This window comes from Pinus tabuliformis, chromosome 3_2 (assembly GCF_031772625.1).
Source record: "Pinus tabuliformis cultivar Carrire ecotype Pingquan chromosome 3_2, CPIR1, whole genome shotgun sequence".
Taxonomy (NCBI): domain Eukaryota; kingdom Viridiplantae; phylum Streptophyta; class Pinopsida; order Pinales; family Pinaceae; genus Pinus; species Pinus tabuliformis.
The window spans coordinates 1,282,573,997-1,282,718,175 of record NC_142302.1 but is presented as its reverse complement, the minus strand read 5'-3'; the positions used below and the strand labels follow the sequence as shown (position 1 = coordinate 1,282,718,175).

The window sequence follows — 144,179 nt, the reverse complement described above, 5'->3', positions numbered from 1 at the left end:
GAAAGTACCAAAAAATCTAAGAGGAACGATGAGCCATCTATTGCCATTTTAATAAGTAGGGAAATTATGCATAAGATTGTTTTAATTGTAATGTAAATAGTAATGATGAAATAAGCACTTAAGTAATGCTACATTATACGTATGATTTTTTTAGTTGTAATATAAATAGTAACAATGAAATAAACACTTAAGAAGAACCTAATAAATATGAGGGGGAGGATGCATGGATAAACTCACTCGTCTTAGAGATGTATGGATGATTTAGATGGATATTCATTAATCACTATGGTTAGTAATTTTTTCTTATTATTGGTGTTTTATATGCCAACTGTTTTGGTAAACCACGGTATCCACCCATGGTATTTGAAAGGTAGAAGAAAACAAAAAAATATCTAAAAGCACAATTATCTTTTACCATATAAAAGTCTTCATCATTGTAAAAGCCATGAAATTGCTCGTGATGTAGCCTTATGACATCTTTACCATTTAATAAAAATAATTGAGCTCTTTGCATATTATTTTTTTCCTCCACATTATCTTTTTATGCACTTGTCACATTTCTATTGTCAATATTTAGTTTCATTTCACAAACAACCTGGATTAATGGTATTAGAGCAATTTGCTCCTTGTCATTTCCTAGTGCATGTCCATGATGAAGTCAGGGTATAGAGAGTTGAATCTCAAGCTAGTTTCACTTGAGGACAACTACTCTTGCCAACCCAAGTGATCTCCCATTGTGGAAGAAAAGACAAATTACGGAGCAAAAGATCCTATCAAGTTGTTCCTCAAGGAAGCACTCACATAATAGAGGAGTGAGATGATGGACAATTTTGCCCAAATCCTTCGATGATTGCCAACAAAGGTTGAGGCACCTTCTACACGCAATAAATTGGGAGGTACAACACCCTTCAGGGTACAAGTTTACTTTGATATTCCTTTATTCGAAGGCCAAATAGTTGTAGATGCTTCGAAAAAATAGTTAAATTTGTTAGAGGGTTATTACACTATCCAAAAAAAATTGATAATGAGAATATTACCTTCTCTGTCTTGTTATGGCCACAACAACCCCCATAATTTTATGCACAAAATGTGGGGACCGTCCATTTTGGAAAATTCCCTTCTTTACTAGATTTTTTGTGGTTAATGATTCCTTTGACCTTGATTGCTTAGCTTTGGAAAATTTTCAAGATTCGACCATATTTTAGCATATTCTTTACTATGGCCTTTGATATTGTCACTTTATTGTCGTGATCTCTACTTTGCGTTTATAACAACACCTTCCTAGTAGTAACAAGAAGGTGATGTGGCAACTTCAGTTACCACATCACCTCACATTTTTCATTTGGTTTTGTTTGTTGGTGTCTTCTCTACATTACATGGTACACTCCTGCATAAAAAAATGGGTGATCAATCAACTTATTGTAAATAATATTGTAATTATAAAGGCATCATATCAAAATTTATTGTTAATATATATATGTATATATATTTTAACAAGATCGGTTAGATGATATATTACCAAAAAAGGGTGTGGAGCAAGCTCCTATTACATTCAGCTATATTGCAATAGTAGACTAAGCAATGAGACAAGAGCGTAGTCCCTTCTCCTGTGCTTAATTTCCAAACTTCATAGATTCTTTTAACTATTCTAGGATACAGCCGGACGTATTGACCTACTAACAAAACAAATTTACATAACATAAATTCTCATTGGGTTTATGGCTTGTTCACTAAGTATTCTTGGGCTGCTTCAGTCATGTTGTTGTTGTTGACTGAGTTTTCTCCTTCACTGCTCCTAGTGTTGCTCTTGTAGTATTCTACTTCTTCCTCCAGATGATTGCACTTGGTTTTCAGATCCTTTATCTCATGTTGTTGCACTGGCATCTTTTGCTTCTGAAAGCTATACTCCATTCTCATTTCACTTCTTAGATCTTTGAGAGACTGTTGCAGCCAATGTATCATGACCTTGTTTCCTTTGCATGCTAGGCATGAGTCGTTCCTGGCTGCCTTCTCAATGGAATTAAACTCCATCTGACTACAGTTTCCCCTTGCTTCGCTGTAGCTGCCTGTGCTCCCATGATACTTCATTGCTCTGATTTGATGACCTGTGTTCTGAACTTTTTGTGTAGCTGTGGATATTGCCACTGAGGTAGATAATATGATAGAGGGCATGTGATTTTGGGGAGAGGAAGGTAATATGCAACGGATGTTGAAACTCTGCGATGGGAGCTGGATGATGGTAGGCAAAGGCTGATCAAAGAGAAGCAAGGAGTGGATGAGCCAAGAAATTATAGGTAAAGGCTTGTCAAACAAAAACAGAGGGCTGGGAGATAAAAAGGCTGCCAGCTGATGTGTGTATGCAGGTGGACGAGGTACAGAGGGCGAAGAGCCTGTTAAACAGGTTAGAGGGAGGAATGATAGCTAACTGCGCCTTATAGATTGCGTGGAAGCTTGCGTGAGGAAGGGAATATGAAATGCGCAAAGAGCAGCTGCTCTTGTTGACCAAGGAATGAATGAGCTTCAAGAGTGCTGAGCTGGAAGCGCTATGAAGAGTCGAGGGCAAGTCACGGGGCTTATGAAAATAAAAACTTCAAAGCAGATCACAATTCGCTCTCCTATCCGCTCTCTTTTAGAACTATGATGCTTATGCGCTGCAGGCTTGCCTCCATACTTATAGTTGAAACGATCCCCCCCATGCATTGAACTTGAGAGCTGTCACTTGCGTGCTTTTTCCCTCTCTGGCTCGATTTTCTTCTAAGCTGTGCTTTGCTTGCTCATGAACCTTATGACTTGGATTACGTTTTCTGACAGTGATCATTTGCATATCCTTTTTTCCTTGCTTTTTCCTCTGCCTATCCATGATTTTCTGAGATTTCTTTGGGCTGTGTGTTTTTTGATTTGCTGTGTTTTTTATTTTTTTATTTTCTCCATGATTTATCTTGCTTTGTCCCTTTTTTTCCCAGTACTCTAATCTTTTCAAATTCATTTTGATCTTATGGCATAGAGTGATGGTATTCTTCATTGTTCTCTCAAACTCTTCCTTCATTCATCTCCACTGCTTGATTTGCATGGAGATCCGCCTGCTGATTGTGAAGCCTCAGTATATGTTTGAAAGTTACATTACCGGAGTCTTCTAAATTCCTTCTTGTTCTTTTGATAATTCTACTCATAAACTCGTTGCTTGGACTTTTGGTTCGGATCATTGCATCAATTATGATGGTTGAATCTCCCAGGATTACTGGATTTTGTATTACTCTTTTTATAATTATTTTTGTCCCCATGAGCAAGCTATAAGCTTCGACCTTATTATTTGAAATTTGTCCCAATCCCCATTCATATGTGACAATTTTTTTCCCAATTGGATAAAAAATTATCCTGCCTGCTCCTGCCTTTCCAGGATTATTCTTGGAGGCTTTGTCAAATTGCAAACAATATCTATTTTGTAGTCTTTTCCAACTTTCAATTTCTTCTTCAGTCATTCTCAGTTTCCAGTTTTTCCTTGAGCTTTCTTTTCTTTGTCCCTTTTTACCATTGTTGTCTATTATGGCTTTGCTGAGCCATTCTCTTTCTTCTTGTTGAAGGATACTATAATCTGTTGGAGCAGTTCCTTTTTCATTGAATATTTCTGAAGTTAATCCCCATGTTTTTGATAATGTTTTTCCAATTCTAGGATTTTGGTTTTTAAAGATGCACTTGTTCCGAGTCAGCCAAATTTGCCAGCATAGGACTGTTGGAATGCATTTCCAGATTCTTATAATTGTGACTTTCTTCTTTGTTGCATATGGGTAGGCTTTCTCTAGAATTTTGAGAAATTCCGGCAATGGTTTACCATAGTCTATATTTACTTCCAGCGGGCTCAAGAGCTGCTCCCAGCATTCTCTTGAGAATTTACAGTCCTGAAATAAGTGTTGAATGGTTTCTTCTGCCTGCTGGCATAATGGGCATCTTGATGGCCCTTGGAATCCTCTTTTTTTAAGGTTTTCGCCAGTCAAGATCTTTCCTTTTAATAGTGTCCAAATGAAATTTTTTATCTTAGGCAAACTTTCAGATTTCCATGCTATTTTCCATGGTTCCCAATCTTGCTGATTGGTTTGATCTTGGAGAATTTTATATCCAGTTTTGACTGTATATTGCCCATTACTTGGGTCCCAAAGGTAATTGTCTTCCTCATCACGATGAATTGGTGTTGCCCCCTTTAGATGCTGCTTGATTTTGTTCCATTGTCCTTCCATGTTTGTTGGGATTGCTGGCCTTTTCCATTCCTTCCATTCCTTCTGATTCCACAGGGAGATTGAATGTAAGGTATTAAAGCCTTTCCCTCTCATCCACTCTTGAATGCCATCCATTTCCGGGTGATCCTGTAATGGGTCTTTTCCCATGATTTTGTCTTCCCAAATCGAGATTTTTTGTCCATTCCCTAGAGTTTTGGAAATGTGACTGCTCATTATTGGAATGACTCTTTTGACTAGCTTCCATACTTGGGTGCTTTGTCTTATTGGGATGTTTCCATTCAGCAGTTTCTCCTTGGAACCATTTAGATATTTATTTATGAGGGCTTTTTTCCACCAGCTCTCGTTACCTGTTATGAGTCTCCAAACAATTTTCATTCCCAGGGCTACATTCATGAGCCCAAGCAACTGAATGGACAGGCCTCCTTGTTCATATGGTAGCACTACTTGTTCCCACCTCACCAAACTGAACTTTTTGTTTTCCTGCTTCCCACCCTGCCAGAGAAAACTTCTTAGAATTAATTCCATCTGCTTGTGGGCACTTGTTGGTGCCATGATTAGAGCATATTGATATATTGGTAATGCAGCAAGGAGAGCCTTAATTAATATCACCCTTCCAGCCATATTTAACCACATCATTCCCCAATTCTTTATCATGTCTTGCATTTTCCCAATTTTTTTTGTCCATATTTATGCCTTCATGCTCTCTTTTGATATTGATAATCCTAGATAGAGGAAGTGATTCCAATTTTCCTATGCTGGGATTTTTGTGATTTGGGAAATTCTTTGCATAGTTCTAAGTGGAATGTTGCACCCATAGATCCTGCATTTTGTATTATTCAAAAGTCCACCTGATACCTGTAGAAATGCATCCATTATTTTTTTGAATCTTCTTGCTATTATTTTTTATGCTCCTCCCATCAACAATGTATCATCTGCAAACAGGGAATGATTTATGGTTTTTAATCCTTTTTCTATTCTCAGTCCTGTGATAATTCTTTCTTTCCTCTGAGTTTCCAATGCTCTACTAAGAGTTTCTGCCATTATTATATAGAGAAATGGTGATAGAGGGTAGCCTTGCCTAAGGCCTCTTATGCTTTGAAAAAATTCATTGGGTCTTCCATTGATGATGGGGGAGATCCAGGGAGTGGGTATGTATTCTTGTATCACTTTTTTTGAGAAGCCCAATTTCTGAAGTATAGCCATTAGATATGGGTGGCTGACTCTATCGAAAGCGTTTGCCATATCTAGTTTGATTATCATACCTTTTTCTTGCTTTAAGATACTGGAGTGGACAGCTTCCCGAACTATTATGACATTGTCAATGATTTGTCTATTTTGGACAAATGCTCGTTGGTTTTCTGAGATAATTAGGTGCAACACTTTCTTTATTCTATTTGCCACTATTTTTGTTATTATCTTGTAGGAGGAATTGCACAGAGAAATGGGCTGGAACCTATTGAAGGTGGAGGGGTTTGCTTCCTTTGGAACCAAAGCAAGATAGGAAGATCTTGTGTGGCTTCCCATTTTATTTTTTTAACATTCTTTGCCATTTTTAAGAAATCCTTTCTGATTGTATGCCAATGATTTCTGTAGAAAGCTATTGTGAATCTGTCTGGCCTGGGCGCTTTGTCCGAATGCAGGCTCCAAATGGCTTCCACAATTTCTTCTTTTGTGAGACCCTTGTACATGTCTTTGTTTTGTTCTTTTTTTATTTTCTTCCTTGTATGTTGCAAAAAATTTTCATATTCAGTTGTTTCCTCCATTGTTGACAGTAAGTTTTTGAAGTGCTTGTGGGCTGCTTTTTTTATTTCTTTCGCTCCTTTTATTTCTTGATTTTCCACTTGTATTTTTTCTATCTGGTTTCTTGCTCTTCTGATTTTTCATACTGTTGTGAAAAAAAGATGTATTCTTTTCCCCTTCCTTGAGCTAGAGGTTTCTAGATTCCAATCTGGCATCTTCCTCCTCTTTCTTGTTTTCCCTGTATATCTCCCAGAATATTTCTTTCTCTTTTAGGTAGTCTTGCTTGCTTTCTTCTTTACATTCTTTTTCAGCCTGCACACTGTCCATTTTCTATTGTAGTTCTTTTTTTTTCTTTTTCTTTTTTTTTTTAATTTACCTTGCCCATTCCTTTAGCTTAGTTCTTATATTCTTTAATTTTGTCTCCCATATGTACTGTGGTGAGCCTGATATTCTTGGTGCCCATGTTGCTTTAACTAATTCGCTGATTTCTGTGCTGCTATCCCAGATTGAGTTGTACCTGAACGAGAGTGGGCCTTGGTTTTCCATTTTGCCCATTGCTATTACAGCCGGCTTATGATCCGAAGCTATGGTGTGAATGATTTTGGATTTGATAGAGCTGTACATTGCTGCTATGTTTTTTTGGATCAGAATTTTGTCCAGTATTTATTTTCTGTTACTTTTACCCACTCTCTTGTCATTCCAGGTATATTTTCCATTATTTGGACGAATATCTAGAAGGTTATATTATTCCATTATTTCTTCTAAAGAGTTCATGGATGGATCCGCTTGATAGTTTCCTCCAAACTTTTCCTCTATGCTTCTAACCAGATTTAAATCTCCTCCTAAAATTATTTTTCCAGCTTGTGTTTCTTGTAATACTTCCTTAATAGTTTCCCAAAACTGTTCTTTCTCCTTATAGTGGTTGGGGGCATATATATTTATCATGCTGTATTTCTCTTCTGTGTTGATCCTCCTCAGATCCGTTAAAATTCAGTGCTGCCCTGTTTTTCCCCATTAATTACCATATTCATTTTTTCCAAATTGTGCATATGCCACCTGATGCTCCTGTTGCCTGGATTGCTTTCCCTTCATATTGCCTGAACTTTTTTTTAAGATTTTCCGATTCTTGGTTGTTTACTTTTGTCTCCTGGATCATAAGGATATCTGGGTTCTCTTTTGTCAAAATGTCTCTTGTTGCATTTTCCTTAAAAGGTGTCACCATTCCTCTGCAGTTTCAGGAGACTATTATCATTATTTACTTGTTGGGTGGTGCATGGCTCCTTTCCCCTTATGCTGGCTTTTCTCCATATTTCCTGTACTTTCCCCTAGATAAGTATCCATAGGATTTTGTGTTCCTAGGGCCATTTCTTTTGCTACAACTTCATCCCTTATTTCTTTATTTGTCTTTCTTCCAACCTTTTTTTGGTTTTCTGCATTTGGGAATGCTTCTTTAGCTTGTTTTCTGGTTAATATCTTGTCTACTAAGGGAGGGGGAGAGAGGTGAATTGAATCTCTGGGGGAGAGGGGGGATTGTTGGGGGATTGGGGAGCGTGGGGTTCTAGATCTAGATCTAGATCTAGATTTGGCTCCAGGGGATGGGGGATCTGATGGGAGCAGTGGATCAAAGGGGTTATGGCTAGCTAAGTTTACTTTTGGCGAGAGGGAGTGAGCTTCAGCAGATTGTGTGGGCTGAGAGGAGTGTTGGACTGGTTGTTTGTTGGCTATCTTCTTTCGTTTGACCTGTTCCCATTTATTTTCCGGATCCTCAATCTTTTCACTTTCATTTTCTTTATTTTTTGTACATCTATTTGAAAAATGACCGTATTCATGACATACCTTGCATTTGAAGGGGATTTTCTCATAGTCCAGCTGTTGTATGTGCGTCCACTGATCCACTTTTATTTTGATAGCTTTTGGGAGACCTTTACCTAGATCCACTTCCACGCAGATTCGGGCGCATGCATGCATGTTTTTTTTAGGCTCACATCTGTCTATGTATTTCTCGACTGTGTTTCCTATAGCTTTAACTGAATCATCTCCCCAGCAGTGGAGGGGAAGATGAGGCAATCTTACCCATACTGGCACAACATTTGGGACATCCATTTCTAGATCAAAGTTTGGTGTCCATCTATTCAAATACAGTCCCCTTGTATCCATAAAATATGGACCATTCCTGAATATCAGATCGCGGTCCTCTTTGGTTTCGAAGTGGAAGGTGTAGTAACCTCTACCACAGAATCTGATTGAGATCTTCCCAGATATTGATGCAACCCAGTTTCTTTCTACCCACTTTTGCACAGTCTTGGGTGATGGCCACAACCCAGTAAACTGCCCTACTAATCCTCATTCTGCCAGAGAAAGTGCTGCCTTTCTTGGGATTGCTGGAGGGAGAGATATTTATGGTATTTCTTCCATTCCTTTAACAAAATTTGAAACTGACAGTCTGTTTTTTGCTGGACCCATTGCAAAGATGAGGGAAGCAAAAGCTTTTTCTGTTACTTCTAATTTTTGCTGGTGATCTTCATCTTCCGTTGGATCCATAATGCTTCAAACCTCAGCAGCAGAAGGTCGCTGAGGGCCAATAAGATCTGGGGTAGTAGCTACCTGCCGAATGCTGCAGCTTCGATCTCTCCTTCCTATTCCTGTCCTTCTGACCTCAGCAGCAAGGGCCATTGAGGCGCAACGAATGCTACTTCACGCTCTACAACAGCAGCTAGGGCTGCACGCGATCCTCAACTGCTCTCCGTGCCATCTGAAATTGTATATATATATATATATATATATATATATATAGATATATATATAATGCATTTATTAATTTTTCTTGTAAATAATCACAAATATGTATACAAAATAATTATAAATATATAAAAACATAAAATATAAAATAAAATAAAATAAAATATATATAATAATAACAAAAATTAATGGGTTTTGTCTCATTTTAGCACTAAGTCATTGACAGGAAAGTCTTTGTTATCAACTGAGGATCCACAAAACCATTTTTTAACAATATGTTAACGAATATTGATTTTTTCTTTGGCTTTTTATCATTCCTCTTCCAATTTTGACAAAGTTTCAAATTTTCTTTGCATTGTTGAGCAAGATTCATCTCTTCTATATTGGGCAAGTTGTAGAGAAGAAAATAATTAAGAGGAAGAATAGGTTCCTTGCCATAGACAAGGAAGATGGAGAGTTTCCTAAGGCCGATTTTGGTGTAACGCAATCTTGCAAAAAAACATTTGGAAGCGTTTTGTGCCAATTGTGTTCGTTTTCTTCAACATTTTTTTAGTAATCCAATGAGATTTTTTATTGGTGAATTATGTTAAAGCATTTCCCATAATTTGCAGAATATTTAATTTTAATCCCTTTATTAATAACAAACTCAGTGAATTTCAAAGATGAAAAATAAGATGCAGTGTCAAAAACTAAAGAATCAGGAATACCAAACACGGTAATAATATTATGTTCAAGGATAGAGATCACCTAATTGTCGTTTATAGTTTTACACAAGATGGCCTCTATTCATTTTATAAAAAAAAAATCATAGCAATGAGTATGTACTTCTATAATTGTGATGAATTTGGAGTAATTTCTCTAATTATATAAAGTCTCCATTGTTTTAATGGGCCTTTTATTATCACTAGTTGTAAATAGAATGCAGGTTTCTTTTCTTTCCTTGTAGAAGTATGACATATTTTGCATTTCTTAGAAAAAAGCACGAGTTTCTTTGAATAGTATAGGACAATATTATCCAAGCAAAAATTTGTGTATTGGTGTTACCACCGAAGTGCCCCCTGTTAGGTCATTGTATCAATCTTCTAACACTCTCTTAGCATTTTTCTATTCTAAGCATCTCGGTAAAAAAAATTCCATAATTTCCATGAAACAACACACCCTTGATAAGCTAGTATTTAGCAACGTTGAACTTAATGTTCTCTTGTTCTTTGATAATTGAAATGAGTAAATAAAATATTTCTTTACCAGTGATTTCAACCTTATTCTTCCAGCCTAGTCTTTTTGTTTAAGAACCTTTTGATTCAATTGCTAACTTGTAAAGACCTCATTCTCTAAAAATATTTGCATGTTTTATCTCCACATTATATACACATTATACTCCTCAAGTGTGGTCATACAATTTTCTCTTTTATCTCCCACTTATTTATAAATTAACATATGACATACAACATGATACGAAACGGTAACTTTCATATGCAATTTCAATAAATATGGGCAAAACTATTTTCACCACTTTAAAGAAAACAAAAGCTTACTTTTCCGCTTACGGATTTCTCAGTTCAACTCCCTAGAAACCAAAACTCATAATAGAAATTGGCACTTCACTAACCTCAAGTTTTTCTAAATTAACACTGAAACAAAAACAAAAAAATCAGTGGCAAACACATGTAGAATAAATTTCTTATTAAAATAAGCACTCACAAGTACTAGAGCTTGTGCAATGGATTTTTTAATTGAATTGAACAATTCCCTTTCTTTGTTGTTCCATTTGAACAATGCATTTTTTTCGTGATATGACGAAGTGGTTTAACTATATTTGTAAAACTGGGAACAAATCTTTTCACAAAATTTATTTTCCTACAAAATATTGCAGGTACTTTGTATTATGAGGAAAAGTAATTTGTTAAATAGCTTTTGTTCTCTTTGGATTTATCATGATACCAAATTTGGATATAACAAACCAAAGAGTTTTCCTTTTGTTACTACAATTATAGTTTTCTTTAGGTTGAGATATATGCCATACCTTTACTAGTTATTGAAAATTTGTTTTAGATGATGTAAATGGTCTCTTTAAGAAAAGTATTACATCATCCAAATATATCACTATCTAGTTCCTTCAAAGCAATGTCCATTTTCCTATGAAATGTGGCACCAATGTTAGCTAATCCAAAAGAAATTTTTCTGTATGCATATGTGCCCCATTTTGTTTTTTAATTGATCATTATATATTACTAAAACTTGATTGTAACCTGAAAAACTATCTAGCGGAGACAAGATTTCATAACTTGAAACGCACTAGAGTATTTGTTCCATGGGTGGAACATGGTAGTTATCTTTATCAGATACTTTGTTAATATTTCTATAATCAATGCAAGTCCTGATTTCCCCATTCTTCTTCCTAAAGCACCATATGGAAATTTTGAATGGGAGATATTAATTTTTCCTATAACAACTTATTGAGTTCCTTTTTTATTTCGTGTTCCGTCGTTGGACGCATCTTTCACAATTTTTATGAAACAAGTTCACAGCTCCTTAAAATATGTAAAAGACCTAGTTGACCCCAAGGATATGAAAGGTATTTATGTTATACCATGTTCTTATGGGACCCCCTACGTTGGTGAAACTGGGCGCTCTATTAATCAAAGGATTCATGAGCACACAAGTGACATCAAGCATGGGAGGACTTGGTCTTCAGCTTTGGCGGAACATGCGGAGAAGACTAAGCATCATATATGCATTGAGGAGGCCCAAGTTATTGTAAGGATTGATCATTTTCATCACTGTAGGTTTAGGGAGGCCATTGAAATTGAAAGGAGGCCGAGTAATCTTAACAAGGATGACAATGGGAAAATTAGCAGTTGTTGGATCCTTTCCCTTTCCTATTAGCCCCCCTTTTCGCCCTCCTTCATTCCTTTGATTTTATCAATTTCTTTTTTGGTTTTAATTTTATTCCCTAGATTCGTCAAATGTTTGAATTTCCTTGAAAATGGGTCTCTTCTGGTTCCCCCTCGGGTTTGTTGCTTCCTCTTTTGTCCCTTTTCTATTTATTTGTTGTTTCCCCTCCTTTTTCGTTGTTTAATTTGATATGTATTTATCACCTTTATAATTTATTTTATGGTTTCTTATTAATTAAAAATTTGTAATAAAAATGATGTTTCAACTATATATATATATATATATAGATAAAAAAAAAAAGTTATTTTAAAACATATATATATATATATATATATATTATAAATTAATAAATTAATTAATTAATTATTAAATTTTCTCCCAATTTTTGGTCTAGTCAAAAGTAGCCAATTATTTCTAGCCGTTGGAGTTATCGGTCTCTTTATTTAACTCGTTGCTATGATTTGATTCTTCATCTTGTCCTAACGATGAACCACGCTTGTTGGTTTGAAACATGTCGACAAATGAATTTTGATGTGATTATCGCTGAAAACATGTCTCAAAAACTTGATATGGATCACAAAAGCCTTAATTCAATAAGTTTTACATCTTCTTTAAGTTGCATCATAGGTCGAAATATTTTAGTGACATAGGTTTTTAAATCATTGTAATTCCAAGGAAAAATATCTTTATCTGGTAGATAGTTATCCATTGTTGGGATGCTTAGAGCATTGAAAGCCCAAGGGGTTGTTTCCCTATGAAATTTGTGTCCTTCAACTATAGAGGTCTGGCAAGTTCCTCCAAAAAAGCTTGCTCTCAAAAGGTTGGTTCATTTGACTGTGATGTCATTATATTTCTTCAGGAACCCTGCCTGATGAGGAGTTTATCACTGCGCTTCATAGCCTCAGATGCTCGATGTCATTGAGGGGGTCTTGTTGTTGGATGGGAGATTCACAAATTTCTTGTGCTTAATTTCTAGAGTTGTTTCTTTAGGTTGGGGATTGAAAGCTTTTCAAATGAGATAGGTGCTCCATTCACCTGCATAAATCTTTATGGGCTTGTGAAGGAAAAGTGGAATTTTGTAATAGCTTCTTTGGTTTGAAGGTAGTGGAAGAGGAAAATTTGATTATCGAAGGGGATTTTAAACTTTTCTCTGGGAGTTGTAAATTCTTGGGGGCCTACAGCGAAAGTTGATTTCTTTGCTAGTTAGCTTGTTGCAAAGAAATTGTTTGATTTAGAGCTTTTATATCTAAAGCCCACTTGGAGATATCATCATATTGGGGAGGATTGAATTACCAAAATGATTGATAGGTTTTTGGTAGCAAAAGCTCTCGTGGATCGTTTCAATTTGTTGCGATAGTGGGTAGGCTCTGAGAGGGAATCAAATTGTTCTACCATTCTGTTAGAGCTAAAAGGCCATGGTCCCAATCTTGGAAGCCCTTTTAAAATAAACTTTTCATGTTTAAAAGATGAAGAGTTTGTAAAATTGTTCAAAGATGGATGGAGTTCTTATGACCTAGGGATTGGGTCTTCGGATGCCAATCAATTTGAGGAGAATCTCAAGTGCGTAAAAAGCATTACAACAAATTGGGATAAGAAGAAATGAAAGAAAGAGGAGTTCATTGAAATAGAAATAAAGATTCTAGTTGTCATTGATTCTAGGGGAAGAGGGCTATTTGAATGCAAAATCTAAAGATGAATTAAGAAGAAAAGTGGTGATTGAGTTATTTATAGGTTGATCATGTCAACCAAGGCACTTGAGATTGACATCTTCACTCTCAAATGCTTACAGAAAGGGTAAATCAGCAAAATATATGACACAACGGGAGGAAGCCCAATACTCTCATCGGTACTAACCCTAGTGCAAGGAAGAACGCAAGGCAAAATATGATGCACCCAATAACACTGCACAACAGAACATGGATTCCAAGTCACTAAAGGACGGATAAATCACACCAAAGAAGAATGTTCCCTTATATACTAATTGCAAGTGTAGAGAATGTTCCAAGAATGAACAATGGACACGACATCTAAAAATACCAAAGTTCAATGAAGAGACAAAATTAATTATAAATACATGACACTACAACAAAATATAATTTCGCAAAAGTATTCATTTCTCAAAAGGAAGGAATGGTCATGGTTCAAGTAAACACCACTAAGACTTCCATGAAAGAACATTTCGGTAAATGTAGTCATTATAACGTGTCATCCAAAAGAGATAGTCCATGGAAATGTACCAAACATAATGTATTAGAACCTCTTAAAGAGCGAATGCGGGTCACTAGGATATAGAGAATGAGGCATTTAATAAAAAATTTAAAGTTTCTGATGTATATTACATGTAGCATGCAATGTTTTTAAAACCGAAACTGGTGATTGGATCGGTCCACTTAATGAATCGGTTTACTGACCGGAATCGATCTAACCGGCAATGGTTTGGTCTAAACGAACTGATTTTAGAAAAATACATTAAATAATTAATTTTTAATGAAACAAAACTATTTTTAAGATTTAAAACTATGATTCCAAGCCAATAGAGACAAAATATGCAAAGTTTGCTCATTTATATACCATGTAAAGATGAATGTATCAAAATGGCACTGAGTGCAATACATATCATCGACAAAATAGAAAAATACATAAGAAATGAGGCTCTAATGGCCTATAAAGTCCAAAAACAATGCTACAAGTTATGAGGCCATTGGCCTACTACAAGTCTACAGTGTACACATGATCAATCATCAAGTTCATCACCACTACTAGCCACAGGATCATCATCAGATGCTACACATACATCATCTAGTTCAGAGTCTGAGGATGCCTCAGCTTGATCTGCAACCTTAGTAGTGATGCCACCAATAACAATAGAAGTGGACCTAATGGAAGCACGAGTTTGTCGACCCGCATGACTAGTGCCTTCCATTGGTTATTTGCCTAAATTCCTTGATGTCACTACTGATCCTGGTTCTGATTCTGCCACAAAATATGCTTCATCCCCCGCTAAAGCCATGTCGATATCAAAATCAGCGTCAAACACAGGATCTTCAGTCTCCTCCACCCTTAATTTCCCTCCAAAACCTCTAAACTACCTTGGAAAACCGCACTGTGGGTCCTTGGTGGGCATGGAAGGTCACCGACTGGTTTAGGACGAAACTGGCTGGTTTGCTACAAACCGGCCGGTTCCATCCTAAACCGACCGGTTAGGACCAGTTAGGGCCAAATTCTTGCCGCAACGCCTCCTTAACCGGGTTTTTCAGCCGGTTCCAACCAGTGGCCCTAATGACTGGCCAGTTACACTAATAAACGGTTTTCTAGGTCGGTTTTAAAAACTATGGTAGCATGTCAATCCTAAGTAACATATGACGGCTCAAAAAGATGATTTGAACGCCCACAAAGATTGGTGCAAAAAAGACCACATTGAAGACCAAAATATGTGTTATATTTAGTCATGTCAAATGAACACCTTGTAAATGGGCACCCAATGACACGTAGCACACAAAGTGGTAAGCCACAAAAGATTTTGGATCCTAGTGTAAGTGCCCATCTTTAGTCAATTTGTCAAGAAATGCTAGAAAGTTGCCATTAGGGGTTGTAACACATAATGACCTCTCATTGTCGTGTGTGATTTTATATATATGGATTTGATTTCATGTTGTCAAGGAATGCTGGAAAGTTTCCATCGGGGGTTTTAATACAAACAATGACCTCTCATTTTCATCTCATTGCCATGTGTGATTTTATATATATGGATTTGATTTCATGTTGTCAAGGAATGCTAGAAAGTTGTCATTGGGGTATTGTAATACAAATAATTCCCTCTCATTGTCATGTGTGGTTTTATATATATGGATATGGTTTCATGTGGTCACATCGGTGGTCCTTTGGTCCTTTGAAGGTGTGTGCAGATTGACAAGCTCAATTTGACACTCAAGATATAATTATAAAGTGAATCCTAAGGGAGAGTGGGGTAGGGAAAGGGAGCCTTATACACCAAATCCAACATCCTAGCTAGTAGTGTAACCTAAAAGGTTGCCTTGACATTTACATTAAGCACTGAGTGTTGGAGTGAGCAGTAACAATGCACATATAAGTTTGTGTATGTTGAGATATGAATGAAATGGCCATGTATGATAGTCTACATGGGTGTGTGTCAAATGTGTGTAGAAAATTTATGCATAATGTTTGTGTATGTTGAGATATGAATGAAGTGGCCATGTATGATAGTCTACATGGGTGTGTGTCAAATGTTTAAGAAATGTATGCATTATGATGTTACTTGAACCATCAAATTTTAAATTTGAAGAGCACTTATGGCTACTAGGTTATTTTAAGCAAGGATTATAAGATATTGGTCATAAATTCATAGAAAAAGGATCCTTAAAATATCAAATCATCACTTTGATGATGATTTACGAAAAGCTAAAAGTTTCAACTTCGGATTCTAAGGCCATCCCTCATATTATCAACCTTTCAAGCGAGGAGACGATTATAAATATTTCTATCACCATTCTATATGTTAGCATGCCTTGAAAAAAATAGAAAAGATTTACATGGGAGAAATGACAGTTGTAGGCATTTTTCAAAACTCGTGAAAGGGACTGGACTTGATCCAAAATGGATCTAGAATAGACTCCTAAGTCTAAAGTGTTCCTCACAGAGGAAAATGAAAGTCAAGGGATGCTCTTGAAAATAGTCTTATTGCGTAGATTGTTTCATTCTAAATCCAACACAATTTGAACGAGCCAAAACAGACTCCGGACGAAGAAGTTATCACAGAAAGAATATTGTCCCTTAACCTTAGAAAATGAGGCATTTCTTATTAAATGTGGCCTAAAGGGTTAATATTAGCCTTATGCGCTAAAAACCCTTGTTAGGCGTTAAACCTTTATAAAGCGCATTTCGCATTGAAATTCGGATAAAGCATGTGGGCAGTGGCGGCCAGAAGGACCCAAAACATTTATGGAAAATAGACTAAAACCTTTGAGTTCCGAAAGGAAGGCAGTAAGCGGTATTTCGGGCATGCTTCAAGCAGTGAGCGGTATTGGACAGGCTCCGCCCGATCCCATACATTGGCCGACACATAGCGCGCAGGAGGAGAGAGGAAAATGCTTTTTTCGGCCGGTTAATCATCGTGTAAGTTATGCGCCCGAAATGGACTGTCAGTGGTCGGATTAGAGGTCGCAGATCAACGATCAAGATCTGATTGGCAGATCGGCAATCGACATGACCAAAGGGAAGACCCCTGGGGCCGTTGCGACAACGATATTGCGATATGCGATAAAGCGATGCGTTGATGTGCAATCGCACGCCAATCATCGAATCAATGAGTAGGATCAACATTTAGGATTTGATTGGGGTGATCAGCGATCGACGGATCCCCGATACAAAGGGTCGTTACATGCGATTACGACTTGCGATTGCTATAAGCGATAAAGGGGTGGATCCGATGGAGTTTATAAGCGCGATTTCATAAGTTTTGAAATCCGGATTTTCGGATTTTCTGTGTATTATCCAAGTATTGGGTTTTTCGGCCATTTCGCCATGCGACTTGCAAATTTGATAAGATGACGGACCCGATAGGTTTATAGGGGTGATTATATAATATTTTAAGTACAGGTTTTTGGATTTTCTATGTATTCCTTTGTATTTGGGTTTTTTGACCTCCCGCTTATGCGATCGTGATTTTTGATGATAGGACGGACCCGAGAGGGATATAGATGCGATTGAATGCATTTTGAGATCCGGTTAAATGCTCCAATCATGTGTTTTCAACAGTTTTCTTATGTATTGCATTATTTGGCTATTTCTGCAGGAGGAAGGCCGAACGGTTGGGTTTCCTGTGCCCGCCGATTCATTGCAATGGGAAACTGATTGTTTTATGGAAACGCGTGGTTTTTCCATGATGGAGGACAGTAACTGATGTGTTACAAATATATAGAGAGCACCATTGACCAAAGGTCGCTGGAAGGTTGTTGAAAATTCGCTTGGAGGTCGAGCAAACATGAAAGGCACGCAGAGGCCGAAAGAAGCTCACAGCGGCGCAGAGTCAGAGCTCAAGATAGCTGCGCAGAACCAGAGGATCGATAGCAGCGAGAGCCAGAGAGCTCACAACGGACTTCTAAGAGCCATGGAGCTGTAATGAAGCTGCAGAATAGCAAAGAGATCAAATGATCACGCTGTTGCCGGTGTCCAAAGTGTGCTGAAGAGAGAAGGAGGAGTTCCAGAGACAGTTAAAAGGATTCTAAGGGAGTCAAAGAAGCCAGAAAGTCAAGAAGCTCAGAGCACTGACTGAAGGAGTCAAGTCCAGAGAAGCCTAGATCTGTCTGCAGAGTGAGGACAACCAGGGGTAAGATGGCATTTTAAACCCATAGGTTCAGTTTTAAACCAATGGAATTGAGCGTGGGGCTTGTAAAAAAATTTAAGCCATAATCCCAAAGAGCCTAGTCGAGTTGATTAGATCTCAAGGAGACGTAGCCCAAGAGGTTTGGGTGAACTCCATATTATATTGTTGTCTCATGTGTTTGCTTATTTGTTGCTTTATTTACTGTTATGTGTGTTTCACATCAGCATAAGCAAATGAACATAAGCACTTGAACAGTCTAAAAACAAACACAAGCATACCCCTATTTCAAGCACTTTTTAATTCCGCAATTGGTTAATCATAAGGTCTTGGAAATATATAAGCTTTGGAGTGGGAGAGGTTCTTGCAAGCTTGACAATAAACCTTTAGTGCCCCATTTCAGATTAGGGGGTATCGAAGCTTAAGTTTGATTAACCCCACCTTCAAAAAAGGTGATATCAAAGTTAGTTATACCAGAGCAAGTGGTATCAGATCAGAATGCTTGATTGACAGAGCAAAGATTGCTTGTCTGAAAGGTGTTTAAATAGTGAGAAGTTGATTGTATGCTTGTTTGCACACTGATTATTGTTTGAGTTTGTAGAAGTGAAGGGAAAGCTATTGATAGCTCAGTCCAGGAGAGGATGAAAAAGAAGAAGGGCTGAAGGAATTTTTCTTATCCCAGAGGATCTTAAGGCAATCCTTGAAGCACAAGAGGTTTGTTGCAAAATGTTGCTTGAATAAAGCTTTTTGTTAATCTTGTTTGAAGTTCTTTTGTTCATTTTAACAATGACAACTTCTTCAAGTGAGTCCTAAAATTCCTCCTTCATCACAAAATTCTTTGATGGAGACATGAAGCAAGACTTGTTCATCATGATGGACAAGATGAGAGAAATGTATGAGGATGGAAAGAAGAGCATCATACTTAAAGAGTGGTTGAATTCCGTGGAGGAAGAGAAGCAGTTGCTTTCTGAAAAATTGCAAGAAATGGAGAGGCAACTTCATATTGCAAATATGAACCTGAAAATGATACATGAGTTGGAGACACAGCGCTTTGTTGCCAAAGAAGCTTTAGTCAAGTATCAGCTTGAAGAAGAGGTAAACAATTCCTGTTTGGCTTCAAATTCTTCTAAAAATGATTATGTTGGTTCTTTTGAAAAACATACCAGAGGCATAGGTTCCAAATTAATGTCCAAGATGGGCTATGAAGGGAAAGGCTTGGGCAAACATGCACAAGGTATTGTTGAGCCAATAATGATTGAGGAAAGGCCTAAAAGTATTTGGGTCTTGGCTATGGACAGTCTTATGGAGAAGGTTCCAAAGCTGCCATGAAGGCCATTGAAACAGTTCCAAGAAAGAGTTACATTTCAGGTCTTCTACCTCAAAAGTGTGAAGATTGTATTATTGGGGAATGCAATAGTGTGAAGCATACTTTGCAGAAAGGTGTATATCAGCGTACACTTAAACCAAATAGTTGTGAAAACTTTGAAAGCCTTGAAGAGATTGATGATGTTCCAAAGGGAGCCACTTCTTCATTCAATTCACCTCCTCATGAAGGCAATAAAGATGAAAGAGAAAGGTATAAATCTGATTCTAACCATATTCCTTTTGATTCTGTTCAGCATGGTAAATTTCCACATAAGTATGGGAAAAGAATTGCATGTTATTTTTGTGGTTTGGATAACTATAATGTTTCTAAATGTTGGAAGAGAATGGCCACATACATGAAACTTTTGAAGGAAAAGAAGCAAGAAGCCAAAGGTCCATTGGACAAGGCAAATCATGTTGTCAAGAGGATGCACATGTGTTGCACTTACTGCCATAAGCAAGGACATGTTGCTGCGAAGTGTTGGACTCTAAATCCAACAATGCTTCCACGAAACTTGAAAAAGGTGGAAAGAGAAAATGGCAGGGATGGAAAAGAAGATTCCATGATTGATGTGTTTCAGAATGATTCACATGTTGATGTTGATGTGCAAACAAATGAAGGACCTTTGAAATGGGTTGGTAAGAAATCGTTAGAGTCCTTATCTAATTAGGATTGCATATCTATTGATGTATCTATTTGCATTTCTTTGTTAATGGGAAGCGAGTTGCAGGATTTTACCAAGAAGGTGAATGGAAAAAGTTAAGTAGGAGACTCACTTTGTTGCTGCAACATTATGTTCATTTCAGCGTCGAAAGTACATTGTGCTTAAGCGAAAGTTGAAGGATGAAATGCATGCATGAGAATGATATGCATGAACACAAGGATGTTGATGTTTTCCTTGTATTTAAACATATGTGTAATTAACTTGAAGGGTTGATTGCTTTGTTTTAAGCATGCATGTAATATTGACTTGAGAAAAGTTGATTTCGTCTTCAAGATGGAGATAATTATGAAGTGTTTCATCTTTGGAAAAGCATGTAAAAAAGATGTAAAGACGTGCTTGACTTAAAGGGTCAATTGTTTTAAAGGCATGTTTTGTGCGCATTTTATCTAGTCCCTCATTTGTATGCAGATGTAAAGACATGGAGGTGTTCACAAGATGTGAAATCTGTTATTTTTGTTGAAGCAAGAGTTTAGGCCATCCAGTTGTTCTCTGTATTTCAGTTGTTGTTAACAGTGGTTGTTGACAACATGTCAAACACGTACAAATGTAAATTTTTGTGAAGCAGATGTAACTTCACATTTGTTTGAGTCGCCTTGGATTAATGATCTAGGAAGAGAAATTCAAACTACCTTCTGTGACCATCTTAGCAGGAGTTTTGCATGAAGTCGAGGAAGAAAATAGTTCTTCCCAACAAGACCAGTACATCCAGGAAGGAAAGTGGTCAAAGGCTTTGGTTCAAGGGCACTATGTAAGGCAAGTGTATGAAGATTGAAAGAAGAGGGTGTTGTTACTCTCATTTACTGTTCAGATCAGTGTGTCAGTGTTTTGGGGACCAAAAGTTCTTTTTAATGGGAAGGTGTGATCCAAAATGGATCTAGAATAGAGTCCCAAGTCTAAAGTGTTCCTCATAGAGGAAAATAAAAGTCAAGTGATGCTCTTGGAAATAGTCTTATTGCGTAGATTGTTTCATTCTAAATCCAACGCAATTTGAACAGGTCAAAACGGACTACGAACGAAAAAATTATCGCAAAAAGAAGATTGCCCCTTAACCTTAGAAAATGAGGCATTTCTTATTAAATGTGGCCTAAAGGGTTAATATTAGCCTTATGTGCTAAAAACCCTTGTTAAGCGCTTAACCTTTATAAAGCGCATTTCGCATTGAAATTCGGATAAAGCACGTGGGCAGTGGCAGTCGGACGGACCCGAAACATTTATGGAAAATAGGCTAAAACCTTTGAGTTCTGAAAGGAAGGCAGTGAGCAATATTTCGGGCGAGCTTCAAGCAATAAGCGGTATTGGACGGGCTCCGCCCGATCCCATACATTGGCCGACACGTAGCACACAAGAGAGAGGAAACTACTTTTTCGTGCGGTTAATCCCCGTGTAAGTTATGCGCTTGAAATGGACTGTCAGTCATCGGATTAGAGGTAGCGGATCGACGGTTAGGATTTGATCGACGAATCGGTGATCGACATGACCAAAGGAAAGACCCCCAGGGCCATTGCGACATCAATATTGCGATATGTGATAAAGCTATGGACCGATGTGCGATCGCATGCCAACCGTCGAATCAATGAGCAGGATCAACAATCAGAATTTGATCGGGGTGGTTGGAGATCTGGCGATTCGACGGATCCACGATACAAAGGGCTGTTACATGCGATTGCGATAAGTGATAAAGGGGCAGACCCAATGGAATTTATAAGCGCGATTTCATGAGCTTTGAAATTCGGATTTTCGAATTTTCTGTGCATTATCCGAGTATTTGGGTTTTTGGCCATTTCACCATGCAACTTGCAAATGCGATAAGATGACGGACCCGATAGGTTTATAGGGGCGATTATATAATATTTTAAGTACAGGTTTTTGGATTTTCTATGTATTCCTTTGTATTTGGGTTTTTTGACCTCCCGCTAATGCAATCGTGATTTGCGATGATAGGACAGACTCGAGAGGGATATAGATGCGATTGAATGCATTTTGAGATCCAGCTAAACACTCCAATTATGTGTTTTCGACAGTTTTCCTGTGTATTGCATTATTTGGCTATTTCTGCAGGAGGAAGGTCGAACGGTTGGGTTTCATGTGCCCGACGATTCATTGCAATGGGACATTGATTCTTTTATGGAAACGCATGGTTTTTCCATAGTGGAGGACTGTAACCGATGTGTTACAAATACACAGAGAGCACCATTGACCAAAGGTCGCTGAAAGGTTGCTGAGAATTCGCTTGGAGGTTGAGCGAACACGAAAGGCACGCAAAAGCCGAGAGCTCACAGTTGCGCAGAGTCAAAGCTCAAGATTGCTACACAGAACCAGAGGGTCGATAGCAGCGAGAGCCGGAGAGCTCACAGCAGACTTCTAAGAGCCATGGAGTTGTAATGAAGCTGCAGAACAACAAAGAGATCAAATGATCACACTATCGCTGGTGTCCAAAGTGTGCTGAAGACAGAAGGAGGAGTTCCAGAGACAGTTAAAGGATTTTAAGGGAGTCAGAGAAGCCAGAAGCTCAAGAAGCTCAGAGCACTAACTGAAGGAGTCAAGTCCAAAGAAGCCTAGATATATCTGCAGAGTGAGGACAGCCAGGGGTAAGATGGCATTCTAAACCCATAGGTTTAGTTTTAAACCAATGGAATTGAGCGTGGAGCTTGTAAAAGAATTTAAGCGATAATCCCAAAGAGCCTAGTCGAATTGATTAGAGCTCAAGGAGACGTAGCCCAAAAGGTTTGGGTGAACTCCATATTATATTGTTGTCTCATGTGTTTACTTATTTGCTGCTTTATTTATTGTTATGTGTGTTTTACATCAGCAGAAGCAAATGAACATAAGCACTTGAGCAGTCTAAAAACAAACACAAGCATACACCTATTTCAAGCACTTTTTAATTCCGCAATTGGTTAATCATAAGGTCTTGGAAATATATAAGCTCTGGAGTGGGAGAGGTTCTTGTAAGCTTGACAAGAAGCCTTTAGTGCCACATTTCAGATCAGGGCTTCACATCTTTTTCTTCTTTCTTCATCTAGACCTGCCCTCCCTTTGTCTTTGGTTAATATCCTTATTTGCATTTAACAAATTTTTCACAAGAATGTCTACATGAGATCGAATGACCTTTTGAACAAAAGGATCAATCAAGGGAGTGTCAAGAGAAGTTCTGGTGAAATTGGGTCAAACACATTGACCATGAAACATTAAAAAACGTAACTTTTTGTATTGAGACAAAGTTGAAGTAAATTAAGAAGAGGTTGATGAAATTGGATGAGCGTACAATTGAAGATATCACAAGTGAATAAGAGTTTGAGGACAGGTTAAGGATGGATGTTTAGAGCCACAGGCTGGAACAAGATGAGCGTACTCACCACCACCGTTGCTTATTTCTCCACAAGCCGCAAGGGACCTCCACAAGTTGTCACGTTGTTGCCAAGATCCCCTCTACACCGCCAATCTCTATCGCGCCACAGAGAACCTTCCCTTCAACTCTGTGCGACAATTTGCTAAGAAAGGCCCGCATTTTTACAATTTGTTTTGAAGCCTTGGTTTTAGTGGTTCCACTAACTATATGAACAACAATCTTTCTGTCCACACAAATCAGTGCGTTACTTTTGAAAGAGTTTGTTGGTGTACCCACAAATTCATAAATTAAAGGTTGCTTGTTTACAAAAATTCATGTGAACAATAAGGAAAAGGGCTTATTAAAAAAACATATTTAATGTGTCTAAATTTTAATAATTTGTAGTTCAAGTGAAAAGCATAAAAGGCATAATTAATTAAGGAAATTAAGAGAATTATTAAGACTTTATTATTAAAGTTCGAAGGAATAATAAAGTTGGGATTATTTTTAAACCTTGAATAGTAAGATTTCCTAAAACTTTTGATATGTGTGTTCATGTACGATCTAAAATCAAAGGACCACTAGCAGGAAAAGATATTATAATCTCTATTGATCCTACTCAATATAATAATTATGTTAGTACTAAATGTGCTAACCAATTAGTGATTCTTGAATCAAATATAACTGAAACGATAGATTCAATAGATCAAAAACAATATGTCATGAACATTCTACAACTAAGCATTGGAAACTACTTGTGTCTTGCGATTCATAGTCAGAAAACCTTGTTTTGTAACAATAGTGATATAATTTTTTGGTTCACCCAGGATGGAATCAGTGAGGTTCTTTATCCTAAATACAAAAAATAAGTTTCTAACATTCTCCTACAAAAAAAATAACGCTACAGGATGTTACATTGAAATGAAATTCAGTAACACCAAAAGACGTAAAAGATATCCCAAAAGTAACTTTTCAAGAAAGCCACAAGGCAATGCAAAATATGCAGAAAAAAGTTGAAAAGAGTACCACAAACAAATACAAAGAAGTTACTTGCCTCAAGCACTACAGCAAGAAATTATTGATGCAAATTAAAAAACTTAAAAATTACAAGAAATCATTGAAAAAAAATTAGAAGAACTCATCACGAAAGATGTATCTTAATCTTTAGACGTAACCGTTCAAGTTAAAGAAAAATGAACGAATACAGATCCAGTGAATACCACAATTGAAGAAGATGATAAATCAGTTTAGACGATGAAAAATCGAAATGAATATTTTGTAACCAACTCAACAAAATCAATATTTGAAGTAGATCAGGAAATTGCCACACGCAAGCTAAGGAAAAATCAAACCACAAAAACTCCATATTGACATCCGAACCACAAAAATAGACAACTCAATCAGTCTGCATATTTGTATCATTCAAAACGACAAAAAACTTATGTTCTGAAGACTATTAATGTCAATGCAATTCAATCTTGTGATAAAAATTCACACTAAGTATCAAATAACCGCAAGATTCTACAAAAGATTAATTTAGGATAGTCAAATCCCTTCTCGGTGCGACAATTTTGTTTATCACTCAGACAATCCTATCATCTTGTATCAACAAATATGATAACCTCAGGAATTCGTAAAAAATGCAAACAGTTTACAAGACAAGAAACAGACGACATGCCTTGTCAACAATGAGCTTTGTGTACAAAACTTTTTGAAGAGGAAGGCAATATTATGAATATAATTTATATAAAAATAATATAAATGTAAATAAATAAATAATAATCATAATATTATATTAGTTAATGAAGAGGCATGTCCCCAAAGACATGAGTGTTCATATAGAGGCTCCTGCATACGTATATAAGCGGGCCCTCATTTGTAACATATCATCATCTAATATTTTTTGTACATTTATATATAAATATATTTGTCTTATCATGAATATTTATATATTTCAGATCTTCTGAGTATTCTGCTGCATTTATGAACTTTGTTCATAACACTGATACACAACAGATAATGCAAATTATAGTAACGCATCACATTTTCAATTCCAATAAACATGCTTAGTTGCATTTCGAGATTTGTTCTGCTAAGCCTAAATAAATTATATATTCTATTGGTTAATATTGATTGATTGTCCTGCATTAATTATGTATATCCTGGCAATTTATCGCAAGCAGTGGAATGAGCTACACAGAGTCCAAGTTTGCATCTTGAACCTCGGTATACTAATAGATTATTTGTTAACGAAAAGAATCATCAACATCACACTTCTACATGTATTTTCAGTACCACATTTTCAAATTGATATGTGGCTGCATGCTCACTAAAAACTGAGCAAAAACAAATTCTCCAATTCTATAGTTACAGCATGTTGCATCCTATTGTGCCTTACATTTGTGGTGCCAGGGAAATTCTGCTTCTCATTCACTAGAGTCACTGTCATAAGCTGCACAAAGTGATGATAAGCCTGTATTTATGGTACTATCCTGAACTCCCAAATTTGAAACTGTTTCTTCCTTGGGAATGTTTACAGTCGTTTGCACAGTTTTGCCTGAATTTGCTGGAGTCTTTCTTTTTATAGAGAAGGCCACAGGTATGGCCTTAACTGCAAACCCAGCTGTTGAATTGCTATTACTACCACCATGTCCTGTAGCATTTAATTATCCAAGAAAATCAAGTCAAAAGCGGAGTTATGATTTCATGAAATTTTAGAAAACGAAATAACAGGATCATCATATAGATATTACAAACTGAAACATTCTTGCTATAATCAATTTGAATTATTAAAAGAATCTAAATGAACTGCTTAAGTAAAAAATAATAATAATTTAGTCGTAGACAATCCACAGCTTTAACAACTATCCAATCAATTGGCTGAAAACTTTAAAGAAAAATCGATAATCATAATCAATAACCAACATAGCTAACAACAAAAGGTCGGCCCAAATAACAATGTCACTAACACTTGCAATTAAAAAAAAAAAAACGTTTTTTGTTTTTTCTGTTTTTTGTTTGTTTGTTTGTTTTTTACGAAGTGGATAACAAACCAAAATGTAAGGTCCAGTGTTATAAGGACCAAACCAGACTGGCCTGACCGTTTTTTTATTTCTCAGAAGTGGTTAAGAAACCGAAATGTAAGATCCAGTGTTATAAGGACCGAACTGGACCGGCCAGTTCAAACCAGTGCAACCATTTTGAAGCAAAAACTGGTTCGAACCGGTGACTTGAACCGTTTTTGTCCAATTCGGTATGGTAAAGCCACGTAGAACGCAACAAGTGGGGCCTGTTTTGCTTTTTTTCTTTTAATGTTTGTCTTTGCTGGGCACTAGCCCAGAATAGGCACCTAATATTCAAGCATATGGCCCTACTATTGCTATGCATTTCATGGTGTTATTCTCCTAATATTCAAGCATATGCCCTATTAAGTGACATTCTCCTTTATCTTTCATTTTCATCATTCTACTTAAATTTTTAACATTACCATGAAATGACAAGGATGTTTGAGAGTGTTTTGACCTCATTGGATTTCATATGGAAAAAGTAAAATTTTAGATCTCACTCGAAACCCAGCAGACTTCATAATTTTCCTGGATTTCAGGATTGGGGGGATTGCAACACTACATTGGATTTTCTCATGTACAAGAGTATGGAACCAGTATTTAATCAAGAGCACTAAGTCCTCTATGTACCTTGATGTTAGTTGCATTGGTTGTTGAACTCCTCTATCATGAGCCTACTAAAAAAAATACCCATCACTCAAACAAATCTTGACTTCACATGCTATGACTTTTCTATCTTATTTCAATGCTTAAAGACTGATATTGGTGACGAAGATCCCAATATAGGCAATGATTTTGATGATATGTAGGTATTTGTTGTAGAATAAATTTTTTTTTGGACGCTAGAGGCCATGTGGAGTTTGTTTGCTGATGTATTTTCAGTTTAGAGATGGATTTCACTTGCTGCTATTTTGGTTATGTGCACCCTTACATTCTATATAAATGAGAACTTTTGCTTATTGTGTATATAAATGGTTTGGATTCATATGGATGCACATGAATATATATATTTTTCTTTAAAATTTGAATATTTTATGTGTTTTTGGTTGACCAGTATTTTGGTCCAGTTTTTTTACAACTTTCCGTACAATTCTGACCAGTTCTTGGTCCGGTTCTGATAACTATGGTAAGAACTTAATAGTGAAATAATAACAATATAAAAAATGTAGAGGGGATAAATTAGGAAAGGAACATACAAAAAAAGGAGGGAAAAATTATGTTAACGCACGTAAAGACAAGCAATTGATGGGAGTGGTATGTGTATGGTAATGGGAGTGGTATGTGTATGGTAAGGACAAAAAAGGTAAGGACAGCAATACAAAGAGAATATGGCACTCTGCTAAAGGTAGAGTAGCAAAAATTGCAGACTAGGCTAAAGAGGCTGCAAAGATGGCAGCCGATCATTGTGTAAGCATGCATTTCAAATAAACCATGGATATTGTTTCCTAAACTGATTGCTTTGAAGGTTTATTTTTATTCAAAACAATCAAGGATTATTATTATTCATAATATCACAAGAACAATTGATTGTAATGGAAACATTTGGGTACTTATGGTAGTGTGATTGCAACAAAATGTTCAAATTGCTCTTCTTATAGACTCAAGATTTCAGCCATAAAACCAGCATTCTCTTTTAAATGGACCATCACATCAATACAGGGCAGGAAGCAGTTACCTTTAATGCTATCATCCATGCTGGTTCCAGTCAATATATCAGCTGGCTTCTCATTTTTTTCTGTTATGTTGGACTCTCCATCTCTCTTTCTCTGCAAGAATTTCGATGTCAAAAGCTTCCAAAGAATTCTGTTTAAATTACAAGACCATAGCAAAGAGCCTCAGTAATCTAGGAAAAATACAACAAAACATGAACACCAAAGCAGAGCTATTAAGTAAACATGACAACATGAATCGTGAGTTAATTAAAATTGAATCATGATATTATAACTGTTCAGTTGCTTTGAAGGGTGGGGGAGGATGGTTGCTAGATTGAAAAGAAGGGAAAAACAGGATCAGCAAAGACTGCCTGAAGATACAGATACTTCTTGAGGACTTACATAATGCTCTCTTGCAGGAAGAGACAGCTAAGGAGAAACACCTTCTCAGATGTGTGGAGTATATAGGTAGCGGTAGCCATTGGAGCCAGAATAGGGTGATTAACCCTGCAAATAACATTTTAACTTTCTTAAGTACAGTGGAATTATGGCAATTACAAACCTGGAAAGGATGTTGGTCATTGACTTGGCAGAGAACAGACTGATGTTTGAGTTACATTGTCTGCACAATTTTCCCACATACCCCTTAAAGAAGCAGGTCATTGAGGCTTGGAAGGTTTGCAGGGAGGTTGTCCCCTCTAAGTTGTGGAGTAGTGCATGTGATATGCTATTGGAGTGGAAGTTTCTGAAGAGGAACTCTTTAAACCTCTGCAGAGGACAAAGCAAGAGAAATTTCCTGGTACCTTATGAAAATTTTACAAAGATGACAAAGGTTGTTGGTAATGACATGTTGCATATGGCCAAGGAAGCAAGTAAAACAGGGAAGACGAGAGAGCTACAAAATCAAGGTCTGACCAAACCTATCCCTAAGAATTCATAGGTATACCATCAGTACATGGAGATCAATCACATTACCCAATCTTTCTGATCAGATTCTAGTGAAAGTTTTGTTGATGAGAATCTAGCATGTTGCTTCTCATATTATTCACTCAGAGCAAGCAGGTTTCACTCAGGCAATTCACATGGAATAGTGCTGACTACACAGGAAGTGTGGAATGGGCAAAGGAATCCAAACAACAGGTTTTTTTGAAGATGGACACTGATGATGCATATCACTGAGTAGATTGGTCATTCATCACCACTACGCTTTTATTGTTAGGTTACTAACTTGCTACACAGTTTGTTTCAGTGGTAAAAACATTCTTCTCTAATGCTTCAGCCTTTGTTTCAGATACTCTGAGATAAGATTATTATACATAAGTCAATTAGACAAGCTCACTCTCTTGCTCTTTTGATTTGCATGTCTAGCTAAAGATGATCTAGAGTAGCTAAATGCAGCTAGAATGCAAGGATAGGTAAGAGGAATCGTCATTACAATTTAATAGAGGGACATGTATTGAGCAATCATTTTGCTAACGATTACTCTTTCTCTATTGAACTTTCCCGGGACTCTATCCATGGGGTACTTAAATGTCTGGATCAGCGTTTTCATACTCACTCTGAGTTGTACTGGTTCAGTACTAAACTGGTACAACTTGGCCAAGTCACCCACTGGACCCCCCATCCCCTCTATTTTCCTCACACTTCTCTTATTGAACATTTGTGAGCATTTGGAGCAGCATTGAAGAAACAGCGAGTTACAGTAAGCTTGGATGTTGGAGCTGTTGAAATATGTAACTAGGCTCAGTCTTCATAATGACATATGTAATCGTGATTTTATATATTTATAAAAAGAAAAAAATAAATTAATTATTGTTCTTGAGGCACGGGTTTCATGCTCAAGGGAAATTTATTTTTAGGTCAAGCACTCGTTGAGTGCTTCTAGGTTTTGTCATAAAGTCAATTGAGTCATTGTCATGTATTGAAGACCTAATTGGGCATGTTGCATATTGTAAAAGAAAATTTATTTGAGTCAAAATAGAGTCAAAAGACCCTCCAAGACCTCGTCATGGTGCAAAGATCAAGTCGGGCTACATGAAGGGACAAGTCAGCTTAAAGATAGCAATTTGTACCCTTCAAAAGCCTATAAATAAGAAGAAACTCGACCTCATTTGAACACACACTCAAGCAAGTTTGATCTGCTCAAGATAGAAGTTGGAAAAGGATGAAAAAAAGGAGCAAGATCGAAGTTTTGGGCCTCTCTCTCTCCCTTGTGTTAGGGTTTCTATTATTACTGGGCTAGACGAAATTCTAAAGTTGCATCGAAGCTATGAAGTTGCATCTAGGTTGAAGTTGTAAAGTTGCATCTAGGTTGAGGTTGTAAAGTTGCATCTAGGTTGTGAAGCTGCAACTAGGTCGAAGTTGTGAATTTGCTAGGTTGAAGTTACTAGGCCGAAAATGTTGAAGCTACTAGGTGGAAGTTGCAGAAATTGTTGTTGAGGGTCGAAGTTGCAAAAGAATTTGCTACGGATCAAAATTGCAAAAGTTGTGAAGTTGCAACTAGGTCGAAGCTGTGAAAGATCGTAGTTGTGCATTTGCTAAGTTGAAGTTGTTGAAGCTACTAGGCCGAAATTGCTAAAGCTACTAGGTCGAAGTTGCAGAAATTGTTGTTATGGGTCGAAGTTGCAGAAGAATCTGTTTGGCAAGTCAAAGTTGCAAAAGAATTTGCTAGGGATCATAATTGCAGAAGTTGTTGAAAAGCAGGAAACATTTGACTTGGTCTTGGAGGGTCTTGGTCAAGGGTCATAGGTCTTGGAATTCGTCAACTGAAGATCTATAAGAAGAGATGAATTCTTGTGGGTTTGCCTCTCAATTGGAGAGGTTTTGGCATTGGTTGATCACCTATATCTTGTGTCCTCTTGTTTTTGAAATTTCTAAGACTAACCCGTTAAATATTTTCCTGCACTATCTGGTTTATTTCACCTACTTGTTTTATTCTTTAACAAGTTATTTAACCATATATATACTGAAAATAAACACAAGTACAGTCTCAACCATCTACAGATCATCAACTGAAAGAAATAGACAAACACACAAGGGACACCGTTATTTTTGGACAATCGTCCCCAAAAAAACCCAACTTGGGAAAACCAGTGCAGCAGTTTTGAGGGTTTTATTATTAAGCAGCTTTCTTGAGTACAACTAGGTGCCAAACTGGCTCACCCGACAGAGAAATCAATCTGGCAGTAATACCTCTCTTTGAAAGTAGATATTCGGCAAGTCTGCTCCACGAAAGTCTCTCCAACGCCTCTCTGAGGCTCTGCGTCAGCCCTCCTGGCCTCTGCATCAGCCTAGAACCCTCTGCGTCAGCCTACTAATGCTCTGCGCTGGCTCTCTAGCCCTTTGCATCACCCACGCAGGCCCTCTGGCCTTCTGTGCAGTCACTCTGGCCCTTTGTGTGGCTCCTGTTGGCTCTACGTAGCCTTCTCTGCCTCTGCATTGGTCTTCCGGCACTATCTCTGCCTCTCTGCTATGCACTCACTGCCCCTCGCTGCAACTCTGATCACTGGTTCGATTTCTCTCAACAAACCCCGCTCCAGAAAATCGAACTAACTAATCAACTTGGTGTATCTCCAACTGACCCTCAAGCCTCCTCTTATACTTTTTTTGTTGAGTCTTCAATGACTGGGATTAAATCTCTAATCAACAGCTAAGATTAGATTTGGCTTGATCCATGTCATTTAGAACCTTCTCACCTAGTTTTATATTAATACCCATTAATATTTTTATTTTCCTAAGTTTAGACTTAGGAACCTGTTAAAAATATTGATTATTTTAATATCTCTCTAACTGGGTGGAATTTCCCCAAACCATTTATGGGTCTTGGGGATCTCATGTGCTTTAGCCTCTCCACCAATTTTCATGGCTAGAGCACATCCGATGCTACCCCAAATCAACACTTGTCTCATTGTTCTTTATGTTTTGGTAGCGGTTTGATGAAAAGAACACAATACTAATCAACTTGGAGAAGAATCTAATTAATATAAGTAAAAAGACATCACAAGCAGTTATTAAAGTAAGAGAAATCTCCTATCTTGTTGCCCCTAAAATTCTCAACATGGCATTAGAGCTAAGGTGACTACATCAAGGAAGGGCAGCCTAAAGAAGGAACCACCAAAAGAAGAAGCTCAAGCTCTAGCAAAATATATGAAGGGGGAAACAAGGGCTCAAAGAATCCTTATGCAATCAATCAAGGATTCACTCATCCCATATGTAGCAAGTCAAAACCAGTGTTGTTAAAATCACGATAATATCGCGATTTTATCGGATACTCGCGATTATTTCATTAAAACGATAATATCGCGAGTAGTACTCACGGGTTTTTTTTATATGTGATTTTTTCTCAATTTATCGTTGGAGGTCGGGGTAGCACATTTTTATAAGCCAAAAAATGATTTTTTTTCATTTCATTTGCATAGCTGAGCGCGCAGAGGGCAATGGAGTTTTGGAGAGGGCTTGGAGATTTTTCTTGGAGAGGCTTGGAGCTAAATCAACTGCGTGGAGGAGAAAATCAAAAAGTGTGCTGAGGAGGAGACCAATTATCTCCATAAAAATGGTATGGGCACCATTTTTTTTTTGTTTTCATTGTTTTGAAACTTTGTTTTTGTTTTTTTTCATTGTTTTTCGCTGGGTTTGGAATGGGGTTTTTTAAATTTGTCCAATGTAATTTTTTTTAGTTTTTTTGGTTGGGTTTGGAATGGGGTTTCTTAAAACGTATGTAATTTTTTTTAGTTTTTGTACAATGTAAAAATTAAAATACTAAATTGTAATCCTTATTTTCCCATAGGTTCACAACTTCACCGAAACACCATTCAAGTTTTCAATTTGAAAGTTCAAAAACAAACATGCCAAGGAAATTGGACCCTTTCTGGGAATTTGGTGAACGTGATGCTCCAAATGATAGACTAAACTTGAGATGCAAGTTGTGTGGGTTCCATACGTCCGGGGGGTGTACAGATTGAAGTATCACCTTGCAAAAATACCTGGATCTGATGTAGGGCCTTGCACAAATACAAACCCTGAACTCATCCGAAGAGCCATGAAAGCATTGGAAGATTTAGAACAGAATAGAGAGGCCAAAGAAGAAGTGAAGAGGCAACTAAAAAAGTCAGTTGAAGCAAGTGGCACTGGTTCTACTGTAGCATCAACCAATCCGGTAGCTGCCACATCATTTTTTGTTCCTTGAACCACACCTGGTTCACAGCTATCTATCAGTTCAATGCTAAAAAGAACTGAGAAAGAACAAGTTGACAAGTTGCTGGCAAAATTTTTCCTTTGGAGTGATATTCCTTTCAGCATTGTAAAGAATAATCCATTTTTCCAACCTGCTATTGATGTTATTGCAATTGTTGGCCCAGGGAACAAAATCCCTTCTTATCATGATTTCAGAGGCCAGATTCTTCAAAATGAAAAGCTTGACTGCACCCAAAGATTGGAGGATTTTAGGGCATCATGGGCACAAACAGGATGCACTGTTATGTCAGATGGTTGGACTGACCAAAAGGGGAGAACCCTTATAAACTTCTTGGTTAGTTGTCCAAAGGGGACTATATTTATCAAATATGTTGATGCATCTGCACAAATCAAATATGCAAGAACTTTATGTGATTTGCTAGATGTGTTTATTTTGGAGGTGGGTGCAGAAAATGTTGTCCAAGTCATAATGGACAATGCTGCAAATTATGTTGTTGCTGGCAAGATGCTTATGGACAGGCATCCTACTTTATTTTGGACACCTTGTGCTGCACCGTATTGATTTGATGTTGGAGGACATAGCGAAAATTCCCTTTGTCAAAGATATTGTTGAGTCATCCAAAAGCATTACAAAATTTATATGTAACCATACATCTGTGCTTAGCTTGACGAGAAGATTCACCAACAACAAAGAGTTAGTGCGCCACACCATTACATGGTTTGCCACCAGTTTCATATCTCTTCAATCCCTCTTGAAGTCTATGTGGGATGTGAAGAGAATGTTTCTTTCAGAGGAGTGGCGTGCTTTGCCAATAAGCCGCAAACCAGAGAGAGAGGTCGTATGCAGACTAGTTTCATACCAGGAAGACTTCTGGGCGGGAGTGCAGGAGGTGTGTGCCATTACTGAACCTTTGGTAAATGTTCTTCGGTTAGTTGATGGTGAGAAGCCCGCAATGGGCTATTTGTATGAGGCCATGGACAGGGCCAAAGAAGCCATTCGGGCCTACTATAATGATAAGGGAGATGATGGGTTTCAGAGACAACTCCCCCTATGGGAAGTGATTGATGAGCGATGGAACAACACATTTCATCGTCCCATTCATGCTGCTGGGCTTTTCCTGAACCCCGCATTTTCTTACGCATGTGGGTTTGTATTTGATGCTGAGATCATGGATGGATTCTTATCTTGTGTCCAGAAGATGGTGCGATCTCCAGCAGAACGTATAGAGATCTCTAAAGAAATTGAGACATATAGGATGGCAGATGGCACATTTGGCTTTGACATGGCTGTCACTGATAGGACGATTAAAATGCCAGGTATTTTTTAGTTTGTAACTTTGTTTCAAATTTCATTGTCTCTTCAAATTCCATTTTTTTCTTATGTTTATTTAAAATTTTATTTGTAATTTTGTTGTAGATGCATGGTGGAGAATGTATGGTGGCAAGGTACCCCTTCTGCAAAAGCTTGCCATTCGCATCTTCAGCCAAACATGTAGCTCCTCAGGATGTGAGCGCAACTGGAGTGTATTTGAAAAAATACACAACAAGAAGCGCAACAAGTTAACACTTAAACATTTAAAATATTGCAAATTTCCAAATAAATTTTTGAATTCATTAAACAATTTTTTTTATAATTATTAATTATTATTTCATGATATTTTTACAGGTTGTTGTCCCAGCAACTTAATGACATGGTCTACGTCTATTACAATCTTTGATTGTGGGTGAGGCAACTTGAGAGGACACCTGATATGGAGGCCATCTCATTGGATGGGATTGACACCACTGCTGCATGAAGGGTTAAGGCCGAGAGGCCTCTCATGGAATCTGCTGATGATTGGTTAGTGCAGGATGTAGTGGAGGGCGAGGAGGAGGAGGAGGAGGAAGAACAGGAGGAGGAGGTGACACCACCTGCCCGAGCTACCCCTACCACCAGTAGAGGACGTGGTCTACCTCCTATAGCTCCTACTTCTAGTTCTTCAGCTTCTAAAGCACAGCAGACTCCACTGCCAACTCCACCAGCACTAGCATCTACATCTAGAGGGAAAGAGAAAGCTGTGGCATTTTCTCGCAAGAGGGGCAGAGGAAATCAATAGTATTAGACTTTAGTTATTTTGTTCATTTTATTGTATATGACATTATGACTCATGAGATACATTATTATATTTTTTGTTGATATTTTGAGGCTGAGTTGGGACTCAGGAGTCAGGACTTACTATTCAGGACATGATTCACTGTTATGTGTGATTTTAGCACTAGAAATGATATTAAACATCTTATGTTAGTTTTTTTATCATATTTACGTGTCAATGTATTTATTTTATGTTGTAGATGGTTTAGATATTAAAAAAATAAAATAAAAATAAATTTAATGAAAATTTTTGTACCAAACGATTTTTTCCCGATAATTACAATTTTTTCCTCGCGCCGATATTATCCCGATAATGATTAATGCAACATTGGTCAAAATAAATCTATGACAAACTGGTGGTCATTGATCCTTGAGAGACAATGATGATGGTGTCTATCAGTCATTGGTCTCGCCAACATTGTGATTTGATCTTGTGGAGAGATAGAGTTGTTAGTCAAGGCCTTGCTATGTGACAATGCTAGTTGGTATGATGTTAAACAGATGGGTTACCAATCCGACTCTTCTTATGAGAATTCTTCAGATTGAGACTGTCCAAGTATCTTGTATGGATTATGAATACCTCCCTAGTTAAGATGGAGTGTTGAAATATGTAACTAGGTTCAGTCTTCATAATAACATATGTAATCATGATTTTATGTATTTAATAAAAAGAGAAAAATAATTTTTTTATTATTCTTGAGGCATGGGTTCCATGCTCAAGGGAAATTTATTTTTAGGTCAAACACCCATTGAGTGTTTTTAGGTTTGTCATAAAGTCAACTGAGTCATTGTCATTTATTGAAGACCCATTTGGGCATGTTACATATCGTAAAAAAAAAAATATTTGAGTCAAAAGACCATCCAAGACCTCGTCATGGTGCAAAGATCAAGTCAGCCTACATGATGGATCATGGGACAAGTCGGCCTAAAGATAGCAATTCGTACCCCTCAAAAGCCTATAAATAAGAAGGAACTCGACCTCATTTGAACAGACACTCATGCAAGTTCGATCTCCTCAAGATAGATGCTGGAAAAGGACCAAAAATAAAAGAAAAGAACAAGATTGAAGTTTTGGGCCTCTCTCTCTCCCCCTCGCGTTAGGGTTTCTATTGTTACTGGGCTAGACGAAATTCTGAAGTTGCATCTAGGTCGAAGTTGTAACGCTGCATCAAAGTTGTGACGCTACATCGAGTTTGTGAAGCTGCAACTAGGTCGAAGTTGCAAAAATTGTTGTTGGGGGTCGAAGTTGAAGAATCTGTTAGGCAGGTTGAAGTTGCAGACGAATTTGTTGGGGATTGAAATTGCAGAAGTTGCTGAAAAGCAGGAAAGATTTGACTTGGTCTTGGAGGGTCTTGGTCAAGGGTCATAGGCCTTGGAATTTGTCAATTGAAGATCTACAAGAAGAGAAAAAGTCTTGCTGGTTTTCCTCTCAGTTGAAGAGGTTTTGGCCCTAGCTGACCACCTATATCTTGTGTCCTCTTGTCTCATTGTTTTTTATGTTTTGGTAGTTGTTTGATGAAAGAACACAATACTAATCAACTCGAAGAAGTAAAAAGATATCACAATCAATTATCGAAGTAAGAAAAGTCTCCTATCTTGCTGCCCCTATAATTCTCAAAAGGAGCTTGTTTAGCAATGATATTGGGCTGTTTGTGGTGGATATTTGGCGTCTAGGAGAGACGACTACAGCTCATTTTCAAGCTTTGAGGAGCCTATTGTCTATTCTTCTCATTGCCAGGTATGTCAACAGTTAAATAACAAGTTTGTCCCTGTTTTTGCCTCTTGTTAAATTGTATATTTGAAATCTGTCTTTGCATTTATGTACTTTCAGCCTTCTATAGTTCACTGTTCTAATGGTTTGAAGTTTGAAAGAGGATTTCAATGTTGCAGATTTGCAGAATTCTTTCCCCCCTTCCACTGTGTTATTATCTCAGCTAGTGCTGATAGGCAGCCTAAAAAGAAGAACATTCAAAGCTTTAACACCTACCCCTCACTCTCAACCAAGTCAAACTCAGCCTACCTTAGATACCCATTAGAAGAAGCAATACAAAAATGCTGCTTGTGGATACATAGCAAGATGATAGTATGATTCAGATATCCTCTTCAATGCTGCCCGTTCTCCTTATTACCAGTCTGTGGGATTCTGTTATTGCCAAAAGAAAGAGCTTCAAAGGCTAGGATTCTCTTATTGCTACAAGAACATGCTAGAAATTAATATAAAAAAATCTTCTTTTGTTTTTACATAAAATATAAAATACATATTGATACAAGTACAATGATATTTATGAAGACCAAACCTAGTTACAATTTCAATATGATGGTTGATAATGTTGATCAATGATATGTACTATGTATTATATAGTAGGCTAGAATCCAGTAGCTTGTAGCATCTTTTTGAAGTTTTGAGGCCATTGAGAGCGGCAAAGCCTCATTGATTATGTATTTTGTTGCTGATATGTATTGCACTTGATGTCATTTTGATATCTTCACCCTTACATGGTATATACATGAGTACACTTTGTATGTTTTGTCTCCAATGGTTTGGAATCTTTAAAATATATTTTTCATTAAATTTTAAATACTTTTTCTGTATTCTTTGGTAAACCGAGTCACTAAAATCAGATCGGCCTAAGTCAATCCAAGTCCGAGATGACCCTTGACCAATTCTGAGGCCGAGTCTGAGTTTTAAAACATTGATCTGTATGTGATTTGCTTAATGGCCGAGGTTGTTGTAAGTGACAACCAATCAAATTATTTGTTGATTGGAATGGAGAAGAAACTGAATGCCTGGGCCCTGTGTCATCCATGGCAGTAAATGAAGGATCAAAATATTGTGTGCATCTTCTCTGTTTAACTATATAATGCATTAATTTGAGAAATATCATAGTGTACATCATTATGGAAGTAATAAATGCATCCTAGGATCTGGAAAGTAGGTCTCCTTGGGTGATTTTTTTCAAGGCATGAAAAACATAGCCCAAAACAACATCCACTAAACATGGCAGGCGCACACTCAAAGGGGAATTTCAACAATGTACAGAAAGCAGCGAACTGGCTAAATGATGTTCTATACAAATGTTTTTCCCCGGAAAATTTCCTCAGGGAAACCCCCCTAAGGGCTTGCTCACATTTCATGAATGGCCCCCCAGGTAAATGCTACCAGAGGGCTCTATCAGGCTTGAACCCATAACCTCTTCAGTCTCAATGATCTGCACCTTGAAACTAGTCCAGTTCAAACAGATGGGGCTAACCCATTGGGCTGGTCTGTATAAATGTTCCTTTTATCAATGTTCCACGGGGATGCCTCCCCCAGGGTGGGCTGCACACACCTCACACTTCCCACGCACCTGGGACGAGGGGACGCTTAGGGAAACGTTTCCCCAAGTTGCCCTTCTGGGGAGACACAGAGAGAAATGTTTCCCTTATGGGGGATGTGTTTCCCCAAAAGGGGTGCTTGTGGACATCCCCCATCAGAAAGGGCTAGGCGTTCCCCCCTTTATTTTGCTTGAAAACAGTGATTTATGACTGGGGAAGCTTAATATTCAGCCATAGAGACCTACTAATACTATGTAATTAATCATAAAGTTAAATTTTTAAAGTAAAAGTAACATTCTGCTTTATCTTTCATTTCATCCTTTTACTTAAATTTTTAACATTTTCATGAAATGACTCGGGATGTTTGGGAGTGGTTCTGACCTCATTGGATTCATATGGAGAAAGTAGAATTTTAAATCTCACTCAAAATCCAACAGACTTAACAGTTTTTTAGGATTTTAGGATTGGGGGGTTTGAAACATTTACATTGGCTTTTGTCATGTCAAGAACACCAAGCCCTTTATGTACCTTATAGACTGACTCTTTGACTCATCACCCTTTACTATTTTTGAGTTTTAGTTATATCAATTTACTATTCCAGCCTTCAGATTTCAATATCTACTATAGTCTTTTTTGCTTAGTAATGATTAGATTCTAGAATGATGAATTTTAATTTTAAATCAATTTAGAATCTAAAATGATGAATGATGAATTTAATTTTTAAATCAATGTAGATTCTAAAATCGTGAATCATGAATGATGAATATGGATCAATGTATTTCATTATTGAATCCCATGGTCTATGTATGAATAGCGTATGTATCAGTACGAATCATGACTATGGATCACTGTATTTCATTATTTAATTCAATTATGTATGGATCAATGTATTTATGTTTTCATTGTTGAATATATATATATATATATATATATGAAAAAAGAAAAAAGATTATATACCCGGACATCCCCTGGTCCCCCCTAAATTTCCCTAAAATTTGAGGGTACTCCCACTCATCACCACTATGCATCTCCCCTTGTCCCAGAATCTTGGTGGAACATTGCTTTTTATTTGTATTACCATCTGCAAAAGTGTAAGTTAACCTGCCATGTGTGGTTCATCCTGAACCAACTACTCTAAATAATGAATCAAATCTACCCAGGGTAGAACTCTAGTGTAGTAATCATTCTCACAAATGAAAGATCTCATATAGCCATCATGCCATCAAATATCCCAAATTATATCCCCTATCACAGTGCTGGGAAAGCAATTGCATACTTGCAATTGGCACATGATCCACCATTCAGCACCCACTGCTTCACACTCTTTGCCCCTTTCGTCATTAACTCTCCCCACCTAGACAAACAATTGGATACAACAATAGACTATAATGTCTCTTGTATCATCAATCATGCTCCTACATAAAATATAATAACGAGCATCTCTCATATGTGCAGGCTTGAGTAATCCTCTCCTCATATTAGGCATGCAAATAGCTGGGAAGGTATGGTAGTCACCAAAAAATATCAGCACATCCTAGGGTCTATCCACTCCTAACAACCTCTTTCAGTTGCATGTTCAATGTCTGGGCAGAGATAAATATACATGTACCTACTCTACCAATAAAGCAACTAAAAGGAAAGCATCAATGCCTTGAACATCTATGGTTACTTGAACCTTGTTCAAAAGTCCAACCTCCTTTATGCCATATGGCATCCCTTTGCAAATTAATCCTCAATGCAAAAGGTGACAATTCTTGCAAATTTGATAATAACAGTGATAAGTGGGCGATGCCCATAGTTGCACAAGTACTGAGCACGTTCCCTTTCAAAGTTATAAAAACAACAATCAACATGTAGGAAATGGGCTAGGCTATCAAAGCTCATTCACATTCACAATTGAGACAAAAATATAACATAAAAAGTACTCCTTTAATCATCAAAATGAGAAAATACATAATAGTACAACTAGCAAGGATTGAGAGATCATCTAAGCCAAACGTTCCAAGAAAAACTTAGTAGTAAAATCATGTCCACTAGTTGGCTATACATTTGCATCAGATGATGCACCTGAGAAGCAGGGTCTAGATATTTATAATGCAAATATAAATATATGAATAATAAACAAAAAAATTATTTTTACATATTCATATCTCCATAGGTTGTGAGCTCTATGGACTTGGGAGCAACTACAACCAGCCTAGAATCATTTACACTTCCAAGGGATTTAATCCCTCTTGGTACTTGATAGATCCAAAGTTTAAATAGATCTATACTCACATAGTAACTCTTAAAAATAAGGCTGAAATACGTGCATTCCTATTCCTCAAAATCCCCACTATTTTTTTCTTGTCATACATCATATCCATAAACATGAGTATCACTTCCATACAAGAACAAATGTTGATTTGGGGTAACATCGGATGTGCTCTAGCCATGAAAATTGGTGGAGAGGCTAAGGCACATGAGATCTCCAATACCCAGAAAGGGTTTTAGGCAGATTCTAAACAGTTTGGGAGATATTAAAATAATTAATATTTTTAATGGAGTCTCCCTAAGTCTAAACTTAGGGAAAATAAAATATTAATGTGAATTAATATAAAATTGTGTTAGAATGGTCCAAAAGTCATGGATCAAGCCAGATCTAATCTTAGCCGTTGGTTAAGGACTTAATCTCGGTCATTGATTTGTCAACGAGAAAAGTATAAGAGAAAGCTTGAGGGTCACTTGGAGAACACATCGAGTTGATCAAGAATTCGATTTTCTGGGGCAAGGCTTGCTGAGGAAATCGAAGGAGTGATCAGAGTTGTAGCTGAGGGGCAGTGAATACAGAAGCAGGGAGGCAGCGAGGGTATCAGGAGCATCAGCGCAGAAGCAAGGAGAGAGAGACGCAGAGCCAGCTAGAGGCCACACAGATCCAGTCACGGCCCACGCAGAGGCAACCAGGAGTTGCACAGTGCCAGAGAGAGCCCGTGTGGGTGACGCAGAGGCTCTAGAAGCTGGTGCAATGCCTCCAGTGGCTAACACAAGGCGAGTTGGGGTGACGCTGGGCTGACGCAAGGCAAGTTGGGGTGACGCTGGGCCAGAGAGGCTGATGCAATCACTAGAGGCAGACGCTGGATATTTCTTGGCGCAGATTGGAGCTGAGAGTTGTGAGATTGTTTATCTGGGGTTTTTTAGCCGGAATATTTGTCTTTGACTGAGAGGTACCACTGCCAAGGTCATTCTTTGTTGGGTGAGCCAGTGTGTCACCCAGATTGTATTCTGAAACTGCTTAAACAATAAAAACCTCAGATAGCTGCACCGGTTTTCCCGCATTGGGTTTTTCCGAGGACATTAGTCCAAAAATAACATAATCACTTGTGTGCTTGTTTTTCCTTCAATTGATGATCTGTATGTGTTGAGCATGTATTTGTATTTATTTTCAGCGTTTACATGGTAAATAACTTGTTAATTAATAGAACAAGTAGGAAGAAATAAATCAGAAAGTACATGAAGGATTTCTAACAGATAGACTTAGAAATTCCAACAACAAATACCTCTGCCATTATTATTGTCAAATGCACGAGACTTAGGGCACAATATACTGCCCACATAATTGCCCTTTATGCCCTTCTGTTAAAATTGGCAACTAGGGCGAAACTCCATGTGGGTCATCTTATTTATGGCAGCTGATATTTTTCTTGGATCCCTCTCATCGAGAGGTGTAGGATTGATCAAAAGATCATCTGATTCCGATAAGTACTCATGAAGTTATGAATTTATTTGCGTTATAAGACAATTCGTCAAGATCGGCCAGCAACCAACTAAACCCCACATGTGCTCAACGTTTTAGTATAAATAGAGGTGGCCTTCAAGTCATTTTAACACACTTGGGATCTCTTCCTCTCTCTACTTGTCTTTAGGTTTTAGTAGGAGGAGAGATCCTAAGGATTAATGTTGCCCTGATCCAGAGGGCAGAAAGCCGGAACTGCTAGAAAAGCCAGAACCGCTGGAACTACCGGAAAAGACGGAACTGCCGGAAAAGCCAAAAACGCCGAAATTGTCGGAAAAGCCGAAACTATCGGGACTATCAAAACTGCCGAGAACAACGGGAACTGCTAGAACTACTGGGAACTGTTGAAATAGCCGGAGCATCTATCTCCGAAGGAGAGCAGCATGCAAGGAATAGCTAACTAACATCGGCACAGTTGTATGGTACTTAGCAAAATACACCAAGCATGCAATGTTACAACTAGCATGCAAGGGACAACTAGCATGCAACAACAAGCATGCTGAGAACAACAAGCATGCTAGGGACAACAAGCATGCTAGGGACAACAAGCAAGCAAGGGACAACAAGCAAGCAAGGTGCAACCAACACATAGGTCAGGATGGCAACATGGTGCAACAATGGCACATAATGTAGTACAGTGATGGGTACAGTCATGATTAATGAAGCGTGATGAGATGCAGCATAGTGATGATGGGTGCAGCATGATGCAACGCGGTGAGGTGCAGCATGATGACGAAATGCAACACAACGATAGGTGAAGGAGTCACCTTAGAGAATTAGTTGAAGCAGCATGTCTTCAACTGATCTCATGTATCATCTTCTTAGAGATGATCTATGCTCTTATCTAGATAAGTCAAAGTGTTGACCTTTGTTGTAAACATACTATCTCTCTCTCTCTCTCTCTCTGTTGAACTATTGAAGAACATGTAAGAATTGATCAAGGGTTTTCCCACATTGGGGTTTGTCCCTGGCTAGTGCCACATCTTGTGTCCTCTTGTCTTGGCTTGTCTTATGCAATTTATGTTTATGTTTTATCTGCAGTTTACTTTAATGCTGATGTGATTGCTAATCTGGAAAAGATATGGAGCTAACTGCGAAAATTGAAATAAATTGCTCTAAGCATAGAACATACCTAAAATTAACATGGTATCAGAGCTCAGGTGAAGACAATGCCCAAGCAAGATTGAAAAAGCAATCACCAAAGACAGTTGGGAAAGGACAAAAGGATCAGTGGATTCCTCATCCCTCTTCAAATTCACCAAGGGTGAAGTCGAAGCAGAGAATATTATCAGAATGGCGTAGCGGAATATGGCCTACCTAAAGATCACTTCATTGGACAACCGGATCTCAGTGGAAGGAAAGGTAGATAACTAGTTCGGCCATTATGCGAAGGAGTGTCCGAATGACAGGGACACATCAGTTGATGATGATAACAATCATTCCAAGGACATCTTCAATGATCAAAGGAATGACAGGTAATGCAGGTCATCAAGGAAATGGCCGACTCTTCATAAAAAGCAAGGAACCCTAGGTATGAAGAACCAAATGTTGTTTCTGATAAGATAAAGAAGCGTTATCTTGTATTGGTCTTGTCCTTCAGATTCTTTGGGAATCTAAATCTAGTAGTGCTTCAAGGCACTTCATCGGATAGATGGGTGCACTCTCTAATTTGGTAGAGATGGAAACAATCGTGGGATTATACTTGGAGCCAATGCCACCTACCCCGGAAAGGGTGTGTAGGGAATGTTAACTTTCAATTGAATAAGGGTAACTCGATTCATTTACAGAATCTTGTTTATGTACCTGATCGCAAGAAGAACCTGGTGTCCATCTCGGAAATGGAAGTCAAAGGTTTCAGGGTGGCATTCATCAATGGAAAGGTACGTGTTAAAAAATATAATTTTCAAAGATGCTTTTTCTCATGGGTTCAGGGTTGGCAATTTGTATCAAGTTGCAAGATGGTCCATTGGGGATCATGTCAATTGACATATCGCATCTATAACACCGGAGGTCTACCTATGGGGCCCTACCTGATGTGAGTCAAATGGTGATAGGGATGTCTGAATTCAAGTAGAGCATGAAGGTACATGTCTGAGATGTACCGAAGGAAAATCTTATAAGGGGACCATTCCCCTCATGCAGCAGGTCCACAGGTTTGGAACAACCCGAGGAGTTTGAGATTCATGATCGGGAATCTCATGTATTCAAGTGGAAGAAAGCCCTCTGTGACTTGAAGCAAAACACCCAGGGCGTAGTATGAGAGGATTGATAGCTGTCAGATGAAGTTGAGATTCACTAAGAGTGAAGCCGATCCAAACCATTGTTTGAAGGTTGTGGATGATAGACCTCTCATACCAGCACCTGATGACGACGACCTATTTCTGACAAGTGCAGACCCTCTCATTTGCAGAAATAAGAGGGAGTTGGATTCCAGATGTGGAATGATAAACTGCAAGCCTGTGACTACCTCAAGGATCTTAATTTTCAAAATTTATATGGTAGTGATGTCGGACCAGATTTGGGCTTTGAGTTTCATAAACTCATTCGTGTTGATGTTCTTGGTGAACTTCCGTCCGAACATATGTTTTGCAGTTAGCATGGTGAGCTCATATTTGGTTGAGCCTCACTGGATTGGTGCCAAGAATCTTCTGAGATATCTTCGGGGCACAATCTCTCATGGATTGAGATACACTGCCGGAAATATGAAACTGCATGATTATTTGAATGCTGACTGGGCAGGCAGTGTGGAGGATCACTAGAGCACTTCTCAGTGTTGGTTCTCTTTGGATTTTGCTTCGATATCATGGATGAGTAGGAAGCAGAAGTCGGTTGTTATAAGCACCGCCGAGATTGAATACATAGTTACAAGTATGATCTCGTGTGAAGCTGCATGGTTGCAGAAGCTCTTAAGTGAGCTGTTTGTACACATGATGAATACCACTGTGATTCTCTGCGACAACCAGAGGGGGGATTCGATTATTGAGGAATCCCGTATTCGATGACTGCTCCAGCAGATAGACATCAGATACTTCCTTATTTGCGATATGGTCAGTCGATAAGCGAGGAGGCTCCATCGCATTGAGGCTGATGTACAAGTCGAAGACATTTTGTCAAAGCCTCGGGGAAAGGTCAAATATGTGACTTTCCCGAATGACTTGGAGTCGTTGAGAGACCTTCTTATAAGGGTCCGGCATGTTGCATGCATTGAGATCTGGGAGCTCTGGGGGGCTTGGGGTACTTACTGGAGCAACATACGACCACAGGGCGACTCACCCTCCCCTAGTGGTGCGCTATGAACAGGATGATTAGTTCTTTTGTGGGACGAAATGATTAGTTCTCCTGTGGCAACTATGGAACAGGATGATTAGTTCTCCTGTGGCAACTATGGAACAGGATGATTAGTTCTCTCGTGGCAACTGTGGCACAGGATGATTAGTTCTCCTATGGGCCAGGATGACTTGTTCTCCGTGGCGTCTATGGAGCAGGATGATTAGTTCTCCTATGGGCCAGGATGATTTGTTCTCTGGGGCGACTGTGGACAGGATGATTAGTTCCCCTGTGGGCCAGGATGATTAGTTCTCCGTGGCATCCACTGATAAGATGATTCGTTCTCCTGTGGATAGGATGATTAGTTCTCCTGTCGAGGCATCCTACCCATGCAGCCTGGGGCTCATGGGAAGTACCTCTCATCTGATTAATGAGCAAGGAAATGAGGATAGGCACCATAGTAATACTATCGATGGACACATCGCTGTATCTACTGTACTCCCTATGCTAGGATGACCTCCATTGATCTGGGACCAATGAAACTAATCTGGGATCAATATGAGTAGTTTGAGACACTCTCTTGTGATATTGATCTGGGATCAATAAAACTTATTTGGGTCAGTAAGAGTGATGTGACACACTCTCTTCAGATGAAACTAAGTTCAGGCCAGTAGAGAATGGTGTGAGACATTCCCGATCAATTCTTCTTCTTCATGGTTCAGCAAAGCTCAGCAAATCAGAGCAGAGCAGAGCAGTGCAGGGCACTAATGGCAATGATAGTACAGTCAGACATATGGATCAACGGATGGAGTTCTCACTAGTTCAGAGGGAGTGTTAAAATTGGCAACTAGGGCCAAACTCCATGTGGGTCATCCTATTTATGGCAGTTGATATTTTTCTTGGATCCCTCTCATCGAGAGGTGTATGATTGATCTAAAGATCATCCGATTCCGATAAGTATTCATGGAGTTATGAATTTACTTGCGTTATAAGACAATTCGTCAAGGTCGGCCAGCAACCAAATAAACCCCACATGTGCTCAACCTATGTTGCGGGGGAGCGCCCCCCCCCGAACCCGCTCCCGAATCGCGCTCCGGGCGGGAGCGGCTCGGGAGCGCGCTCCCAAAATCGCTCCCGGACGGGAGCGATTTTCGGGAGCGCGCTCCCTCAAAAAAAATTGCGCTCCCTGGTCTGTTAGGAAGCGATATAGGGAGCGATCGCTCCGGAGCGATTCGAGCCGGGCCAGGAGCGGTTCGGCGATACAAACAAACAAAAAAACCGCGGACCCGAAAAATAAAAATAAAAAAATTGGGTTTTAAAAGCCCAATGGACCAAAAAAAAATTCATTCTAACTTCATTGAGCTTGAGTTTGGAGCTGGAGCAAGAGCAAAGGAGCGAGGAGCAAGTGCCAAGGAGCAAGGAGCAAGCCTGCAGAGGTAAGTAACTTAGTAATTTAGTTAGTTTAGCTGGTTAGATAGTAATTTAGTTAATTTAATTTAACTGTTTGAGTTTAAAAATCATGTATTTAAATTAAATTAATAAATTAAATTAATTAATCCCAATAAATTAAATTTATTTGCAGATTCAATAATCAAAACCCTACAAACATCAAACACCATGGACCTGGCTATATTTATTGGCATTTTCCTCTTCCTGGTCCCTTTTATGGTTATTATGGTGCTGGAGAGTAGGAAATGGAGGGGGCCCCAAACTGAAGAGGGGGATGAAGAAGCCGGAGAAAGTCAAATGGGTGAAAACCCCGATGAGGAGGAGCTGGAGGAGGGTGAACATGACCCTCAAAAAACTAAACAAGACCAAACTCCATTGTGGAAATATGTTCACAGGGCTGAAACAGGGAGAGGGGGTGGAACCACTAAATTTCATTGCCCCCATTGCAACACTGATTACACTGGTTCATACACCCGTGCTAGAAGATACCTCTGCGGGAAAAGGCCATGGGATGCAGAGAAACAAATAGGAATCAAAACTTGTACAGCGGTGTCAACAGCGGATAGAGACAAATACATAAGGGAAGAGGAGGAAGCCCAATACAAAACAAAAAAATCAAGGGGTTTCTTTGAACCAAGCTCACAATCACAAAGAACTCCTTCAGCATCCTCCCAAGGCAGTGGATATGGACATGGAGGCACAGGGTCTTCATCTTTAAGGCGTAGAACCATATCAGATTTCCTTGATGAGGGGTGTAGGAATGATGTGGATTCAAAAGTTTACAAGTTTCTCTATGCATGTGGGATACCATTCAATGTTCTACGCTCACCTTATTGGCACGAAATGGTTTCTGCCATAAATGATGCCCCTAAAGGATACAAGAGCCCTGGGTATGACAAGGCAAGAACCGTTGGCCTTGATCATGAAAAAGCAAAAATATCACATTCTTTGAATAAAATGACAAGTTCTTGGACTGACCATGGGGTGTCCATTGTATCTGATGGATGGACAAATGTAAAAGGCAAGCCATTGATAAGTGTTCTTGCTGTGTCTGTTAGTGGTCCCATCATTCTAGCTGCACATGATTACTCAGACAAGTTCAAGACCGCCATCAACATTGCAGAAGCATTACTTGAAACAATTGAGCTTATTGGCCCATACAATGTCATCCAAGTCATCACTGATAATGCTCCTAATTGTAAGGCAGCGGGAGCAATTATTGAGGATAAATACCCCAACATATTTTGGTCTGGATGTTTGGTTCACACATTGAACCTTCTGTTGCATGATATTGTCAAAAACAAAAATGAACAATACCAATGGATTGGTAATTTGTACAAGAAAGGCAAACAAATGATAAAATTTATTACAAATCATAGAAATACCATGGCCTTTTCCGCAGTCACTCGAGATTGGAGTTGCTGAAGATTGCGAAGACTAGATTTGGTAGCTATTACCTCACCTTCAGGCGCCTTTTGAAGGTAAGAGAGGCATTAGCTAGCATGGTATCAAGTCCACATTGGCAAGTGTTAAAGGAAAGGGCTACAAATGTAGTTGACATGGCAGGTTTTGAAATGGTGGAGGAGGTCGCTCTTGATGGGCAGTTTTGGACAAGTGTGAGGCAGGTATTGGATTTCACCAAGCCAATTTATCACATGATTCGGTTTGTAGATATAGACAAACCAGTGATTGGCGAGGTGTATGAGCAAATGGATACCATGTTGGGGGAAATAAAAGACATTGTTCATAATAGAGATCCCAACTTCTACAAACTGATTCATGATTGTGTGTGTGAACGGTGGAATAGGCTTAACCTTCCACTACATTGCTTGGCGTATATCCTTACGCCAAAATACTACTCTACATCTTGGTTGGGCCAACCTGCAGTAGAGGGTGGGGTTAGGACCAAACCCCATTTAGATCCAGAGGTAACTAAAGGATATTTGAAAGCATTAGAAAAGTTGGTACCTGACAGGGAGGAATGTGCAGCTGTGCGCCTTGAAATAGGCAGATACTTCAGTGGCACTGGTTTGTATGGTAACTTCCATGCAATGGACGACAAAGATAAATTTGAATCTCTCACATGGTGGGAAACATATGGCGGCCACAGACTTTTGCCAAAATTGGCAAAAAAAGTTCTTTCACAGGTTGTAAATTCTTCTTCTGTAGAGAGGTGTTGGAGCACCTACAACTATATACATAATGTGAAAAGAAACAGACTCAATGAAAACCGAGCAGAAAGCTTGGTTTATGTGCACTACAACTTGAGGTTGTTGAGTCATCACTGTGGTCGGGCTAATGAGGATCCCACATATAAACTTTGGGACAATCACCCAGAGGATGACAATTTGGAGGATGACATTGTACATATTGAAGAACTAGAAGAGGAACTTGTAAGGGATGAAAATGAAGCAGCAGCCATGCCACCTCCACCTCCACCATCCAGTAGCAGTGCTCGAGGTCTGAGTCTTGTTCCTTTGCTGTCACCACCTCCATCTACACCCTCGCGTGGAGGTTCTAGTTCTGGTCGTCGGTCTGTGCGGGAGACTCCTAGAAGACCACCACGACCTGCTTATACTCCTGGAGACTCTCGTGGCAAGGGCCACATGTAGATTTACAGTTTACTTGTCTTTTTTAGTTTCTATTAGACTTTAGTTTTCATAACTGTTGAGTTTTGAGTCCTTGACTCTTGACTCTTGACTCTTGACTCTTTCATATCATAATGATATTTTTTGTAAACATTATATCACTGTGACAATGAAAATTTGAAGTTTGAAGTTGGGCCTTGGCAATTATAACTCGTTGGTAATGATTGTGAATTATGAATATGATGCTTTGTGAAAGACTAAAGTTGTTTCATTTCATCTCATTATTCATGTTTCATTTTATAAATTTTTAACATTTCATATCATGTTAACAGTTAGAAGTTAGGACTTAGAAATGTCTTCGATATTACTTCTTGTAATGGTTAAACTTAGCTTACAAGTACAACTTTGGTGATCAATGATGATAAATGTTATTGAATTTTCAATTCTGAAAGCTTGAAGTTGAAACTTTAAGATTGAATTTGATGAATCATGATTTATAAGACTCAATATGTTGCAGTTGTAATATGTACTTTACTAACTTGTGGACATGGTTGATGACGATTATAATTTCTAGATGATTGATGTGATATGGTTCAATGATCAATGTATGTTTTTTTATGTTTTTTATGTCTAATTCATCATTCTACATGTTTTTGTTGACATATATGTATCAAAAATTAAAAAATATAAAAAATATATATAGTTTTAAAAATTCGCTCCCAAACCGGGAGCTTCTGAAAATGGTCGCTCCCGCTCCCAAGTAACATTGTGCTCAACGTTTTAGTATAAATAGAGGTGGCCTTCAAGTCATTTCAACACACTTAGGATCTCTTCCTCTCTCTACTTGTCTTTGGGTTTTAGTAGGAGGAGAGATCCTAAGGAATAGCATTGCCCTGATCTAGAGGGCAAAAAGTCGAAACTGCCGGAAAAGCCGGAATTGCCAGAAAAGCCAGAAAATCTGAAACTGCCGGAAAAGATGGAACTGTCGGAAAAGTCGGAACTGCCAAGAACAGTTGAAACTGCCAGAACTGCAGGGAACTGCCGAAATAGCCGGAGCATTTGTCTCGGAAGGAGAGCAGCATGCAAGTGACAGCTAACTAACGTTGGGACAGTTGTATGGTACTTAGCAGCAAATACACCAAGCATGCAATGCTACAACTAGCATGCAAGGGACAACTAGCATGCAACAACAAGCATGCTAGGGACAACGAGCAAGCAAGGGACAACAAGCAAGGAAGGTGCAACCAACACATAGGTCAGGACGGCAACATGGTGCAGCAATGGCACATAATGCAGTACAGTGATGGGTATAGTCATGATTAATGAAGCGTGATGAGATGCAGCATAGTGATGATGGGTGCAGCATGATTCACCACGGTGAGGTGCAGCATGATGACAAAATGCAGCACAACGATAGGTGAAGGAGTCACCTTGGAGAATTAGTTGACCCAGCATGTCTTCAACTGATCTCATGTATCATCTTCTTAGAGATGATCTATGCTCTTATCTAGATAAGTCAAAGTGTTGACTTTTGTTGTAAACATACTATTTCTCTCTCTCTGTTGAACTATTGAAGAACATATAAGAAGAATTGATCAAGGGTTTCCCTACATTGGGGTTTGTCCCTGGCTAGCGCCACATCTTGTGTCCTCTTGTCTTGGCTTGTCTTCTGCGATTTATGTTTATGTTCTATCTGCAGTTTACTTTAATGTTGATGTGATTGCTAATCTGGAAAAGATATGGAGCTAACTGTGAAAATTGAAATAAATTGCTCTAAGCATAGAACATACCTAAAATTAACACCTTCAAATTAGGGTTCTTCCATAGCGCTTAACATTGTCCCCCAACTGCCATATACACTTGTTCAACCAAGACTTAATCCAACATACACGACATCAAACAAGGAAAGAGCAACTTACCTCTACTTGTAAGACACATATACCTAATATACTTTGGCTCTAGTTAGGGTTTCTTGTTAGCCCTGATTGAGGTCTATAATCATGCTCAAAAATACCTCAAACAAATTCACATAGATCTCAAAGATAGGTCGCAGTTATCCATGGAGAAGGGATAACAAAGAAAGGAGTTGTAGATATAGCCATAGATAACTTGTAAACATTGCCTCAAAATAGGCTCCAGAAGGTGCCTCAATTTGGCCACATAAGTATGCCACAACAAGCCACACTAGATGCCCAAAAATGTCTCCAATACTAGTCCCTAGCCCAAGCTCAGCCTTCCAATCTCAAAAAGAAATGTCGAGGAGGCCGCATATAACCAATGAAGATAGGTTGCATATAACCAGAGATAGGCCTCAAAAATAGGTGACATAAGACTGCAAGAATAGGTAACACTAGGCTGCATATTTATGCCCAAAAGATGCCAAGGTAGGCCACAAATTTGGCCACTTTTGGGCTGCAAGTAGAATGCAGATGTACCACCAATAAGCCGTAGAGAATGCCTCAGATGAGCCTCAAATAGTTGCCATAATAAACCGCACAAGGATGCCACACAAGGCCGAATTCAAAATGTGCCAAATGGAGGAGGATTGGTGTCGTATTTATAGTTGTTTCTTTGAGTGAAAAGACACGCCCCTTGGGGCAGGTCGACATCATAAGGCTAACTTGTACCTTGGAGGTAAAACACAAATCTAAATTTGCTTTTAATATATTTAACAAATGCCATGAAGTCGCTTGCCCAAATAAATTTGTGCCACATTAAATAATGGAGATGAGTGTTGAATAATAATTTTCTTTTATTCAAATTCAATTCTCCTTTAGGGCAAGATGGATTTTCCTTGGGGTAGGTGGGTTCCTATGAGGAAATTCATCCCATAGCTACCCCAATTTTCAAAACATTGCTTATCTTCTTAAATGTCCTTTTTGGGCGAAACTTTTGGGCAGATCTAAGGATTGTCAAGGACTATCTCTTCATAGGTAGATTTGTGGGCAGCAAAGATCTTTTGTGTCGAATAAAGGGTACCAAAGAGGTGTTTCCTAATGCATTTTTCCTTTGGCCTAGGAAAACACATGTGGACCACTTTTCAGTGTAACTTTATGAGTTATTAAAGTCATGCGACTTTTTCGTCACTTTATGAGGTACAAAAGTACATAGTACTTTATATTATTAAAGTTACTTTATATTTTTAAAGTTACTTTATGAGAAAAAGGTACAAGGTATAAAAACAACATTAAAGTGACTAGGAAGGCTCATTAACAAAGGGGGAGACATAAAAAGGGGTCAATGGGAGATTATATCTCCAACCTTGATCAAGGAGAGCTGATATCTAATCTCAGCCCTTGATCTTTGGAATAGGGTTCTCTCAACATTATGAGAGGAAAAAGGAGAAAAGGTAAAAGAGCTCTCATTCTTCATATGCATTTGTTGGAGAATTGAAGAGAGGAGAAAAAGAACAAGGAGGCTGAGACAGCATTGCTTAAGGAGAGAAATCGAGTTACAACAAGGAGAAAAACGCAGTCACATGCCCAAATTCCTAGTCTCACAGAGAGCAGTACATAGCCCAAGATATAGGGCAGAGTTTCCAACACGCATCTCAAGGAAAGCAGCCCAAGTTTCCAAGTAGAAAAGGGGTTCGGACAAGCCCGAAATTTGAGGATTAAGTCAAGTCTGACAACACACAAACCGAGGCAGAGATTGCTGGCTTAATGCACGAAATTCAAGGCTAGTATCAATACATTTAATGCTAAGAAGTCTGACACAAAAACATAGAAATGAGTGAATTTCAAAGATGCCTGTGCATGTTTTTCAAGGGGTGAAATGTCAGTTCAGTGGCTAGACTTTCTGAGTAGAGAAAGTTGAGCAAAGGCATGAAAATTAACATAGGAAAGTTCAGTCAGTGGGAAGCAGTTCAAGGAGAAATGATTGTTGGATTGTGCACAAACTTCAAGGACAGTAGCACATATTTCAAGGGAAGAGATAAGTACTTTGATATGTAATGGATGTTGTACATTTTCTCTGAGATAAGCAAATAAAATCTCCTTCAAACTGGTTTTCCCCTTGTGGGATTTCCAGGGTCTTAGATTGACCAAAAATATCTAGTGTCCATTTATGTGTACACTTGTGTGATTTTATTATCAGCTGAAAGTGAAAGTACAGTAGTGGTAGCCTCGCAGTGTTTCTAGTTCAATTTGTATTCATGCTTAAAATGCAATGAACTATGGGGTTGGGGATTAAACAATGATATGCAAAACAAACTGAAACCGGAGGGGCCAGAGCAGTGTTGCAAGAATCGCCCCCCCCCCCCCCGCCGGATCCAAACCCAGAATCGCGGATCGGAGCGAAGCGTCCCGGAATCCACACTGGAAGCGCGATTCCGTTTTTGAGGTGGCGCGATTCCGGGTTAAAAAAACGATTCCTGCCATTTGAGGTTGCGGCCCCCCGGAATCGCGCAACCTGGACGCAACCTGGACGCAACCTGCACGCAACCTGGACGCAACCTGGACGCAACCTGCACGCAACCTGGACGCAACCTGGACGCAACCCACCAATATGACATCATTCTCATATAGGATTCCTAATACCATATAACTTGAGCATTGTAGCCTGAATATACGGTCTTACTGCTCTGAATACAATGTCAACTCAATGAATATACATTGAAAAAGGGCGGATTGCGTGGCGCAACCGGAAGCGCAATCATCTACTGAACTGATGGATGCACTTCTATATATTCATATACTGCTGTAATTAGAACATAGCAATACCATACTCAAGCTATTTGAGCAGTGATATCCATACATAATGCTAAGTGCATATAAGAATGAAGAAGTCTCTGCTTATAGGTTTATACCCATCATTGCCAATATTGGGAAGCCATACCAATATTGATCTATATGAGAAACGATAACATATATATGACTGAAGCAAGTGACATGTCCATATTGAATTGATGTCATGAACAAATGTCATAATGCAAAGAATCATACTGAAGCATATGCCAATGATCATATGACACTATTGGTAAATCATACCAGGAGCAAGAGCATAGCCATATAACGAACGTCCAATTATTCCAGAGGTGCAGTATCAAATTATCAATACACTGTGAGAGTAGATCTGAGAGACTTCCTTGTAAAGTCTGCAATTCTTGCTAATGTAGTTTGTTGCCCTTACCTTGCTTCAAATCACTGTGATCTTATGTCCAACTATGCTTCCACCTATGCTGATCTACTAGGTATTCAATGTACTGCTGGTGGGGCTTAAGGTTCCTCCTCAAGCCTCCTACAATTCACGGTTTTGCTACAGCAAGGTCTAGGTCTTCATATACATGAAAATATACTTGGTTATAACTGCACTGATCCTCAGGATGACTGTGGCCTGGGTAGAGGACCTTAACTAGGCCTTCACCCCCTCAAAACAGACCCCCCAAGCTGCTGTAGAAACAACCCTTCTTTGTGGCCTAGAGAAGAATGAGAATCTCCTTCGATGACAAGGAACCACCCCCCTTTACCTGTGCTGTTGCTTGAGATGACTGCAGCTAGGGCAGTAGGTCCCTTCTAGGCCTCTTGGCGCTCTCAAATCCTCCTCCTCATACAGCTGTAGCAGCACCTTCCTGCAGCCTTGTAAACAGAGACAAACCCTCCACAAAATAGCACAGAAAAAGCATCAATACTTCTTGACTTGTGGCCTGATCTAGCAAGTGAGATGCTGCCCTAAATAGTCTTGAATTAGCTCTCCAAGCCTCCTTGCTGGCTGCTTCCATTAAATGCTGAAGGAGGACTTTGCAATCATGGTTTGCATTTTCAAATTTGATTTGTGGCCTTCATGAGCAATTGAGCCCAGCTCTGACATATTCCCAAACTTGAATTCTAACAGTCCCTTGCTTGATAGAAACTTGATAACTTTCCTTGTGATTGCATTCCTTCTCTTGCTTGAGCTTGTCCTATGAAATTTTATAGGCATCAAGCAGTATCAAATTGATACTGATGTATGTTTGTAATAGCTAGAATATAGATGATTGTTGTACATACTAGTAACTACAATGGAATCATGGATGCCATATCTATCTTGATTTATGCAAAAATATGCATGTTTTCATGTCTTCTACAATTAATTTGGTATTTGGGATGTTTGTTTTGAGTATAAATGCAAAAAAATATTAAAAAATATACATATATAGCAGACGCTTCCGCGGACGCTTCGCTTCCTAGATTTTTGGAAAATGACGCTTCCGCGCTTCCGCTTCGCTCCCGCTTCGTGCAACATTGGGCCAGAGCACACCTAAATTTTCTACATTTTGCGCTGTTGATTTTTACGACACTGAATACCAATCCTCGATATTCCATTTTGAAAACCCATTTCAAGAGGGTTCACACACTCAAAACTTCTTCAAGAATACCATTGTAGTTTTGGTAACGGAATTTGCCCTTAGGAATTACCGAAATGGGCCTTTGTAACTTCAATTTATCACTTCTAAATAGAAAAAAGCAATTTTTGCTCTCTTCTTCAAAAAAGAGACTTATTGTAGTTTTGATCTTTAAGTAGTCTGAGTTCCTTTTCAAGGGGATAATTACTTGTAACATTTCACATTGTAACTCACGAATATTTGGAGAAGGAACTTTTTCCCTCAAGGGACTTCATTGTAAGCCTTTCTCCATGCTCACTCCTCATTCCTCACTCAATAAAAGGGACTCTAATAAAATTTGACTTTTATTTGGGAGCTTGGGGATTTTTCCCCTTGACATCACTTTTCCCCATTTGGATAAAGTGTGTTGAAGAATCAAGGGCAATTAGGTGTAATGTGATTCTTCTTGACTTGATAACAATTTGTGGAGTCTTTTACTTTTTCTTGTTAGCTTAATCTTCTTCTTGTTATTATTAATGCATGTGTGTGTACCTCATCAAACTGCTACCAAAAACATAAGAACAAGGAACACAAGATGTTGGCTCTCTGCCAGGGCCAAAACCTCTTTTCTCTTGAGGAAAGCCCTTCTGTAAATTTCTCTTATTGAAGCTTCTTATTGATCAATGCCAAACCCTAGACCCTTGACAAGAATATCCTCCAAGCACAAGTCAAGTCCTTCCTCCTTTCTGCACTTTGTTCCCCAGCACATCCTTCTTCCACCACTTCGTCCTCCTTCCAACACTTCATTCTTCTTTCAATTGTTGGTAAACCTTGTTGCACTTGCTCTAGAAGAGGCACTTATTCTTGGTCTATGATGAGACCCCTTATTTGTGATGATCCCTTCCTTCCTCTTGACCAAATGAGCTTCTTCCTTGAGGTGTACATACAAACTTGGTATGACTGAATTGCAGCCTTAATTTCTCCCCTGTGTGAGAAGTTTACTTGATGTTATCGACTCTCTCTCCTTCACTTGAGGTTCCTTCTTGTTTGCTTGAGTAGGAGGCTTTGTAGGCCTAGTTTTAACCCCAAACAATGAGTGATGGTTGACTATGAGTTGTTGTTGTCAGAACCGCAGAGACAACCCTCCCTTTCTCACATGTGTGGTTGTAACTAGCCCTAGAACAGTCCTCTTAGGCTCGGTTATGTACCCATCTTCTTCGTTGCACTTGGAGACCCATTCTTCGTCATTCTTTCACCCTATTCTCGGCTTCCTTTACTTCGTTTATTTCAAAGGTAGATTGCTTGACGTTGAAGGAGTGGACAACCTCTATATATAGAGGTTTGTCCCTCTTTTAGGCCGACTTGAGGGTCAACTTGAACTTTGTAGGCCAACTTGACTTCTTTGCTTCGAATGGCTTCTTTCGATGGTGCCACATGCTTGGAGGAGGCTTGACTTTGCTTGGAGGTGTCTTCTTTGACTCTAATACATAAGTATACATATAGTGACATGCCCTTAAGGTCTTCAACATAATTCTTTTGACGCTTTGACTCAGCTATAGAACTTTAACATGTGCTAGACCTATTTCAATGCGCAAGAAACTCATTGACATATATTATAAAAATAATATTTCTTTTCTTGAATAAATACAAATATCAAAAGTATATTTATGAAGACCAAACCTAGTTACATTTCCTTCAACAAAGTGTCCCATGTGATGCTTGAGTGGTGGTTTTGATAGAGTAGAGTGCATCTAGTTTTCACTTTCAATTTCCTTCTTGCAACTTTCATGCAATCTCACAACGCATTTGCTCATCTTGCAACTTCACTAATTCAGTTAATTCTCTCATTAGGTATCTAGTTGAGTTGTTTTACCTCTGCTTTCAAGCACTTTCTATTTTGCAAGGAACCTCTCATTTGCAATTTGTCATTTTTGCAATAATAGTTTTACCCCAACTTAGGTTGGTTGAAGTAGTAAATAGGGACCCTCCATCCCCTATTGTCTCCTTACTCTCAAATCAGAGCCCTAGCGAGGGTAAAGTCTAGGGAAGGGAGTTGCTTGCAAACTTGCTTTATATCCTAAGACTAACTCACTAACTTAAGCTACAATTTACGAAGATTAATTCACTACGCTACAAAGCAGGGTAGGTATTTGTGTTTATGCTTCATTTGCTCTTATTTGGCAAGTATTATTCATTTTGAGCAATCTTTAATATTCCAAGTATCACTTGTTGAGCATTTCATTACACTTTCAAGTATTTTTCAAGCTATTGTACCTGCTAGTTACCATTTGCCATTTTACTTTCGACGACACTTATCTCTTGTACATCTCTATTTCATGCATTGTTTTTCCAAGCACTTCATTATTATCTTTACTGGAGCATTTATTTAGCAAGTACTTATAATTTGGCACTAGTCTCTTGGTTTCATTTTGCAATTTCAATACTTGTGGATGTATATGCTCATGAATGTACTTTGATTCTAAATAGTGTATTGTATCTTGGTCATCTTTACTAACTCCTAGAACTTAATTAATCCACCCCCTTGGCTTCGCTATGAGTAAGCCTAGACAGAGGAGTTGATATTTGAGTGATAGCCTCAACTCGAGACTTGCCCCCAAGGCCACACCAAGTGGAGTTAAAGATTTTCTCCACGATAATCCCAGTTGTGGATAAAGGTAGCAACACTCCCGATGCTACAAAAACAAACACTTAGCTCTCCAAGAAGCTCTAAGTTGCTAAAAGACTCCCATGCTCACAGCATAAACAATAAATGCAAATGTTAAATGGTGTTCTTTCAGTGTTAAATTTTCTTATGGCTATATTGTTCTTTGCTTTGATAATTGCATTTCATTACTCACATATTAAATTCACCCCACAGTGTCATAATATTATCCCGATTTACAACATTATTCAACAACATATACAACTATACAGAAAGAACAATCTCATCATCGCTGCAGCAGAACATAAAGGAACAATAGAAGAAAAGCATTCACACATAAAGAGACCAGGATTGGTCGGAGACCAAAGCAAAACCCACTACGAGGAAAACCCTTTCAAATTCTTCTTCTTATTAGATTGTCATTGAATGATTCAACAAAAGAGAGTACAATGATCCATATCTTCAACCATAATCCTATCCAACAAAATCAACTAAACAACATCCATGAGATGAACCCAACAATGCTAATAATCAAAACCCTGATTCGGAAACCTGTGATCAACTGTCACTGTGTGTAGTCAATTGCCGAACTCTGCAGTCAACTGACAAAATCTTCGGTCAACTGTAAAACTCAAACCTTAGCTTCCAACCACACGCAGAGAGTGATGTGCAAGCAGCTGAAACCCTCCAATCGCACGCATGAGCCTGCGTGCTTGCAGTTGCAACCAAAATTTGCCTGGGCTGAAAATCAAAATCCTAAACACGTGTGAGCTTCGAACCCTGCAATCTCGGACCTATACAAACCAATCTCCATGACCCAACCTCAGACCTATGCGAGCCAAACCCAAAGAAAGAAGAATGATCATGATGATGATGTCCAAATGAGGGTCACTTGACTTGTATTTATAACCATCCATGGGTGTCCAATTTCTCTTTTGGGTCGACCTATCCTTTTGTGCACATGTGGGATTTTCTTCAAAAATACACTTTCCCTTGTCCAAATTGAGTGCTTCAATAGTCAAAATTGGTCCTCTTGAAAAGAGGAATCTAGTCCCATGATTAGAATTTTTCACTGAGCTACCAAATTAACACTCCCTCTCAGCTAGGGAAATTTTCCAACTACATCATGTAATCATCGCAAGTATCCTATCATCAAATCATATCCTATCTTAAGTATCTCATCATCAAATGTTGTCATTGTTCATCTCAGTTCATCTCTGTTTATTCCTGCTTATCTCTGATTGTCTCTACTCATATGTTGAATATTCCTGAATCTAAAAGAAGAAAAATTTAACATCAAAGGGGAGCCTAAGCTACCACCCTCTATTCACTGCCAGCGGGGAGCCCAATACTACTACCCGGGAAACATCAAATAGGTTATCATCATGGAGCCCTGCTCAACCTGGAACCATATTAGCAAGCACATCTCAACCTGGAACCATATCAGCGGGCACATCTCAACCTGGAATCCAATGATAATGAGGAAGGTCCTATCGAACACTCTCACCTCGTGTCTATGACAGTGGGGAAGGTCCTATGGGACACTCTCACCCCAAGTCATCTCATCGAGCAATAGGCGAGATACAACTTACCAAGCAAGGATCACAACCATCCTATTGTTTGTTGATCTTCCCAACAATGAAACTCAATGGTCATGTGGTAGAACACCTGCATCATAGTCAACTTGGGTTGTACACCTCCAAGCACTCTTCAACTCGTTGGCCAGACGGGGAGCGGTATTCCCAAAAAGCCCAACTTGTGGGTATGATGCCAACTGGGTTATACTCTACATAGACCAAGATATGGGAGCAACATCTTCGACCCTATGGGTAACAAATAGGGGTGAAACCCTATTGTCCATAGATCCCTCAACCCCAGGAGCCCTCCATCTCAATTCTTCACCCTAGCAACTCAGACAATGAGAAAGAGTTGGCTCGGTATCCTCGATCAGTCTTGCTCTTTGTAGATTAAAAACATATCATCATGCTTATATTTGGTACCGGCTTAAACAACTCACTAAAGAGTTCAATCATAATGTCTCAATAGCAGCAGTCTCTTGTTCATGCAGGACATCAAACCAAATATTATATGAGAATAAATATATATCACAAAAAGGATACCTTATTCATCCTCCTTCTCACAGAGGCAGCGACCACAAGCCTAAGCTTATCTCGTACAGCAGCATTGTCTCAATATATGAAGATATCTCAGTCCCAAGTATATACGTGATTCTTTGCCAATCAGATCCCACTCTTTATTATCGCAATGTTTCCCTGTCACATTCAGAACCTGTTCAAAATAGCTTTCCAAAGAATTGAATTTCTTCAACCTGCCTTATAGTTAGCCATGCTAGCAACATCATACTCAACCTCGGCCGTGTTTAAATCTGCAAGCTTTTCATTGGAAAATCTCATACTAAAGCCGCACCCAAATGTGCTCATTTCATCAATAACTATCCAATATAGCATCAGTACATCCATGCACTCATATATCATAGGAAGAATATCTCAGACCAAAAAATTGATTGTCCCATGCAAATATCTTGAAAAGTGTTTAATGGCAACCTAATGTGTATGAAGCGATTTAATCATGAATTGACTCAGGTTGTTCCACTTTTCGAAAACTCTTCAATAACTTCACGATATATATTTTCTTTCCGAACTTCAGAAAGTAGTTCACCGTGCTAAGATTCTTCATTTGGAAATTCAGAGGCCGACTCCCTCTTACTTCAATCATCACAGTCTCATTTCCTGTCAAGAATAGACCATCAATATATAAAACCAAAATCACAAGCATACCTTGGACCACTTTGAAGTAAAGGTTTGGATCTGCACACCTTCGAGGGTTTACTAGGTAACTGTCAATGAGAACATGCCAAGCTTGCGGAGCTTGCTTCATACAATGCATTTTGCAAACATAATACTTGACCAAACCAATATGCTCAGCTTCAAAAAAATCAATATTGTGCAATTAAATTAACTAAGTCAGCTTATCAAGCCTTAGATGCTAAATCAAAACTAATATCAAAGTCATAATTTTTTTTACCAATATCATTGTGACAAACTCTTCGGACCAGGTGTCAAGTAGAGCTCACATCCAAATACCAAGTTACGACTTTATCTATTGTCATGTCAACAATATCAAACTCCATCAGGCCATCCATATAATCATAATATGAATTATTTTTGTCATTATACATCAAGAATAAGTCATATAAGTTTCATGCATTCATTGTGAGATCATTGCATACTAAATCACAATTGTTTATACTTCAACCAATGTGCCAAAGCCAATGATGCCAATACAGAATCACTATTGAATACCAATATTAGTCACTAAAAGTCACTATGCCCACATAGCACTGTCATCAAGGCAAATCATCAGTTATCAAATCAAAACCCTAATTTGTTATCACTGTGAATTCAATCAATCCATAAGCCAAAGCATATCTATGAACTATCAAGCATCATGTCAAAATTCCAATACTGCTAATCTATATTAAACCAATAAGCCAAATATTGTCAAACCCTTGCAATTGTTATTAAATATTGTCATATACTAGCTTCAATGATCAAATCCAAATAACATGTTGATATACATATTCCTGTGCCCTGCAAACAAAAGTTTACTCAGCACATTCACATTCTTTATAGTAAGTCAAGCATTCAAACTTCCCTACTCATAGGATTTTCTATTATCTCCTCCATATCTATAGGACTATCATACTCCTAGTGCATTCATGATCTTGTGCATAAGGCTTCAGTTTTTTGTGACCTACAGGCACAACCACACCCATAGGTCTTCTTTTGTGCAGTTGGGAGGCCTATGTCCATAAATTATTACTTCAACAATAAAGAATATTCTATATATTTAATGCAAATGATATTAGGTGAGAGATCTTATGGAGAGTTTCTCCCTCTTAATGAGAAGCCACTCGAGTCATCTGTTGATTTGGGGTAGCATCAGATGTGCTCTAGCCATGAAAACTCGTGGAGAGGCTAAAACACATGAGATCTCCAAGACCAAGAAATGGTTTGAGGAAATTCCACCCTGTTAGAGAGATATTAAAATAATTAATATTTTTAATGGAGTTCCTAAGTCTAAACTTAGGAAAATTAGAATATTAATGGGTATTAATATAAAACTGGGTGAGAATGTCCTAAATGACATGGATCAAGCCAAATCTAATCTTAGTCGTTGATTAGAGACTTAATCTCAGCCGTTGAAAACTCAAAAGGAAAAGTATAAGAGGAGGCTTGAGGGTCAATTGGAGAGACACCAAAATTGATCAGTCAGTTCGATTTTCTAGAGCGGGGTTTGCTGAAAAAATTTGAACAAGTGATCTAAGTTACAGCAAGGGGTAGTGAGTACATAGCAGAGAGGCAGAGATAGTGCCAGTGGGCCAGCGCAGTGATTGAGGAGGCTACGCAAAGGCAACAGGAGCCACGCAGAGGCAGCTAGAGACTGCGCAGAGGTTGAGGGGCCTACGTGGGTGATGCAGAAGGCCAGAGAGCTGATGCAGAGAGGTAAAAGGCTGATGTAGAGGGTTCCAAAGCTACGCAACGGCTAGCAGCGTTGATGTAGAGACTTGGAGAACCGCAAGAAGGATTTTCATAGATTAGTGCTAAGAAGCTGAATATCTGCTTCCAAGAAGAGGTATTACTGCCATATAGAAATATATGTTGGGTGAGCCAGTTTGGCACCTTAGTTGTACTCAAGAAAGCTGCTTATTAATAAAACCCTCAGAACTGCTGCACCGGTTTTCCTGCATTGGGTTTTTCGGGGGACGATTGTCCAAAAATAACGGTGTCCCTTGTGTGTTTGTCTATTATTTCAATTAATGATCTGTATATGAGTTGAGACTGCATTTGTGTTTATTTTCAGTGTTTATATGGATAAATAACTTGTTAAGAAATAAACAAGTAGGTGAAATAAACCAAATAAGTTAGTAGGAATTTCTGACGTATCAGACTTAGAAATTTCAACATGGTATCAGAGCATTGCAGATCACAAGAGCACTAAAGGCGCCATCATTATCAGAAATATTTGCAGCAGTAGCAGTTGTCCCAAGAGACAGAGCTGCTCCTAAGCAGAAAGCAGCAAAGAGGGAGTGACGCAAAGGGCATGCATCATCATTTCAAGCCAGAGAGAGGGCCAGCACAGAGGCAGAGAGAGGCAGAAGAGGCTCATGAAGAGCCACGTCATCCTATTTAGTCAAGTAGACTTGACGCAGTTGGCCAGAGGAGTGATTCAGCTTTTGCCGGATTGCGCAGAGCTAGAAGGCTCAGTTTCTTCAATTGTTGGGGCATAGGGAGTTGTGGGTAGATTATGGATTAGGAAGTTGGTGGGGTGTTGTTGCTGTCGAAGCAGAACAATACCTAATGGGACAGAACCAAGGTAGAGGGAGTCGCTGCCTTAACGGATTTCTAGCCAAGAAATCCAGATCCGAGTAGCAGTTGCAAAGAGAATCGGAAAGGAGCAGAGATGGCAATGAACGGACTGAGGGATCAGGACAGGTTGGATGGGGCCTCCAACTTTGTCATCTGGAAAGCCAAGATCCTATCTATTTTGGATAGACATCGCATCAAGGGCTTCGCCTTGAGAACCGTGGTTATCCCAGTTGGTCGGGTTGATAATGAAAGGTATGAGGATGCAATGGCGAAGGCAAAGTTCATAATCCTTGATGGGGTAAAGGATCATGTAGTACCACAATTTTTCAAGAAGAACAAGACAAAGGAGATGTGGGATACCTTGACGACATTGTATCAGGGCACTTCCGTGTAGAGGAAGATGATGTTGGAGAATCAGCTACGGTCGTATTAGATGCAGAAGGGGGAGCAAATAGATCTATACCTCAGCAGGTTGCAAGAGATTCGAGACGAACCTACTTCCATAGGGGCCACACCGGATTAGGAGTTCATGGTGAGGACCGCCCTAAATGCAATCTTCGAGGATTGGGAGACATTTGTCCAAGGCATTTTAGGCAAAGCTAATCTTCCAGGATGGGAAGAAATGTGGGCAACTCTTCGCTAAGAAGAGATTAGACAGTTGACCAAGGCAGGAAGTAGCAACAAAGGAGGTCGAATCAAGAAAGAGGAGGAAGGGAGTGCGGCTCTGGCATCTGCAAGACAGCAAGGGAAGAGGAAGAAGAAGGACATCTCCAAGGTGAAGTGCTTCCATTGTGGGGAATTGGGTCATTATGCAACCCAGTGTCCCAGGAAGAAGAATAAGGAAGAGGTTTTTGACTCCAAGGCAGCTCCGGTTAAGGCGGCGAAAGAAGTCGAGACTGATGACGACTATGCTATGAGTGCTCATGCACCTCTAGAGAAGAGGTGGAGTGACATCGAGCTGTAGTTAGGACTATAAAAGATGAGGGGCAAGATCCTTGAGGTACCCAAACTCTTGGATCATATCCGACTACGGGAGCCCCGAATGACAGTAGCAGGATGACAAATGTCGATAGAAGCAAGATGCAGATGAAGTGACAAGGCAGTGCTAGAGTGCAGAGGTCTGTAGCAACGAAATGGGGGTTGCAGCAATGCGAGAGGCATAGAAGTGGTTGCAGCAATGCAAAAAGGCACAGAGGAGGTTGCAGTAGTGTGATAGGCACAAAGGTGTTTGTAGCAGCACAGAGGTAGCAGAGGGAGCACGGGATAGCAGCAGAAATAGCTTCAGCATCAGGAGGCTTCCGGACTGACAAGGATGTCAGTAGTTGGGTAGATCAATTACTTACTTCTCGGTAACTGAGTTGCAGTGCAGCAGTTAACAGTGATAGTGCTATGGGCAGCATGATGCAGCATGTTGAGAAGGAGCTGCAGTACAGATGTAGCAGTGGCAGCGGCAAAGCCATGGGCAACAGTGCAGTGGATGTAGGACAACAGGCCCAGCATCAACACAAGTACCAGTGCTGGAAGATCAGTGTGATGTTCAGTGGTGAAGCATTACAAGAACACATTCCTCGCTAAGAGGGAGTGTTGATTTGGGGTAGCATCGGATGTGCTCTAGCCATGAAAAATGGTGGAGAGGCTAAACCACATGAGAGATATTGAAATAATTAGAAATGGTATGGGGAAATTCCACCCGGTTAGAGAGATATTAAAATAATTAATATTTTTAATCAGTGTTACTTGGGAGCGGGAGCGGGAGCGGGAGCGGGAGCGGGAGCGAAAACGGGAGCGGGAGCGAAAACGGGAGCGAGAGCGACATTTTCAGAAGCTCCCGATTTGGGAGCAAATCCCGGATCATTTTTTATATAATATATATACTTTTTATAATTTTTATATTTTGATACATATATGTCAACAAAAACATGTAGAATAATGAATTAGATATAAAAAATATAAAAAACATAAAAAAACATAGATTGAATCATATAACAACAATCATCTAGAAGTTATGATCTTCATCAACCATGTCCACAAGTTAGTAACATAGTAACATACAACATATTGAGTCTCATGATTCATCAATCTTAAAGTTTCAAGCTTTCAAAATTCAATATATAACATTTATCATCATTGATCACTAAAGTTGTACTTGTACGTTGTGTAACCACTACAACAAATAATATCTAACATGAAATGAAATGTTATACAATGAAATGAAATGAAACAACTTTCAACCTTCATGAAACATCATATTCATAATTCATTACTAATGAGTTATAATTGCCAACTTCAAACTTAAATTGTCATATATTGTTTAAAAAAATATCATAATAAATATGAAAGAGTCAATAGTTATAAAAGCTACTAGAAACTAGAAAAGAGAAGTAAATCTATTATCTATTTCTTATGCTTGGGCCTCTTGCCACCACGAGAAATGTCTAATTTTTTAGTCTTGTTGGAAAGCAGGATCTTTGTCATTAATATCACCCTCTAAGCATTAATATCCAGAGGTATCTTTGTCATTACCTCTGTATCTGTATAGGGATCTTTGTCATTAATATCACCCTCTAAGCATTAACATAAGATAGAAAAAGCATAGCATGTCATGTCAAGATTTTGTTTCAGTGATGCGTACATTTTTAGGAGGGTCATGATAGAGGAGTTCGACAACCAATGTCACTAACAAAAAGGTACATAGAGGGATTGGTGCTCTTGATTAAATACGAGTTCCATACCCTAATACATGACAAAATTCAATGGAAACATTGCAATCCCCCAATCCTGAAATCCTGAAAAAATGATAAGTCTGCTAGATTTTGAATGAAATCTAAAATTCTACTTTCTCCATATGAAATCCAATGAGGCCGGTACCACTCTCAAACATCCTGAGTCATTTCATGGTAATGTTAAAAATTTAAGTAAAAGGATGAAAATGAAAATTAAGGAGAATGTCACTTTTACTTTAAGAATTTACCATTACCATGAATAGCATATCAATACTAGGGACTAGACTTGATCATTAAGCTGCCCCACTCAAAAATTATTTGTTTCTTTAAAAAAAAATTGCAAAAAAGGCAAAACGCTCCCAAAAAGGCAGGGAGCAAAAAAAATTTTAGGGAGCGCACTCCCGACCCGCTCCCGCCCGGAGTGCGGATTGGAGGCGGGATCGGGGTGGCGGGGTGGTGGGGGGGGTGGCGCGCTCCCCCGCAACACTGTTTTTAATAGAGTTCCTAAGTCTAAACTTAGGAAAATTAAAATATTAATGGGTATTAATATAAAATTAGGTGAGAGTGTTCTAAATGACATGGATCAAGCCAAATCTAATCTTAGCCATTGATTAGAGACTTAATCTCAGCCGTTGAAGACTCAACAGGAAAAGTATAAGAGGAGGCTTGAGGGTCAATTGGAGAGACACCAAGATTGATCAGTCAGTTCGATTTTCTGGAGCGGGATTTGCTGAAAAAATTCGAACAAGTGATCTAAGTTGCAGCGAAGGGTAGTGAGTACATAGTAGAGAGGCAGAGATAGTGCCAGAGGGCCAACGCAGTGATTGAGGAGGCTACGCAGAGGTAGCTAGAGACTGCACAGAGACTAAGGGGCCTGCGTGGGTGATGTAGAAGGCCAGAGAGCTGACGCAGAGAGGCAAAAGGCTGACGCAAAGGGTTCCAGAGCTACACAGAGGCTAGCAGGGCTGACGCAGAGCCTTGGAGAAGCGCCAGAAGGATTTTCGTGGGGCAGACTAGTGCTGAGAAGCTGAATATCTACTTCCGAGAAGAGGTATTATTGTCGTGTAGAAATCTCTGTTGGGTGAGCCAGTTTGGCACCCTAGTTGTACCCAAGAAAACTGCTTAATAATAAAACCCTCAGAACTGTTGCACCGATTTTCCCGCATTGGGTTTTTCCGGATATGATTGTCCAAAAATAACGGAGTCCCTTGTGTGTTTGTCTATTATTTCAATTGATGATCTATATATGAGTTGGAACTGCGTTTGTGTTTATTTTCAATATTTATATGGATAAATAACTTGTTAAGGGATAAACAAGTAGGTGAAATAAACCAGATAATGCAGTAGGAATTTCTGACATGTCAGACTTAGAAATTTCAACATCATCATCGTTCAAGACATCAACCTGTCTATCATAATAATGTCACGCATCAGCAGAACTGTTAGATCATCAAACTATATCAAATTCTTGGGCATATATACATCATAATCATTACATATTAGCATCAACTACTTCATCATCACATATGAACATGACATCAAACTTCCATCAAGGGTTAAAGTCATATAATTGTTGATTTCTGGTAGCATCAGATGTGCTCTAAGCCTCAAATTTTGCAGGGGGGATTGGACCCATGTATTCCACAAAACTCATAAATCGTTTTGGGAAATTCCACCCGGAATCATATTTTTAAAATAATTAATTATTTTTAATGGGTACCTAAGTCTAAACTTAGGAAATTAAAATAATTAAAGGGTTTTAATCTAATTGTGGGTGAAACTTCTAGAAGAAGACGAGGATCAAGCCAAAATGATCTGAGTCATTGATTAGGATATAATCTGGGTGGTTGGTTCTCAACAGAAGGATTATAAGAGGAGGCTTGACGGGCATTTGGAAAATACATCGAGTGGAGATCAGAAGATCGAATTCATGAAGCATACCAGTTGTCAGGAGAGAAATTCCAAGTGATCTTTTGCAATGAGGAGCAAGGATAGTATCCGGTGAGTTGTTTTTTCTGGGCCGAAGAGTACAAGGCAGAGAGGACAGAACGACGTCCAGAGAGGCTGACGCTGGGCCACGCAGTGACAACATAAAGCCGAAAGGAAGATCGAATTCATGTCGAGGAAATCGAGTTTCGGAAGCCGAGGGCCAAGGTGTGAAACAGGGAGGCTAAAAGTTGAGGTTTTCAGCAAGCAGAGGATCAAAAGGAAGAGCAGCACAATCCCCAGCAGAGGTGACGCAGAGACAGTGTGGGGTTGACGCAGTTCTACATAGATGTTGACGCATAAGGGACGCAGAGGCTCACTTCCAGTAGATCAGAACCGTACCTTCTAGTGACAGGATGAGATCATCTCACTATTTCGTTCTGTCCAGTTTCTCTCTGTATCAGATAGCCAGTGGGGCATCCAACGGTTTGTACTCAAAATTACTACTGCATAATAAAAAAACCCTCAGCTGCTGCACTGGTTTTCCCGCATTGGGGTTTTCCAGGGACATTTGTCCAAAAATAATTGTGTAGATGTGTGTGATGTTTATTTCTCTCCTGTGTTGTATTTAGTTTCCGCAATTTTATGTTGGTGTAGGTTGCATTGTATGTATTTCAGTATTTGTCATAGAAAACTGCAAGTAACTTGTTCAATTAATTTAACAAGTAGGTGAAATATAATCAGTTTGTCGCAGTAGGAATCGAGTAACCGATTTTTCGTAATAATTGGGGTAGCTGACAAGTGCTCCATCATACTTCAAGGATCATAATCACTGTATCACTTATTTATCACATTATCCAACCATTAAGACAGGGCATCAAGATTTACCATATTGTCAAAATTACTAAGCTTATCAAAACCTAACAAGAAGGTCATGAGTATCAATCTAATTGTTACACTTTTATTATCAAGGTTACCATGCTTATCACAAGCATTAACAATAGTATCAAGTCACCATATATCAAAAACAATGTATGCAGTTTGTTTCATAAAATCAAGAGATCCATCATGTCTAAAATGTAAGATGTTTGCCAAATATCAAGAGCACCAATATATATCACTTGTACCATAAATCAAACTTACTTTCATATTGATATATGAATCATTAATGAAGGTGATATTCCCATCATAACTTATGGCTTACATTGCCATCCAATATTGCAACTGAAACAATATACTATACATACCTTATAACATTCAGATATATATTCACTTTCTTATTTGACATTGGCAACTGGAGTACTTGCATATTGAAATTTCCGAATGCTACTTTGAAAACTTTCAAAAACTTTCTTCAGGTATTTCTTTCCTTTTCTAGCACCAACTCTTCTCTTTCTGCACTAGCTTTCTTTTCCCTGCAACTTAGATGATCCTCAAGAAGGATCCACTTATCACATCTCATCAGGAGGTAGAAGTATCCAAATCCTCAAATATAGAGGCAGGAAGTATAATCAATGATCAAATCAATAAATCTCAACAAAAATAAAGCCATAAAGAAGTAACATAAATGTTGATTTCTAGTAGCATCGGATGTGCTCTAAGTCTCAAATTTTGCAAGGAGGCTTAGGTACATGTATTCCAATGAACCCAGAAAGTGTTTGGGAAATTCCACCCAGCGACAGTTTTATTAAAATAATTGATTATTTTTAATAGGACCCTAAATCTAAACTTGGGAAATTAAAATAATTAATGGGTATTAATCTAACTGTGGGTGTAACTTCTAAAAGAAGAAGAGGATCAAGCAGAAATGATCTTAGCCATTGATTAGCTTCCAATCTGGGTCTTTAAATGTCAACGAGAAGATTATTTAAGAAGGTTTGGGAGTCATTTGGAAAATACAGACAGAGAGTTGATCAATCAAATCGAATTTGCTGAAGCTAGAGGCAGCACAATGATTTCCTAGTGATCACGCAGAGGGATAGAGGGAGTTTTGGTTGGAGGATCTTCTCCGGAGCAAAGAATACTCAGCAGAGAGGCAGAGAGACACACAGCGGAGGCAACGTAGAGGGCAGAGAGGGTGACGCAAAGCCAGGAAGGGCTCACATTGGCCCCACGCAGAGCAATGTAGAGCTTTCACGCAGAAGTCCGAATTTACTGAGGAGGCTAACGTCTGAGCCGAGAGGGCTCGAATCAGCTCCATAAGGTAATCAATTCACAGCAGAGGTGATGCAGTGCCTTAGAGGCTGATGCAGGGCCACGCAAGGGCAGCACAGAAGTAGCCGAGGACTCATTGGTTCAGCTGTCAGATCAGTCAGGACTTGCAGTGTAGAGTGAGGTAACCTCACCGATTTCCTCTGTCGAGTGATATTCTCTGTATTAGATTGCCAACAAGGCATCCAGAGATTGTATTCAGACATAAATTTTGCTTAATAATACAAACCCTCAGATTTGTTGCACCGATTTCTCCGCATTGGGTTTTTCTGCGCACATTTGTCCAAAAACAATTGTGTTATTTGTGTTGTATATTTCTCTATTGTTCAGTTTCTTGTTTCGACATATTATTTAAATGGTGTAGGTTGCAGTGTATGTATTTCGATGTTTTTTGTAGGAAACTGCAAATAACTTGTTCATGAAAATCTAACAAGTAGGAGAAATATCATCAATTGTAGCAGTAGGGATTCCCGGGTTTAAGGAATTTTCACATGGTATTAGATGAGTGCAGGTGAAACAAGAAGAGTAGTGTCAGAGAACCCAGCGCTGAGCAAAAAAGGAGATTGAAATCGCTACAGGAGGCAGCAGTTTGAATCCCCAGAGGGATTGTGTTGTCCAAGCCAGAAGGGCTGAATTTTCGGGGAAGTTTGTCTATGAGAGAGTCGACACAGAGGAAGGGCTTCTAGATCGAAAACTTACCGTGGCAGAGGGAGCAACGGTGATCCTCAGCGTGAGGAAGAGCTGGTGGGGCATAGTTTTTCGGCAAGCAGATTGCTGGGCTGAAAGATGTCATAAGAGAAAGGAAGAGCATAGTGAGGGAATTTTTCCTCAGTAGACTTCCCGCCAGGAAGTCAGTTTTCTTATTAGCTGAGCAGCAGCAGTAAGAATCAAAGAGGAGCAGTTCAACATTTTCGTGGCAAAGATGGCAACCAGTGGGCTGAGAGATCAGGATAGGTTGGATGGGCCGTCCATCTACGTCATCTGGAAGGCAAGGATGTTATTCCTTCTAGATGAGCATTCTCTCAAGATCTATGTCGACAGTGTGGTGGTTGTACGTGTAGATCTAGATTCGCTGAAGAAGTACCAGGCAGAAATGGCGAAGGCCAAGAAGATGATCCTTGATGGAGTAAAGGATCATGATTCATGTGGTTTGTCATGTTGCTAGGAGATGTGGGATGCCTTGGCAACGCTGTATCAAGGATCTTCCGAGCAGCGGAAGATGTATTTAGAGCAGAAATTGAGATCTGCACAAATGTAGAAGGGGGAGCACATAGATTTGTTCCTCACAAAGCTTCAGGAGACCCGTAATGAGTTAGCAGTTGTGGGGTCTACACCTCAAGGGTCCGAGTTGGTTAGACTGGCCCTCAATTCAGTCTCAGAGGAGTGGCATGTTTTTGTCCAGAGTATCCTAGGCAGGGTGACTTTGCCAAATTGGGATGAGATGTGGGCAGCTCTTAAGCAAGAGGAGCTGAGGAGAGACTTGGTCGAGTGCAAACTTGACGGAAGCAGCAACAGTGGGTCAAAGCCCAAGGAGGAGGAAGAAAATGCAGCCCTTACATCCAAGTGGCAGCAGGAGCAATGGAGGCAGAAAAAGGACGTCTCAAGATTAAATGCTTCAGGTGTGGTGAAATGGGTCACTACACAACATAGTGTCCTCTCAGGAAGAAGGACAAAGATGAGAAGCACGATTAGAAGGCTGCACCCGCAAAGATCGAGGAGGAGTTCTCCATGACAACCAAGATACCTCCAGGAGGGAGGTGGGTTGATTTAAAGTTCTAGTTCGAGAGAGCTACAAATGGGCAGGATCCTTGAGGAGCCCACCTCTCAGATCAATTCCTTGCTACGGAAGCCCAGATCAGAAGTCGCAGGATGGACTAAGTGTCAGTTGGTGCAGAAGAGGGTTGGAGCGACAGATGCAGTGGCTAGAACACCAAGTCTGAGCAGCATAGTGCAGAGTTGCAGCAGCGCAAGGAGGCACAGTGCAGTAGCAGTGACAGCACAGTAGCAGCGACAACGCAATAGCTTCAGAGGGATAGTGTAGGACTAGCAGTAGTCAAATCTTCAGCATCAAGATGCATCTATACTAAGCACTTGTTCAGTAATTTGGGATGTTTTTCATTGTTGATGTAGTAGCAACAGCGCAATGCAGGGGCAGTTGGCAGTGCCAGTGCCAAAAACAGCACGAATGCAGAAATTCAGAGGGAGTTGTAGTACGAATGCAGTGTTGTTAGTGTCAGCAACAGTACAATTGCAACAGCAACGCAGTAGTTGGTGGACAGCATGTCAGACATCAGTAGCGCAAAGGACAATGTTATGAAGTCAGGGAGGCACATTGCTAAAGCACATTCCTCGCTAAGAGGGAGTGTTGATTTCTGGTAGCATTGGATGTGCTCTAAGTCTCAAATTTTGCAGGGAGGCTGAGGCACGTGTATTCCAAAGAACCCAGAAAGCGTTTTGGAAAATTCCACCCGGAGACAATTTTATTATAATGGGACCCTAAGTCTAAACTTCGGAAATTAAAACAATTAATGGGTATTAATCTAAGTGTGGGTGTAACTTCTAGAAGAAAACGAGGATCAAGCAGAAATGATCTTAGCCATTGATTTGCTTCTAATTTGGGTTGTTGAATGTCAACAAGAAGATTATTAAGGAGGTTTGAGGGTCATTTGGAAAATACACACAAAGAGTTGATCAGTCATATCGAATCGATGAAGTTAGAGGCAGCGCAGTGATTTCCTAGTGATCACACAAAGAGGGGCAAAGGGAGTTTTGGCTAGAGGATCTTCTCCAGAGCCAAGAATACTCAACAGAGAGGCAGAGAGACACACAGAGGAGGCAACGCAGAAGGCAGAGAGGGTGATGCAGAGCCAGGAAGGGCTCACACAGGCCCCACACAGAGCAGAGCAAAGCTTTCACGTAGAAGTCCGAATTTGCTGAGGAGGTTGGCGTTTCTGAGCCAGGAGCGCTAGAATAATCTCTAGAAGGCAAATCGAATCACAACAGAGGTGACGCAGTGCCTTAGAGTTTGACGCAGGCCCATGCAGGGGTAGCGCAAAAGTAGTCGGGGATTCATTGGTTCAGCTATCGAATCAGCCATGACTTGTAGTGTAGAGTGAGGTAATCTCACCGATTTCTTCTGTTGAGTGATTCTTTGTACTGGATTGCCAGCAAGGCATCTAGAGATTGTATTCAGACATAACTTCTACTTAATAATAAAAACCCTCAAATATGATGCACCGATTTCCTCGCATTGGCTTTTTCCGGGGACATTTGTCCAAAAACAACTGTGTCATTTGTGTTGTATCTTTCTCTATTGTTCAGTTTCTTGTTTCGGCATATTATTTAAATGGTGTAGGCTGCAATGTATGTATTTTGATGTTTGTTGTAGGAAACTGCAAATAACTGGTTCATGTAAATCTAACAAGTAATAGAATATCATCAATTGTTGTAGTAGGGATTCCCAGGTTTAAGCAATTTTCACAATAAATCGAAAAAATACTTCTCTTTAATAAGAGGTGATCATTTCCTTCTTGAACCAACCTTCAAGAGTCAACATTGTTTCCTTCATTATATTTCAACCAATTTCATCAACAATCACGTTTAATTTGTTGATTTGGGGTAGCATCCGGTGTGCTCTAGCCATGAAAATTGGTGGAGAGGCTAAAGCACATGAGATCTCCAAGACCCAGAAATGGTTTGGGCAGATTCTACCTAGTCAAGGAGATATTAAAATAATTAATATTTTTAATGGAGTTCTTAAGTCTAAACTTAAGAAAATTAAAATATTAATGGGTATTAATATAAAACTAGGTTAGAAGGTTCTAAATGACATGGATCAAGCCAAACCTAATCTTAGTCGTTGATTAGAGATGTAATCTCGATCATTGAAGGGCCAACACGAAAAGTATAAGAGGAGGCTTGACAGTTAGTTGGAGAACACACCAGAGTGATCAGTCACTCGATTTTCTAGAGCAGGGTTTGCTAAGAGAAATCGAATCAATGATCAGTTGCAGCAAGGGGCAATGAGTACGAGGCAAAGAGGCAGAGATAGTGTTGAGAGACCAGCGCAAAAGCAGAGCGAGGCAGACGTTGAGCCAGAGACAGGCAGACGTTGAGCCAGAGGGAGCCACTTAGAGCCAGAAGGGACTGCGTAGAGGCCAAAAGGGCCTGCATGATTCACACAGAGGTTGCAGGAGTGACGTAGAGGGTCGTAGAGGTTGCCCAGAGCCTCATAGGGCTGACGCTGAGCTTTAGATCGTGTTGGAGAGGGTTTAGTGGGGCAGACTTTCCGAATATCTGCTTCCGAATAGAGAGGTATTAGTGCCAGATTATCTTCTCTGTCGGGTGAGCCGGTTTGGCACCCAGTTGTACTTAGAAAGACTGCATAATAAAATAACCCTCAGAAATGTTGCACTGGTTTTCCCAAGTTGGGTTTTTCCAAGGACGAGTTGTCCAAAAATAACGGTGTCACTTGCGTGTTTGTTTATTTCTTCCTATGGTTGATTTGTAGATGGTTGAGACTGTATTGTGTTTATTTCAGTATTTATATGGTTAAATAACTTGTTTGTAATTAATAAGTAGGTGAAATAAACCAGAGAACACAGATAAAATTTCTAATGGGTTAGACTTAGAAATTTCAACATAATTGAGACTATCCCATCTATGGCCACATCAAATTTGTCAAAAGTGTTGGAACATCTTCACACTGATCATGCTAGGGTTTCTATGTTGCATATCTCAAATCTTTGTCATAATCCAGGATTTCTTCCAAACCCTAACCTCATAATGTCCATCAAACCTTAATATCCAAATTGCCTAGGTTTTCCTTCAAACCCTAGCCTTCTTTTAGGTCTCCTCCATATTCTCTTGCTTCCATCAATGGTGTCTTCATAGGAGAGATCTTCAATGACCTTTCTTCAACCCAACTCTGATACCATGTTAAATTTTCTTATGGCTAGATTGTTGTTTGCTTTGATAATTACATTTCATTATTCAAATATTAAATTCACCCCACAGCATCATAATATTATCCAAATTTACAACATTATTCAGCAACGTATGCAACTATATAGAAAGAACAATATCATCATCAATGCAGCGGAACATAAAGGAACAATAAAAGAAAAGCATTCGCACATAGAAACACTAGGATTGGTCGGAGACTAGGACAAAACCCACCACGGGGAAAACCCTTTCAAATTCTTCTTATTAGATTGTCATTGAATGATTCAGCAAAAAAGAGTACAATGATCCATATCTTCAACCATAATCTTATCCAACAAAATCAACTAAATAGCACCCATGAGATGAACCCAACAATGTTAATAATCAAAACCCTGATTCATAAGCATGCGATCAACTGTCACTGTCTGTGCTCAGTTGTCAAACTCTGTGGTCAAATGAAGAAATCTTCAGTCAACTGTAAAAGTCAAACCCTAGCTTCCAACTGCATGCAGAGAGTGACATGTGTGCAGATGAAACCCTCCAATTGCACGCATGAGCTTGCATGCCTGCAATTGTGACCGAAATTTGCCCGAAGCATGCCTGTCGCTGGAAACCAAAACCCTAAACACACATACGAGCTTTGGACCCTACAATTTCAGACCTGTACGAACCAATCTTCATGACCCAGTCTCGCACTTGTGTAAGCCAAACCCAAAGAAAGAAGAATGATCATGATGATGATGTCCAAATGAGGGTCACTTGACTTCTATTTATCAATGTTGTGAAAATCGCGATCGGGATTAAATTGGCGAGGGGAAAATTCGGAGAAAAAACATAAAAATCGGGAAAAAATGGGTAGAAATCGGGAAAAAATCGTAAAATACAAAAATATCATTTTTTCAATTTTTTGAATATCTAAAGCATCTACAACATAAAATAAATACATTGACACATAAATATGATAAAAGAACTAATATATAAGATGTGTAATATCATTTTTAGTGCTACATCACACATAACAGTGAATCATGTCCTGAATAGTAAGTCCTGACTCCAGAGTCCCAACTCAGTGTCAAAATATCAACAAAAAATATAATAATGTATCTCATATCATGAGTCATAATGTCATATACAATGAAATGAACCAAATAACTACTACTATTGATTTCCTTTGCCCCTCTTGCAAGAAAATGCACTAGCTTTCCCTTTCCCTCTAGATGTAGATGTTGGTGGAGTTGGCAGTGGACTCTGTTGTGTTCTAGAAGCTGAGAACTAGGAGCTACAAGAGGCAAACCACGTCCTCTATTGGTGGTAGGGGTAGCCTGGGTAGGTTGTGTCTCCTAAGGATCTACATGTTTGGTTGAGGGTTCAAATGGCAAGCTTTCGCAGATGGGGTACCCTGGCACCATAGTGAGTCTACCATGCATCTACAACAAAATTACAAATAAGATAAACATAAGAAAAAGAAAATGAAATTTGAAAATTGAAGAAAAGTATGAAGTTATGAACTTGAAGAGAATGAAATTTGAAACAAACTAAAAAATACCTGGCATTTTAGTCTTCCTATCAACCATAGCCATCTCAAAGCTAAATGTGCCACCTGCCATCCTGTATATCTCCATTTCTTTGGAGATTTTTGCACGTTCTGCTGGAGATCGCATCATCCTCTGAACACAGGTTAAGAATCCATTCATGATCTCAGCATCAAATAAGAACCCACATGGGTAAGAAAATGTGGGGTTCAGGTAGATCCCTACAGCATGAATGGGACGATGGAGTATGTTGTTCCATCGTTCATCAATCACTTTCCATAGGAGGAGTTGTTTCTGAAACCCCTCATCTCCCTTATCATCATAGTCCCAAATGGATTCTTTGGCCCTGTCCATGGCCTCATACAAATAGCCCATTGCCGGCTTTCCACCATCAACTAATCGAAGAACCTTTATCAAAGGTTCAGTAACGCTACACACCTCCTGCACTCCCGCCCAGAAGTTTTCCTGGTACGAAACTAATCTGCATATGGCCTCTCCCCTGCTTTGTGGCTAAATGTCAAAGCACGCCACTCATCTGAAAGAAACACTCTTCACATCCCACATAGAATTCAAAAGGGATTGAAAAAATATGAAACTGGTGGCAAACCGTGTAATGGCAGGGTGCACCAACTTCTTGTTGTTAGTAAATTTTCTCATCAAACTAAGCACAAATGCATGATTATATATAAATTTTGTAATGTTTTTTTATAAGTCAACAATATCTTTGACAAAGGAAATTTTTCGTATGTCCTCCAACATCAAATCAATACAATGTACAGCACAAGGTGTCCGAAATAAAGTAGGATGCCTCTCCATAAGCATCTTTCCAGCAGCAACATAATTTGCAGCATTGTCCATTGTGACTTGGACAACACGTTCTGCACCCACCTCCAAAATAAACACATCCAACAAATCACATAATAATTTTGCATCTTTGATACGTGAAGATACATCAATAGATTTCATAAACATTGTTCGCTTGGAACAATTAACCAAAAAATTTATAAGGATTCTCCCCTTTTGGTCGGTCCAACCATCTGACATCACAATGCATCCGGTTTGTGCCCATGATGCCCTAAACTCCTCCAATCTTTTGGTGCAGTCAACCTTTTCATCTTGAAGAATGCAGCCTCTAAAGTCATCATAAGAAGGAATTTTGTACCATGGGCCAACAATTGCAATAGCATCAATGGCAGGTTGGAAAAATGAATTATTTCTTGCAATGCTAAAAGGAATATCACTCCAAAGGAGAAACCTGCCCAACAACTTGTCAGCTTGTTCTTTCTCCTTTCTTTTAAGCATTGAAGTGATAGATGGTTGTGAATCAGTCGTGGTTCTAGGAACAAAAAATGATGAAGTAGTTACAGGGTTGGTTGTAGACATTGATGCTGAAGTAGAACTAGTGCCACTTCCATATTCACATCCTAACACACTCCCTGCTAGTTGCTTCTTCAGATCTGCTTTGGTCACTTTGTCTTGCTCTAATTCTTCCAATGATCTCATGGCTCTTCGAATGATTTCCGCATTTGTATCGGTGCAAGGCTCTGCCGCCCTACATCACGTCCAGGGATTTGTGCAAAATGATACTTCAATCTATAAACCCCTCCCCTGACATATGCTGCCCACACAACTTGCAAGACAAGTTTATTCTAGCAAACCCTCCATCAGGTTCACCAAATTCTCACAGAAGGTCCAATTTCTTTAACATTTTTGTAACTTTGTTGAACTCTTGAGTTTTAATGTAAAATGAAGTTTGAAGTTGAACCTATGGCACAATAAGAATTGCAAGTTAAAAAAATTAAAAAAAAATACATACATGACACAACACATTGAATTTTTTACAAAAAAAAAAGAACTCAACTCAATCTAACAATAATAGAAAAATGCACATTCAAACCCAATAAAAAATTATGCAAAAAAATAGAGCACAAGAAAAAATTAAACTAATAAATCTAACAATCAAGTTTTTGCATTTTTGACCAAAATGAACCCTCTCCATTCTATGCAACAAAAATGAAAAAAAAAACCATCAAATCCACTCAAAAATCATTGGTAATCAATAGGTTATAGAAACCCAAGCAAAAACAAATGGCCAAATTTAGTGCCCATACCTGGAAACCACGGTTTGCCGAAGAAATTTGGTCCAAACATGAAATTCTCTTGCTTGGGATGCTAAAATCTCATGTTTTTCTCCTCCTCTGCCTTAGTAGATGCCTTCCTCTTCTCTTCAACGCTCAAACAAGTCCGCTGTCCTGAAGGGTTGCAATTTTTTCTGTTTGAATCGCGATTTTTTGGAGAAAATCGCTTTTTCGATAAATTATATATATATATATATATATATATATATATAAACTTTGTAAAAATCGGGCGATAATATCGGCTGAGTCAAAAAATCGTCATTTTCGCAACACTGGTATTTATAGCCATCCATGGTTGTCCAATTTTTCTTTTGGGCCGACCTGTCCTTTTGTGCACATGTGAACTTTTCTTCAAAAATACACTTTCCCTTGTCCAAATTGAGTGCTTCAATAATCAAAATTGGTCCTCTAAAAAAGAGGAATCTAGTCCCATGATTGGAATTTGTCACCGAGCTGCCAAATTAACACAGAGGATGAGTTTATACAGTAAGATAGGGGTTTTGCTTTATTTTTTATTATTGTAGTGTTTATGTTTTTTCAGGCCTTGCTGGCCGTTTATGTATCCCAACAGTGCTCATGCAGCACTGAAACAGCACCAAGAATGCATCTGTTTATTTTCTTTCTGTACGGCACGTGTCTAGGAATAGGCAGAAGTCCCTGGCCAGTTGAGGAGTGCGTCAAATGCTTGCCAATAGGTCAGGCACCATGCACACTCCCAGCTGCATGGAATGGAATGGAAACACCCTCAATTAGCAGCTCTGCTCTAACCCTGACACTTCCAAAACATTCCAGCCATTCCTAGAACTGCTCCCACCCAAAAATGAAATAGAACCAAGAAATGGCTGATGTAGCAATGAAACGGGAACACACCTCTTTGGTGCTTTTCTGTAGGGAAAATGGCGGGGAATATGCAAAAGTTTCTGGCCAGTTGAGGAATGTCTAGTTGCTTGTCAATAGGCCAGGTACCATGTACACTCCCAGCCGCATGGAATGGAATGAGAACACCCTCAATTAGCAGCTCTGCTCTGACCCTGGAGCTCCCACATGTTACAGCCATTTCTAGAGTCGCTCCAGCTCCCAAGTTCCAAAGAATGGGGAAACATTGGAAACTAGTTCACAAACCCTGGGAATAGTTCCAGTGCAACAATGGAAATCAACATCTATAATAGAACATTTATGGAATCTTCAAGATAAACCTCGTTAATTTTTCATTTAAGACAGCATGATGTACCATTAGGAATGATTTGTGAAGAGAGAATCCAAATATAGATTTGAGTTAATGTTATTAACTAAAAAAAATTAAAATAATATTAAGAAGGTCGGCTTCAGTAAATTTTTCTATTTAAGATTTAAGTTACCTCTAGTGTTGTTATTCTTATTAATTCCTAATTTAATACAGTCAATGGGGTGGAATTATAAGTCACCTTGAGATCCACATGCTTTGTGCCATGCCGGAATCCAATTCTTGTTGATATTCCTTCATAGAAAGTGTTGGAAATTATTAATATCCAAAAATTAGTAAAGCTAACTGGTTGATGTTACAGGATTTGTCCATTTCGAAAGTCAAAAATAGATTTCACAGCACTTAACTTGCCATGGGTTTGTAGTACTGTTGGTTGAATAGAATCAGACAACTGTTAACAACCAAAACATTTTAGAAGCTTGAAATAATAGGTTTCACATTATCCTAGTGCCTGAATATTTTAACATTATTTTCAAGGCAATGTGGAAAAATTGTGTCTTACCTTCAATCTGTGGTCATTCTTTTCTCTGGACTCGAACCTTTGTTGGGATGCACTTTCGTAATCATCCTCATCATCCTCTAATCGTCGTACTAAGTTATCAGAATCCTGCTACACTACATGTCAGTTGAAGGTAAATTAAGTGAATATTGTAAATTCAAAGACTGCAATAATAAGGGACAAAATCCCAACAAAAGCATAGACTATCATCTAGCTTACAGAATCCATGCAATTGTTCCAGATAACAACCTGGAGAAATACAGACTTGATGAGTGCCTCGTCTTCTTCTTCCAATTCCTTTTCCTGCCATATGATAGCAATCAAATATCAGCAGAAGAAGGAATACTTCCAATTTCTCACCCTAAAATGTCTTCAGTACAAGTGTTGGTTCAATGGTAAATAAAAATTGTGTACCTTTACTTCTGTTGTACGTCGAAGAGCCTCCAGCATTTCATCTGTGCTAACAGTTGCTTGCCTTGCCTGAAACAAGTTTGGCAAAACTTTCAATCTCCAGACAAGACAGATAATTCATCTACACATGACAGCATACCTGAGTTAAAGTAACGAAGAAATAGGAAAAAGGTCACAAATTAGAAAAGCAAAGTAATATATCATTGATAAATCTTCTGTTGCCATGATCCTAATAATTCTTAACGTTTATTTTCAGACATAAAATCTGCAGTTATTTGACATAATATTTCAGAAACAAAATCTGCTCATTAATACTACATCATTGAAACTTGAAAGTTAGGAACCCAGAGCAAGGCAACAATAACAGTCACCACCAATTTAGGGAAAGGTTGCATGTCAAAGAGTTGTATTAGTACACGAACACATCAATCCAGTCAGATCCAGGTAAATCTTACCCTCATAGATTTCATCTCATCCAGGGCAGCAAGTATATCCATTTCTCTCTTGGAATCTATTGTACGATTTTCTAATGACCTCATTGCATCACCCATCTCCTCAGCTTCTTTCTTCTTCTTTTCCTTATCTGCTTCCTGCAATATATAAGTTTTAATACCTTATACTTCATCTCAATAGGATTCCATGAAAACATGATCTCAAGCAAACAAGAATAATTAAATTAATTTAGATGTGTCTTGATTACCTCATCCTCAGCACGCCAAGGTTCAAAATTACGAGATGCACCAGACTCGACCACATAATCGGAGTTCTGAGGATCTGTCTTTATAGTCAACTCTGCTGAACATTTGGTACATTTGAAGTAGAATCTGAATATTTGTATACCTAAATATGTCTGCAACATTTACACAAAAAATGAGTATGTACGGGAAGAAGAACCAAAAAAAAAAAAAAAAAATTAGGAAAAGGTATCTGCTTCCCAAAATACATACAGAAGAGAGTAATTGAGACCATATCCAAAATACCACAGCAAATTCAAAATAAGTAAAATCAATAATTAACAGAACTATTCAAAAAATCCTACTGGTTTGTGGCAAATGAACTATCAAGTAAATCTAAGTAGCTTTTATATTTAAAAGAACTGGAATTTTATTTGTCAGAACCTTATTTTTATTAGGGTTGAGTCTCACCGGTAGTTCAATAATCAGAGTTAAGATTGCATTCTGTCCGTGGACGATACATCAACAGTAAATATAAGCATCACGCATGAGGGAAAATTTAAACCTTAGTTACAAGGTGTGAAAATATTTCTAGATATTATATGTATATTCACATCATCTCCTAACAATGGAAAGAATCAAAAATACTTTAAGTTTGTCGTACAATTGACCACCTGTTTTTAAGGAATTAAAAAAAAAAAACAAAGAATAGATAAGATAATTTTGTTAATGTCCAACAAAAGCACAGAAGTAGGTCAAAAGTGTTGAAGGAAATGTAACTAAGTTCGGTCTTCATAAATGTACTTTTGATATTTGTACTTATTCAAGAAAAGAAATATTATTTTTATAATATATGTCAATGAGTTTCTTGCTCATTGAAGTAGGTCTACCACATGTCAAAGTGCTATAGGTGAGTCAAATAGTCAAAAGGAAATGTTGAAGGCCTTCAGGGCATGTTACATCATGTATAAATATATGTTAAAGTCAACAGGAGAACCTCCAAGCAAAGTCAAATCTACTCCCATGCAATGGAACATCAAGAAGCTCCTTCAAGCATGCTACACCAACATGGAAACTATCCGATGTCTGCTCAACAAATCTGCCTCCAAAACAGCCCTCAAAGTCAGCCTGCAAACAAGGTGACTAGTCAGCCTTCTAGTTGGCCAAAATGGAGGGACAGTCCTCTATTTATAGAGGCTGTCCACTCCAATACAGTGCATCCATTGAGCTCTGAAATCCGCAAGGGAAAAGAGGAGAAAAGGAACAAAGAAAGCCAAAGAAAAAGGTTCTACTGGGGCAGCGAAGTAAGGAGGAAGAACAGCGAAGTTTGAATGACTGTTTTCTAGGTTAAACACAGCCACACGTGCGAGAAAAGGAGGCCTTTCTGTGGTCATATCAGCAGCAGTATAACAGCACCATATTTCTCATTGTTTGGGCTTGCAACTTAGACCTATAGGGCCTCTCATAGAAGCAAAGAAAGGACTCTCACATGCGAAGGAGAAAGGAACCAAATACACCACGAATCCTCCCACACGTGCAAGAATTTAGGGCTGCAGTGCTGCCACTTCAGGTCTGCAATCCTACATGAAGAAGAAGCTCAATTGGTGAAGAGAAGAAGAGCATAATCCTATGTGAGTAGGTGCACTTAGGATCAAGAAGAAACATCTCTTCTAGAACTAGTATAAGAGAGCCTATCACCAAGGAGTAGGAGAACAAAGTGCCGAAAGAAGGAGGACGAAGTGCTAGGAAACGAAGTGCCGGGGTATAAGGTGCAGAAAAGAGGGAAGACTTGACTTGTGCTTGGAGGATCCTCTTGTCAGGGGTCTAGGGTTTGGCATTGATCAATAGAAGCTTCAATAAGAGAAATTCACTAAAGAGTTTTCCTCTCAAGAGAAGAGAGGTTTTGGCCCTGGTAGAGAGCCAATATCTTGTGTTCCTGTTTTTATGTTTTGGTAGTAGTTTGATGAAGTACACACATATGCACTAATAAGAAAATGAAGAAGAATAAGCTCACAAGGAAAAGTAAAAATACTCCACAAATTGTTATCAAGTAACCAAAGAATCACACTACACTACTTTGCCCTAAATTCTTCAACATGGTATCAGAGCTAAGGTGACACATCAAGGAAGGGGCAACTCAAGAACACTCATGAAGGAGAAGCATCTACAAAGTCTAAGCATCAAGCCTAGAAGTCTCAATCACTTCAAAGACAAGAAGGGTCTACAATCCATCATGCATCAAGGAGGTCTACAAAGCTAGTAGAAGAGTCTTACATAAAGGCACCTACAAAGAAGAGCAGATTGAAGCCAAAACTACATCAAGCTATAAGTCTTCAAGCAAATCTCATCCTCAAGCAAGTCCACTTGGAGAAGGCAACTTGAAGAACATCAAAATCCAAGAAAGGCAAGCCATCAAGTCTTCAAGGAGGAAGCAAGTTCATTACATCTCAAAATCTATCAAGTAAGTACATGTCCCCTTCTGAATATGCATCAATGTCTTTTTGCAAGGAAAGCAATAAATTGGAAGGTACCAATAACTTTCTTGCATGGAAGAAGATGATTGATCTACTTCTCAAGGAGAATGAACTCCTAGAACATGTCAAAGGGAATATCACAATCCCTGCTAAGGAACAAACTCAAGGCTTAGCCAAGTACAATAAGGATGAGACGAGCTCAAAGGATTATGATAGAATCAATCAAAGACTCTATCATTCCCTATGTCTCCAAGTTTGAGACATCAAAAGAAATTTATGATAAGCTAGTAGAGCTATTCTCGATATCCACAACCAGAGAAGTAATATCTCTAAGGAATGAATTATACAAGATGAAGATAACAAAGGAAGGAATAGCTCCCCACTTCATTAAAATCTTTGAAATGAGAGATCAACTTCAAGAGCTTGGGGAAGCCATGTCTGATAGAGAGATGACAACTGTAGTACTCAATGCTCTACCTGAGGTGTGGGGAAACTTCACATCAAGTATATATGCCAAGAAGGAAGCAACCACTCTTAGGGAAATGTGGTCTCTATGCAAGACAAAGGAAACCAAACTCAAGGCAAAAGAAGATGTGGGATCAAAGGAGCAAGCATTTGCTACCATGGCCAAGAGAAAGGGTAAATTTGGCAAGTTTGGTCCATGAAGAACAAACAATAAAGACATGTCCAAAATCCAATGTTTTGGATGCCAAGAATATGGACACTACAAAAGGAATTGTCCTAAGCTTAAGAAGGACAACAACAACAAAAGGAAGAGGGAAGAAGCTCGCATAACTCAATAAGTGAAAGAAGAATGAAAGAAGCAAAAGAAGGAAGATCCTCCAAATCTCTACTATGACTAGGTCAAACTCTTTACTTCTAGACTTCTTTCAAAGTTTTGAATAGTATGGGAGCATGTAGGAATAGAATAATATTGCATGGCTACAACCATCCTCTAGAATCTAGAAGCGTGATGTACATAGAATTCTAGATACTCATGAAGATGTAGCATTTATAATAAAAATAAAAATGCATGGGTAGAAATATCTTCTAGAATATAGGAGCATGGCAGATATAGCTCAAGATATTCATGTAAAAGGAGCATACCTAGTATAGGACCTCATCCACGATGAAAGGCAAATTGATCATGATTAAGAATCTTAGAAGACCTCTATCATCAAAAAGAAAAGAAGCATTTGCAAGGCAAGGATCTTTAAGATCCTATGATGGAATCTTCAAAAGAAGGTTCATGGACCAAAGCAAATGTCTCATTGGGAATCCCATTCATGGGATTCAAGAAAAGGATGATATGCAGGCAAGCTAGGATGAAGCAAGAACAGCCACACCAAGGAAAACCAAATGAAGCTAAGATGATCAAAGAAGAATCAAGATGATGTATGTATGCATCAAAGTTTAGTCATGTTATCATTTGTATATTATTGAGTCATGGGTATAGTTCTATAACATGATCAAGTATGAAAGAATCTCTTTCACCATAGACATGCTCGAAGGCATGCACTACATTGCAATGAAGGTCAAGCAAAAGAATATGCTCACATAAGGAGCATAAGATTGCTAACTAAGAAGTAAGAAGAAATGTTGACAAGTCCAGAAAGCAAGCAATGAAGGAATGCTCTCACAAGAAGCATTAGATGGTTGACCTATCTATCTGAGAAGAAGCAAATGAAGAAAGAGATTAAGCATGTGAAGAACACCATGATCACTGAGAATCACTATCTGACAAGATACTTTGAAGATATCTCCCGAGAGAAGGCAGGACAACTCTGAAAAAGGAAGGAAGGACCCTTGACACCTATGAAGGCCTTGGAGATATGAAAATCGTTGATTCCGTGATGAAGAAGTCATTCAACAAAAGAAAAAGCAATGTTGAAGCAATATCGAGATGAAGTCATGATGTGCTACTAGGTTGAACCGTTGAAGCCTGTAAACAAGCAAGTACAACGAAGCATCCATGAGAAGAGTATTCTGAAGCATGGACAAGATGACAGAGTAGCCACATGACAAGAAAACCTAATGTATGACACGAAAGCCACTTTCCACGAAGGACGCAATGACATGAAAAGCCAGGAAGGAATGTGATCGATGGATGGTGCCCTACCTAGAAGAAGTTCAAACAAACACTTCATGACATCAAAGAAAGGAAGGAGAACAAGCAGCTAAAGGACCCACGAAGAAGAAGTTGTTGATGAATGAAAGAGTCCCTAGATAAGAGGGAGATCTGACACGTCCTTGATCAAGAGGGAGTTTTGAATCACCCCTGATTACAAAGGAGTGACATTTGTGTTTTTCCATCTCATGGGTCATGCACTAGACCAGGACTAACATTCGTAAGTCTAGATGAAGGCCATGAATGGAAATGTAGACACAAGATAGACACTACATTCTTGTCTTCACTTGGGAAGAAAGAATGGGAGGATTAGGTAATCATCTAGCATCTGATACTCTTTGAGGATGAGTAGGGCATCCAAGACAAGAGTAGGCAAGACAACTGATATTCTTTGAGGGTTGGGAACCTAAGATAATAATAGTCCTAGAAGGTCATACTCAGAGAACACCCAGGTGGGTATGCACCTCAATGATGAAGGTGTTTATAAATCATTGGTCTTGCCAGCATTGTAGTTCATGGTCTCGTAGAGAGATGGAGTTGTTAGTCAAGGCCTTGCACTATGACAATGCTGATGAATATGATGCTATAACAGATGGATTACAAATCCGGTTTCTCTTATGTGAATTCTTCAAGATTGATAATAGCCAAACACCTTGTAATATTGTATGAATACCTCCCTAGTTAAGAGGGAGTGTTGAAGGAAATGTAACTAGGTTCGATCTTCATAAATGTACTTTTGATATTTGTACTTATTCAAGAAAATAAATATTATTTTTATGATATATGTCAATGAGTTTCTTGCTCATTAAAGTAGGTCTAGCACATGTCAAAGTGCTATAGGCGAGTCAAATAGTCAAAAGGAAATGTTGAAGGCCTTAAGGGCTTGTTACATCATGTATAAATATATATTAAAGCCAAAGGGAGAACCTCCAAGAAAATTCAAGTCTACTCCTATGCAATGGCACCATCAAAAAGCTCCTTCAAGCATGCTATACCACCATGGAAACTATCCAAAGTCTGCTCAACAAATCAGCCTCCAAAACAGCCCTCAAAATCGGCCTACAAACAAGGTGACTAGTCGGCCTAAATGGAGGGACAGTCCTCTATTTATAGAGGTTGTCCACTCTAATACAATATATCCATTGAGCTTTGAAATCCACAAGGGAAAAGAGGAGAAAAGGAACAAAGGAAGCCGAAGAAAAAGGGTTTACTAGGGCAGCGAAGTAAGGAGGAAGAACAACGAAGCTTGAAGGACTGTTTTCTAGGTTAAACGTAGTCACACGTGTGAGAAAAGGACGGCTTTCTATGGTCATATCAGCAATAGTATAACAGCACCATATTTCTCATTGTTTGGGCTTGCAACTTAGACCTATAAGGCCTCTCATTGAAGCGAAGAAGGGACTCTCACATATGAAGGAGAAAGGAACCAAATACACCACGAATCCTCCCACACGTGCAAGAATTTAGGGTTGCAGGGTTGCCACTTCAGGTCTGCAATCCTACATGAAGAAGAAGCTCGGTTGGTGAAGAGAAGAAGAGCATAATCCTATGTGAGTCAGTGCACTTAAGATCAAGAAGAAACATCTCCTCTAGAACTAGTATAAGAGAGCCTATCACCAAGGAGTAGGAGAACGAAGTGCCAAAAGAAGGAGTACGAAGTGTTGGGAAACAAAGTGTCAGGGTATAAGGTGCAGAAAGGAGGGAAGACTTTACTTGTGCTAGGAGGATCCTCTTGTCAGGGGTCTAGGGTTTGGCATTGATCAATAGAAGCTTTAATAAGCGAAATTCACTAAAGGGTTTCCCTCTCAAGAGAAGACAGGGATTGGCCCTGGCAGAGAGCCAATATCTTGTGTTCTTGTTTTTATGTTTTGGTAGCAGTTTGATGAAGTACACACATATGCACTAATAAGAAGAAGAAGAAGAAGAAGCTAATAAGGAAAAGTAAAAATACACCACAACTTGTTATCAAGTAACCAAATAATCACACTACACTACTTTGCCCTAGATTCTTCAACAAAAGAGACTAAAAATAAGCACCAATGTCAATACAAAGTGGGAGTGCCAAGATATCCGCTAAAACAATGCTAAAAGCAAAAAGATAATAAAATCCATGATCTAAGAGTTGGCTAAAGACTAGCCCTAAATGTCTGCTAAAGAAAACTAAGAAAAGCTAAAAGAGAGAGTATATGATGAGTGTTGGTACAATAGAAGTGCTATATACTGAGAGACTCTGAGGTTCCTAGTATTGAGCAAAAGGCAGAACACAAAAGAAAGAGAGGGAGGCTATGAAGCCCTGTTGGATCTGTCCAAGGATCAGTGAGATGACCAAAAGGAATGTCACCATCAGAGTCTTCAACTACTGTGAAAGGGCCTGTTACTTATCCATATGCATGGGTAGCCCTAGGAGAAATGTTCCTCTTATGACGCAACTTGCCAGCCAGAAGCCCCTGCCATGATCCACAAATAGCTAGCCCCATGAGTCTCTTACCCATTCTTCAGTCAGTACATCTATTTATCTACATATCCATACAATGAAGGTGGGGTCACCTTTTGCGAGGTACATCAACCATTTTTGCATGCAAGTGCTTTCACTTAATGTTTAAGGCATTCTAGTATGGATCATGGGTATAAATTGGATTATAGACCGCTTTAGTCGTATGCATCTTCCCTTATTTCACCTTGGTGGTTATTATTTGTTCCTAGTCTAGTGTGACCTTCCTCAGGGTCTTTCTTTCATTATCTGGGAAGGGAACAAATATGTGGCTCTAAAGCTCTGATTATGGTAGTGTTCAATGTTATTCATACTTAACACTTGTTGTCATTCCCCTTATTCCATTGTTGCATCTTTTGATTTCTTGTTAGTCGCTTGCACTGGTTCCCTGTATACCTTGTCCTATAAGAAAAAGGGGTTGGATTGATGTAACTATAAGAAAAGATAAAGCATAAGCTAAATGTTAAAATGCAAATGAATGGCAAGGGGTGTAAAGCAATCAAAATCCAATAATAGCTTGAGCTATACCCCCTCTTATATAGCCAGTCATCCATGAGTGTTGTGAAAATTTCTAAATAGAAATCCAACTGCAGTGACTGATATTATTTCTTTTACTTATTAATTCTGAAATACGCTATTCACATTGTTTCTACGGCAAATATCGAAATAAATTCTATTGCATCCTTCACAATTAAAATACTGCAGAAAGTAAATGCAAGAAAAAAATAATAGCACAAGTATAATCACAATGACAGTTATTTTTGAATAATTGTCCCCGGAAAAACCCAATGCGGGAAAACCAGTGCAGCAAATGAGGGTTTCTTTATTAATCTTCAGCAAAAATCTCATGTACGAGATACAACCATCATAATAAAAAAGGAATCTTTGTGAGAAATTTACTAACAATTCTCTCACACTTCTCGGCGAGATTTTATTCGAGAGAGGACCTGTTGCCCCCTCTGCACCTCACTGTGTTAGCTTCTGCGTGGGGACTGCACAGTCCCAGAGTCAACCTCTGCGTTGTCCCTCTGCATCACAGCCTTTGTGCTGTTCCTTCTCTGCTCTATGACTTCTACTCCTACACTCCTGACTGACGTTGCTACCCTCTCTCTCTCCTCCTCACCTGCAACTCTCCCTCTGAATCGATTTCCTCTTGCCGAACTTCGACCAATGAGAAAATCGATCTTACTCAGGTCACTGAGTATCTGCCTGGTGTGTTTTCCAAATTCCCATCGAAGTCCTTATAATCCTCCAATTGAGAACCAACGGCCCAGATTAGATTCTAATCAATGGCTCAGATCATTTGGACTCGATCTTCGTCTTCTTCTAGAAGTTTCACCCATAGTTAGATTAATACCCTTTAATTATTTTAATTTCCTAAGTTTAGACTTAGGGACCCATTAAAAATAATTAATTATTTTAATAAAATTGTCTCTAGGTGGAATTTCCCAAAACGATTTCTAGATATTGTGGAATGTGTGTGTCCCAATGTTATCGGAAGTGAACCGGTCATCGAACCGAAAAACCTTGTCGACCGGGAACCAGTGGAAACCAGACTAGAACTGGAAAAAAACCAAAAAGAAAACCGATTTACCCAAAACACATAAAATATTCATATTTTAAAGAAAAAACAGATATATTCATGTACATCCATATGAATCCAAACCATTTATACACAAATATGCAAAAGTTCTCATTTATATAGCAAGTAATAGTGCATATAACCAAAATAGCACTTAGTGCAAAACATCGTTGAACCAAAAATGTTACAAACATCAAGAAGCAGGCTCTAAAAGGCCTTTATAGTCCAAAATAACATGCTAGATCATAGTATTATACTACATCCTACAATGCTACAAGCTACAACTATAGCAAATCAATGATCAAATCATCAATCATCATCTTCCTCCTCATCCTCTTCATCCTCATCTAAAGAATGAGTAGCATCCAAGTCTACAATGGGATTATGGCTTGATTCCCCTGGCCCTGACGCTGCTACTGGTACTTCTAATATTACTGCCTCTGCATCCTGTGGAGGTGGGTCCAAATCCAACCAAGAAAGGTCTTCATTGTCAAATGTTGTTAGTTGACTCTCCACAACCCTTTCTGATGTTGGATCAAAGTCACCCAAGACAATGTTGCTTGTTTCGGTTTTATTCAGCAATTGATTGCGCCTCAACCTAAGGTTGTACTGAACAAAAACCATGTCATACAACCGTTTTTGCTCCAAAAAGTTCCTCTTCTTAGTGTGTATACGCCCAAACACACTCCAATTTCGCTCATACCCTGAAGCACTACATGTCTGACTCAAAATTCTAATTGCAATTGATGGCATTCACTACCAAATTGTTGCCACCAATAGGCTGCAAAAAGAGTGGAAAGAAAAAAAGTATTAGCAAATGAATTTGAAAGTTGAAATCAAATGAGTAAATTATTAATATAAGAATTTGCAAATTTTAACAATTTTTACCTGGGGGACTCTGCTCTATTTCTTATAGCCATAGAAATTCCAAAGGTACCAAGACTCTCACTAAAATTCAAGAGCTTGTTATGAATTTGATCTTGAGTCTTGGAATTTGAGACCATGCGCTCAATGAATTTATACAATCCCCCTAAAACCTCCCCATCAACCTCAAAATTTGTAGTGTAATGGTACCTTCAAAATTCAAAAAACAAAAACATATTCATCAAGTCAACAAAACTAAAAGCTAAAAGCAAAAGTTAAAACTTATAACTTATAAGCAATGAGAATTGAAATCCAAAATTACATACCTTGGATTTAAGTAGTAGTCGACTGCATGTAAAGGTCTATGGAGTTGTTTGTTCCATCTTTCATCAATGATTCTCCATAAAGGAATGTATTTTTGTCTTTTATCCCCATATGCTGCCTTTATTTGTTCCTTGGCCTGATCCATGGCCTCATAAACAAAACCCATAGCAGATTTATCACTATCCACCATCCGCAAAACTTTGACAAGAGGCTCACTAAATAGCACAATCTCCTCTACCTTTGACCAAAATCTTTTGTCAAATACTTGGTCAACCATCTGTTTCCCTTTTGCCTTTTTGCTCCACTAAGATGAATTCCATTTATCACATGAAAACATTTCCTCAAGTTTGCTATTTGTTGAACAAGGGATTGCAACGAAAAGAAGTTGGTTGCAAAGTGTATAATGGCTGATCGAACAAGCTCTTTACCCCCTGTGTGCTTTCTCATAAGGTTCAAAACCCATGAGTGGTTGTAGATGTACCTGGTTATGGATTTTGCATCTTCCACACACTTCTTCACCCACTCAATTTTGTCAATATCCTCAAGCATGAGGTCCAAACAATGGGCTACACATGGAGACCACCAAATGGTGGGGTGTTTTTCCTCCAACATCTTTCCCGCTGCAACATAGTTAGAGGCATTATCTATGATAACTTGTACAACATTTTCAGCCCCTACTTCCATAACTACTTCATCCAAAAGATGAAATAGCAATTGTGCATCCTTCACTTGATCAGATGCATCAACAGATTTGAGAAACATAGTACCTTTTGGACAAGCAATTAAGAAATTTAATATGGTGCGAGATCTACCATCAGTCCATCCATCAGACATAATTGTGCATCTTGTTTTGGTCCATGATTGCTTGAACTCTGTAAAGTACTCTTCTATTCTTTGGACCTCATTTTGTAAAAGTGGCCCCCTGATATCATGAAAGCTAGGGCCTTTGAAGCCTGCTCCACATGAAGCTATAACATCAATCATGGGTTGATAATATGCAGAATTAGTAGCATTAAAAGGTATGTTTGCATCATACCACCATCTAGCAATGCATTCATATGCAACCTCCTCCTCTATTTTCTTCCATTTAGCATCAAGGGTTGGTTGAGAACCAGGGGTGGTGCGGGGTACAAAGAAGGAGTCAATCCCTTTACGGGTTGTTGTCCTCTTCAAGTTTAAACCACTTGAACTACCCTCTCCAACTTTAGAAGGGAAACTAGAGGATTCTTCAAAACTGGGCACATATGCTTCAAAATCAGGGTCACTATACATGGCATCATCCTTTTGACTTTTGGCTATATCTTTTTTAAGTCTTTTGTTTTTCCCCTTCTCTTCATTGTAGGATTCAATTAAACTTTGCATCTCTGCTTTGAGATCATCAGAAACATTTTCACAAGGTTTTACTTGCCCTCTCCAATGTGCTAGGTGTTCTTTGATTCTATGGATCCCCCCACCCTTAACTTTTTTCCCACAATAGTTGCAGACTTTTACCCCTTGTTCATTTAAATGATAGTGAAACCTGTTGGAGAAGATGTAACTAGGTTTGGTCTTTATATATGTAATTTTGATATTTTTATTTATTCAAGAAAAGAAAATTTATTTTGATATTATTTGTCAATAAGTTTCTTGCTCATTGAAAATAGGTCAAGCACATTTTGAAGTGCTTCTAGGGAGTCAAAGTCAAAATGTAATTATGAAAAGACCCTTTAAGGGCATGTTACATCACGTAAATCATCATACAAGGTCAAGGAAATAACTCCAAGCATGGTCAAATCCTCTCCTAGCACCAACGAAGTCTACAAGCAGCAAAAACGATGAATAATTGCGAAATATAATGCAACTGTCAAGTCGGCCTAATGGACAGTCATGTTAGCTTGAGAGAGGAGGGACAGACCTCCATTTGTAGAGGTTGTCCACTCCTCATTTGGACACACTTAGACTCTGGAATCCGCATACAAGAAAAGGATAAAAGAGACGAAGACAAGGGCAAAAGAAGTCCGTTAGGGCAGCAAAGATAGGAGGAAGGACAACGAAGGTACCAGTCTGCTTTCTAGGGCATCAACAGCCACACGTATGAAGAGATAAGGTATAGTTTGCAGTTAGAACAACGGTAAAGTGACAAAGGTATATACCTTATGGTTTGGGCTAGTAATTATGCCTAAAAGGGCCTCATACTCCAGCGTTGAAGGCATCCCCACAAACAAAGAAGAAAAGATTGTCTTTAGGGCATACACACAGTCACATGAGTGAAGGAGTAAGGGTTGCCTACGACTACAATAGCAATAAGGTGCAGGTCCTTATATCCCCCTATTTTTGGGTGAAATCTAGTCCTAGAAGGTCTCTCTCTCCAACGAAGAACAAAGGAAAAGAAGATGAGGAAAAGGACGATTGTTCCAAGGTTCTGTTCACATGTGCAGCAAGCAAACTTTACAAGTTCGACAACAGTCAAGGGCAACAACATGAGAAGTCTCACTTGAATGTACTTTAAGGTCTACAAGGTATCTCAAAGGAAGCAAAGAAGGTCCTCCTTATAGCGAAGTAAAGGAGCCCTAATATTCTAGGGTTTCCTAACCTAGGAGACAAAGCGCTGGAGCCTGGAAGACAAAGTGCCAGAAGAAGTGCCGAAAGATGTGCCGGAAGTGACAGTGCAGAAAGAGAAAGGATTTGACTCAGGTTTGAAGGAGATCTTAGTCAAGGGTCTAGGGTTTGGTAGTTGTTCAAATAAGAAGCTTCAATAAGAGAAATCTTACAAAGGGTTTCCCTCTCAAGAGTGGAGAGGGTTTGTCCCTGGCAGAGAGCCAAATTTTGTGTTCTTGTTATTTTGTTTTAGTAGCAGTTTGATGAAGCACACACATATGCACTAATAAGTAGAAGAAGAAGTATAAGCTACCTAAGAAAAAGTAAAAAGACTTCACAAATTGTTATCAAGTCTCAAAGAATCATCACAACACTACTTTGCCCTAAATTCTCTAATGTGGTTTCAAAACGAAAGTGACACATCAAGGGAAGGGCAACTCAAGAACACTCAAGCATCTACAAAGTTGAGGCATCAAGCCTAGAAGTCTCAACCACTTCAAGGACAAGAAGGGTCTACAAACCATCATTCATCAAGGAGGGCTACAAAGCTAGAAGGAGAGCCTTATATAAAAGAAGAAGCAGATCTACATCAAGCTACAAGTCCTCAAGCACAACTCATTACCAAGCAACTCCACTTGGAGAAGACAACTTGAAGGACATCAAGATCCAAGGAAGACAAGCCATCAAGCTTTCATGGAGAAACCAAATCCATCAAATCTCAAAATCTATCAAGTATATGTTCCCTTATGAATATACATCAATGTCTTTTTGCAAGGAAAACAATAAATTGGTAGGCACCAATAACTTTCTTGCATGGAAGAAGAGGACTAATCTACTTCTCAAGGAGAATGAGCTTCTAGAATATGTCAAGGGGAACATCATTGTCCCTGCTAAGGAATAGACTCAAGCCTTAGCCAAGTACAATAAGGATGAGGCAAGAGCTCAAAGGATTCTAATAGAATCAATCAAGGACTCTCTCATTCCCTATGTCTCCAAGTTTGAGACATCAAAAATGATAAGCTAGTAGAGCTATTCGCGGTATCCACCACCGGAGAAGTATTATCTCTAAGGAATGAATTATACAAGATGAAAATAACAAAGGAAGGAATAGCTCCCTACTTCATGAAAATCTCTGAGATGAGAGATCAACTTCAAGAGCTTGGGGAAGTCATGTCTGAGAAAGATCTGACAACTGTTGTATTCAATGCTCTACCTGAGGAGTGGGGAAACTTCACATCAAGCATTTATGCCAAGAAGGAAGCAACCACTCTCAGTGACATGTGGTCTCTATGTAGAATAGAGGAGACTAGACTTAAGGCAAAAGAAGATGTGGGATCAAAGGAGCAAGCATTTGCTACCATGGCCAAAAGAAAGGGTAAATTTGGCAAGTTTGGTCCACGAAGAACAAACAACAAAGAAATTAGGCAGGATTGTGCTGTTGTCCTTAGGAAGGCTAAGCCCCCTAAGAGCAACCTTAGCAGGGACGAATTTGAAGCCCTTAAATCCTTGAATCAGAACAATGATATTGTTGTTTTGAAGGCTGACAAGGGTGGGGTTGCTGTCATTCTTAACAAGGAAGACTACCGCAATAAAATGTTGGAGCATCTTCATAATAGTGGGAGCTATAAGAAGCTTCCCAAAAACCCGTTAAAGAAGATCTCCAGGAATGTGGCCCTTGCCATCAAATCCAGTAGCTCGGTGGGTCCCCTGCACAGTAAACTCATTGAGAGCAATCCTATCATGCCTAGAATCTATGGTCTCCCTAAAATTCATAAGGAAGGAGCTCCCCTTAGGCCCATAGTCAACACCATTGGAGGTCCTACCTATCTTCTGGCAAAGTTCCTTGCCTTGAAGCTTAAACCCTTGGTTGGTCGTACAGGGTCCTTCGTTAAAGACTCGGCCTCTTTTATAGAGGAGCTCAAGGACATTAAGTTGGACTCTGGAGACATTCTGGTCAGTTTTGATGTGGTTTCCCTGTACACTTGCATCCCTATAAATGAGGCCATGGAGGTAATCAACCGTCTAACCGATCCTGATACTACTCGGTTAGTTGAGATCTGCCTCACTTCGACCTTTTCTGTTTTGAAGGTGAGTTTTTTTAGCAAACCTGTGGTGTTGCCATGGGCTCACCCCTTTCCCCTATTGTTGCGAATCTTTTTATGGAGGATTTTGAATCCAAGGCTCTTAACTCAGCTCGCCTCCTGCCTAAGCTTTGGAAAAGATATGTAGATGACACTAATGTCATCTGGTCTCACGGCCAAGAGGAGCTGGACCTCTTCTTTGATCATCTCAATAATTAATCCTCGACCATTAAGTTCACGAAGGAGCAGGAAGTCGATGGCTCCCTCCCCTTCCTTGATATTCTTATCTCTAAGAATAGTGATGGTTCCCTCTCCCACCGAGTGTTTCGTAAGAAAACTCATACGGAGCAATATCTTCATGCTAGTTCCCACCATTTCCCGACTCAGAAGTTAGGGGTTCTCAACACCCTTGCTACTCGTGCCCTAAGGATCTCTGATGGTAAGAGCTTTGAGGAGGAGAAATCCCATCTCCTTAATGTCTTTGTCGAGAATGGTTATAGTAGGCTCTTGGGTCAGAGGGCTTTCCTCAGAGCAGCTAAGAATTCGGTAGCTAAAAGAGATAAGAGGGAGAGGATTCTCGGGGTCCATCTTCCGTTTGTTCAGGGGACTACGGACAGGATTGCGAGGATTCTTAAGAAGCATAATGTCCCCTCGACCTTTAGACCTCTCAATACCATTCGTAGGTCCCTCAAATCTGTGAAAGATCTTATCGACCCCAAGGACATGAAAGGGGTTTATATTATTCCTTGTTCTTGTGGGACTCCCTATATTGGTGAGACTGGACGCTCCATTAATCAAAGGATTAGTGAGCACACAGATGATCTTAAACATAGAAGAGCCAAGTCTTCTGCTTTAGCAGAGCATGTGGAGAAAACCAATCATCATGTCTGCATCGAGGAGGCTAGGGTAATTGCTAGAGTGTCCCAGTTCCATCACCGGAAATTTAGGGAAGCGCTTGAGATCGAAAAAAGGCCAAACAATCTCAATAGAGAGGATGGCTGGAAGATCAGTAGTTGTTGGGTCCCAGCCCTCTCCTCCTAGTCATGGTCTTCTTGCCTTCCCTTTTTTCTTTTTTCTTTTTGGTTTTCCAATTGTCTTTTAGGATTTTTTGCCCCTAGTTTCCTGTTTCTTGGGGACTTTGTTCCTTTGTGGTTTTGTAGTTGCCCCCTTAAAGAAAATAAGCTTAAAATTAATCTTTGATTATTTTAACCTTTAATTTTTTAATATTAAAAATTTGCTTTCTAGCCCTTAATTTACTCTAATATTTATATTTAACTAGCTTTTATAAACAACCATTGAATTAAAATTTAATTTGTTATTTTACTTTTAATATTACAAACATAAATAATATTATAACTTACTATTACCCTAATATTTTTATAACTAACTACTCTAAATATTTAGTTTTAATAACTTGAATAACTTACTATTTACTTAAATTAATTTATATAATATATATATAATATCATAATTATAATTTAAATTACTCTATTGCTCTATTATTTATATATTTGTTTAACTTCTATATTTAGCTATTATTTAAAATTGATTTATTTCATAACTAATTTAATATTTATTAGGATATGGAACAGTCCCTTTGACTTATATATTTATGCATTTTTATATATTTTTATTAATTACTCTAACTTTTTAGATATAATAACTTTGTTAATATTAATTAATTATATTTATAAGTGGTTAAGACATGTACTTTTACTCTTGTTTTAATAATAATTTAACTAACCATGTTAATTTTTAATTAAATAAAGGTTTTCCCCTTATCCAGTCAAATCTAGCCGTTGTCAATATAGCCGTTGGAGTTTCTGCTCTATCTATTTAACATGCAAACCCTGATCTGCTCATTCAACTTGTCCTGACGATGAACCACACTTGTTGGTTCGAAACGCATCGACAAATGAAAAATTTAAATTACTCTATTGCTCTATTATTTATATATTTGTTTAACTTCTATATTTAGCTATTATTTAAAATTGATTTATTTCATAACTAATTTAATATTTATTAGGATATGGAACAGTCCCTTTGACTTATATATTTATGCATTTTTATATATTTTTATTAATTACTCTAACTTTTTAGATATAATAACTTTGTTAATATTAATTAATTATATTTATAAGTGGTTAAGACGGGTACTTTTACTCTTGTTTTAATAATAATTTAACTAACCATGTTAATTTTTAATTAAATAAAGGTTTTCCCCTTATCCAGTCAAATCTAGCCGTTGTCAATATAGTCGTTGGAGTTTCTGCTCTATCTATTTAACATGCAAACCCTGATCTGCTCATTCAACTTGTCCTGACGATGAACCACACTTGTTGGTTCGAAACGCATCGACAAATGAATTATCTTGTGATTTACGCCGAAAAATCTCTCTTAACCTAATATGGATCACAGAAGCCTCAATTCAACAAAGAAATGTCCAAGATCCAATGTTTTGGATGCCAAGAATATGTACACTACAAAAGAAATTCTCCCAAGCTTAAGAAGGACAACAACAACAAGAGAAAGAGAGAAGAAGTTCATATAACTCAAGAGGTGGAAGAGGAAGGGAAGAAGCAAAAGAAGGAAGATTCTCTGGATCTCTACTATGACTAGGTCAAACTCTTTCCTTCTAGACTTCTTTCAAAGTTTTGAGTAGAATAGGAGCATGTAGGGATAAATTAAATCACATGGCTAGAATTACCCACTAGAATCTAGCAGCACGATGTACATGTAGATGTAGCATTTATGAGAAGAACAAAAATGCATAAGTAGAAATAGCTTCTAAAATATAGGAGCATGGTAAATATAGCTCAAAAATATTCATGTAGAAGGAGCATGCCTAGAATAGGACCTCATATATGATGGACGAAAACTTGATCATGACAAGAATCTTAGAAGACCTAAATCATCTAAGGTAGGAAACATTTGCAAGGCGAGGAACTTTAAGATCCTATGATGGAATCTTCAAGAGAAGGTTAATGAACCAAGGCAGATGTCTCATTGGGAATCCCACTCATGGGATTCAAGAAAAAGCGATGATATGCAGACAGGCTAAGATGAAGCAAGAAGGGCTACTCCAAAGAATGATCAAGGAGGATCAAGATGAGGTATATATACATCAAAGTTTAAGTCATGTCATCGTTTGTATATTATTGAGTTATGGGTATAGTTCTATAACATGATCAAGCATGAAAGGATCTCTTTCACCAAGAACATGCTCGAAGGCATGTACCACGATGCAATAAAGGTCAACAAAAGAACATGCTCACATAAGGAGCATAAGATTGCTGACTAAGAAGCAAGAAGAAATGCTGACAAGTCCAGAAAGCAAGGGATGAAGGAATGCTTCCACAAGAAGCATTAGGTGGTTGACCAATCTATCTAAGAAGAAGCAAATAAATAAAGAGATCGAGCATGTGAAGAACACCATGATCACCGAGAATCACCATCTGACAAAATGCCATGAAAGATATCTCCTGAAATAAGGCAGGATAACTCTGATGAAGGAAGAAAGGACCCTTGACAGCTATGAAGGCCTTGGAGATATAAAAGGTGTAGATAATTGATTCTACTCTATGAAGATGTCGTAATGAAGAAGCCATCCAACAAAAGGAAAAACAATGTTGAAGCAATATCAGGATGAAGTCATGATGGAATACCAAGTCAGAATATATAACCTAGCAAGTATGATGGAGCATCCATGAGGAGAGCATTCCGACGCATGGACAAGATGACAAAGGAGTAGCCAAGATGACTAGAAGAACCTAATAGTCACTTTCCACGAAGCAATGACATGACTAACCAAGAAGGAAAGTGATGGATGGATGGTGCCCTACCGAGAAGAAGTTCGATCGAAGACTTCATGACATCAAGAAAGGAAGGAGATCATGCAACTGAAGGACCCAAGAAGAAGAAGTTGCTAATGAACAAAGAGTCCCCAGTTAAGAGGGAGCTCTGACAAGTCCCTGATCAAGTGGGAGTTTTGAATCACCCTTGATTACAAAGGAGTGACTATTGTGTTTTCCATGTCATGGGTCATGTAGGACTAACAGCCGTAAGTCTAGATGAAGACTATGAATGGAAATGTAGACACAAGATAGACTTGGGAAGAAAGAATGGGAGGATTAGATAATCATCCGACATCCGATACTCTTTGAGGATGTGTAGGGTATCCAAGACAAGACTAGGCAAGAGGATCGATATCCTTTGAGGGCTGGGAACCCAAGATAAGAATAGTCCTAGAAGGTCATACTCGAGAACACCCAGGTGGGTATGTACCTTGAGAGACAATGATGAAGGTATCTATAAATCATTGGTCTCGCCCGCATTGTGGCTCATGGTCTTGTAAAGAGATGGAGTTGTTAGTCAAGGCCTTGCACCATGACAATGTTGATGACTATGATGCTATAACAAATGGATTGCTAATCTGGTTTCTCTTATGTGAATTCTTCAAGATTGAAAATTGCCAAACACCTTGTAATGTTGTATGAATACTTCCCAACCTAACCATTGGACCAAATCCTCAGGACTATAATTGAGACTTATTATCATGTTATTTCATTATTTTGTCTATCTTTGGGGGTTAGCTTAAGGACCTATCCACCTTGTATCATGGATTTCACATTTTTAGGGGCTTTTAATCTAAATTAGGGATAAATCACTTGGTTACCCTAGCGTAAATAGGGAAGCAATATGTCTCTTATATTCATTGTCACACTTGGATCATACATTCTCTTCTCTTAATTAGTGATTTCTCTCTTGTGTGCTATGGAAGCCTTGTTGAGTGACTTCTCTTGGGGTGAAATTGTGATGTGATGTGATCTCTTTTCATGGATGCTTATGGTGGGTCATGGATATTGCATGGTGAAGTAAGTTAGTTTATTTGTTTTATCTTGGTATTATGTTCCACAAGATGAAAATTCTTGTGCTAAGTTAGTTTATTTCACAGTTTTAAAAATCGGTCGGTCTAACAGGAAACCAGCCAAACTGGCCAATCAAAATGGTCCAAGTAACAAACCGATAGAAAAACTTGATTGGAGGGTTGGTTTGTACCATTAGCGTATATATTGCTCACACGTGCGGGGCTAATTGCGACTTATTATCATGTTATTTCATTATTTTGTCTATGTTTGGGGGTTAGCTTGATGACCTATCCACCTTGTATCATGGATTTCACATTTTTAGGGGCTTTTAATCTAGATTAGGGATAAATCAATTGGTTACCCTAGCATAAATAGGGAAGCGATATGTCTCTTATATTCATTGTCACACTTGGATCATACATTCTCTTGATTAGATATTTCTCTCTTGTGTGTTATGGAAACCTTGTTGAGTGACTTCTCTTGAGGTGGAATTGTGATGTGATGTGATCTCTTTTCATGGATGCTTCTAGTGGGTCATGGATATTGAATTGTGAAGTAAGTTTATTTGCTTTATCTTGGTATTATGTTCCATTGGATGAATGTTCTTGTGTTAAGTTAGTTTATTTCAAAAATCAGTTGGTCTAAATTGGAAACCAGATAAACTAGCCGGTCAAAAAGGTCCAAGTAACAAACTAATAGGAAAACTTGATTGGGGGCTCAGTTTGGACCAATTAGGTACCAAACCGACTGGTTTGGAACCTAACCAGTACAAACCACAAACCGATCGGTTTGGCACCTAACCAGTACAAACCAGATGGTTCCAACACTAACTAGCTTGGTTAGATCTCACATTTGTGGGGGAGTCCGAGACCAAAGATGGTGACTTTTCAAGTGGTTTTAGAGGAAACCCGAGGTTGTTTTCCTTCCAAAACGACCCCCTTGGCCATAAAACCAACCCTTCTCCTCCTAAACCTCAAACCTAAACAAAAAAGCTAACTCGACCCTAGGAATGTTGGCAAGCAATGGTAATGTTAAATTCTAAAGTGAAAGTGAGCTTAAATTTTTAACATAACATGAACTGACTCAGGGTGTTTGAGAGTGATTCTAACCTCGTTGGATTTCATATGGAGAAACTAGAATTTTCAATCTCACTCAATATCTAGTAGACTTAATAGTTTTCAAGATTTTAGGATTGGGGGGATTGCAATGTCTCCATTTGATTATGTCATGTGTGATGTGTATGGGATTGGCATTTGATCAAGAGCATGTAGCCCTTTATGTACCTTGATGTTGGTGGTATTGATTGTTTAACCTCGTTGATGCTAGTAGTATTAATTGTTGAACTCTTCTACCATAGCCTTAACAAAAATGTACCCTACACTCATAGAAAAATAATTGGTTAGGCATGCTAAGCTCTTTTTACCATATTATAAGATTGAGGAGATGAACCCTTCACTCAAACCAAAATCATTGGTTAGGCATGTTAAACTTTTTCGATTTCTACCATATTATAACTTATAAGGTTGAGCAATCAAAGTCTAAAGACTTTGAATTGGATGATGTTTATGTAGCCCTTGTAGATGATCCCATTTCTAGCAGTGGTGAATCAAAAATGAGTTTGATAAGTGATCATGTTGATCAATGATCTGTAGTAGGCCTATTACCCACCACCTATGGGTAGTGTCCATAGGAGAAATTTTTTTCCTCCTAGATAGTCCTCAATCAGCAGCCATCAACCCCTTGCAACCATGAGATACTTCGATGTGCCACTATCTCTGCCACCTGAGCCAACCATGTGGTCCCTCACCCATTTGTTATGATTGTATGTTTGAAGGTGGGCCTCCCGACCCCAAAGGTATGGCTTTTATTGGTGTAGATGAGTAATTTTGTTTACTTTTCATGGACACTTTTGGGCGAGGATTGGTGGGGGGATTCGGTGGAAAGAGTGGGCTAGGTTTGTACTCTTGTCTCCTCTGCCCAATTTGGTGTTTAGCCTCATATCTTACTCCTGTGGAATCTCCTTTACTAACCATGAGCTTCAAGGTTGCATGGTCCCGCTTCTCGACACCATACACATTGCTCCCTTTTGCTCATTTAAACCCCATTCATCACTTTTCCCATCCGGGTCCACATGTGTCCACTGGGTCCACAAAGGGTTAACCTCCCCCCTCCCCCTCCCCTTGTCCACACTTTGGGTTGGGCCTGGAACGATGACCAGAGGTTGATGCAGCTAAAAATAAAAGAAAAAACATAATTTGGCCACTTACAACAAGAAATGTACCACAAAATGCAAAAGCATACAAATTTAGCATGTGGGCAAAAGCCAAACATGAGCTCTACCCCTCATTCATGGTCATCACCTTAGTTCCTATCTTAGTCACCAGGTTCGGCGAATTTGAATGAATAAGTTCGAAATTCCCCAATAAGTTCGAAATTCCCCGAACTTCAAACTAATACGAACTTATTTGTTCAATTTCGCCGAACTTTATGGCGAACTCGAATTTAAATGCCGAACTCAAATTTGAAAACGAACAAAATCGATTAAGTTCGTTTTGGTTCGATGAAAATCGTTTTGGTTTCTAATTTTTTGTTGTTTTAAAAAATTTTGAAATCCATTGCGGGCCCATTTTGCTTTTGGTTTCATTGTTTGCAGACATCGAAGGGTTAGGTTTCATTGTTTGCGGAGGGTTTGATACACTGCCAGTCTACCACCGAGCGACCGATGACCACTGACCTTAACCGAACTACCAATCTGGACTCCGCATGAGCAACATACAGTGATACACAGCTCGACTCTTGACTCCTGCTGCCTCAGGCTCTCAGCTCGGCTCTTGAAGTTGACTCCTGCACACCAAGCAGTCTTGACTCCTGCTGCCTGCACAGTGCACAGTAAGTTTACCTGTAAATTTCATGATATGGCAAATCACTTATATGATCCAGTGAACAATTGTGTATAATCGCATTCTCTGTCTTGACCAAAATTGTTCTGGTATGCGACTGAAGGTTTAGTGCATAGTTTGATCTTTGTTTTGTTCTAGCACAGAGTATATCCGAGGGTGGATCAATCGCTGACCCTATTCTAAAGTATTGGATTGATGTAATGGCATAATTATATGTTTGGTTTCTTTGCCTTTTTGGAGCAAACGTTGGTTGTATATGATCTGCACACATAGTTGTTTGACAGCATTTGCACTCAGAACTAGTATGAGGATTCATACTTGAAGCCATTGTTTGTTAGAAAAATCATGATAATATAGGTTGTAGCCTAGCACCCTCTTCAAATCGTGGGCATCTTTTGTTTCTTCAAATCGTTTACAGATCTAGTCGATACACATATTACCACGCTAAAGCCCCAAATTTTACATTAAAGCCTAAAGGTTCCTCTATAACTTCCCCATCCCACGATGGCACGATATGTTGTCTTTCCTGTTTTGCTTCATAATTCTCAATTCTGGTGAACAACTTTGAACAGTAATGTTTAGAAACTCTTTAAAGGGTGATCAGATTAATATATTTGGAATCTTAAACTGACGAACAATTAAACAGCTTCCTTCCCTTCGGACCTGGGAGCTCTTTTAAGAACGTTTCACCTCACCAAGATTCTTTAATGTCTGCTCAGCGTTTCAATTTTTAGTTTTTCCAGGAGATTCTCCATGGGTGAATAGAACTTATAAGTTGTAGGTTGTAGGCTGTGATGATTTTTCTTTATGTTTCGGTAACCTGTGTATCAACTGATCTGTCTTGACTCCTCTCCTCAAACCCTGCAGGCTGCAATCAATATCATTGATTGGTCTAAATTATAATTGTGAAATCTGAGTAGTGTGTGAGATAGCTCAGATTTTTTTTTTGAAGTTTTGAGTCCTGACAAAGCCTGCTGCCTAAGAGCAGTGAGCCTTCAACTTTCAAGCAGCCTCAAGTTTCCAGCAAGCCGCACTGTCCAGACTGTCCAGCCTCCACTGTCCAGGTAAGTCAAAAATTAAAATACACTTTTTTTTATCAGTTCAATAAAATTCACTAGTTTTTATCAATTAAAACTTAAATACAATTTATCAGTATTTAAAGAGGTTGAGGCTGAATTTTGAATTGATAATTTTTTTTTATAGAAAATATAGTTACAAACTTTCATAATTTCATTCTGCAACAAAAAAAAAAACTAATGAAAATGTAAATTCAAAAAAAATTGCAGACATTTTAGAATTCAAGCCTTCACCAGTTTTCAACAATCAGAGGTTCAGAACCTTCAAATTTCAATGGCACCCCCAAAATCAACTGTTGTAGCTTGGAATTTTGTCAAAAAAGATGGTTATAATCTTTCATGTCAGCTGTGTGGACATGATTTCACTGTTAGAAAATTATATATTACGGAGCAATGGAACACATAAAATATTGCAGAAATATAAACACAGAAAACGCATAAAACAAGAGAAACAGATATACGTGGTTCACCCAGTTTGGGCTACATCCACGAAGAAACAACCAGTTCTTCTTTTATTATATTATCCAACAAATTGAAGAGATACAACCTACAGCAGATCCGATGTAACACCCTCTTCGCTCTCAATCTCCTCTCTCTTCCTCACTTAGAATATAGATATGCATAGACGCAATACAATTCCCTCATATATAGTGAGGGGTTGCCTTCTAGGGCCAAAAAAACCATAAATTAAATATAACTTCTACCATCAGATCATCCACCTAATGAACGGCCCAGATTGATTAGAAATTACTAGACTTTTACATGGCAATATTACATCTATTTAACTTCGCGGGGGACAAGCCCCCCCTGCACCCCCCCGCGTGGAGGGGTGTACAGTGTTCTTGGGGTATACATCCCGCTGAAACTTTTGAATACAGAAGATAATCATGCTCCACACCCAACAATCTCCCACTTGGAGACTGATTATAACAACTCCACCGCTGCTTCATTTGCTAGACAATGACTCCACTTTGGACCTGATTGTTTCTCATCTTCTTCATCGTACTTGAAGACCAATTGAAACTGAGCAGATTCTCAGTTTCTCCATGGTTACAACTTTTGTTAACATATCTGCAAGATTCTGGCTAGTGTGTATCTTTTCCAGCTTCAACTGTACATCTTCCAATGTTGACCGTATGAAATGGTACTTGAGTTGTATATGTTTAGTCTTGGAATGAAATGCAGAGTTCTTTGCAAGATGTATGGCACTCTGGCTGTCACTGTATAACCTGCCGAACTCCTGCTTCTTGCCCAATTCATCCAGAAACCTTTGTAACCAAATCATTTCTTTACTAGTCTCTGTAGCAGCAACATACTTTGCTTCTGTTGTTGAAAGTGCAACAACACTTTGGATTTTTGAAACCCAACTGACAGTTGTTCCACCTACTGTAAACACATACCTTGTTGTGCTCTCCAATTATCTCTATCACATGCCATATCTACATCAACATATCCCTGTAGAGCAATGTTTGAACCACCAAAGCATAATGCTTGATTTGTGGTACCTCTCAAATACCTGAGAATCCACTTCACCGCCATCCAATGTTCTTTTCCTAGATTGTTCATGTACCTACTTACAACTCCCACTGCATGTGCAATATCAGGCCTTGCACAGACCATTGCATACATTAAGCTTCCAACTGTTGATGCATATGGAACTTTAGACATATGAACCATTTCTTCCTGAGTATTGGGACACGCCTCCTTACTTAATTTGAAATGGCTAGCCAAAAGGTATACTAACTGGTTTTGCATTCTGCATATTAAACCTTTTCAACACCTTTTCTATGTACTCACTTTGAGACAATGTTAATTTGCGATTCTTCCTGTCTCTAGTTATTCTCATACCAAGGATTTGTTTTGAAGCACCCAAATCCTTCATTGCAAATGAGTTTGCCAATTTTCTTTTGAGGACATTTATTTCCTACATGTTAGAACCTGCAACAAGCATATCATCTACATACAATAACAATATAATATAGTTGCCATCATTTTGCCTTTTGAGATAAACACAATGATCAAAGTGACATCTAGTATAACCTTGTTCAGACATAAACCTGTCAAATTTTAGATACCAATGCCTTGGAGCTTGTTTTAAGCCAAACAAGCTCTTCTTCAACCTGCACATTAGTTTCTCCTTCCCTTTTACCTCATATCCTTGTGGCTGCTGCATATATATATTTTCCTCCAAATCCCCATGGAGAAAAGTTGTCTTTACATCTAACTGCTCAAGATGTAAATCTCCAGCAGCTACTAGACTTAAAATAGTTCTTATTGAAGTCATTTTAACAACAGGAAAAAATATTTCATCATAATCAATACTTTTCTTCTGTGCAAACCCCTTCACTACAAGTCTAACTTTGTACCTTTGTTTTCCTCCATCTTCTTCCTTCAGCCTGTAAACCCATTTATTCTGCAATGCTATTTTACCTGCAGGCAACCTGACTAAGTCCCAAGTCTGGTTATGTGCTAAGGAGTCCATCTCTTCTTTCATGGCTTGCTCCCACTTCTTCCTGGTTTCTATCTGCACTGCCTCTTCATAACATTCTGGTTCACCAGAATCAGTCAACAATACATAATATGATGAAAGAGAGTATCGTTCAGGGGGTCTACTTATCCTGGTAGATCTTCTAACACCACTTTCAGGTGTTTGAAGTGCTTGTTGTTGTTGTGGTTGTTGTTCTGGCTATTGATCATTATGATTTTCAGGCACCATCATTTTTCTTGTGATATCGTCAAGCACTGTGTATTCTCTGTTTTCTTTTCCTTGTCTCTTTTTCCTGCAACTGATTCTTATACAAGACCTTTTCATTGAAATTTACATCTCTGCTCCTAATGATTTTGTGATTTTCATAATCATATAAGCGATAACTAAAATCATTAACACCATATCCAATAAAGGTACATTTCTTTGATTTTGCCTCAAGCTTTGTTCTATTTTCTTTATTAATGTGGACAAAGACTTCACAACCAAAAGTCTTTAAAAATGAGTAGTTTACCTTTTTACCTGTCCATGCTTCCTCTGGAATACCACCATCCAAGGAACTTGAAGGCCCTCTATCTATTAGATAAACAGCAGTATCTATAGCATCTACCCAAAATTGTAAAGGCGATCCTGCATGCAATCTCATGCACCTTGCGCGCTCCATGATTGTCCTGTTCATCCTTTCTGACACACCATTTTCTTGTGGTGTTCCTGGAACTGTCTTCTCTCTATGAATTCCATTCTCTAAACAGTACCTATCAAACTCTTTGCTGCAATATTCACCTCCATTATCTGATCTGAGACACTTCAACCTTTTCCCTGTCTCATTTTCAACCAAAGCTTTCCATTTCTTGAAAGTATCAAATACATCAGATTTATTTTGAATACAATAAATCCAGGTTTTTCTGGTTGCATCATCAATAAAGTTAACATAATAACGAGAGCCACCAAGAGATGATACCTGAGCAGGTCCCCATACATCTGTATGCACAAGCTCTAATTTTTCGCTCTTCTTTTCTTTCCCAACTCTAAGGAATCTGACTCTCTTCTATTTTCCATAAACACAATTCTCACAGAATTTTAAATCAACATGCTTCAAACCTGGCAACAAATTTCTTGAGTGAAGAATCTGCATCCTCTTCTCACTCATGTGCCCGAGCCTATGATGCCACAATGTCGTATCTTCTCCTGTAGAGGTTAAAGCATTAACAGAATTAGAAATACCATTGCATAAATACAATATACCAACCTTTTTGCCTTTTGCTATTACCAGGGCTCCTTTGGTGACCTTCTAGGTTTTATCTGTGAAAGTAGTTACGCAACCTTCACCTCCCAACTACCTTGTTGAAATCAGATTTTTCTTCAGATCTGGAACATGCCTTACCTCCTTCAATAGCCACTAATTTCCATTTTGTTGTTTTATGAAAACTGTACCCATTCCGACGATTTTACAGGGTTTATCATCACCCAATCGAACCTGTCCAAAATCTCCTTGAACATAATCATGAAAATGTTTCCTATCAAGTGTGGCATGGAATGAGGCCCTTGAATCTACCACCCAAGCATCAATAATAATTTCTAATGAAAGAATCAAAGCATCCAACACATCACCTGTTACATTCGCTTCATGATTGTTTTCTTGTTGCGCATCTCCTTCTTTTCCCTTCCGAGACTCGCAGTCTTTCTTCAGGTGTCCTTTCTTCCCGCATTTCCAGCGCACTATCCCCGATCTGGACTTGGATCTGTCTTTTCTTGACTTACTACGATAACCTGAGCTCTTTCCTCTTTCCATTTTTCTTCCCCTAGTCTCTGCAGTCAAAGCATTACCTGATGTCTCACCGAAGCTTTTCCATCGCATTTCCTCGCTAAGGATTGCACCAACAACGTCATCAAACTTTAAAGTACTAAATCCAAAGACAGAGTTACTAACAGCCATAACTAAACCATTCCAACTTTTTGGCAATGAGCACAGAAATAACAGAGCCCTAACTTCATCATCAAAATTTACCCCTACAAAACTTAACTGACTTGTAACTGTATTAAAATCATTTAAATGGTCTGCAACAGATCCACCTTCTGACACAATGTTACTTGGGAGCGGGAGCGGAAGCGGGAAGCGGGAGCGGGAGCGGGAGCGACCATTTTCAGAAGCTCCCGGTTTGGGAGCGAATCCCGGAGCGATTTTTTAAAAATATATATATTTTTTATATTTTTTAATTTTTGATACATATATGTCAACAAAAACATGTAGAATGATGAAATAGACATAAAAAAACATAAATTGATCATTGAACCATATCACATCAATCATCTAGAAATTATAATCGTCATCAACCTTAGTAAAATTAAAATACATATTACAACTGCAACATATTGAGTCTTATAAATCATGATTCATCAAATTCAATATTAAAGTTTCAACTTCAAGCTTTCAGAATTGAAAATTCAATAACATTTATCATCATTGATCACCAAAGTAACAAGTTGTACTTGTAAGCCAAGTTTAACCATTACAAGAAGTAATATCGAAGATATTTCTAAGTCCTGACTCCTAACTTCTAACTGTTAACATGATATGAAATGTTAAAAATTTATAAAATGAAACATGAATAATGAGATGAAATGAAACAACTTTAGTGACTAGTCTTTCACAAAGCATCATATTCATAATTCACAATCATTACCAATGAGTTATAATTGCCAAGGCCCAACTTCAAACTTCAAATTTTCATTGTCACAGTGATATAATGTTTACAAAAAATATCATAATGTCATAATGATATGAAAGAGTCAAGAGTCAAGAGTCAAGGACTCAAAACTCAACACTGAACAGTTATGAAAACTAAAGTGACAAGTCTAATAGAAACTAAAAAAGACAAGTAAACTGTAAATCTACAAGTGGCCCTTGCCACGAGAGTCTCCAGGAGTATAAGTAGGTCGTGGTGGTCTTCTAGGAGTCTCCCGCCCAGACCAACGACCAGAACTAGAGCCTCCACGCGAGGGTGCCGATGGAGGTGGCGACAACAATGGAACAAGACTCGGGCGCCGAGAACTGCTACTGGATGGTGGAGGTGGAGGTGCCATGGCTGCTGCAGCTGCTTCAGCTTCCCGTACAAGCTCCTCTTCTAGTTCTTCCATATGTACAATGCCATCCTCCAAATTGTCGTCCTCAGGGTGATTGTCCCAAATTTTATATGTGGGATCTTCATTAGCCCGATCACAGTAATGGCTCAACAACCTCAAGTTGTAGTGCACATAAACCAAGCTTTCTGCTCGGTTTTCGTTGAGCCTGTTTCTTTTCACATTATGTATATAACTATAGGTGCTCCAACACCTCTCTGCAGAAGAAGAATTTACAACCTGTGAAAGAACTTTTATTGCCAATTTTCGCAAAAGTCCGTGGCCGCCATATGTTTCCCACCATGTGAGAGAATCAAATTTATCTTTGTCATCCATTGCATGGAAGTTACCATACAAACCACTGCCAGTGAAGTATCTGCCTATTTCAAGGCGCACAGCTGCACATTCCTCCCTGTCAGGCACCAACTTTTCTAATGCTTCCAGATATCCTCTAGTTACCTCTCGATCTAAATGGGGTTTGGTCCTAACACCACCCCCTGCTGCAGGTTTGCCCAACCAAGAATCTGAGTAGTATTTTGCCGTAAGGATATACGCCAAGCAATGTAGTGGAAGGTTAAGCCTATTCCACCGTTCACACACACAATCGTGAATCAGTTTGTACAAGTCGGGATCTTTGTTATGAACAATGTCTTTTATTTCCCCCAACATGGTATCCATTTGCTCATACACCTCGCCAATCACTGGTTTGTCTGTATCTGCAAACCGAATCATGTTATAAATTGGCTTGGTGAAATCCAATACCTGTCTCACAGTTGTCCAAAACTGCCCATCAAGAGCGGCCTCCTCCACCGTTTCAAAACCTGCAATGTCAGCTACATTTGTAGCCCTTTCCTTTAACACCTGCCAATGTGGACTTGATACCATGCTAGCTAATGCCTCTCTTACCTTCAAAAGGCGCCTGAAGGTGAGGTAATAGCTACCAAATCTAGTCCTCGCAATCTTCAGCAACTCCAATCTCGAGTGACTGCGGAAAAGGCCATGGGTATTGCTATGATTTGTAATAAATTTTATCATTTTTTTTCCTTTCTTGTACAAATCACCAATCCATTGGTATTGTTCATTTTTGTTTTTGACAATATCATGCAACAGAAGGTTCAATGTGTGAACCAAACATCCAGACCAAAATATGTTCGGGTATTTATCCTCAATAATTGCTCCCGCTGCCTTACAATTAGGAGCATTATCAGTGATGACTTGGATGACATTGTATGGGCCAATACGCTCAATTGTTTCAAGCAATGCTTCTGCAATGTTGATAGCGGTCTTGAACTTGTCTGAGTAATCATGTGCAGCTAGAAAGATGGGACCACTAACAGACACAGCAAGAACACTTATCAATGGCTTGCCTTTTACATTTGTCCATCCATCAGATACAATGGACACCCCATTGTCAGTCCAAGAACTTGTCATTTTATTCAAAGAATGTGATATTTTTGCTTTTTCATGATCAAGGCCAACAGTTCTTGCCTTGTCATACCCAGGGCTCTTGTATCCTTTAGGGGCATCATTTATGGCAGAAACCATTTCGTGCCAATAAGGTGAGCGTAGAACATTGAATGGTATCCCACATGCATAGAGGAACCTGTAAACTTTTGAATCCACATCATTTCTACACCCCTCATCAAGGAAATCTGATATGGTTCTACGGCGTAAAGATGATGACCCTGTGCCTCCATGTCCATATCCACTGCCTTGGGAGGATGCTGAAGGAGTTCTTTGTGAGCTTGGTTCAAAGAAACCCCTTGATCTTTTTGCTCTGTATTGGGTGTCCTCCTCTTCCTTTATGTATTTGGCTCTATCTGTTGTTGACACCTTGTCACAAGTTTTGATTCCTATTTGTTTCTCTCCATCCCATGGCCTTTTCCCGCAGAGGTGTCTTCTAGCACGGGTGTATGAGCCTGTGTAGTCAGTGTTGCAATGGGGGCAATGAAATTTAGTGGTTCCACCCCCTCTCCCTGTTTCAGCCCTGTGAACATATTTCCACAATGGAGTTTGGTCTTGTTTAGTTTTTTGACCCTCATGTTCACCCTCCTCCACATCCTCCTCACTGGGGTTTTCACCCATTTGACTTCCTCCGGCTTCTTCATCCACCTCTTCAGTTTCAGGCCCCCTCTGTTTCCTACTCTCCACCACCATAATAACCAGAAAGGGGACCAGGAAGAGGAAAATGCCAATAAAAATCCTCAGGTCCATCGTGTTTGATGTTTGTAGGGTTTGAGTCTTGAATCTGCAAATTAATTTAGTTTATTGGGATTAATTCATTTAATTTATTAATTTAATTTAAATTAATGATCTTTAAACTCAAACAGGTAAATGAAACTAACCAAATTAACTACCTAACCAGCTAAACTAACTAAATGATTAAGTTACTTACCTCTGCAAGCTTCCTCCTCGCTCCTTGGCACTTGCTCCTCGCTCCTCAGCTCTGGCTCCTTGCTCCTCAGCTCTTGCTCCTTGCTCCTTTGCTCTTGCTCAGCTCTCAATCTCAAGCTCAATGAAGTTGAAATGAGTTTTTTTTTGGCCCATTGGGCTTATAAACAAAAAAAAATTAGTTAAATTTTTTTGATTTTTCGGGTCCGGCGGAATTTTTTTCCACCGAACCGCTCCCGGCCGGTTAAAAATCGCTCCCGGAGCGTTTTTTAATGCCCGGGAGCGATCAGGGAGCGATCGCTCCCTGATCGCTCCCGGGCATTAAAAAGCGCTCCGGGAGCTCGGGAGCGATCGCTCCCTGAAACGCTCCCTATCAGAGCAGGGAGCGTAAATTTTTTTAAGGGAGCGCGCTCCCGAAAATCGCTCCCGTCCGGGAGCGATTTTGGGAGCGCGCTCCAGACCCGCTCCCGAGCCGCTCCGGCCCGGAGCGCGCTTCGGGAGCGGGTTCGAGGGGGGGGGGGCGCTCCCCCGCAACACTGTTCTGACATCTTCATATTAAATAAACGCTTCATAAGAAATACCTTATTTGAGGCTGAGGGTTTTTCATATAGTTTGGCTAGTGCCGTCATTAAATCCTGTGTTGTCGTTTCCTTTGAAATATTACACGCTACCGACGCCGCTAGGCACAGCCGTATTGTTCCAAGTGCCTTTCTGTCGAGGATATCTCATTCTGTGTCTGTCATACTTGTCGGCTTCTTTGACTTTCCGCTCAATGGTAGGTACAGATCTCTCTGATACAAATAATCTTCCATCTGCATCTTCCACAGCTGGTAGTTTTGGCCGTTGAATTTTTCGACCCTAAACCTACCATCTTCCGCCATTGCTCCCACTCAAACCAGGAACCCTTCTCTCCTGCGAGTTTATCAGCCAAATAGACCTTCGGCTCTGATACCAGTTGTTAGAAAATTATATATTACGGAGCAATGGAACACATAAAATATTGCAGAAATATAAACACAGAAAACGCATAAAACAAGAGAGACAGATATACGTGGTTCACCCAGTTTGGGCTACATACACGGAGAAACAGTCAGTTCTTCTTTTATTATATTATCCAACAAACTAAAAAGATACAACCTACAGCAGTTCCGCTGTAACACCCTCTTCGCTCTCAATCTCCTCTCTCTTCCTCACTCAGAATATAGATATGCATAGACCCAATACAGTTCCCTCATATATAGTGAGGGGTTGCCTTCTAGGGCAAAAAAACCCTAAATTAAACATAACTTTTACCATCAGATCATTCGCCTAATGAACGGCCCAGATTGACTAGAAATTAGTAGACTTTTACAAGTGAATTTTACATCTATTTTTAGCTTTGGGGGCGCTGCCCCCGAACCCCTGCTGGCCCCCGGACCCCCACGGGGGGACAAGTCCCCCTCACGTGGAGGGGTGTACAATCTTCCTAGGCTATACATCCGACTGAAACTTTTGAATACAAAAAATAATCAGGCTCCACACCCAACATTCACTGGCACTTTAACTAGAGCAGTGGATCACCTTCTCGGTATTAGCAATGGAAGTGGAGGTGATGTTGAAACCTGCACTAAGATCACTGATGAACAAAAAGCCACAGTGCAAAAAGACCATTCCAATTCACATATGCAAAAGGAGAAAAGGGTGAATAAGAGGCAGCAAATTGAGAGGGAGATTGCCATGTCTTCCTCCAACACCACTAATTCAATCTCAAACATTGGTGGATCAAGTTCTACTCAAGCAAAAACAGGTGGAACCAAAACATTAAATCAATTCTGGAAACCTGTTGAGAAACAAAAAGTTGATGATGTTGTTGCAGAATTCTTTTATGCATGTGCAATTCCCTTTAATGTGGCGAGGAGTCCATATTTTAAAAATGTAATTAAAAAGGCCATTGATTTTGGGAAGGGCTATGTTCCTCCAAGATCTGAAAGCTTTAAGGACAACTTTGCTAAAGAAAGCAAAAGACAAAGTGACAGGAAAGTTGGTTGAGATTAAAGAGTCTTGGGAGCTTACAGCATGCACAATTTTGAGTGATGGTTGGTCAGATTTGTGTCATCGCCCATTGATCAATGTGCTTGTTTATAGTCCTCAAGGGGTACTTTTCTTGAAGGCAGTAAATGCAATGGATCGAGTCAAGACATCAGAATTTATTTTTGGAATTTTGGATGAGTCGATTCAAGAGGTTGGGGAGGAAAATGTTGTTCATGTTATTACAGATAATGCATCAAATTGTGTTGGTGCAGGGACTCTGATTATGGAAAAGTATAATCAGATTTATTGGACCCTTTGTGCAGCTCACTGCTTGGATTTAATGTTGCATCACTTAGCCAAATTTCCTTGGGTCAATGAGACAATCCGAAGAGCCAAAACAATTGCAAACTTCATCATCAACCATCGTCTCACTTTGAGCATATACAGGAAGAATGCATCAAAAGAGTTGTTGAGGCCTTGTGATACAAGGTTTGCCACTTTTTATATTACTAGGAAAAGAGTTGTTGAGGAAAAAGTGAGCCTAAGAGCTATTTTTTGCAACACTGAGTGGGAGAGATCTACCCTTTCAAAAGAAACTAAGGGGAAAAATGTTGAACAAATAGTGCTCAATAATGGCTTTTGGGAAAATGCAAACGAAGTTTTAAAAATTTGTGACCCAATTGTTAATGTGCTCCGCATGGTTGATGGTGACAAACCTTGTATGGGTTTTGTTTATGAAAGCATTGATCGTTGCAAAGAGACCATTGCAACTGCTTTTAATAATGTGGAAGCTGATTACCAGGAGATATGGGATTTAATTGATCAAAGATGGAAGATGATGCATAGTCCATTACATGCAGCAACATGCTATTTGGACCCTAGATTGTTTGGGTTACCAAGACATAGGGATGAAGAAATCATGAATGGACTTATCCAGTCTATTGAGAAGCTAAATCCAGATCCAAAAATTGCAGGTTTGATCAGAAGTCAGTTGAGGGCATACAGGTTAGAAGAAGGGTTATTTGGAACACAATCAGCAAAGTATGATAGGAGCAGAAGTGATCCAGCAGTATGGTGGGAATTTTATGGTTCAGGGGCACCAAAATTGCAAAATTTTGCAATTCGTATCTTAAGCCAGGGATCAAGTGCATCAGCATGTGAAAGGAATTGGAGTTCCTTTGACCAGATTCATTCCAAGAAAAGAAATGGATTGTTATATGGAGGATTAGAAGATCTTGTTTATGTTCGTAGTAACTTGCAGTTGGCATTGAAGAATGTGGCTAAAGAATCATCCAATTCCTCTACTCCGTGGATCGATTCTCTTCCAAATGCATCAATGGATGACGTTGATTTGTACATTGATAGTGACATTGACAGGGAATTGACTGATGAATCTAATGCTGAAACATCTAGCGGATTCACAACTCCTACTGCTCTTGATGATATAGAACTTTTTGATATAACAAGTGGGCCACAGGAACATCAAGAATAAAACTTGTGTCCATATTTTAGATTTCTAGTTTACTTTTTGCATGAACAATTTTCTAAAACTACCAAGCTACTTTAAACTTTCAAGTTTATATATTTTGAATACTTTTTTATCAAATTGTTTTTCAATATATGAAATCTGATATGGCGCATGGTTTTGTTGAATTTGATATGTGTGCCAAATTGCCACTGTCTATGATGAATTTCTCACCTTGTTGACCATGTATGGAAGTTGGAACTTTGGTTATTTATTGGAATTTGGCAACGCTTTAATGGTTTATAAAAATTTAAAATTATGTCAAAATGATTTGAATGTTTGAGCAATAATCTTATGTCTTTGCAATGTGCATTATGGACTTTGAATTTGACTTTAAATTGATATATATATATATACATTTTTTTTTCGAATTTCTATATGTCGAACTTTATCAACAAAATTTTAGTTGCCGAACTTTATTCGAATTTCAAGGTCGCCGAACTCAAACTCGAACACGAACTTGGTGACTTAGGTTATAAAGAAAAAACAATCAAAAGCAAAAAGCATATGAAGAAGGGTGGAAAAACAAAGGTTGGGGTAACTCATGTACCAATATTGGCTCCCTCCTACACTCATATACCAAAGTGTGGGTTTCCCTCATCATAGCTACCCTTGTACCATGACATGTGGCCTAGAGCTTTCCCCTAATCCCATGACATGTGGCCTGGAGCTTTCCCCTAATCCCCACTCTATTCCATCACTATATCACATGCCACCTACCCATTGATGGATGTACCATGCACTGTCACCCCCTTTAAAGGTTGAAACCACCTAATAGGGTCCTTGGTTAACCCCCTTATTAAGCTTGGAGACATATGTACATGTCAGAGCGCACTATGGAAGAGCATGTCACCATGAAGTGCCCAAATGATTCTATGACTTGCAAGCTCTTTTACTTTATTACTCTAATGATTTGTTGTATTGGAAGGCAAGGGGACGCATTGGATCTTATGCAGGATTGCAAGTGGGTCTTCATTTGGGGTTTGGTTTCCCTATACGGGGTCCAAGACCTCCAAATGGCCACATTAGCACTTGTAGGGTGAGCGTTGAAAGCCGTGGATTTCCACTATAGCAGAGAGTACTTCACGGATCCCCAACACCATTCAATGATTGCTCGTGTTCCACCCCTTTCGATGAGGATGATGCACCTAGATCGCTATGCCCAACCGGCTTCACACTTGTACCACATACTTGGCAGAGGTTCCAAAGTCCAGATGAGGATGTGCCTCACTACAGGAGACAAAGGGAGGGCTTATGTCACCATCCTAGCCCTTATGGATGGTTTACAGGCATTACTGATCCACTTGGAGACCCATGAGAATGTCATAGTGCCCCCACACCCACTTGGGGACACCACGTATGACTTGCTTGGATATCAAGGGGCCAACATCTTGACAACTATGTTTCGAGTCCATCCTCTCACCATGGCACACTTTGGACTTCATTAGGCCTTCTCAATGGCCCAATGACTCGTTCTGTTGATTATTTTGCTCTCTTGAGAGGCTTATTTTTATGTTATTGGACTATCTTGGTGGGCTTGTCACCAAGGGATGTTATTATTGCACATTATTTTATTATTTGGGGCTTAAGTAGGCCTAATTAGGCAAATCGAACTCTTTAGAGAGGATATAAATTGATTGAGACTCATTCATTCCTCTCATCATCACTTGTTTAGATTCAGTAGCTCTTGTGAGACTTTAGCATTCCCTTTTGGAGGACGAGTTTGGTTTGATGGATGAATTTTGATGTTTTAATACTACTATCTTGATCTTGGAGCTTCAAATTTGTCTTGATTTGATGATTAGATATACTCATTGTACATGTAAGTGCTCATTTTCATGTTTATTCTTTACTATCCCACACCCACTTGGGGACACCACGTATGACTTGCTTGGATATCAAGGGGCCAACATCTTAACAACTATGTTTGGATTCCATCCTCTCACCACGGCACACTTTGGACTTCATTAGGCCTTCTCAATGGCCCAACGACTCGTTATGTTGATTATTTTGCTCTCTTGAGAGGCTTATTTTTATGTTATTGAGCTATCTTGGTGGGCTTGTCACCAAGGGATGTTATTATTGCACATTATTTTATTATTTGGGGCTTAAGTAGGCCTAATTAGACAAATCGAACTCTTTAGAGAGGATATAAATTGACAAGAGGCTCATTCATTCCTCTCATCATAACTTGTTTAGATTCAATAGCTCTTGTGAGAATTTAGCATTCCATTTTGGAGGACGAGTTTGGTTTGATAGATGAATTTTGATGTTTTGATACTACTATCTTGATCTTGGAGCTTCAAATTTGTCTTGATTTGATGATTAGATACTATTATCTTGTCGCGTGAATGTTGCTGGGATTTTCGCTATCTAGGTCTCAAATTGCCTCTAAATTATGCGAAATTGTGGAATTTTTTATCTATTGTAGAGTTGCATATATCACATGTGTCATGTATAAATGGGTGAATGTTCCTAGAGGTTATTTTCATTGAATATACCTTGATAAGTCATCAATTCTTGAACATCGAAGAATAAATTCCTTTGGTAGTTGTTGCATGCCCTAATTAGCCATGCGAAGTTGTCTATAAATCTCCTTGATTGGGTATAGTCTCTCCAAACCACAAACTCACCTTGACTCCATCTCTTCCAAAGGTAAGGCACTGATCCAACCACTGGTGGTCACTCAAAAGATTATTTTTCTCGCCTTTTTCCTCTCATTCTAGGACTAGCCCTAATAGGTCATGTAGGGCATCAATCAAATTCCTCTCTAGCCATCCAAACACTTCGATTTTTTGGTCCACTACTGCGATGGGGTTTGCTCTAGAGGTCCTCCAAGTTTGAGGTAATTCCGACAATGGAATCCCAAGATATAGCAAGCCCTAGCCACAAGACCAATTCTTGCCCTAGTTTGATTTGGGTTAGTGTCTTCATTTGGATCATTACATTTAGATTTCAAAAGAAAATTAGTCTATTGATCCTATTCTCTTCCCTAATTAGGTCAAGCTCCTCCTTGATTGATCAACTCCACATCCTTGACCTAGTTTGAGCCCACTTAAGGTTCTTTGTGGTCCCACAAGTTTGTAACTCACATTCTACAAGGATTACTTAGAATCCATTTCTCCATAAGGATCCTTAAGTCTAGGAAGCCCCTTGTGTCAAGGCATATCCTCTAAACCTAGGCTCAAGCATCCTCTTAGCCCTTCTTAGAGAGCCTATCACCTTGCTTATCAAGCAGGTTATTCAATTGAGTCTCTTGTGAATAGGCTTTAGGAATCACCCCCACATCTTATCATTGACCCATTTATTCTCGCCATTCCTCTCATACCAAGACTCCTCCCACCGTGAAAGTTCGTAAAGAGCAGGGAGCTTTAGTTGAGGTGACAGTGAGCTATCACTCCATCACTGCCCCTTGACCTAATAGTTTCTCTATAGGATCCCCTCCTAGGACCCCTGCTAGTTTGAGCGATAACAAGGCCAATGACCCAATAACTTGTAGAAATGTTTTTGGACTCTAGCGGCCACTTAGCACCCCACTGATTATGTACTTTGTTGTCGATATGTATTGCACTCTGTGCCATTTTGATATAATCACCCTTACATGGTTTGGAATCATGGTTTGAATTAAAAATAAAAAAATTCATTAAAAATTAATTATTTTATGTATTTTTTCATATCCAGTTCATTGAATTTTGTTCGACCCAGTTTTATCCCATTCCAGTTCGAATCTCGATTAGATGGTTGGTTCAAAACCTAGTTCATTGTCCCTAGGGCAAGTTAATTTATTTTCCCTCGTTTGTTTGGATTTAGTATCACTCTAAAAAAGCTCTAGAATTATTTGTATTCTAGACTTCATATGCCCTAGATTGAGAATGCACTAATCCATCTCCTTTATGGCACTCTTTTAAAATATAAAAATCGTTTTTCATTTTATTTCTTGGTAAAATAAGATTAAATTACAACAAAATCTTATATTTTCAGCATTTAATGACTTGATGTATGCCCCAAGGTTATATATTGTGTAAAAGTACATTAGAGAAGCAAAATTGAATATTTTCATGCATTTTCAACCATTTTCTAGGACTGACATCAAGGTTTTATTTGTTGTTATATGCCTTATTAACTGTCCCTATAACTTTGTAAATTGTAGTAACTTTGTCCCTAGATTACTCTCTAATTTAGCCTTTATTTTACATATCTTATACACAATTTTTATGGCTAAATTTGTTGATGTTATAAACTGTTGTTTTTCTGCAATTTGTTGATTTAAAACCCTAGTTTATGCCTTGAATATTTTCTTGATCTAGTGTGTTCGAGAAACCTATTTGAGATTCTTGGGCCAACTATAGCCTTTAGATTGACCCATAGCTCCCTTGAACTCAAATCTGGAATTTACTCCATCCACCTCAAGCCTTAATTTGTTATACCTTCATCTGGCGGATTTACATTGTAGAATACTTGGGGGCACTTAGCTTAAGCTCCTTGGGTTATTTGATCCCTAAACCCTACTAGGGAAACCTGCCTTGTGCTATCTTGTGTCCTTCACTAAAAAATGGGAGTAATTACTGAAGTGACAATAATTACACTGCACTGGAAGATTATACCCTCCAAGTAAGCGAGGAAGAAAAATCCTTAATCTTAATCTTCTAAAATGGTAAATTCAAGCTAAAGTCTAAATAACCACTAGGCTATGTTGCACGAAACTTCTAGGAACCCGATGTTTCAGGCCATACCTGTACCTGAAACTCGACCATAATGTAATCATATCAAATTAATATAGACTTGGTTTTCCTTCGCACAACTTAGCCACTAGGGAATTGACTGTTTGGTCAAAAGGGGGTGGTGATGTTCTATATTCCCTTTGCTTGGTTCAATTCCCCCAAGCATGCTATATGTTTAGCCCTCCAAAAGAACAGGACTATCATGGCCATGTAAGTGGGCCAAGCATGGCAATGGACATAATTCCTAACTTAGTACCAAAAACAATTTTTCCTTGGCACTGAATTGGAAGTATTAATAATTTAGGATTCTGGTTGATAAGTTGAAGCTCCAAGATAACCTAAGAGAGTTCAACTAGTTGTTGCTAATGTTGCTAGGCATTTGGCTAGCTCCAGGCCAGCAGATGCCCACTTTGAATGCCACTGAGTGAAGCATACTAATCTACACCAACAAGTTTACTAGAGATGCCATCCAAAAACGTGGGGAAGCATGCCTTAGGCTTTCACTAGGCTTTCCTCATAAAAAAAGAAGTGGAAGTTCCCAGACATTTATTTGGGATAAACTTAAAAATAAGTCTAAATTAATAAAAGAATAGTTATCTTTTATTTTGTTATAGGAGACATGACCTGTCAACTAAATAGTAAAAACCATATCAGCATTGCCTTAGAGGTAGTCACTTAGCTCCTTCTCAACAAATCAAGATATTCGGTTATTAACAAAGTCTGAAAGCACTAGGCTCTACAGTTTGTGGAGATTGTCTTCCACTGTAGCCAAAATGCTTCGATGATTTTTAGATTTTGATCCATCTGTAGAGAATATTTATGTGTTTTTACTTTTTAGTTAACCCAGGGGTCATAGTTGTGTGTATAGTGACTAAGCAGTAGATGTTTCAGCTCATGATGCTTCTTGTCCTTTGCACAACAAGTCAGTTCTGGGTCAAACAACCTCAGTATTTGAAAAAGTAAATACTTCAAATGCTCAGCAGGGGAAGTCAGCCATTTTTATGAGGAAACTCATGGAATAGAAGATTGCTGCAGTCATTGAAGATCAACTAATAATAAAACCTATAATTAAGAATTGAAATGTTAGATATATGATGTTGATAAACCTTAGTTTTTTTCATAAGATCTATAATTTAATAGGTGTTAAAAAAAATGAGCTGAAATCAAATTTGGGGGTACTAGGGTTCAAGTTTTCACAATGATATGTTTACCTCTTGTGGCCGCTTATGCTTATGCTTTTGATTGCAGTTGGAGGTAGGTGCAAGTCCTGGGCAACTTCAACAGAATAAATAACCCCTCACATGTAGCTTCTTAGCTGAAGGATTCTGGTTTAAGTGCTGTAAGCCAGCTGAAACAATTATAATGTTCCAGATTGAGGAAGGGCATGCCTACCATGTAAAGATAACAACAAACTTGTTATGAGAAAAAAAACTCAAGACGAATGTATAATGGTTATGGATTTTAAATCTAATTTCTCCCTACTTTAATACCCACATATGCATATTCTTCATATTTTGTCAAACTGAATCCTTTCCGTTATCTTTTGGATTCTCTACCTCTTGTACGTGTTATAGCATATGACTTTTGCTTTTTAAATAATCTTTCCAAGAAAATCACAAATAAAAAACAACGAAATTTTAAATCTGAATCACAACATTCACTTCTCCTAGATTTTTCGAGGGCCAGTTCAGATTGATCCACATTTCTGTGTCATTCCAACTGCCTGCCCGCTCTTGAGGGCATGCAAAGACAGACTAATGGCCTTTTGTTATCCCACTCCTCCACCCCGCTCCCCATGGAATGCCTTTTTAGCATCTTTCTTGGATAACTTGGGTGAAGACAATTTGGAGAGGGCCCCAGATCATTCAGACTGCTATAAGCAAAATTGAAAATTGTAAACAGATATACCATAATGATGAACAAATTTAAATTCCTAAGCCATTGCGACGGAGTAAAGAGCTCCCATGTTGTGGTAAGGAGTAAGGACACGAATGCCTAATAAGCACGGATTTATGTTTGAGCCCTGAGCTCTGCCAGCTCAAAAATAAAAATCAAGTATTTTTTTACAAAAGATTTTTCGGCGAAAATCACATGAAATATCATTTGCCGACGCGTTTCGAACCAACCAGTGTGGTTCATCGTTAGGACAAGTTCAACCACACTAGTTGGTTTGAAACGTGTCGGCAAATGATATTTCATGTGATTTTCGCCGAAAATCTTTTGTAAACTTGATATGGATCACAGAAGCCTAAACTCCAAGTATTTTTTGTCAAAAAGTAATATCTAGTTGCTTGCCCAAAGTTGCCTGTCGAAAAGATTGGTTAAATTAGTCAAACTGATTTTGAGTTAATTAAATATCAGTTAAAAAAATATCTTGATTGGTTGGTGCTTGATCTAAAACTATTTTATTTACACCTGTGAACTGGTCCTAACAACTAATAAAATTTGAATCGGACAGGAGCTACATTCTCAAAATCTAACATTAATAGGTATAGAAAGAGCTGAGCCTTTTCATGGTTAACATTCTCCGAAACGCCAACAGAATAAAAGCCCATGGTATCTTTCCTTATTTCTTGGGAGTCCTTTAGAAAACATGCCCCGAGGAGCTGCACTGCAAAGGGCAGACTTACTTCAACTATAGTGCCAGGTCTGAAGCGCACCATACAATCAGAACTCTTTAGAACTTTGCAAGTATTCATGAGTTGTCTCCGCTCTCTGAGCTGGGGAACGGAGTGAAAACTCCTGGTCAAAATAGGCAGACTCTCTTCTGGTCAATACGCTTGCCTAGTTTTCCAGATTTTGCCAAGTTGATATTCCCTGTTCCCTGGTAGGCCGAACTTTTGTACCAACTTTTACCAAGTTACCAGGTAGTGTGGGTTTGGAGTACCTATGCTACCGAAAACTTCATGGGAATCACCCCATCTTCATCTGTTTGAAAGTCGTGCTATATAGGTATGGCAGACTACAGCAACAATTGAACCTTGGTGAATGCTTTATCACTCCGTCGACGTCAACCTCACCGGTGAACTACTGCACCACTGGCAATCACTTAATTTGAGTATAGGCAGGTTAAAAATTCCGACCCAGCTTAACAAAACCTTGTCATAGGGAATTCATATTCCACCTATCACTCTGAACAAATAGACTCAAAAATTCAAATAAACATCGCCATAGTCACTTGTAAAAGTTCTAAACCTAAAATGAGGACGTGAGTTTCTCTTGTTTGCATTTGAAATTTGGATATATAGGGAGTAATATAAAACCCTCCGCATTACGGTTCGCATACGCTTCCTAACAGATTCCAAATTAACAATAAAATCAGACGGGTAATTAAAACCGTACCTCTCCAACGACGTCCTCTTTGCGAGAATTGAACTTGGTACCCTTGTAGATGTAATTTCCACAGGTGCCGCACCGAATGCTCATGGGAAGCATCATGCGGACTTTGATCTGCTGGTTTTTGGGCTGTCTTCTTCTGGGTATTTTAGAGGGATCGAAATCCGGAGGATAGTATTTGTTCAGTACCTTCCTTTCTCCCATTGCTGCGGCCTTTCTCTTATTTCTTCAAAATTAAGGCCGGTCTGCAAAACCTCTGGTAGAATAGAAGAGATATTGGAGAACGAAGTCTCAAACGAGTCAGACTCCAGCCCAAATTTTGGATACTTGCGGAAGAAGAATATGTAAAATCAACACAGAAGAGTTTGTAGTCCGCTGCTGTGTAGTCCGTGGTTTAACGTAGATTTAAACACTGGTCGGCTTTTAAAGTGATTTTTATTAACAAGTAGGCACAAAATTTATGCCAACCAAATAACTAAAAAATAAAAAGTATAAAGTAGAATTGAACCCAAGGCATAAACGCATGTTGTAAAAAGAAAAAGAAGAAATAATATATATATATATATAATAAAGGATTATTTTAATTTAAGAAATATGGGTTTAGTATTTAGTAAGTTATAAGTTTAAATTTTGATGTGGAGGACGTGTGTGAAATATTATTAAACTTGTCTCCTCTCCTTCTCTCTCCTTCTTTCTCTCAAAAATTCTTTATACATTCCATGATTATCAAAATAAAAATTCTTTGTACATTCCATGATTATCAAAATTTTATCGATTTAGTTATAATTTTAATAATAATATTTTGTTAATAAATTATTATTCATTTAAAATAAATATAATTTATAATGGAGAGATCATGGATGTTTAACCATTAAGTTTAGGAGTGATTTTGTATTCATTCCAATGTTTCGTTCAGATTTAATGAAACCTAGGTAGGTATCCCAATGCCTCCCTCAGCTTGATTGAAATCATTAAAACAAGTTGAATGAGATGCACAAAATTTTAATTAAGAAAGGTAACATTGATGGCGTCTGCTCTAAGGTTCTCCGGTAGATAAAAAGGATTTCACCTACATCGAGTATTTGCTCAACAGAGGCAACAAACAGCTTGAGTTTTTGAAGACCTTAGCCACTGTATGTTTATTGGTTATCGAGGTCAGATGATTTTTGTTTTATAATTTTTCAGTGATTGCATTTGTTTTGATGCAAACAGTAGCTAGTCTACGGTTTTCAGGGTTTTGGAGTTGGGGTTTCTCATAGAGAAAGTTGTACTGATGTGGCGGATTCCGACAGGTATATCAGGATTCGTGCATGATTCTATATGAATGATTTAAGCCTAACCCTAACCTCAGGTATTTATGTATGGCTGTATATCTGAAGCCCTAATTTTTGGCCATGATGGTTGTCAATAATTTAAAATTATTATGGGGGAAAAGGAGATGGCAATCAAGAGCGAAGTTGTATGCCACCAGTGTCAAAGCTACTGAAGATCACAGTCGAAGCTAGTGCGGTGGACAAGATCTCATCCTATGTCGTTGTAAGCTTGATGGCTCAAGGTGTCTGGTCATAACGAGCTTTGTAGAGAGAGTTGTGAGTGTAGAAGGTTCAACAACAATTCGAGTGCACATGCGGCGATGGAAGCAGCAAATCGGCACAGCTATAGAGATCAAGACATATCGCTTCGCTTGGATCCACTCGAGACACGTAGATCCATGGGCTTCTGTCGTTGTATTTTATTGTTGGACGCTTGCCCAATGGAGACTTATGTCGCAAGTTTGCATGAGGGTTCTAAGCAACCTTGTGAACTCTCTTCCCCCACAAAGTGTGAAAAGGGCCCCGATCTATTTTGGGAGGTATTGATGGAAGGGTTTCAAAGAAAAACTCGACTGGCTATGAGGTTTTTCAACCAGATCAAGTAGTGGAGGATTGTTTCAAAAAAAATTGCAAGAATCCTAGATGGAAGAGTGGTCCTCATAAGGGCTTAGGCTATGAATCTGGTGCTTGGTTTAAAACAGAAGGTCCAAAAATCATTGGGCATCCCAATGGAATTTCAAAATCTGATTTATGTGAGGAGGTCTTTGTAAGATGAATTTCAGCGGTAAGACTACAACATTGAATGAAATTCCTCTATCATCATAAACTTGTGGTTGAGGGGAGGCTTTTCTGGCCCAATAACTCCAAGGGACTACCTTTTTTCATGGATACATTAAAGAAAAAGGTTAAGGCACAAACAAATCTCATCGAAACACTAATATACCTATATTTTGCATAGTGGAATAGATGAATCAGGTTTTGACAATGGCAATAAATATTCTTGAAGCTACTGAATGGTTCTCAACTCTCCAATCTCATGTAATCATATGCAAATTTAACAATTTCTAGCCAAAAGCAGAGGATCGACATTAATAGATATGTTCAAATTGGAACTCAAATTGTGAAATACAATTATGCTCAATGGGTTGTTTTATTATACAATCCGATACCTTGAAGGATCTGTAGTTCACCTAAATAAGGGCCCATGGTTTTGGGGTAGTGTGGGTCTTTTTATAACCCCATGGTTTCAAGGGCTTGATGCAAATACAGTGATGGTTTCCAAAATGCTAAGTTGGATTAGATTACACAACATTCCTCTTCCGTTTTGACACCACCAAGTTCTAAAAGGAATTGGAAACACTTTGGGGAAGTATGTAAAGACAGATCTTGATAGACTCACAAAGGGAACTTTTACTTGGCAAGGATTTATGTAGAAGTAGACCTTAGTAAAGGTTTATCTTATCGTATTCATCTTAACCATAGCAGTCTTCAGTGGACCCAGTGTTTGGATTTTGAAACTACGACATTCTAATGTCGTACCTATCTTCAAACTGGACATCTACAAAATATGTGTCCACGGGTAAAAAAAGATCCAAAAAGAAGAAAGAAAAAGCCAACGGGTTGGCAGTTTCAAAAGCAGATGTCTTAAAAAAAAGATGATGAAATAAAGGAGACTACTTTGGAAGCTCATAAAACACAAGGGATATATGTGGATGGAGGGGTTGCACAAAAGGGAACAATCATTCAAAACCTACAAGCAACAGAAGCAGTAGAATCTATAGTTCCAGTGCAGCAAAACGAAAATCATCCCTTTGAAAAATACGTAGGAGGATTTAAAAGACCCCATGCATCGGAGAGTTTGTACTTAGAGAAAGAGGACTCCTAGAAGGTGATAGAGAATCAATTGGCTATTACAACTACCACCTCTAATCAAAGAGCTTGGCAGAACGTAGAGTAAAAGAAAGGAAGAAAAGGGTAGTTAGGTGATTATAAACTTAACTCCAAAGTGTTTTTTTTAGTTGTTTTTTGTTATTTCTCACAATTTACTATTCACCAACTGATTGGGCTCATATGATTGAATGCTTTAAGCATCTGCATAATGTAATTTGTTCTATGAATAAAATTATGATTTTTTTTTTCGTATATATGTCTGTGTGTGTGTGTATTCATTTTAATATAAATACATTTTAATATTAGAAAAAATAACAATAAATTGCATTTGAGAGTGTAAGCTTTTATAATTAGAATCCATTAAGTTCTTGTTGCTTTTAGAAAAAATGTTACAAGTGTGTGAAATGATCAACGTTTCGAGTGGATGCTTCACTCATCACCAGAGACAAATGAAGCTTTTGAATGAAAATAGAGAAAGCTCCTCCTTATCTCCCGTAGTTGCCAACATTTAGATAGAATACTTTGAATCCATAGCTCTCATCAGTTTCCATCTTAAACCCAAATGCTCATTTAGGGTTGTTGATGACACCTTTGTAGTCTAGCCCCATGTTCTCAATAACCTTAAGTCCTTTTTAGTCCACCTAAATAGCATCACCTCTCAAATCCAGTTTACCATCGAAATTGAACTATCTAACTCACTTCTCTTTCTTGATGTCCTTATCTCTTAGCAACCCGATGGCTCCTTGAGTCACAAAGTTTATAGGGGAAATACACATATTGATAGGTATCTTCACCCCAACTCTCACCATTGCCCAACTCAAAAATCATATGTCCTTAACTCCTTGACCACTGGAGTCATTTGAAATTTTGCCCCCCAATTTTTTGAAACAAAAAAAGCCAAGTTAACTCAAGCCCTCGTATCCAATGGCTACATCGTCCCTCAAATCAAAAAAGCCTTACATTCAGTGATCAACCCTAAAACATCCAAATTCTCATCCATCCCCTCTACTAAATTTACCCTTCTGTACATCCAAGGGATCATTAATCACATCTCAAATACCCTTGCAAAAAGCAAGATTAAGGCTCTCTTTAAACCTCACACTACCCTTAAATAATTATTTCAGTTTGTTAAAAGGTCACTCTGATCCAATGCCTAGCCCAGGGGTTTATCAAGTTTTGTGTTCCTTTGGAAAACTTACATTGGGCAAACAAGAAGAACCTTTAAAGCTCATCTACAAGAGCATATAGCTAACACCCATCAAAATAAAATCTCTAAATCAGTTGTTGTTGAACACTCCCACGATACAAAACATTTCATTAGTTTTGATGATTTCAAAATTTTGTTTTCCTCCCCCTTCTACCCTCAACGCATCAGTGGGGAAGCCCTCGAAATTGAAAAACACCCCATAAATTTCAATTGAGAAGACAACTTCAAATTGAGTGACTTTTGGAAACCTGTTATCCATTATTTCTCCTCTATTCACAACAATGGAAGCTCCTCGGGTTAAAGCCTTCTATTTTGATTTCACCCTCCCTATCTTATTCCTCTTTTCTTAATGAATCTAATATGGCCTTCTTAAACTTTTAAATGCTTTAATTTCTTCAATCTTACTCTTATCTCATTCATCTCATAAACATAACATAAGTAATTCACAATTAATACAACAATAATTTATCAACTATTTAACTATAACCTCTTTTAATACTAAATTGTTGTTAATTATTATCCCTTTTAGTGGATATATAACATAACTTAATACATTCCTTTTAGGTTATTCCCCTAACCTTAATATGTCAGACCAAACATCAAACTCAGAGGGGGGTGAATCAGTGTAATGGAAAACTTATCATTTCAAAACATTTCATCAATAAATAACCATGTAGCAGTGTAGCACAACAATTTGCATCATAATAATAAATGAAACCATACATAAAAAAGTCATCATCACATCAACACAAGAAGACACAAGCTTTTACAAGGAAACCCTTGCGGGACAAAAACCACATCATTTTCTTCTTCATCTTCAATTCATTTACATAGATTTGTAGGCACTGACTTGCTAGAGCCATCCACTTCCAAGATGTGCAAGAAACTACTTGCATAAGCTACAACTTTATTGAGGCACCAACCTGGAAAATATGCAAGCACCCACTTGCAATAGGCTACAACTTGATTAAGGCACCAACTTCGAAAATGTTCAAGCTTAGACTTGTTGCAGGCTTCAACCTGATTGAAGCACCCACCTCCTTCTCCAACTTTGCATGGACCATTTTTCATAGTATTTCAAACTGGATCCACATGCTCTTCAAACAACATAGGTCTTCAAAACTAATCATTCCACTGTTGTAACAATATTGTCTTCAACCTATCATATCATATTCACACCCTGTTACAACCTATTCATCAATCTGGTCACGTAAAACTCTAATCAAAACTTGTTATGGTCATATACAAAACACTTGTTGTAACCCTACTCTTAAGCCCGCAATGTAATATGCCTCCCCTTAATAATAAATAATAAATAATAATATAATAATAAATCATAAATGTTAAACAATAAATGATATTAAAAATATATACAAAGAAAATAAATAAAAATAATAAAAATAAAAATAGTAATAACCATACTAAAACTCTAAATAAGAATAAATAGAAATAAAACAAGAAAACTATCAAAAAGAAGGAAATAAAACAAGAAAAGCTAAAAATCAAAAGAAAAGTAAAGAAATAAAACAAGAAAAGCTAAAAATCAAAAGAAAAGTAAAGAAATAACACAAGAAAGCTAAAAATTAAAAGAAAGTTGGATGTAGACACATGGAGTGTGTGCAATGTTGTTCTATTTAATAGATGGTGAGGAAAATGAGAGGCATTTCTGCATTCCATCATTCCGAGATTCTATCTTGCATTCTCTTGGGAGAATGGAGTTCTAAGACTTAGGAGTCACTGGCAGTAGTATGTTGATTGAGGGCTCGGGGGTGGCCAGTTGTAGCAAATCCTTGCACAATTGAGCCTACGGTTGGGTGGAGAGTCGTCCCCAAAACCTTGTTGTCATCTGGCAGACATTGATCACAGATAATATAGGTATGTACTTATTTATTGATTCTGATTTTAATTAGGAAATTAACTTTATATTTACTTTGGATTGTTACATATGGTATCAGAGCTTTGGCTCAACCCTTAGGGCCTATGGGCATCTTAGAAAAAAAAAATATTTTGTTGGAATTTTTAACTTGACTTGTTTTGAAGTTACACGATGGTTACTTCCAAGAGGCCGCATATTTTTTCTACGAACCCTCGCTATACACGTAAATTTTTTATTCAGTGCATACTTACTGCATAGTTATATTTTTATGGTGTTCATTTTTTAAAGTCATTCCTATGAGTAATCTCCACAGCTAATCTTATCATGTACATATTTTCATATCCGGGCTCCTTCTTGTTGTCCCCTACATCTTTACTGGTTGTTTATTCCAATTTTCTTAATCCAGAGACCACCCAATTATTTATAATCAAATTTCTTGGAAATTGTTGGGGATTCTCAAGTAGAGCCCATGGAGGCATGGAAAGCTTTGTAATTGTACACAACGTGGGGTTTTAAAAGAGAAATTTTTTATTTTACCTTAATTAAATTAATCCATATTTTTTTTAATGAAGTGAAATAATTTAATCTAAATAGAAAAAAAAAATGCAAGTAGTAGTTGTCCATAACCCCAGATTTTCTCTATTCTTGTAAAGCCCCTCTTTCCTTGATTATTAAAACCCTTGCGTGATAGCCCATAAATTATTCCTTTTACCTTAGGGAGTTTCCTCCTAATATATTATGTGAATTTTAATGAAAACGAATTTACAATACTCGATTCTCTTCCATGAAATAATGAAATGCAATAAGATTTATTTAATGGTAACTTTTGGTACTGTTAATAATTTTTTTGGGTGCCTCCACGCAGAGGGAACAGAGTTATGGATTATTAAATTTTGGGTCCTTCGAAAGATAGTCAAATAATTTAATTTTCAAGTTTTTTATCCTCATGTGATCCACCCCTCAATTGATGCAATTGCGAAGGAACTTAAATTTCGAGAAAGCTCATGTTGTTTTAAATTGTTACTTCGAATATAGTTTCATGTGCCCACCATGGCCTAGTTCACTCATGGTTAAAATTAATACAATCAATCTAGTTTGTGAGAGATTTTTCAGCGAAAATCACATGGAATACCATTTGTCAACGCGTTTCGAACCAACTAGTGTTGTTCATCGTCAGGACAAGTTGGTTCGAAACGCGTCAACAAATGGTATTCCATGTGATTTTCGCCGAAAAATCTCTCACAAACTTGATATGGATCACAGAAGCCTTAACTCTATAACAATCAATCTACTTAGCAGTTTTGGTTATCAAGCTTTGTCATAAACGACGAAGTCTATTTTTCTTTATTATTTAATAACTCGAGTTGTCGCTGAGTTAACTCGATTGTCTAGCTGTCGTCGAGTCAGGTTATTTTGACTTTACCGAACCCAATTACAAGTGAATTTTGACTATTATTTTGCTGAAGCTATTTTGGTATTAAATTTTGGAGTTACTCAACGTTTTCAGTTATTATGCCCCATATTTTTAATCTTCAAAGTGGGATTATTAGTTTTACTAATCACGATGCGGGAATGCGTTATTCCTCTTTTCGTTCCTTGCCAGTAGAATATATGTTGGAAATTCATTTGTTAAAGTTTATATTAGTCCTTGTATTTTCTCTCATTAATATTTTCAGGAGGGGTATTTAAACGTTCATTTGAAAATTCTCTTTTACTATTTAAGGGATTATTCCTTTGTAATCTCATAATAAAAATACATTTTCTTGAGTGAGTTTCAGATTTATTTCTATTGTATCCCATCTCCTTATTTAAAAGGGAGGATTTCTTGCGGAAGTGACTAACTCTTTAATTTAATTTTCATTTCATTGTATTTATATCTAATTTATTGGATTACTTCACTTGGTCATTAATAAATCTAGACTTTGTTGCTAATTGTTTGATCTCATTGGCTATTTGGTCTAAATTACATTGAGTAATTCGTCTTTATCTCACTTGTGTTTTAGATTGAAGTAGTATATCTTTAATTTCTTAATTAGTAATCTCATCTACGATCATTTACTTGTACTTTCCTTTGCATAATTCTCACTTGCTCCATTTGTCATAACATATTATAAGTGAATATTTTTAAGAGCACTTTCTATTAAGGCATTTGAGTTATTGTTCTAACATTTTCATCTAATTGTCATTTCCTTTACTTGCTTTATTGATTAATCCTTACATGCTTCATTGAATCATTGTTGTAAGCTAATAATCTTGTCACAAATCTTGATTACAAGTGAATTGGTATTTCTTTTTTTGAAGCATCTTGTTTTGAGAGATGAGGGTTTGACATTGAGAGAACCTGGTGACAATTGAGAGAGAACTCCGTGTGAGCTAACACAAAGCCAGATTATCTTCCACCCCTTTATTGGCAAGGAGGTCCGCTAATCTATTTGCATTCCTTCTGATATGAACGAAAACAATTGCTCGCCCTTCTACAATGATTGCTGCTAGTTGTTAAACACCGTGGTCCAAGCGCCAACAACTTTTGCATTTGTGAGCTGGAGAGCCACCAAGTATGCAGTTGGCTATTTGAGTGGGTGGAGATTATGTGATCGGGCTATGATGAGGAAATGGTACTATTGATCTTATTGTGTGTGCATATTTCTCGACATTGTTGTCGAAAGGAACAATGGAATTTGCAGGAACACGCATATCCATGGCCGCAAGCTTACAATCTTATGTCTTATGCAGGTAATTTATGTTATATCCGGGCAATTAATATGGCTAAATGTATTGTAATTTAGGTATTCGATATGGTTTTGCCTTCGCGGGTGCGCTTGCAGGCAGGCCATATAATTAATAAAATGATTTTATTTTGGTGTTGGGGAGGAATAACCTTCCCAGTCATCCGATCCGGTTCTGGGTCGAGTGGCAGTGTCTCTTCTTATTATGGTGTGGAATATTTCTTTGATGGTTTGATTTCTTAAATTTCCTGGGAGTAATTATTTAATAGCCATAAAAATCTCAAGATACATTCAATAAATTTGTTTAACGATTTATTTTGTTAAAAGCAGTCCATTTAGTTCTTCTAACATAAGTTATGATTGCTTAAACAGATACTTAAATATTTCACTCTACAGCACAAAATTTTGATCCTTAAAAATCATGAATCTGTGGAATTAATATTGGTGTGACATATAATGATGAATAAATTTATTTTGAAGATCAAAGTACCTTCTTAGCACAATAATGCCACCAATATTCTTAAGCTTTAGTCATTCGAATTTGGATTATACATTGAGAGAATTCTCTAAGATTTATTATGAAATCATTATGACCTTCTGACTCATGTTTTCCATGGTTTTATACTACAAATTTGTGATTGTTGATAATTTATGGTGATTTATGGTTTAAGTATTGTGATTATTGATAATTTATGATAAAATATATCTTATTAAATTCATAAACTCTGATAATAACTTTTTAACTTTGTTATTATTAGACTCTAATATACTTGTTAAACTAGCTACAACCAACTTATTTCTCTAAAATCATTACAAAAGTAGGGTATTAAATTATGGAAGTGAGACCTAAAAGTCTAGGGGTACCACCATTTATTTTGGAAGATCAACTAAAAATGTTTGGCTGGTATAAGTTTGGTGCACTCATTAGTTCCTCATTGGTTTTCCCATGCATCATTATAGACAACAGATTCTTTGGTTCTCTGCTCTCATTACATGGTAAAACCACTATCTCATTTTCTTGAGTTGTTTGTGCTTGCATTCTCTTATCATTTTCTAAACACTATTTCATAAAAAGAAAAGTGCTACAACGGTTCTCTCCATTACAACCACATAAAAAAGTGAAATTCTAAATGAGTCACCTAATTAAAGGTATATGGTTTTGTTATGACTCATTGATTCATTGGAAAAAATCTTGTAATCTTGGATGGTGATAATCTACCCATAATTAATGATGTCTAATTGCTGGCATGTTTTTTGTAACAAATCTCTAATGTTGGTGTAACCACTCACCACTAGTTCATTTTACAACATAGTTTTTGAAGTATTTGGATAATTGAAGTTAAAATTTGTCACCAATTAAAGTGCTCTAAAATAGGGAAATCTGTTCCAATTGACAATGGATAAACTCTGATATCTTATTACCTTTAGATGATCATTGTTCACTGGCATCTGTTCATTATTTCATTGTTCAATCTGATCTAAAAACACAAAGATAACATTCCTTGAATGTTGATCATACTATTCACTAATTATATGGGTTGGATTGTTTTTCTCATTGTCCTTTAGCAATAGGAGTTGCTTGGCATTTCTCTGGTCTATTATTGCAAGAACACAACTCTCTCAATATGATCTTCTAATAAATTTAATTTTACACTGCCATTGTCATTCAAATTACATGTATCTGCTCATTTACTACTATATTCTCAATGACAAATCGTACAGACTTGGATTTCAGTTTAGATGTTGAGTATAGTGTTACATGAGGTTTCGTGATTCAAGTTTAATTACATATAGTGGACAAAGATGTGAAAGAGAAATGGAAAGGAGAAACTTGCTAATGATAGTTCATGTGATTATGGCCAACTTGGATCGTAGAGAAGAAGTATCACAACAGGGGTAAGAAATCAATAAGAAGAAACAACCGATTTTAGAACATAATGGAAGAGTTGGTATAATCATAACTTGGTACTCTAAAGGTATCACTATAAGGTCTATCTAAGGATGATGCACATAAAGAAGAAATTATTGGCAATCAACTAATGAACTTGAAAAATCAGGGTAATAATGAAGGTTATTTTAAGGAACTGTTGATGCCCCGAAATTCGTTGCAACAACATCGGGGAAACCACCCGGTCCGGAACTTAGTGCAGCTCCTTTTCCGTTTGGAATAGTGGCTCCGACTGGGGATAACGGGACCAGTTTCCCAAAGATTATAAGTAAACGGGATGGATGAATGATTTAAGATATGAAATGATAATAAACAAAAATAACTAAACTATAAAAGAAATACAAAAACTATAAGCTAATCCCGGGACTTATCAATTCAGACAGTACAGCGTTTAATAAACTATGCTTAATGACAGGCATATAGATGACACTAACAACAAGCATAGATGTTTAATCATTTGAGATTGCTCTGCGTAAGTAGTTACGCAGAGCTATAATAGCGAATTACTGTACTCCGTTATTTATATCATTGATACATACATGGGTGAAAGATAACAAATCTCAAAACATTCAATAGTGATATGAAATAAAGACCTGTTGTTGTATTACATACATGTATTCAATAATAGCAAAGTAATAACACAGCAATTGATATAATTGAAAAGAGAACAGATACAGATAATAGTACCATGCAAGCTGTTTGATCAATCCAATGTATTAATCACTATGTAGCAGTCCTTCCTTCCAACCAGAAAGCATTCCAAGCAAACGACAATAGTGCACAATTTACTTAAACAGCATTCCAAGTAAAATTAAGGACCAGTGGTCGAGTTTCAAAAAGAATATAAACTGAAGCACAATAGTGCAAACTTCAGCCTTTTAGTCTTTTACAAAATTTTACGACCCTTTTCAAAACAATGAAAGGGTCTATAAATACTATTCTAATCTAACTATTAAATATCTAAAAACTGAAAACTAAGAAATCGGCATCAACAAATATCATCTTGCAATTTGGGTGAATCGGCAGTCGGCAGCGATGCTTCAGTCAGCTGTCTCTTTGCCTTTATTCTTTCGCTGACATATAGCCAGCATTGGCTCTACTTCAGGCGGAGTATTAAGGCGAGAAGTCAGCTGTGCATCATATGTGGCATCCTGGAAATCGGCAATCAGGTATTGGAGAGCGTCGGTTAGACAGTTGAGAGCCGACCTTTGAGAATGCGGTTTAATCAAGAAAAGCCAGTATGCATCGGAGGTCAAGGTATTTACTCCAGCAATTAACCACCCTTGCTCTTCCAGCTTAAGATAATTCTTATGCTCCAGCATATTTGCGGTTGCTATGTTTCCAGGTGTGCATTGTGAAATCATATTAGCCAGATACAATGTATCATTGACTATATTGATCATGTTCGTGGAAATTGTTTTGCATCTGGATGCTGCCCTCTCTGCCTTCATTACCTGTGTTTCCCATTCCATGAAAAGTATATTCTTGTATGTTTCACTGATTCGGGCTAAATTAGCAGCTTGTCCTTCTGGAGTATCTTGCCACTCAATATATTCTATTATCTCATCTTCGGCCTGATCCAAGTTCGTCCTTGCTTTCTCGACTTGCTTACATACTGCTGTAGATATATCACAAAGTGACTCAGCCTCAACTAGCTGTCGGCACAAAAGTCTAATCTGAGATATTAAAGCGCCGTTTATCAGAGTTGCCTCTGTTCTGAAATCTTCAATGTTCTTGGCGCCTTTAATACCTTCAAGTTGTGCTGAGAGCTGAACTATTTGATCTTCTTTAGATTTCATTAACAGCGCATTTGATGCTTCCAACTGTGATAATGCCTCTGCTAATTCACGTGCTTTAATGTCACTTTGGTCTATCCTTAGTTTTTCAATTTGCTGGATTAACAAATGATTTTCTTGTTGTTGAGCCAGCAATTGTTCTTCCGCCTGTGTCGTTTTATTCTTTGCCTCTATCACTTCTGCTTGCAATGCATATACCTCATGCTCTTTAGTCTTCAAAAGAAGACTCACTTCGGATGCTTTGTCAATGGTTGCTGCCGAATAAGCTCCCGCGAATTGCGACAGCTTTGTTAAATCTTCAGAGGGACTTAATTCTCCCTTCCAGACGACATTGCCCGTGACTATTTGCTCATTCGAGACAGAAAGTTGATCAAGCCTTCGTCTCTTCCTTGAGCGTCTTACAACGGCTTTATGCTTAGGGCTGTAGAAAATGTCTAGAGGAGGAATTTCCTCTACCTGAAGATCAACTTGATCTGATGGATCCTGAGTAACTTCTTCAACACTCTGTACTGTGGGTGGGCCGCTGGTTCCTTCAAGAACCGGAGAGACAGTAATATCGGGAGTCTTTAAGACATCTGAGTCTTTGGAGGCTTCTTTACGACTTATAATGGAATCAAATTGGTTCCATTCTTCAATTAATTCAGTATCGACAGAGATTTGCTTACTCTGTTCTTTTTCCTTTTCAACTTTTTGCTGTTCTTCGAATGCCTTCTGCTGTTGCTCCTCTTGTATTCTCCGTTGTTGTTCCTCCAATTCCTTTTTCTGCCTATCTTCCAGTTCTTTCCTTATCTTTTCTTCTTCCTCTCGTTTCCTCTGTTCTTCTATCTCCCTTTGCTTTCTCTTTTCTTCTATCTCCCTTTGCCTTCTCTGTTCTTGTTCAATTTGTGCTTTTTGCTGCCTTTCTGCCTGTAGTTTTCTTTGACTTTCCTCCTGTTCTCTAATTGTAACGGGAGGTAAATTTGTCTCTGGCTGATCAGGCTCGCTTGAGGATGAAGTTGGGGTTGTAGATAATAGCTTTAGAGGCAAAGTTTGCAACCTTTGCTTTCTAAGTCTATTAAATTCAGTTAATTCCATATCTCCATATCTCATTGCAGCAAATTGTTCGACTTGGCTTATTGAATCAGCACCCATGAACAGGTCGTCAAACTGGTCTTCTTGATGAACCACCTTTGTCAGCTTAGCCTGTTCCAAGGCAGTGAAAGCAGCCTTGTTCGGGTCATAGAGTCTGTTAGGAATAGAAACTAGAGATAGCATTTGGAGTTTTGCTGCTTCCTTTTCTGCATGTTTATAATTTAGCAGCGTATAAACTCCAATTCTTAAAGGAAACGATGGCCATCCTCTCTTCTTCTCCTCTTTGAGAGTTTGGGTAACACCTTCAGACATTATCTGATAAGAGATTTCTCGGGCCAACAGTTTGTCTGGGATGTATATGGGAAGAACATGTGGCCTGGCCTTGCTTCCAAAAACTCTGATATAAGAAAAACATTCTTCGCCGAACCAATGGGCTACGGCTGGCAGGTCAAAAGAGGCTTCATAGGAAATCCTATGGATAGGTCTGTCAAAAATAGAATGATGAACGGGAACCATAAAACCATTGCAAATTTGGTATAAATGATCTTTGTGAGAAGGTTTCCACAATTTACGATGATATAAATGAATAGGTGTTGGGTCATGGGTTGTCCATCTCCAACCAAGGACAGGGAACTCAGAATTAAAACAAAGGGCATCCATAATATATGCAGAATAATAAAAAGGTTGGACTTTCCTCTCACTGACTCTGGTTTTGGCCCTAAACTCGCGAATAGCTAAGACCAACTTATCGGACAGGATAGTGGCCCAATCCATAATTATACTATTAACGGCCGCTTCCATCAAGGGAACCATATCAACATGGATATTTGCAGAATCGTGAAGTCCCCATAATCTACACATCATAATTCCAGCATAGCAGTAAGGTGAAGCCAGAGAAGCATTGGAGTACTTACCCGACATATCTTGTTTGTGTTTTGCTGGATTTTGCCTCCACTCTCGTAGAGGTTCGGCTGGTGATTCATTCTCTCTGGCAAATTTTTCCACAAATGCTCTGTTATAGACTTGCTCGGGATTGGGCAGATGATACATTTGTCTTAAGTCTTCGGGCTTGAAGGAGCCGAAAATCCTTCTATCCTTAGAAACGAAGGTTCTATTAGTGAGAGGAACTTCTTCAATTGCCCAACGCACCACGTCAGTATAAGGCAGGACTTGTTCCCTGGCTGCTATTCTGTGCAGAAAAGAGTCAGCCAAATCTTTAAGAGTTGCCTCAGACTTTCTTAATTCATCTACACTTGCCTCCGCTACTGTTACTTCTGGTTGTTCTCCTTCTAGCAAATTGTATGTCCCTTGCCATGTAGTACCAGTAAGACCAGTGCATGTAGTATCTGAGATTAAGCCCTTCCTTGACGGTGTAGCAGCTTGGCCTGAGGCGGGTGTCGCAGTAGAACCTGCCATCTTCTTGGACTTTTTCCCCATCATATTCAGACTTCTCTCGTCAGTCGAATTCTACACAAGTGCAAGAGAAACCGTAACAAAGAAATAACAATGACAATCCATAACGGGATACATATATGATTTGAAGCATGGCGAGATTATTCTAAAAAGAGGCTGCGAATTTAATGATTTGAGCAGGCGCCGTAGATATAATGATGGTGATTTTACGGCCTTCAGCTTCATAAATGACCATTACTTAAGTTATTAAACCGAATGACTCCTTAAAGCGTGTAATAGATCCTTCAAAGGTCTAATCGTAGTTATCCGTTAATTCGAAGGGGCAAGGCTTTTAAATACGCATGCATTACCTTATCCCTTTATTTAACGGCTTTTTGAAATCTGTGATTTTGTCAAATCGATTTAAATATAACTTTAATGCTTTGAAATAATCACCTTTTGGAACTGAGGTCATCATTATGCGTCATCATATCGCATCGGAAGTGTGTGTGTGGCGTTATCGTTTGGGAAAGTTTTTAAGCGAACGCCGATTGCGGTATCGCATTCGGCGCGCGAACATAACCCCAAATGTGTGTCAATTGCTTTTACCGAATGCCGATAGCCGATATCGCATCGGGCCGGAGTGTTAGAACGTTTTCCACACGACATAGTGGCATGCCGATAGCCGATCGCCGATATCGCGTCGCATCGGGGAAAAGGTATGTGCCCTTTTGTGTGTGCATTTGCTATTGCCGATGGCCGATAGCGATATCGCATCGGGAAAAACCAAGATGGCAACCGAACATGCGATTACTTCTTTGGACTTAACCAAAAATTGCTTAATACTTGCTCAATAAGGCTTTTTGCATAAATTCATTTGATTACCGTACCTTATTTGAACAGGTTTATTAATGCCAATTAAAAATTTTAAAAGGGACCCATTTCATATGTAACTTGTTTGTGATAAAATTGTTATGAAATGGGGGGTTGTTGTAGGGCACAACAATTGGCGATTCGCTGGCAGAACCAGTTATCTCTGAACTAACAATTATATTTACATTTTCTCAAATAGAATCTTCATAAAAGAAAGGAAATTTCTAATATAACTAGATATCTATTGATTCTAAATAAAACAGGTTTCTTCATTAAACTTCCTCTTTTTATAAATGCACTTCGAGTACTAAAATAAGCCCTTATTGGTTTGTAAGAGTAAAAATAGAAAACTTTTCCATATCAGCTTTTAAAATAAACTCCTCTGTCACAGGTAGAGCCTCTGCTGCCAGCAAACGTTCATAGTCTCGGCAGGGTTACCTTTCAACCATGTTCTTGTCCATTGTTCCATTCACCCCAGAGTGTGACTAAACAGAATGAATTCAAAAGATATTCTCGTATTTTTTGAATTTCATTTCTTTTTTCCGTTTAAGATAAAAGCCATTGTCCTGGTTTGGTGGCCAGATAGGTGACAATGCCATTCACGGGTAGTAATTAAACTGAACAAGCTGGCTCGTGATGAGACCCCTTGTCTTGAGATTTCAAGCCATTACCCTGTTTGGTATGCAGTTTTGGTAATGTCAGTCAAATTATTTTCCTATGAACATGGTAAGCAGGCTTGTGATAAGACCTCTTATCTTTAATCCTTTATATTTTAGAATTACACTCTGAGTCATCAAAAACTGTTGATGAATGGGATGAACAATTATCTTGTTAAGAATAAATGGATGACAGGTTTAAGAGTTGAAGATGCTGAAGATGAATTAGCTCCTATTTTTGTATAGATAACCTTTGGGGACTAATTTCAACCACTCAAGATGATTCATAGATCTTTGTTCAGAGTGAAATTTACAAAGGTGAATCTGTAATGCTTAGAATAAAAAGACATCTAATTTCCTAGAAATGATCTCTCTTGGTTCAAGATGCTATTTTTTTTAGAAAGTAAATATTAATATTACTATGGCGAGACAGCTTTTATTTACAGCGAAAGGTCAATGGGAATGTCCCACATTCTTATTCCTACAAATCCTACAAACTATGAAAAACTAATAAGCTAGAAAGAGAAGGGGTTACCTCCTCAGTTAAAGAATTTCTTCAGAATTAGACCATTGACAGGGAGAGAATCTCTCACCCCTGATAGATTTTGAAGTATGAATGTAGAATGGCCTACTTTTTCACAAATCTGAAATGGTCCTAGCCACAGTTTTTGGAATTTGGAATGTTTACCTTTGTCTTCGTGGGCTTTGTCCCATTTCAGGACTAGATCTCCGACTTCGAATTGTCTAGGGCTGGATGAGGCTAGATCGAAAGCTGTTTTAATGGTTTTCTGATGTCTTGCATGTGTAACCTTGGCTTTGTTCCTTTCTTCTTCAAGTTTGAGTATTTGATCATGTCTAAACTGTATAGAAGAAGAAGGAGTTTCGTCTATAAATTGCACTAGGGCTAAAGATGGGAGAAGAAGATTTGTTGGTACAACTGCTTCTTTTCCATAAACAAGGTTAAAAGGAGAGGTCCCTATGGAAGCTTTCTGTGTAATTCTATCGGCCCATAATGCAAATACCAAGGATTTATGCCAGTTCTTATGATTTTCTTCGATTGTTCGCTTAATGATTTTGATTAGATTTTTATTAGTTGATTCTGCTAGACCGTTGCCCTGAGGGTAATAGTTGGCAGAATATTTTAATTTGAATCCTCTTTTGATAGCGAAATCAATCATTGCATTGCCTGAGAAGTAAGAAGCATTATCAAAGACAAGAGCGTTTGGAACACCAAACCTGGTTACGATGAATTGATCTATAAATTCGATGATTGCTTCCGAGTTTGTTGTCTTTAATGGAACTGCTTCTACCCACTTTGTAAAGTAATCAGTTGCTGTAAGGATATACTTGTGTTGCTTGGAAGATGAAGGATTTATTTATCCAATGATGTCCAATCCCCATTGTTCAAAAGGTTGTTCAATGTTGATTGGTTGTAAAGGGAAAGCTGGCTTTCGTTGTCTTCCACTGGCAGTTTGGCACTTAATGCATTTCCTTACATATTCATGAGCATCCTTAAACAAAGTAGGCCAGTAATATCCGGCATGAATTACTTTATGAGCTGTTGTATCAGCTCCAAAGTGTCCTCCTGCCGGTCCATCGTGTAGCTCCTGCAAAACCTTTTGAGCTTCAGGTTTCTCAAGGCATCTTAGTAATACAGAATCATAGTTTCTTCTGAAGAGCACATCATTAATAAGAGAAAAACTTTTAGCTTTCAATCTAATGGCTCTCTTATTTTTGTAGGACAAATTGGTAGGTGCATAACCATTCTTTAAATAAAAGATTAGATCTGAATATTGAGATTCGGAATCCGGTATACTTAGCTGATTGACTTCTTGATTTTGCTCTGTATCACCTGATTCAGGAATGTTTGATGCTCCTGCTAAGATCCTGCAAAAACCTTGACCTTTAACAAATTTCGCTGGCTTTATTTCTAGATCATATTCTTGGAGAGATGCGACCCAATTTGCCCTCTTTTCTCCCAATTCTTTTTGAATTAATAGTTGCCTAACTGCTGAGAAAGGAACTATC

General features: G+C 38.5%; 1 protein-coding gene across 5 annotated transcripts; it reads right to left on the bottom strand.

The window, feature by feature from the left end:
- Positions 1 to 25,572: 25,572 nt before the first annotated feature.
- Positions 25,573 to 125,839, bottom strand: LOC149185424 (coiled-coil protein (DUF572)). 5 transcript variants are annotated; one of them, XM_089417943.1, is made up of 8 exons: positions 125,410 to 125,837; positions 82,477 to 82,626; positions 82,232 to 82,366; positions 81,780 to 81,845; positions 81,585 to 81,668; positions 81,369 to 81,476; positions 28,105 to 28,195; positions 25,573 to 26,017 (listed from the first exon to the last, which is right to left on the bottom strand). In XM_089417943.1, the coding sequence occupies exons 1-8, from the start codon at positions 125,605 to 125,607 to the stop codon at positions 25,791 to 25,793; spliced, it is 1,059 nt and encodes a 352-aa protein (XP_089274069.1). In that variant the 5' UTR covers positions 125,608 to 125,837; the 3' UTR covers positions 25,573 to 25,790. The 5 variants fall into 5 exon arrangements, 3 of the variants coding, with proteins under 3 accessions (XP_089274069.1, XP_089274070.1, XP_089274071.1); XM_089417944.1 differs by having other exon boundaries at positions 81,615 to 81,668; positions 125,410 to 125,836; XM_089417945.1 differs by having other exon boundaries at positions 81,369 to 81,473; positions 81,615 to 81,668; positions 125,410 to 125,835.
- Between the last annotated feature and the right edge of the window lie 18,340 nt (positions 125,840 to 144,179).

Bases quoted from the DNA above. Each gene is read 5' to 3' on its own strand.
- LOC149185424 (XM_089417943.1), bottom strand. From the start codon at position 125,607: ATGGGAGAAAGGAAGGTACTGAACAAATACTATCCTCCGGATTTCGAT. The intron at 81,669-81,779 runs GTACACAATTTT...ATCATATGGCAG, and splicing joins GACGTACAACAGAAGTAAAG to GAAAAGGAATTGGAAGAAGA. The intron at 28,196-81,368 runs GTAAGACACAAT...AAATTCTTGCAG, and splicing joins AGAATGACCACAGATTGAAG to AGAAAGAGAGATGGAGAGTC.